General features: G+C 41.1%; 8 protein-coding genes, 4 long non-coding RNA genes and 1 other non-coding gene across 20 annotated transcripts in view; 6 read left to right on the forward strand and 7 right to left on the reverse strand.

Annotated features, from left to right (window-relative positions):
* The window catches only part of LOC116054404 (probable G-protein coupled receptor 21), a 4,314-nt gene extending 3,961 nt beyond the window's left edge, over positions 1 to 353 (reverse strand). The window contains exon 1 of the mRNA XM_031305944.2: positions 1 to 353. This exon is cut by the window's left edge and continues 3,961 nt beyond it. The gene's annotated coding sequence lies outside the window, so the exon portion shown is untranslated.
* A 28,571-nt stretch (positions 354 to 28,924) lies between these two features.
* On the reverse strand, positions 28,925 to 42,297 carry p2rx7 (purinergic receptor P2X, ligand-gated ion channel, 7). 3 transcript variants are annotated; one of them, XM_031305775.2, is made up of 13 exons: positions 41,934 to 42,297; positions 40,232 to 40,379; positions 40,088 to 40,159; positions 39,883 to 39,955; positions 39,123 to 39,219; positions 37,847 to 37,927; positions 37,053 to 37,188; positions 35,360 to 35,496; positions 34,042 to 34,132; positions 33,708 to 33,773; positions 31,543 to 31,647; positions 31,308 to 31,415; positions 28,925 to 29,843 (listed from the first exon to the last, which is right to left on the reverse strand). In XM_031305775.2, exons 1-13 carry the CDS (start codon positions 42,047 to 42,049, stop codon positions 29,337 to 29,339), a joined length of 1,737 nt encoding a protein of 578 aa, XP_031161635.1. In that variant the 5' UTR covers positions 42,050 to 42,297; the 3' UTR covers positions 28,925 to 29,336. The 3 variants fall into 3 exon arrangements, with proteins under 3 accessions (XP_031161635.1, XP_035853053.1, XP_035853052.1); XM_035997160.1 differs by lacking the exon at positions 41,934 to 42,297 and having other exon boundaries at positions 39,883 to 39,969; XM_035997159.1 differs by lacking the exon at positions 41,934 to 42,297 and having other exon boundaries at positions 39,883 to 39,972.
* LOC118494196 lies at positions 42,202 to 43,963 on the forward strand. 2 transcript variants are annotated; one of them, XR_004896277.1, is made up of 3 exons: positions 42,202 to 42,315; positions 42,771 to 42,890; positions 43,699 to 43,963. It is a non-coding gene; the product is annotated as an uncharacterized LOC118494196 (long non-coding RNA). The 2 variants fall into 2 exon arrangements; XR_004896278.1 differs by having other exon boundaries at positions 42,281 to 42,639.
* A 3,089-nt stretch (positions 43,964 to 47,052) lies between these two features.
* Positions 47,053 to 58,879, reverse strand: LOC116053845 (serine/arginine repetitive matrix protein 1-like). Its single transcript, XM_035997161.1, has 6 exons — positions 58,814 to 58,879; positions 55,361 to 55,615; positions 54,072 to 55,231; positions 53,654 to 53,784; positions 47,631 to 47,774; positions 47,053 to 47,517 (listed from the first exon to the last, which is right to left on the reverse strand). The coding sequence occupies exons 2-5, from the start codon at positions 55,573 to 55,575 to the stop codon at positions 47,631 to 47,633; spliced, it is 1,650 nt and encodes a 549-aa protein (XP_035853054.1). The 5' UTR covers positions 55,576 to 55,615; positions 58,814 to 58,879; the 3' UTR covers positions 47,053 to 47,517.
* Positions 58,880 to 60,091: 1,212 nt separating this feature from the next.
* Positions 60,092 to 60,648, forward strand: LOC118496470. Its single transcript, XR_004899047.1, has 2 exons — positions 60,092 to 60,175; positions 60,281 to 60,648. It is a non-coding gene; the product is annotated as an uncharacterized LOC118496470 (long non-coding RNA).
* A 3,065-nt stretch (positions 60,649 to 63,713) lies between these two features.
* LOC116054155 (CD5 antigen-like) lies at positions 63,714 to 73,265 on the forward strand. Of its 2 annotated transcripts, XM_035997162.1 has the most exons (10): positions 63,714 to 63,779; positions 67,367 to 67,399; positions 67,493 to 67,783; positions 68,129 to 68,443; positions 68,537 to 68,821; positions 70,934 to 71,248; positions 71,342 to 71,626; positions 71,759 to 72,088; positions 72,308 to 72,390; positions 72,508 to 73,265. In XM_035997162.1, exons 1-10 carry the CDS (start codon positions 63,737 to 63,739, stop codon positions 72,610 to 72,612), a joined length of 2,085 nt encoding a protein of 694 aa, XP_035853055.1. In that variant the 5' UTR covers positions 63,714 to 63,736; the 3' UTR covers positions 72,613 to 73,265. The 2 variants fall into 2 exon arrangements, with proteins under 2 accessions (XP_035853055.1, XP_031161380.1); XM_031305520.2 differs by lacking the exons at positions 67,493 to 67,783; positions 68,129 to 68,443 and having other exon boundaries at positions 63,724 to 63,779.
* Positions 73,266 to 73,530: 265 nt separating this feature from the next.
* gstt1a (glutathione S-transferase theta 1a) lies at positions 73,531 to 81,001 on the reverse strand. The gene is made up of 5 exons (XM_031305522.2): positions 80,805 to 81,001; positions 79,910 to 79,997; positions 76,603 to 76,759; positions 75,649 to 75,825; positions 73,531 to 74,112 (listed from the first exon to the last, which is right to left on the reverse strand). Exons 1-5 carry the CDS (start codon positions 80,911 to 80,913, stop codon positions 73,912 to 73,914), a joined length of 732 nt encoding a protein of 243 aa, XP_031161382.1. The 5' UTR covers positions 80,914 to 81,001; the 3' UTR covers positions 73,531 to 73,911.
* LOC116054156 (cilia- and flagella-associated protein 157-like) lies at positions 80,948 to 93,048 on the reverse strand. Of its 4 annotated transcripts, none has more exons than XR_004106009.2 (9): positions 92,740 to 93,047; positions 88,078 to 88,349; positions 86,894 to 87,056; positions 86,531 to 86,777; positions 85,796 to 85,896; positions 84,876 to 85,026; positions 83,449 to 83,608; positions 82,479 to 82,630; positions 80,948 to 81,016 (listed from the first exon to the last, which is right to left on the reverse strand). XR_004106009.2 is itself a non-coding variant. In XM_035997163.1 (8 exons), the coding sequence occupies exons 1-8, from the start codon at positions 92,817 to 92,819 to the stop codon at positions 82,576 to 82,578; spliced, it is 1,206 nt and encodes a 401-aa protein (XP_035853056.1). In that variant the 5' UTR covers positions 92,820 to 93,048; the 3' UTR covers positions 82,464 to 82,575. The 4 variants fall into 4 exon arrangements, 2 of the variants coding, with proteins under 2 accessions (XP_035853056.1, XP_031161381.1); XR_004106008.2 differs by lacking the exon at positions 80,948 to 81,016 and adding an exon at positions 81,027 to 81,113; XM_035997163.1 differs by lacking the exon at positions 80,948 to 81,016 and having other exon boundaries at positions 82,464 to 82,633; positions 83,475 to 83,608; positions 92,740 to 93,048.
* Positions 86,416 to 86,487, forward strand: trnac-gca. Its single transcript has one exon. It is a non-coding gene; the product is annotated as a tRNA-Cys (tRNA).
* An 881-nt stretch (positions 93,049 to 93,929) lies between the features above and the next one.
* On the forward strand, positions 93,930 to 94,900 carry LOC116054118 (taste receptor type 2 member 40). Its single transcript, XM_036008416.1, is given in 4 exon segments — positions 93,930 to 94,046; positions 94,048 to 94,358; positions 94,400 to 94,649; positions 94,652 to 94,900. Coding segments are annotated over 4 exon segments (927 nt in total).
* Positions 94,901 to 99,695: 4,795 nt separating this feature from the next.
* LOC118494207 lies at positions 99,696 to 101,402 on the reverse strand. The gene is made up of 2 exons (XR_004896284.1): positions 101,194 to 101,402; positions 99,696 to 100,063 (listed from the first exon to the last, which is right to left on the reverse strand). It is a non-coding gene; the product is annotated as an uncharacterized LOC118494207 (long non-coding RNA).
* An 18,834-nt stretch (positions 101,403 to 120,236) lies between these two features.
* Positions 120,237 to 143,332, forward strand: part of mmp11a (matrix metallopeptidase 11a) — a 27,181-nt gene continuing 4,085 nt past the window's right edge. Inside the window, exons 1-6 of the mRNA XM_031305876.2 lie at positions 120,237 to 120,514; positions 133,153 to 133,364; positions 138,680 to 138,823; positions 140,374 to 140,507; positions 141,786 to 142,024; positions 143,001 to 143,205. Coding sequence (XP_031161736.1) covers positions 120,410 to 120,514; positions 133,153 to 133,364; positions 138,680 to 138,823; positions 140,374 to 140,507; positions 141,786 to 142,024; positions 143,001 to 143,205 — 1,039 coding nt within the window. The 5' untranslated portion in view covers positions 120,237 to 120,409. The remainder of the gene's footprint in view (positions 120,515 to 133,152; positions 133,365 to 138,679; positions 138,824 to 140,373; positions 140,508 to 141,785; positions 142,025 to 143,000; positions 143,206 to 143,332) is intronic.
* LOC118494208 overlaps positions 122,966 to 143,332 on the reverse strand; it is a 24,319-nt gene continuing 3,952 nt past the window's right edge. Inside the window, exon 3 of the long non-coding RNA XR_004896286.1 lies at positions 122,966 to 123,028. This is a non-coding gene — a long non-coding RNA (uncharacterized LOC118494208). The remainder of the gene's footprint in view (positions 123,029 to 143,332) is intronic.

Raw genomic sequence — 143,332 nt, forward strand, 5'->3', positions numbered from 1 at the left:
CACATACACACTTTTTCACACACACACACACACACACACACACACACACACACACACACACAAAAAGCTTCTCAAGCAGGAAGAGTTTTGGAGACAGGCAAGCGCAGGCAGGGAACAACCAGAGGTGATGGATAAAGTCACCAGGATCTCTTCTCTGTGAAGCTTCTAGTGAGACCCAGAAGCAGCCGGCTGACTTCCAGTGTGTGCGTGTGTGAGCTGAGAGAGTGTGTATACATGAATGTGTGTATAAGAGAAAGAGAGAGCGAGATCAGGGAGGCAGGCAGTAAACTGCCTCTCCTCTCTACAGTAGTGGCAGTAGTGATGATGCAGCTCTGCCACTGCTGCCGCCCTCTCCTCCCCCTGCTCTCTCTCTCTCTCTCTCTCTGTCACACACACACACACACACACTAATGTTCCCTCCCCTTCTCTCTCGCACACACACACAAACACACATTCCTCCTCACTCCCTCCTGCCCTGCCTTTTCTTTTTGACTCTCCTTCTCTTCCTCCTCCATCTCCCGCTCTCTTTTCCCTTTCTCCCCACTGTTACTGTATTTCCACTGTACAACACCATAACTGTAGGAAAACCAGTTTAGGTGAAGTCAAAAGCCCAGTAAGGATGGATTTGTTTGATTTGATGGTTACAGAACATCATTTTAACAGTATTTCAGTTGCATATTTCAATGTGAAGGTCTGAGCTACACAATGAAATAAAATCACCTGCAAATAACCAAAAATCTGTGTCACAATAAAAAAACTCTGGCTCAAATAAGTTTCTATGTTTTGGTAAAGACCGATTACCTAACATGAAACTCCTGCAAACTGACCTGGAGTAATTTGTGTCTGAATTGTATGTAGTATAGCTCCATCTCTGAGAAATTCAAGCACAAACGTTGAAAAGAAAAGTGAGGCGGTTGTTATTCTTCAAACCAATAACTACAATATATGAAGATGACAATATTCAATAAGTACAATATAAAAAAACTGGTTTGTACCCAACAAACAAATGACTAGGAGTCATCATTTCCAAAGATGAGCATGTTAAAACTAAATCAATTGAATGGCTTCCTCAGGATTTCAAAAGGTGTCATTAAAAACATTTGTGTGAAAATCTTTTCATGTATTGCCACATTAGATAAATCAGAAATTATTTTTTTGACTCCCTAGCATTTCAGGAGTTGTTTGTCTACCTACAATACTGGTTTATTATTGAAAGCATATTTTATATTATCCATTATGGGGATTTTTACCGCACTTTCTCTGCATTTGAAAACACACAGCGTTATTTATGTTTATCCTCTCCAGATCTGTATACCCTTCTCTGCAGGCGCCCTGACAGAGTCACTAATGCAGCCATTCATCACTACATCTGTTAGCCAATGAGCAGCAAGCAGGTTTCCATCTCCACAGTGACTGTTCACACCCACCCATGTGCACATACACCCTCCCGGCAGGCTTCCCTCACATATGGATTATACCCGTGCAATTTTGCCCCGCACACACACCACACGCAACAACCGCACACATACTCACATCTACTCAGCCCTGGTGGTGTCAGTGGAGTTTCATTTTGGAGCTCACAGCAATGGGAATCGACAAAATCTAACAGCAAAGCATCTTTTCAAAAACAATATCCTACTACTTTCCTACTAGTGAGGTCTGTGCCGTCACATCCAAAAACTACACTGTGTACAGCATTATTAGGCAAGTTGTATTTTTGAGGATTTATTTTATTATTGAACAACTACAGTGCTCACAGTCAATCCAAAATGTTAATAAACCTCAATCCTGAATATTTAAGGAAGTAAAAGTGAGATTTTGGCTTTCTAATGAGAAAATCTATGTGTGCAGAATTATTAGGCAACTATGTGTGCAAAATTATTATGCAGCTAAATGAAAAATGAAAATGTTACCATCTCACTTGTTTATTTGCATCTGTTAAAGTGAGAATAATCAACAAACAACTAAATTTAAACATTTCTAAAAAAAAAAAAAAAAAAAAAAAATCAGTGACCAATATAGCCACCCTTCTTTTCAATAACAGTTATAAGCCTTCCATTCATGGAGTCTGTCAGTTTCTTGATCTGTTGATGATCAACTTTTTGTGCAGCAGCCACCACAGCCTCCCATACACTGTTCAGAGAGCTGTACTGTTTTCCTTCAGCGTAAATCTTCCGTTTAAGAAGGACCCACAAGTTCTCAATAGGGTTTAGATCAGGTGAGGAAGGGGGCCATGTCATTATTCTGTCATCTTTGAGGCCTTTACTGGCTAGCCACGCAGTGGAGTACTTTGATGCATGTGATGGAGCATTGTCCTGCATAAAAATCATGGTCTTCTTGAAAGATGCAGACTTTTTCCTGTACCACTGCTTGAAGAATGTACCTTCTAAGAACTGGCAGTAGGTTTGGGAGTTCATTTTGACTCCATTTTCAACCCGAAAAGGTCCAACTAGCTCATCTTTAATAATGCCAGCCCATACCATCACCCCACCTCCACCTTGCTGTCGTCTGAGTCACAGTGGAGCTCTGTGCCCATTACTGATCCAGCCACGGGCCCATCCATCTGGTCCGTCAAGAGTCACTCTCATCTCATCAGTCCATAAAACCTTTGAAAAATCTGTCTTCAGATATTTCCTCGCTCAGTCTTGACATTTCAACTTATGTTTCTTGTTCAGTGGTGGTCGGATTTCAGCCTTCCTTACCTTGGCCATTTCTCTGAGCACTGAACACCTTGTACTTCTGGGCACTCCAGGTAGGTTGCAGTTCTGGAATATGACAGCACTGGAGGATAATGGGTTCCTGGTAGCTTCACGTTTGATTCTCCTCAAATCTTTGGCAGTTAATTTGCGGGGTTTTTTCTCAACACGTTTCTTGCAACTCTTTTGAGTATTTGCTACAAAACGTTTGATTCTGTGATCACGCCCCAATATCTTAGCAATTTCAAGAGTGCTGCATCCCTCTGAAAGACTCTACAATTTTTGACTTTTTGGAGTCAGTTAAATCTCTTTTTCTGCCCATTTTGCCTGAGGAGAAGAAGCTGCCTAATAATTATGCACACCTTGATATAGGGTGTTGATGTCCTTAGGCCACACCCTCCCTCATTACACAAACACACATCACCTGAAATGCTTAAATCCAATAAGCATTCAAGTTTATATAACTTGAAGTTGGAAAAAATGCATAAAAATTATGATATGGTCCAAATACTCATTTGCCTAATAATTCTGCACACAGTGTAATCTGTTCTGTTCAAATCTTGTTGATTTTGCACAGAGTAGTAAGGCATTGTAGCCTAGCAGTTATTTAACTTCTCTTGAGGTACGTGAACATTAACAGTAGTGAATTTTCTGTATTTAGATACCTTGTGCAATGGCATTACAACCAATAGTTTTATTATTATTTTTGAGTATTGCACTTTATTTTTCTTAATGTTTTTGATGTTGCACAGACAGTAGAAGACAGTAAGTTTAGAGTTAGGTGGTTATGTATTTCAATAATATTGTACTTCATCTTGAAAGAATGTAATATGCATTGCATATCATTCAGGGAGAATGCATTTCTTTTTCAGGGAGCAGGTATATTTTTCAGGGAGAGCAGGCCTTATAGTTATTTTATGTGAGATTATCTTTTGTGAAAAAGCCACAGTCAGTGTTTTTGACATTAAGAATAAAATAAAATACATGTTTTGTATTACAACCGTTAAATCTGTGTCTGTATTGCATATTCAAACCTTAATACCATTCCATAACAGACTGATGGATACTTCCAATGACCATAAATTCTGGAGAAACATTTAGTCAACTAAGTCTACTGTAGATTTAGTCGACTAAAATCTGCTAATATTTGGTCTACTAAAACTAGACTAAGACTAAAAGACTTAAGACTAGACAAAGACTAAAACTCTTATGATATTTAGTCGACTAAAACTAGACTAAGACTAAAAGATTTCAGGTGACTAAAATATGACTAAAACTAAATGGTGTGTTATTCAAAAGACTAAGACTAAGACTAAATCAGAATTTGCTGTCAAAATTAACACTGATGTGATCACCACAAAGATCCAGCAGCTCTTCTACTCCATTGTCTTCACATTATAATCTTGTACTTTGTTTTATTTAATCCGCGACTACTTGCTTCCGTAGGACTCTCATATCCCCAAAAGATATGATCCATCTTCTTTATGATACCATTTAAATAGGACAGCACAGCACTGGTTTAATACAGTATGCGTCACTATCAAGCCGTCTGCTGATACACCACGTCAAACCACAGCATCTCCTGTGATATTTGGTTCAGGGGGAACCGGAGGGGCTACTGCGAGAGCCTCTTCCTCTTCCAGACCGGCTGTCAGTGGGAAACAGAGACGCCATTCAGACACTGTTTGTTTTTTGTTACCATATGGTGAGCCTTGAGGTGGGTAGGAGGGCCATTAGATGCCATGTTTACATGTCTGTTTTTGCTTTTATTTTCCAGGTCACAGGTCAGAGGTGCCACATCTGCCCGAGTTATGAGGCCGAACGTCGAGGCAGCCGAACAAGCAGCCGGTTGTCTGACATCTTGTAAGAAGACATGTTAAGATGAACGCAGACATCAGCACCTCCACCGTGTTACCAACGTCAACACACCGCTCTGAATAAACAGCAGGCAGGCCAGCCGGCCGGCAGGGAAAGCCACCTTGTGACCAACTGTTGGGAAAGAAGAGCTTGTGATGCCGCGGTTCAAGAGTAGCAGACAAGATTTTAACATCACAACAGCCCTCAAGCCGAGGCTGTCACAGAGCAGTCTGAATACCTGAGGCTCAGAGTGTCTGCAGAAGAACAGCTAAAAGGGCTCTTAGTTATATAAGTTTGCTGAAGGATGACTTTGGTATTATTAGACTTTATAAGAAAGTGAAATTCATAGGTTGAGAATCATCAGCATTAACGCAAACCCATTTTAACGGCGTCAATTTTTTTAGCGCGAGATTAACGTTCTTTTTGGCCTAGCAAACTTTGTTGTTTTTTTCACATGCTGTTGCAACAACTAGTAACGTTAGAAAAACTACAACACCACACCGGATCTAGCTAGACCGGAAACAAAACAACAGGCACGCCACACACACTTGTTTGGGCTTGCGAGCCGACCAAAGAGTAGTAGGCTAACGTTACATTTTGAGTGGATGGCGAGCGCAAGACGCCGAAATGGATGCCAATAAGATTCTGAATGAAAAGTTTACTTTTAAAAAGTTGTCGAGGGGTACAATAGTTTCACACATACACAGCCTGTACGACACGGAGAAAGCAGCCCAACTGGAACTGCTGCAGAGTGTAAATGCTGTCTCATTAACCGGTGATCACTGGACATCAGTGAGTAATCAAAATTATTTAGAAGTTACTGCACACTATATTGACTATGTATATCAGCATACGGTTTTAGGACTGTGTTGTTTGTATCAATGTGTTTAGTGTTACATCTCAGTTAGGTTAGGCACTTGTAGGAATTGTGCAATAATGACAGATTCACACATTTTTCTTTTGTTTACAGTAAATAAATGATAAACACTTACAAATCGTAATGTCAAGTTCATAAAGTAAATTTCTTCATTCATTTGATTCCCAATTAAGATACACTGGTAAGAATGGCTGTCCATTGTTAATATGTACTTAAAAACAGTTCTGAAATGCAAAATAATAGAATTTTATTCATGCGATAAAACTAATCGTGATTAACTATAGAAATTTGGCGATTAATCGCGATAAAAAAAAATTATCGTTTGACGGCCCTACTTTAAACCCAACACCACAAATGTAAAACACATTTCTAAGAAGGTCAGGTGGCTGTGTCACTGTTATATTACCCAATAAATACAGAGAAAAAAGCACAGATGCCACATTGATCATATTTACATTATTGTAAAAATAAAACAAAATTGGACAGAAAATCTATATTTCAGGACTTGGGTCAGGATTGGGGCCAATGAATCTTGATCACGACATCCCTGGAGTTTATACTTTAAAAAGATTTAAATCATCCCTTTCTCCAATATTTTTGGATTTATTGATATGAAAACATATCCAGAATTCCTGTCATAAATCCAATGAGAGAATTCTTTACAATTCTGAATAATTTTACATATGATACAAAATTCTTCCGTAATTAAAGCCTTTTTTCCTTTTCTTCCCTTTCAAAGTAAAACATCTTAAATCATACCCTATGCAATGATTTGGTTAAACTACTGGCCGCTGTTTGAGGCATCTCCGTAGACGATTATCCAATCAGAGGGGAATATTTTTAGTTATGACTGTAACATCAAACTTGAAACTAAAAGTGTATCAGAAAACATTAATAACAGTTGGATTGTTTGTTCCTTAGAATTAAAATGTCAGTTGCCTCATACAGTCTGAAATCACAGGGGACGGCTGTGTGAACACTCGGTAAAACATACTGGTCGATTCTATTGTGCATGGTTCACGACCCGACAGGTTCATTTATAATTCATGCACTAATACATCTTTAATGTGTTCATAAATTACAATCTTGGGTATCTTTCCCCCACTTTTTTTTTTTCCAGAGAAACACTGTGACCGACGAGAGCTTCTGTCCAAATTGAATTAACTTCGGTCACATGGTTCATTAGGGGGAAGCCTGCCTGGTGCCATGAGCGATTAGCTTTTACAACCCGAGTCTGCACGACCGACACTGTGTCAACAGACATACATTAACAGGCCCCAGACGCACAACACGCTATTACAGGAGGCTGCAGCCTGTTAGTGTCAGAACACAGAGAAAATATGTCACGTTGACAGATGATGCTGTTTTACAAACCACTGTTTAATTCAGGAAGAACAGGATGTTCAGTTTCAGAAGCTCCACACATGATTAAATTCTGCCACGGTTGAGTTTCATATGTACAGTGTTCACTTTATAACATACGTTTTGCTCAAAGACAAACATTTGGGCGATCTACAATAAGACAAGCGTTTTGGGTAAGGGCAAGTGGTTGCTTTTGGTTATTTTCAATCCAGTATCTGAAGGATTCAAAAGGTAAAATGAGCAACTGTGTTCTAACTATGACATAAATCTTTTCAAGTTTTAACCCCACTGGTGGATGAGTCAGTGCAAATTCGCACTTTGGCGTCAAACTTTGTTTAAACTCACTGATCTGGGATCTCTACTAATCCAAAAATACCATTTATGTCAGGCTGAACTTTCGGGGGAAATGTGTGTAAAATGATGCAAAAGACATCTAGTATATGCCTATGTGAACATCATAGGGTTTCAGTTTAGAGCTGGAACAAGACGATAAACAATCAATCAATTTTATTTGTCTCATAAAATCAAGGTACAATTCCAGTGAAATGTAATCCCATCAGCTTCTTCAAATTGTGCTTGATTCATCATAAAGCACGATGGGGGGGCTGGCTTGGATCTTTAATGATTGTCCAAGCCTTTTTTTTTGCAGCGCCTGGTGTAAATATCCTTTAGGCAGGGTAGGCCCTTTTCCAATACGGCTTCTCAGATGCTTCGGCGTAACAAACCATTTGGCTTGTCATGTTACCAAATCACACAAATGCATAATGACATCAACAAAACTGTCCAATCAAGTCAGTTACCTGTCAGTCTTATGACTTCATGTTTGGCTGGACGACATAAAGTGAACAGGTGTAAAAGCACCCTGAGATGTCTTTAAATGCCAGCATACAGAGGACAAACCTTTTTATCTATGTGAAGACAAAGCACAACCCTCAGGACCAATTCTGCACTTTGTTCCCCACATTTAGTTTTTCATGCAATTTTATCATCTAGCATCTAAATTGTGTTTAGGTTAAAGCAAGATGGGGAAAATGCCAATACTGACTATTAGACGAAGACAGGACACAAATCAAACCAGTGGTGTTAAAGGGAAAAGTCCCATATTATGTTGAGGTAGGTATGCGCGTGTGTGTGTTTATTGGGATGTCACGATACTAAAAATCTAGTAGTTGGTACCGATACCACCAAAAGAACACAATACTTGATACCAAAGTCGATACCACTGTGAAAAAGAATAATAATAATGTTGTTTCATTACATAGAACTGGGCTGGTTAAAGTTAGAGGTCCGCTAAAACAAGCACTAAAGTTAGCTAATGTCAGTAGCTATCGCAGCTAACGTTAGGCTGTGACAGACAACTGCAGAGAGAAACAGACTTTACCTTCTGTTTGGGAGCTCCAGGTGAAGTCAGGAAAGCCGATGCTGTAGATCTAATGTTGCAATTAGCGGCAGACTAGAATACTTGTGGGCGTATACTGCCCCCGTCAGGTCCGAAAGAATTGCATCCTCTCGGTACCAACAGTACTGTAGAAAAACAAGTACCGTCACGTTTTCAGAATTTTGGTACCGACTTGGTACCAAAGTACTGGGTCTCATGACAGTAGGGTATAGCCTATTGTATGTTCAGCCGAATGAACCACTCTCTGCAGGGCCTTCTGGGTCCTGTTCGGTGCTGTTGCCATACCAGGCAGTGATGGTCGCCGTTAGGGCGCTCTCGATGATGCAGGAATAGAAATTCCTTGGTATTTGAGGAGATACCCGGAATTTTCTCAAGCGTCTGAGGTGAAACAGTCTCTGCCTCTCCTTTCTCACCACTGAGTCAGTATGCAGTGCCCAGGTCAGACCCTCGGTGATGTGGACACCAAGGTACTTGAAGGTGTCCCCCCCTTTCCATCGAGGAAAAAAATTATCTGACGGGAAACAATTATTGTGAAATACACACAACAGGACTTCACACAAATGGGCCACTTCAGTGACACTCCCACACCCCTGCACAACCCTGCAACGGATCGCCAGAGATGTGAATGAATGCAGCCTAAGCATTTTTGGCAGGGTGTTTATTCTCCTGTAACCGAACCAGCAGTGACTCACGTATATCCTTCTGTCGATGGCATTTTCAGACCATAAATCATTTACTCAACTAATCTGAGATGGCACAAGACTAAACAGAACAGGAGGCAGCAGTTTAACAGTCATCTCCAGTGTGACCTTTTCAGGCAGTTCAATTGCTTTTAAAAATGGCAAATCAGACCAATTTTATCCTTTTAAAAGCTTCAAAGTCAAAGTAACTGTTGACCAATCCAATTTGTTTACCAGTTAGACACCAGAACCAAAAACTGAAGCATTGCTTACCCTCTTGTGTGATTAAAAAAACCTTACTTACACACGTTTAAGTCTCAACATGTATAAAAACATGTACAATATGGGATTTATATTTGCTGTCAACCTGGGTGACTGAAAGTGAATCAAAATAAATGAGTGGGTTCATCCTGTTGAGAGCGTGACCGTAACTGACCACACCAGCATTCACATCCTCATTACAATAAGCTGCAGTGATTCACTGAGGCAGGGAGCCAGTCACTGCTTTGCGACTGTAAAGATTCTGCCAGCACACTGTAATCGCACAGAGAGATGCTGAGATACACACACACACACACACACACATACACACACACATACGTCTACTCAGCCCTGGTGGTGTCAATGGAGTTTCATTTTGGAGCTCACAGCAATGGGAATCAACAAAATCTAACAGCAAAGCATCTTTTCAAAACCAATATCCTACTACTTTCCTACTGGTGATGCCTGTGCCGTCTCAACCAAAAACAAAATGATATTCACACGTTCTTGTGAAATAGGTGGTGCTGGAAGCTTGGTCTTTAAAATGTTGCTGTAGTAAATAATGTTGGGGACACTGCTTCTAAACAGATCTTTGTCAGCATTAGACCCTGATGAAGAACTATATGTTGGTGGCAATGTGTTGGTCATTTATATGCATATTGCCATGTAAATAAAGAGATTTAAATGTTTTCACAAATACAGCCCATTCGCATGTAAGCAGGAAGGACGTTTAGTAGAGACACTCACATGTAATAAAACTTAATTTACTAAACTAGTGCAGTGCCCTTTTAAAGCGTGTGCCTGTTCAAAACGGGCCGACTGCTTGGTTGTTTTTTCTCTTCACAACTTTATCTAACTATAAGCACGATTTAGTCAGGTGCAGCAACATCCGTCAATCACACATCAAGGGATTCCCCAGCAGGGAGCCGGGCTCAGTCTGCTGGGGAAGCCACTACAGCGCGCAGAGCGGCCAGAGAAATGTGCGCAACCGTCAGCAACGAAACAACGTGCTGGAGAGCCCATGACCCTGGAAGTTTATCTAACATGTGTTTGTGTAGGATTCATTTCATCATTTGCATGTAGGGTAGACAGCAATCAGTTTTTGGCGGCTGATAATTTTTTGGCACGACACCTGTCGTCCACTGCGAAGACATGCTTGGGCTCTCCGTTGGTACTAGCAGAGCCAGGGAACCGCAATCAATGAGCCGTCTAGGGATGTAGCAACTCCCCGCCCCCGCTGCTGTTTTGCGCATGTGGGAGACACACACACACACACACACACACACACACACACACACACAGAGGTTCCTCATTTATAGTTAGATGTCTGGTTTCTATGAAGTAAAACAATATGAACTTTGGACTTATTATGATGGTCGTGTTATACATCACCAGAAAGCGGCACCAAAATCTGCGTATTGTCGCAAAATATCTGATTCTAGAAGCTTGGCGACGTAGTGATACTCAGGGACTATAGTTGGTGAACTGTAGCTAGTGAGTGAACTGTTAACAGCTAGAGTAGTGCTAATCGGTCACTATATGCTGTAGCTTTCCAGGATTCTTTCTATTTTCTCTGTACGTTGCTGTTAACTTCCCTCTGGTGTTTTTTTCCCCCCAGGGTTGTACATCATGGGACTCCAAGTTCACACTGTTCATATGCTTCTGTCTCATAACATGTGTAAAAACATGATTCTTTTTTTGTCGCAGCATTGTGACGGCCTCAGGGCCTCTGCCAGTGCTTACGTGTGTTGTGGTTGTTTCTGTGTTTTGTGTTGTCTCGCAGTGTTGCTGTGTCCTGGTTGGCTGGAGCTGGAGGCAGCCGGATTTTGGCTTTCCACAATTAAATGAACATGATCAACATCGCCATATTGAGGTTGAAAGTGTGCGCTCTGCTCATAGAAAGGTTGATGTACACTGGGCATGTGCATGCCGGTAAGGCTGATAACGCCGCTGGACACAGGACTTCTCGCAAATCACTCGAATAACAGCTTGCATCCCACGCGTGTTGGCAGTAGTAGCATTATAACAGTCAATCTTTGATCATGTCTCAGGCTGAGTGCACCAAGAACTATGTCATACAGGAAGATTATATTCAGTGTATTAAAACTTCTCCCTGAAGGGGAGACTTTAACTTATTGTTTTTTAATCAGACAACCTGCAGATAGGAGATAATGATAATGATTGCTTGCCAACAATAACACACAACATGCAGTTTATAGAAGGATACGTGTGTATTGCAATGGTGCTTTTCAGTGACAGTAGTAAACAAGGTTTTCCTCAACCCAATTCCACCCTGTTGAGCATATATAAAAATCAATGAAAATACATCTAAACATAGTGACTGATTCCTATCACTTAATAGAATCACATTTCACATTTGATGTTGCGCAATGTTAATCATGCGGCGCCCGAGTGCATTTGACCGGCATAAAATCGGCATACGTCAGACTGACCGGCAGGTCGCCGGTCATGGCCGATCATGTGAAAATCGGCTAATTCCGGTAACCGGCCGGTCAATCTGTGCATCTCTATTAGTAATATTGCTAAATGCCGTTTTCTTGTCTAGTATGTCAGAGTAAGCTTTAATGAAATACCTCAAAAATGCAAATCTAACACTCAGAGTAAGGTTAATGAAAAACATAATTCAACACTTGTTGAACTATGTTAAAAGTAAATTAAATCAAAGTGAACTGGATACATGTTACTAAGAACTTGGTTCACTAATTCAGGGGAGTCCAATGAAAGGAAGGAAATCAAATCAAAATCAACCCACCCAATGAAGAACAATCGCTCTTACTAGAGCTGCAAAGATGAATCGAATAATCGATTAGTTGACAATTAAATTAATCGCCAACTATTTTGATAATGGATTAATCGGTTCGAGTCATTTTTTTATGAAATAATTCTCTGATTCCAGGATTAAACAAGACAATTGAGGATGTCATCTTGGGCTTTGGAAAACACTGGTCGACATTTTTCACCATTTTCTGACATTTTATTGACCAAATAAATAAATCGAGAAAATAATCGACAGATTATTCGACAATGAAAAGTTGCAGCCCAAGCTCTCACACAGGTCAATGACATGGAACAGAAAGGAATAGTCGTCCCTAGTATGAACAATTCTATATTATATTGTATGCATCAGCTGAGTAATGTTCCCCTGTGGATCAAACAATAGAACACAGCACGGCGAATCAGTCGGGTTTAATGCAGCACAAATTCCCGCTTTTCTTTGCAAAAATAAAGTCTAAAACCCTTTCGTGTTTTAACAGAACTTCTCTGTGATTTATTGTTGTTTCCATATAGGCTGTAGGTGTGTATGTGGTCGATATCATCAGCCAACCATGTTACACCATACCATGGAGATATACAGTACATATTCTACATTTTTCTCCTAATCTAATGCGATAATAGAAAGAGTCGAGGTTATCAAATTGTGCCATTTCTCCTTAAGTTTAAAGATAGAGAGGTGGTTCAGAATTGGGTTAGGTCACTAGTTGAATGAAAGACACAGAGGTGTGGCGAGTTTAGCAAGTTAACAACAACCCCCCAATACTGCGTAGGCCGCTGTCTGTTAAACTGTCTGGGAAAGTCCATGAGAGATTACACAGGAATGTGCAGACCATTTGATTAAAGTGTTTTGAATGTATTGCCTTGTTTTCCACTACTACGGTTTCACAATTCACACACTGTTTTTGTTGAACTTTACATGCCTTTACAGCAGAAACCTATTTAAAGCTCCAGGCCCTGTGTCTATAGTCACTTGTGCACATACAGCAGTTCATCTGCATCTTTGTGGAGTTACATTTACACCCGAAGTTACATGCCTGGGCATTTTCAGTTCACAATAAAATTTTAGTTCATGCATAAAGAAGGTGACCAAACTAGGCTAGGGCTGCAGCTATCGATTATTTTAGTAATCAAGTATTCTACCGATTAATCGGATAAGAAATACTTTTGTTTTATTGAAGAGCAATAATATACAATAGTTTGGTTTAATTTTCGGAAAAAGCAACATTTTTATTGCCTACATTGCTTAGGCTACAATATCATCTCTCAAAAAACTAAACATATTAAGTGCATTTAAGTGCCATATTACATTGTTTTTAAAGAAAACATTTTCTGAAATGCAATAACAACCTCAAACTAAGGCATACATTAAACATACATAAACATTACCTTAGGTTGTGCAACTTTCAGAACTACAAGTTTCAACCTGACACTGATCTGTAGGTCTATATGTAAATATTAGTTATACTCAACCTATTTTCATTTATATATTTGATTACAATGTCACACAGCTCTGTTACACTTATGCTAGTAGATCGTTGATCAGCTGTTTCTCCATGAAGAGAGAGAGTGAGAGAGAGTGGTGCGCAACAATCAGCTGAAGGGATAGTCAACAAGTCGGCTCTTAGATCAAATCGTGGTCACCACTACGTATTGTCTTGTCTTTGATTTTGGTAGTTGTTGTGTTTGGTGTAGTTTCATTGTCCATACGACTCTGTGATTTACTGTTGTCGGATCCGCTTCATGAAATGGATGATCAAGTTAGACTCAATGTTTTCTGTTGAGATGTTGAAGCATTGACGTCGTGCTATTATTGTGGTAAGCTAGATCGATTTTGCAGTAGACACACTGTACAGAGTTTTCGTTTTAATTACGTTTGAACTGATTCCAAACTTTGGACACTTTCTGTCGTTTTCTCCAGCCTGTCTCTTCTCTTAGCCCCTTACACTCTTTCTTCATTTTCTAATCAGTCTTCATGGCATGTGTCGCAAGCATAGACTGTTAATATTAATATTTACAGTCAATGGTCGCAAACAGCGTCAGCCCGGTATGCGACAGTAATAATCCTGCATGCGGAAACACCGTGAGCGATACAACGTTGGTAACATTAATTAAACGAAGCTTCAAGGCAAATCATTTTGCATCGAGGATTCTAATCGAATTATTCGAGTTACTCGAGGAATTGTTTCAGCCCTACAAACAGCTTTTAATAACTTCAAAAATATGGAAAACCCTACCATAAGAGGGTAATACAGAAATTCAGCGAGTTATAGGTGCTGAGACAAAAAGTGTTACAACCATCCCCAGCATCCCCTATAAGTAAAGAATCATAAATATAAAAAATACAACATGAAATGTTGTACAAAAATAAATAAAATAAGAGAAAATAAAGAGTGTCATGAGGGCTGGGTTTAAAAATAAATTGATTTTCCGATAAAAATTGATTTTCATTTGAATCGATGTCTGTATCCTAGGAAACCAGAAGTCCTAGTACCAAGTGACCATGAGTGAGAGAGAGAGAAAATTTATACTTGCAAGGTTGGTGTTTGATTCCCTGTGAGTAACTCAATCCTAAATGCATTGAGGTTCTGCTCCAACACAAGAGGCCCAGTGTGGCTGTAAGCTGCTCACCCAACCATCATAATAACTTAACTTATTATAATTACATTCCATTGCTTAAATAGAGGGCTGTAGATTAGCTGACTCCCTGTAGGTTAAACACACTTTCTCAAAACAGGCGTTTCAACTAATGGCTCCCTGGAAAGATTCCCACATTACAATCAGATGAACGAGGGCCTGCACTAACGGCATGCAACGCACCAAAACACACACACACACACACACACACACACACACAGCTGGCAGACGAGTGCTAATTTTAGCTTTTAATTAGATTCCCTGCCTCTTGAATTCATCTCAGGATTGCGATTAAGGACAATGCTGCGTGTGCTAATGGGAGCGGGGGAAAAAAGTGGCGGTGAATTTTATGTTTGTTTAATGACGCTTCACAGCTTAGCGCGCTGACAGATAGCAGATCAGAAAAACCTCAGCAATTTCCCCCTTACATGAGTGATTTTCTCAATTAGCATAGCTGAAGTGTGCAGCGAGGGGAGGAGGAGGTGAGTGTGAGTGTGTGCTCATATTGAGTGTGTTTTTGTCACTTTCTTTAGCGAGCGTGTAGTAATCACGTGTGTCGGCATGTGTTCATACTGTATGCACAGTGTGTATGTTATGTACAGTGGGTTTGCATGCAAGACTGTTCATGTAAATCTCCACACACTGTTGGCGCTTTTGTCTGCCAATCTGATTCAATTTCAAAGCTTTTCATTTCAGAGTTTCCAACAGGATTAACGAGAGAACAATCTCATAGTTTTCACAACCTCTAATTACCCCATGGGGTAATTAGAGGTTGTGAAAACAGTCGATCGAAAACAGTCGATCGAAAACAGTCGATCCATCGAGGCTCAGGCTTATAAATATGTTCAGTTCGGCGCCAGAATGAATCGAAAAACTGAAATTAAATGATTGAGATGTGATCATTGTTATTGGTGTGTATGACTGCAGGAGGGAAAAACAGAGAGAAGGGAAAGAAAAAGAGGAAGATTGTAATAATGGAAAGAAAGATACAGCAGCCTCTTTAAATGTTGTCAATGAGCAACTAGCATCTATCCATCACGGCTGCAGTGAACAGCAAGGCAAACAGGTGAGAGGAAAAAGAGGAAAGGACGAGATCAGGGAGGAAAATGTACAATTAACTAACTAATTAAGTCAAGTGTTACATTGTTTTTTCTAGGGGTGTAAGAAAAAAATCTATACACTTTTTTTTTTACGTTCAAAAATATTCATGTAAGAAGGTGGTTCACGTTTATGTTGTGTTTAAACCGCCTACCGCTAGATGGCTATGCTGAGACACCACTAGTGTCCTTGCCTAACAGTGACTAGCAGTGCCTGACTTTTTGCTAGAAGCTAACAATGTAGCTATGGCTAAACTTTGGTCTACTTAAGCATATAAAAATTTGCTCACTAAAAACCTGTAAACTGTGTACTGAATTGTTTACCTAAAGTAAACTTCTTTGACTTTTATGAACATCCTGTCTTTTTTTAAATGTTAGTTTTTCTAAAATTATACTTTAAAAAAAATCCCAATATATCGCCTTACGCACAGTATCGGAATATATTGCAATATATTGAATCGTGACCCATGTATCGTGATACGTATCGCCAGATTCTTGCCAATACACAGCCCTAATTTTTTGTAAAAACGTTTAATGAAGTAGGGCAGCTACGTTGGCCAACAGGGGAAAACACACTGCAACTTACGGAAACACACGCAAATAGACAAAACACAAGCAAATTAAGAAAACATCTTCATTAATTTGACAACACATGCGCATTTAGTAAACGTGCTGCAAATACACACAGCCAAATACACAAACGCGCTGCAAATACAGAAACGATGGAAGAAGAAGAAAAGCACACAAACTCCGAAAACAGAAATACATTAGATTAGATACATTTTTCTGTTTGTTCATCTCACTTGAGTCCATTTAGTGGACTGAACAGTTCAAAAACAGCTAAATTCTCATGTGAAATTTATAGGCTATAATAAAAGATTACAGCACGGAAAATATCGCGACATGCTGTATCAATGTACTACCCCTAATTAATGCATCAATAATTATAATTCAATAATGTAATATAGGCTATATTATTCTGAATTGGCCCAGTCTTTTAACTCCAATACTTTTTTACATTCACTTATATGAAAATGTGACTGAATGGCTTTTCCGGAATATTTCTACACTGTGGTACTGCTTCTTTTACTTAAATAAAAGGTCTGAGTACTTTTTCCATATAGGTCTTGTATTATCCAAGTGGGATTAAGCCTTTCTCTCTCCTTGCACATTATTTTTGTTTAGTTTTTGTCGTTGTTTTCATCTCTTATGATAAGGTGTAGTAACTTGCATCTGAAACATCTAACTGTGGATGACCATCAAAGTTATCAAAAAGCAACAAAAAGCAAAAAATCAGCAACATCACTACATAAAAACATCTGTATATAATATTGGGTAAAGACAAATTATGTCCATCCATCCATCCATCTTCGTCCGCTTATCCGGTCTCGGGTCGCGGGGGTAGCAGCTCCAACAGGGGACCCCAAACTTCCCTTTCCCGAGCCACATTAACCAGCTCCGCCTGGGGGATCCCGAGGCGTTCCCAGGCCAGGTTGGAGATATAATCCCTCCACCTAGTCCTGGGTCTTCCCCGAGGCCTCCTCCCAGCTGGACGTGCCTGGAACACCTCCCTAGGGAGGCGCCCAGGGGGTATCCTTACCAGATGCCCGAACCACCTCAACTGGCTCCTTTCGACGCAAAGGAGCAGCGGCTCTACTCCGAGCTCCTCACGGATGACTGAGCTTCTCACCCTATCTCTAAGGGAGACACCAGCCACCCTCCTGAGGAAACCCATTTCGGCCGCTTGTACCCTGGATCTCGTTCTTTCAGTCATGACCCAACCTTCATGACCATAGGTGAGGGTAGGAACGAAAACTGACCGGTAGATCGAGAGCTTTGCCTTCTGGCTCAGCTCTCTTTTCGTCACAACGGTGCGATAAATTGAATGTAATACCGCACCCGCTGCGCCGATTCTCCGACCAATCTCCCGCTCCATTGTTCCCTCACTCGCGAACAAGACTCCAAGGTACTTGAACTCCTTCACTTGGGGTAAGGACTCATTCCCTACCTGGAGAAGGCACTCCATCGGTTTCCTGCTGAGAACCATGGCCTCCGATTTAGAGGTGCTGATCCTCATCCCAGCCGCTTCACACTCGGCTGCGAACCGATCCAGTGAGTGCTGAAGGTCACAGACCGATGATGCCATCAGGACCACATCATCTGCAAAGAGCAGCGATGAGATCCCCAGCCCACCGAACTGCAACCCCTCTCCACCCCGACTACGCCTCGATATCCTGTCCATAAATACTACAAACAGGATTGGTGACAAAGCGCAGCCCTGGCGGAGGCCAACTCTCACCTGAAACGAGTCCGACTTACTGCCGAGAACCCGGACACAGCTCTCGCTTTGGTTGTACAGAGATTAGATGGCCCTGAGAAGGGACCCCCTCACCCCATACTCCCGCAGCACCTCCCACAGTATCTCCCGGGGGACCCGGTCATAGGCCTTCTCCAGATCCACAAAGCACATGTAGACCGGTTGGGCATACTCCCAGGCTCCCTCCAGGATCCTTGCGAGAGTAAAGATCTGGTCCGTTGTTTCACGACCAGGACGGAATCCGCATTGTTCCTCTTCAACCTGAGGTTCGACTATCGACCGAACCCTCCTTTCCAGCACCTTGGAGAAGACTTTACCAGGGAGGCTGAGAAGTGTGATACCCCTATAATTGGCACACACCCTCTGGTCCCCCTTTTTGAAAAGGGGAACCACCACCCCAGTCTGCCACTCCTTAGGCACCGTCCCAGACTTCCACGCAATGTTGAAGAGGCGTGTCAACCAAGACAACCCCTCCACACCCAGAGCTTTAAGCATTTCTGGACGGATCTCATCAATCCCTGGGGCTTTGCCACTGTGGAGTTGTTTAACTACCTCAGCAACTTCCACCCGGGAAATTGACGACAATCCCCCATCATCCTCCAGCTCTGCCTCTACCATAGAGGGCGTATTAGTCGGATTTAGGAGTTCCTCAAAGTGCTCCTTCCACCGCCCTATTACCTCCTCAGTTGAGGTCAACAGCGTCCCATCCTTACTGTACACAGCTTGGATGGTTCCCCGCTTCCCCCTCCTGAGGTGGCGAACGGTTTTCCAGAAGCACCTTGGTGCCGACCGAAAGTCCTTCTCCATGTCTTCTCCGAACTTTTCCCACACCCGCTGCTTTGCCTCTTTCACGGCAGAGGCTGCAGCCCTTCGGGCCCTTCGGTACCTTGCCACTGCCTCCGGAGTCCTCTGGGATAACATATCCCGGAAAGACTCCTTCTTCAGTCGGACGGCTTCCCTGACCACCGGTGTCCACCACGGTGTTCGTGGGTTACCGCCCCTTGAGGCACCTAAGACCCTAAGACCACAGCTCCTCGCCGCAGCTTCAGCAATGGAAACTTTGAACATTGTCCACTCAGGTTCAATGCCCCCAGCCTCCACAGGGATGCACGAAAAGCTCCACCGGAGGTGTGAGTTGAAAGTCTGTCGGACAGGGGCCTCCTCCAGACGTTCCCAATTTACCCGCACTACCCGTTTGGGCTTACCAGGTCTGTCCAGAATCTTCCCCCACCCCCTGACCCAACTCACCACCAGATGGTGATCGGTTGACAGCTCTGCCCCTCTCTTCACCCGAGTGTCCAAAACATACGGCCTCAGATCAGATGAAACGATTATAAAATCGATCATTGACCTTTGGCCTAGGGTGCTCTGGTACCAAGTACACTTATGAGCATCCCTATGTTCGAACATGGTGTTCGTTATAGACAATCCATGACTAGCACAGAAGTCCAACAACAAACAACCACTCTGGTTTAGATCAGGGAGGCCGTTCCTCCCAATCACGCCTCTCCATGTGTCTCCATCATTGCCCACGTGCGCGTTGAAGTCCCCCAGCAGAACTATGGAGTCCCCCACTGGAGCCCCATATAGGACTCCACTCAAGGTCTCCAAGAAGGCCGAATACTCCGAACTCTTGTTTGGTGCATATGCACAAACAACAGTCAGAGTTTTCCCCCCCACAACCCGCAGGCGTAGGGAGGCGACCCTCTCGTCCACCGGGGTAAACTCCAACGTAGCGGCGCTCAGCCGGGGGCTTGTGAGTATCCCCACACCCGCCCGGCGCCTCACACCCTGGGCAACTCCGGAGAAGAAAAGAGTCCAACCCCTATCCAGGAGTATGGTTCCAGAACCGAGACTGTGCGTAGAGGTAAGCCCCACCAGATCTAACCGGTAGCGCTCCACCTCCCGCACCAGTTCCGGCTCCTTCCCCCACAGAGAGGTGACATTCCACGTCCCCAGAGCCAGCGTCTGCTGCCCGGGTCTGGTCCGTCGAGGCCCCTGACCTTCACTGCCACCCATGTGGCAGCGCACCCGACCCCAGCGGTTCCTCCCACAGGTGGTGGGCCCATAGGATGGAGAAATGGATGGCAAATTATGTGTCAAACCATTTTGAATTAAGTATGCTATTGTGTTTCTGCGGAGACATCCCAGACTACAAATCCTATCCTACAGACTAAAGAAAAAAATCTTTGTTTGGTACAGATCCTCGCAAAAAGAGCAGCATGACGAGCCAAGAACAACAGCTGTACACACACCTGTAACAACCAACCAGCATCCAACACACAGTTAGCTCAGTGTCAACAACTCAACAACAAGCAGCCTGGCATCGTTAGAAACACTGCGACAGTCACACTTACCTGTACAGGTGTCCGACAGGTGCTCTGCAGCAAAGTATCAGCTCCATAAATCCGCTTTGTGAAACAGACGCCAGTTATGTTATTTATCTCTTCTACTACTCCTTTTTTTTTTTAAATTCACTTAGTTTCGGTGTTTTCTTCGTGTCTATTTCACGTTTTGTTTGTGTTGTTTTCTTGTCGATTTGAATACCCGCCATGTTAACAACGTCAGACTGTGACGCACCAAAGAATTTCTGATAAGGGAAGAAGTTCCACTCTCTCGTTACTTCCGGCTTCTGAACTGGTTGCAGTTCCACTCTTGATCCATATAGATCACACGCGAGTGCAGAACCAATGGGACTCTGTGGAGCCATACCCCCTTAAAATCCTCTTTTCTTAGGATATCATTTTTTGTCTAGTAATTTGAATGTTGCATTCGAAAGGGGAGGCTAAGAAAATACACACTGTTGGGTGTTTTTTAAAGTGGCTTTTTGTTCTAAAAAGCCTTTAAAATGTCAATGACGTCATACACATATACGGCCAGAGATTCTGCTTTACGGCAAGCTCTGAGTCACTTCCTTTTTTCTCTCGAGGCATCGACAACACAGCTGACAGGTTAGGCTCTCCCTGTCAATACACGTGCTAGAAAGAGGTTTACTAATGTTTTAAAGACCACACTGAAATATTCACTCTGACATTCTGGTTCTGCTTCGGATGCTATCAAGTGGGATCTCTGGTCGCAATCAGACCTTCACTGACCAATCAGCATTCATTAGCAGAATGCTAACGTGTTATGGGCAACAACGACTCAACCTGTAAGATATCGAAAGGACATAAGTACTCGTTCATTCAACTTTCAACCTATAATCCACGTTGAATTGCAAAAGCTACAATCAAATCTGAGATTTCTCAATGGCAATCAGGCGAAAAAGACAAATTTAGCCGTCTAGCTCCATAGAGTCCCATTCATTTTGCACTTGCCTGCGATCACCCCCAGTGAAACTCTGGTGACACTGCAACCAAATTCGGTACAATGGGGCTTAATAGGGAGTGAAATGGCTTTCCGTAGACGGGCTTTGGACGCACTTTCTTCTTCTTCTTCTTTGAGTTTTAATGGCGGTTGGCAAAGCAGCGTCCACCACCTACTGGACTGGAGTGTAGAGCAGTAAATTGGCAGGGTGAAAAAAATTCTCCTGTATGTCCTATTCTCAGCCAGGTAGTGGCCATCTCTTCCCTGGGGCTCCTGCTCCGTGTTCCAGCAAAAGGGCAAACTTCTTTGAATCAAATCAAATTTTCAAAAGAAATAACGTAGATGGCTCCCTACAACACTCTTCACAAGATTTATTCAATTTCATAGCATTTGAAAAACAATTTTTATAAAAGAACGTTAAAAAAAGTGACAAAAATGTTGGGGAAAGCTTCAAAAACATGGGGAAAAAAACACACAAAAACGTCAAAAGACGAAAACAAAAGTGTCGAAAAAGACGTCCAAAACGTTGAGAAAAAGTTTAAACTGACCCGGAAAAACAAAAAGTTGCATGGTTGACGGGAAGACAACACAAGGGTTAATATTTATTTTGTGGTTTGTTTTGGCACTTTCTTTGTGCTCTGTGGTTCATTTGTGTACTGCTGCGTGATGAAAAAGTCAAAATTTCCATTTGTCCGATAGTAATTATACCCAAATACAAATGGCATTCCCATCTGCTTCAGCTGTACTTTGTGTTTCGTGCTAATTAGCTAATGGTAGCATGCTACATAGACAACTTCATTTTATATGTGTAGTCTCCTGACGCAGACCTCCAACAGTCATCAGCTTCGTTCCACCAGGAGGCTTCCTTACCAGCAGGTTCTAAGGGTTTGCATTGAGCTGGGGAAAAAACCTTATCCTACTTTGCTCCCTGGACTTGGAATGATATGCAGAGTATACTACGTTTTAATAATCTAGTTCCCTTGGAAAAGTGTAAATCCATTATAAAGGTCCATGTCACTGAAAAATGCAACTCCGTTATTTGAGCCGGATTTAGTATCTTCATTGTGTGTTTGATGATTCTATTTTCTGCTTGTTGTGTTTTCTTTCTATTTAAGCTGTTAGTGGTGTGCTGTCTAGGCCAGGTCTCCCTCGGGAAAGAAGTTTCCATCTCAAGGAACTTCCTGGTTAAATAAAAAAATAAATAAAATAACTGCAACATCCATGGTCCGACTCCTGGTCAGGGGACCCTTGTTGCATACCCTTCTCTCTCCTCATGTTTCCTGTCCGTCTATCTACACTGACTGTAAAATAAGGGCCACAAAATAATCTCTCTAAAAAAGGATTAGTGTGGATTTGGGAAACACGCCGCCACTTTTGTTAAAAGTTGAATAAAGTATCATCCTGACGGAAGACATTTTTTCTCAGCTGATCCACTTATGAAACTTGGCCTCAGACTGAACTTAACTAGAATGAACAAACTGCCTGTTTTTACACAATCCGTTAAATCTAAGTAAACAAAGCTGCAGAGAAATGATGTCTCCTTGTATACATCATATTTTTCATCATGTTTTATGGTCAATGTTTATATATTTAGTCTGACTGATGTATATTATTTCCATTCCACATTATTTGTACTTGACTGATGGATTCCATAACAGATATATTTGTTACCGAGAATCCACGGGGACTTCTCAAACCCAAAATCAACTTTTTAGTTACAGAATAAATAGAGTGAAAATAATTTTTGCTTTTAAATAATCATCTCTGAACCATTAATGCTTGTACTGATATAATGTTTGTGTTATGTGTCTGTATGCAGTGTGTTGACTTTGACTGTGAGGGGTAATTTAAATCGAGGGATTGTGAGGACATGTCAAACAGTGTCAGGTTGACCAAGACTGCAGCCAGAAATATATATTTAAGGTTTATCTTAAAGAAATAGTTCAGGCTGTACAGTGTACCATGTTTCCCCCAAGCGCCAAACCTGGGGTGGATCCCAAGTCTCTTATTTGATATATCATCACTCCTCGCTTCCTTGCTTGAACCGGAAGTTGTTCTGGTCCTCCTTTGTGAAGGCTGCCATAAAGCTCTTGTTCCTGCCCCGAGGAGCGAGCATCGAGGAGGGATCTCTGAGGAGCTATGAGCGAAGATACACGAGAGCAGCCTTCCCGGAAGCCGTGCAGTTGGAAGGGTTGCTTACTCCGCCCATACAGTCGACAAATTCACGTGACGTTTCAGAGGAAAGGACATCTCATCCCTTTAAAAATGTCCTTGTTTCCTCTCTCCTCGCATGATTTCCTCATCTTGCTCCCATGCTTCCTGGATGGGACGGACTAAGATGCGAGGAAGGGAAGCAAGTGAAGGAAATGTGGATGCAATTTAAGGACCTCGCATTGCCAGACCTTCCTTCACAGCACTGCAGAGGAGGGTCTGGCTAGTCCACTCAGCATTCCGGGATGGGAGAAAAACGCACTCCCTCGGGAAGGAACTTGATTTGTGTACGTTCAAAGGTCGTTTTAGTCGTGCAACAGAAAACTCAGCTTGGACAGATAGTCTAGCTAGCTGTCTGGATTTACCCTGCAGAGATCTGAGGAGCAGTCAACCATAGTCCTCGTAAAGGGAAAGTGTGGTACTGTACATCCAGCCTAAAAAGAGGGACATCTGGCGGAATTTCTAGCAGCACCTGAACAATTCTAGAAGTGGAACGTGGCCGATATAGACTACCCCAGGAGTGACAGGGTGTTTTCAGTCGCCACCCCCTCTCCGTGGAACTCAATCAATCACTAATCACATCAAAAATGCCCCCACACTGTCAGCATTCAAAAAGGACCTCAACACACACCTCTTCAGTTTTGCATTCCCCAGCATATCCCCAAATTTCACCACGGCATCTTGTGAGTTCATCTGAAGTCTAAATTAGTCGGAGAAACTGTAATTTGTGGTTGTTGTTTTATTTGCCGAAGTTTAAACCGAACCAATGAGATCTTTTCTGCCTCAGAGAAACATTTGTGTGACTAAAACCTCCGTCAGTGCAGAGAAGCCACACAACAGCACACACAATGTAACTGCTGTTTGACTCCTGAGACTCACGTGTGTGTTTGTGATAAACAAGTTCTGTCCAGCAGACAATACACACTTTTTATAGATGCACTGACAGATCTCTCCATCCACCCGTTTAATCTCTCCACTGCACCATGTACATCCATCCAACAACACATCTGCCAACGTGCATCAGATCATCCATTCCCCTCTACTTCCATTAGATAATCCATCCACTGTGGCCTTCAACCCCAATTCCACTCCACATGCATCCATCCACGACCTGCAGGTTAACACTGTCAGCATACAGAATAAGAGAATACAGCCGTAAGCGATTTATATTTAGTTGCACATGCTCTTTGGAAACACACTCACTGTCTGATGTACAGTATATGAGAAGAAAAACACACTCAGTCTTAAAATATATATCTTCAGGAAGGATATAGGCTCATCTAATTTACTGGAAGCCAACCCCCCGTGCAGTAATAGTTAATTCCAAATACGATTAAATTAAAAAGACACATAATAGATTAGCCAGCAGTGGGTCTTGTTCAAACTCCAGTGAACTAAAGCAGCACTGGGGGGGGGTCAGTGGATGAGTAATGGGAGGAAACAGGGATGTCTGCAACCTTTAAAAAAGTTGTGGGGAGCTATTTCAGGCCGGGAGTTGTTTAACAAAGAGCCCTTATTTTGTTCAAATGGACCATTTATAAAAACAATGGCCACAGTCTGGAGCCAGATTTTGGGAAAGTGAAGGTCTGAGAGTGCTCGTAAATGTCAAATAGGCCACCTGAAGAATGGCCCAGGGTGCAAACTGCTAATATTTCTCCAACTATCATTGTAGTGGATGTGACAGAGGAAGTGTTGGGCTGTGTAAAGGCTGATGGGTGCAGCGATTTGTTGACGCTAAACTACATTTTTATGTGAAATATATTTATTTTATTGGCATAAATCCAAAGGCCAACTCCAATCAGACGAGATTTGATCATGTTCAGAAATGCATTGTTGGTTTTTCAGCTTACAGAACATGCTATTGTGTGTTAATGCCTCACTAATAATACAATAGACTAATATACTACTATGAAAAGGACCATTCTGCATTGTACCTTTAAATATATTTACAGTAAATGAGTATACTTCTCTGCTTTTACTTGAGTAAATTGTGAAGACTGCACAACATATTTTTTTAAAGTGTATCATTACCTTTGCCAAGTAAAGAATCTGGATCCCTTCTTTCTAAACGTGTTTTTGAGTAAATTTCTTAAGTTCAGGATTAAACAAGTTCAATAAGAATATTTGGTCATTTTTGTTCTTATCAAGTATATTTTATTAGAAGATAAAAGTATAAATTCCTCATTTGACTGATTTGGGCCACAAATTTAAACATTTTGTAATAATATTTTTGTAGAACTGGAACACAAAGAATGTTTCATACACAGCAGGTATTACAGTTCATGTTTGATCTCCTCCTCCTGCTTTCAAAATGAAAACATATGATAAATGAATCTTATCTTTGTCTGAAGACATATATGTACTTATTTTGGATAATCTTCTCTTTTCACAGCCAGAGCAGCTGCTCGATGTCTCTGCAGCTAAAACTTCAAAAGTCCTGCTGTATAATCCCCCAAACTGAAGCTCCAACGCCAGACACCATTCAGGGAGTTTACCCCCATTTGTTATCAATGAAACAAGTAAACTTTGTGCACACGGCCCGATGGGAAACACAATAATCCACTGAACAATACGAAAAGGTCTAAAGGAATTAGTTCAATATGTTAAGAATAATACATAAGTTTATTCCCTTTTCTTGCCAAGAGTGAAATCAGAAGATTGGTGTAGTCTTGAAACTACAGCCACTAGTCGGTTAACTTAAAATCTGGAAACGGGGGGGTTGTTTTAACAAGGTAAAACAACTATTTGAGGTTTTAGATGGTTTGTGCTGGAAGGATTCTTTTTTTTTTTTTTTTAAGATTATTTTTTGGGCTTTTCCACCTTGATTCGATAGGACAGCTAGGTGAGAAAGGGGAGAGAGAGGGGGAAGACATGCAGGAAATCGTCACAAGTCAGATTCGAACCATGGACCTCTGCGTCGAGACATAAACCTCTCAGTATAGTATGCGTGCCTGCTCTACCCACTAAGCCAACCCGGCCACAGCTGGAAGGATTCTTGACAGTTTATCAGTGGTGGAATGTAACTAAGTACATTTACTCAAATACTATACTAAAATACGAATGTGAGGTACTTGTACTTTACTTGAGTCTTTTCTTTTCATGCCACTTTCTGCTTCTACGCTACATTTCAGAGAGAAATATACTTTTTACTCTGCTACATTAATCTGACAGCTTTAGTTACTAGTTACTTTACAAATTAACATGGTTGCACACAAAACACATGTAGTTGATATGAAATATGTTTTATTATAAATTAAACTACCCAACAATATAACGGCCTACAAGTCCAGCTGAAATAATTAGACCATTAAACACACAACTGTTTGGATCGTTTCCAGTCTCTAAAAATAGTAGTAGTAAAAGTACTTTTACTTTTAATACTTTAATACATTTCCTGATGCTACTTACATACTTTTACTTAAAGGGTAACTACCGGGTTTTTATCAACCCCATGCATTTGTGTCCAATAGACTGATGTGACCAAAAATCTTTGAATTTGGTCCAGTATTGAGCGAGATCGCTAGAGAGATCACTTGCAATACGGGCGCCCATTCAATTAGAATGACTTCATCCACATTGTCGAAATCATTTAAATATTGAGCCATGGCACCGACAATCTTTTAGATAACAGGAGCACATCATTTGTGTAGCCTACTCCGAAACAAAAGACATCCTGAACGCCTTTTTCTTGACTCGTTCCACTCTCCACAACGCTGTCTTCGAACAAAAAGTCACGTCCTGAGATCGATAATGTTGTTGTTATGCCCCTGAAAAAGGGGAGAAATAATCACAAGAGTGATACGGTTATGGGTTATGTTTCCTCACTGAGAACTTAGTGTAATGAGGAAAAGACAGTTAAAGAAATGGACCAACAGATCCCATTGCTCTGGACGGAGACCAGTGAAGGATATTAGAAGCACTTTTCCGGTGATGGCTGAGCGTTACTGCGCAGCCTCCAACTGAGCTTGAAGACGTAGATGTGAAGTGAGCAACCTGTCTGAAAGTTGGAAGTCTTCTGGTAGCTGTGCCAAGAGAAATCTCAATCATTCCCAATCTTGCAGAGACGGAGAGCGTAGGTATATATAAGGAGATAACATGGACACAGGCTAATTATTGCTAACTAAAATGCTAGTTAACATTAGTAATTAAACTTAAACAGCTAATGTAAGTCGAAACTGCCTGCGAGCTTCTCCTGTACTATACGGTAATTCCTCTACTGTGCGACAGTAAGTTGCGTGGTTATGACACAATCGTTAGCCTATTTTTACAAAAACTGCTATGGAGCCATAACGTGACATACAAGGTAATGGAGCCTTTTATACATTGTCGCGTTTCTTTAGAAATAAACAATGGACAAATAAAGTCTTTAAACGCTTCAGATGTAAATTTGTTCGCTGTCAAAGTGGCGCCAAAAGGAATGGCAGTCAATGGGATGCTAACGGCGGGTGTGAGCTAGGTAGCATCAAAATGGCGCCATAGGAGGTACGGGTTGTGGAGAGAGGCTTACCCCCTTGGGAAAAGACAGCGATTTCCCCGGGAACTTCAATCAATCTCAGCAATCAATCTCAGGCTCAGAGATTAAGAGCACTTAGTAAATCACAGATTAACACTTTTACCCTTAAAGTAGGCACCACAAAATAAAGTAATCCATATAAAGTTTACACATTCCTCTTACAATTTTTACCCTTTGTATGCGTGATGGATTTTAACACAATTATATGAATTTTATCAATCCCTATGAACTAGTACTGAATGCATGATCTTTTTAACCTTAGATATTTTAAGATCCTCACATACTATGAACTTCCTAATACCTTTTAGTGTATAACAGGCTATGAGTATTTCCTTTAACCTGTCACACAGTCAGACACTTTTAGTAACAATCTGAGCCATTAAGTAGACAAAAAACAAGACTGCACAGTTGCCCCATTAGGTTACATTACAGCTCGGTTTGCACCGGCCCGTCATTGCAATCCCGCTCAATACTGGACCAAATTCAAAGATTTTTGGTCACATCAGTCTATTAGACACAAATGCATGGGGAAATGGGGCCCAGGTTGACAAAAAAACGTAGTTACCCTTTAAGTAACATTTTCAATGAAGGACTTTTACTTGTAACAGAGTATTTTAACAGTGTGGTATTAGTAATTTTACTTAAGTAAAGGTTCTGAATACTTCTTGCGGTTTATCTATCCACCCAGCACTTCTGTGCAGTGTCTCCGGCTGAGAATAGATTTTGGTTTTGGTCTCTGTACAGGCATGATGGTACCACACCTGGCAACTTTACTGTGACGACTTTGATCCGGTGCACCCGACTTTTATTTAGCAAGAAATAGTTCCAGCACGTAACTCCCCATAAAGCCACAAACATTTTGGTTTGTGTGCGGATTAAAGAAACGACCTGCAGCATGTTATCAGGGGGTATTAGAGGTTTTTTATGCGCACCACGAGGTGTTAAAATCAGGTCTTCAACACAGTGAAAGCAAGGTTTTTTTTCCCCATGTAGGAACGAAACTCTTCATGTTTCCATACGATATGACAGATGTAAGCACATTCCTGGCAGGAGAAACCTTTTGTCTGAGCATGTTAGTAATGTAAAGAATGACATTTCTGCCCTGTAAAAAGGCAAAACGCTGCTTAAAAGGAGTGGAACTGAGAAACATGGCTTATATGTTTACTGAGCAGCTAAATGACCTGACAATGCAGTGATTTATTGACTTCATCTCCCTTCTGATGGAACGCAAGCTGGCAAAGTTATTGCATTTTCTTTTTGCTTTGTAAGGCAGATTTAACATAAAAACACAGTTAGTGGGTCAGTGAGAGGGGGAGTCCCTGCTCTCCTCTCACAGCTCTCCGTTAGCGCAGGCCTCCATGGACGCCATCCTGGCAGGTCTGAAGCCGCTGTACTGTCCGTCCGCGCTCGGGTACTCCTCCCTGACTCTTTGCACGCAGCAGCTGGGGATGGCAGGGTGGGTGTCGATAGGTGGGACCCCAAACCTCCAGCTGATGTACTGACTGTAGGCACAGTGACGCAGGGCGCTGGTCTGGCATCGCACAGCGGGTGGACACAGAGGGTCCCGGAACAGGAGGACGGCCTCCAGCAGGGGGCGACGCAACACAAGCTGCTCGAACAGAGGAGACGAGGTGATGCAGGCGCCGTCGCTCTGCCGGCAGCACAGCGCCTCCTGGGGGAGGGAAGAGGGAGTGCAGCAGTCACACTTACACCAGGCTGGGCGCCGAGATTTGGAGTTGGGGTTAGGTTTATGGTCGAGGGGAGGCGGAGCGTCGTGAGCCACGCCGTCACCCGGCTGGAGCAGACAGAGGACGGCCCTCAGGTGTCCCGTGTCCTCCTGTCAGGACAAGAATATATCAAGTCTCAAGTCAATGACAAGATTCATCCAGGCTGTAATTCAACTTTTTACACAATTCGATTCACCTAAATTACAAAACACATTTACTCACTTACCTCGAGTGGTTTAGAGATACAGTATCGATTCTGCCTCAACCACACATTAAAGTAATAATCTTTAAGATTTTCATTTAAATAAATGTTTGTTAAGTCACTGAGTCAATGCCGAATGAGGTAACACAATGGTGATTGAGCCTTTGGTGCACTGATGAAAGCCTTTGCATTTACCGAATTTTGAACTTGGTGTCTGTGGCGAAATTTCCAGGAAAAAAAAAAATAAAAAAATCACAAGCAGCTCACAGTTAGTGACGCGTTCCCATAACCCGGCAGTGGTTGGTCTGCCAGAGAGGGTAGGCAGAGCTAACGCAACAGACTCGGTCTTCAACTCACTCGAGTGTGAAGCAGCGTACGTTTTTTTTCCCCGTCTCTGCTAGCATTGAAAGTAAACTGTTACTACGGCCGAACAAACAATGACAGTAGTGATGACTACAGAAGATGACACTTCAAAAACAAGTAAAAGTGAGATTGGGGCGTCTGGTTAGCTCACCTGGTGGAGCGGGCGCCCATGTATAGAGGTTTGCTCCTCGACGCAGCGGCCGCGGGTTCGACTCCGAGCTGCGGCCCTTTGCTGTATGTCATTCCCCCTCTCTCTCCCATTTCAAGTCTAAGCTGTCCTATACGAATACAGGCCTAAAATGCCAACAAAATCATCTTAAAAACGGAGATCGTCAAGATTTTAATCAAATTTAGATAGCAGTAATTCAACAATAATCCAAACTATGACAATCTTTGGGCACTAATACCGGTAACAAAGTATCAACTCCAAAGTTTTGATGTGTTGTCAAACTGAAAATCCACTTTCTGATTTGCATCGAGTTTGTGTTGGTGATACAAACCAGGCGCCAAAACAGCCCCCCAGCAGCTTATTTCACTTTAAATGTATAGTCTAGAATAGCTTAATGCTAACCTATTGCATGAATATCCATCCTGGGAGAGGGATCCCTTCTCAGTTGCTCAATCTGAGGTTTCTTCCAATTTTCTCTGGGTTGTTTTTTAGGAACAGAGTTTGACCTTATCTGAATCAAGGGTTTAAGGAGAGAGAGAGTGATTGTAAAGCCCCTTGAGGCAAATTTGTGATTTGTGATATTGGGCTAAATACATTTAAATAAAATTGACTTTGAAATCTACAAAACTACAATAACGCTTCATATCTGGTTCCAGACAAAGTTCCCAGAGACTCATCGCTCATGAATTCCAACCTGTTGATGCTTCAACCCTGAAGGTTTCAATTTCTTTGAAGCTAATGTTTTGGAGCAACAGAGATTTTAGGTCTCAGTTTCATCAGTAATAAAAGACCATTTCTACATGCTATTTCTCTGATCTTTCCTCTCTGCAGCAGGTTTACCTTGTATGGCTGAACAGACATCGGTTTGATGTCTTGTAAACTTTTCTTCTGTGATCTCTTCACCAGTCGAATGTTGTTCTCATCGACGTAGGACACGCAGAGGATGCACTGCGACACACAGTCACGTCACACCGTAAGATCACGCCCATGGGAAAAGTTATTAAACTGTATTAAAGTACAAAATGTTTGACTATAGGTTTACAGCTACAGTACATTCTATCAAACCGTTCATCACCTTGAGTTTGTCTTGGACTGACTCCACTTTCTTCTCGGAGTAGTTTTGTCCAACCTCTGCAGAATAACAGCTGGTTCCTATCAGCCAGTCGATCATCATGGTCGTCTGAGGGAAAAATGGAGTTTCACACTTCATCTACAACACACTACAAGACACCGATTTGTCAACATAGCTGTGATTTGTGTTTAACACCAAACATGGCTTGATTTTACTGAAATAAACTGATTAAATCTGGGAAGAATATTTTCACTTTTCGGGTCTTAAATCACAGCAAGAGTTTGAATTTTTGAGACTCTTTTGAGACAGTTGGCATTTTGGCTTACACTTTACTTGAAGGTATCTACATAAGAGTGACATGACACTGTCATGAACGTGTCATAAACATTATAAACAAGGCATAAACGTTTATGACATAACGCTTCTGTCATTAAGTGTCATTCAGTTTTTGTCATGACAAGTTAGGGTTAGGGTTCATGTGTTCATGACAGTGTCATGTCACTCTTATGTAGATACCTTCAAGTAAAGTGTAACCGCATTTTATTTAAAGTCTGAAGTGTCTTAAGCTGAAGTTCCTCTAACAGATGCCTCCAAGAAAACCCACAGCTTTTCTGTCCAGACAAAGGGGAGACTTTGGCCAATCTCAGGTTATTTTAGACAGATTTGGTTCCTATTGGCTGTTCTACAAATGCAGATGTGCGTGCACATCCCTTCAGATCGTGAAAGCCTGATTTAAAGGTGGCAAATCCTGCAGAAAAAAGTTGCGTGTGAAGCGGCGTACTGTTTTTTTCCCCCGTCTCTGCTAGCATTGAAAGTAAACTGTTACTACGGCCGAACAAACAATGACAGTAGTGATGACTACAGAAGATGAAACTTCAAAAACAAGTGAAAGTGAGATTGAAAAACACACCTGGAATTACCACCAAGGTGGACGAAATTGAGATCTTCAAGATTTTAAGTTTAAAAAACAACTTCTCAAATTTAGATAGTAATTCAACAATATTCCAAAGAGCTGCAGGAGGAGCGCTGCTTTTTACTATTCAGGAGGGTTTTATCCAGAAAACTGCCAACCTCAGCTTTAAGGCTTTAAAATAGCTATGTGCTGTATGTTTTTTTGCAGTGTGTTTGACTTGTCTGACATGGTTGCTGCTTGCTCATCCAGCCTAAGCTTCACCCAGGCTCTGCCCCTGGTTCGACATGTTGAGAAATACGCTTCTATGCCTTGACAAAAGTTAGATGAAAACATAGATACCACTCTCACACAAGAGGGAGATCATTCCTCTCATCTAACTCATCGTTAGAAAGCATATATTTCTCAAAATGCTGAATTATTTCTAATTATTAGTAGTTTGTTTGGTTCTTATTCATTGTACTGTCTGCTGTGTAAAAGGGGTTTAAGTGAAACAGACAGTGGTGAGAAGTCAAATTCCCAACTGCAAAACATCCCTGTCAGTTACATCATAGACACTTCCTCCATGATTTCCTAACATGGTTTCACTCTTATGATTCATCGCTGTGAAGATTATGCACCAAAGTCCACAGGGGAATCACATTTCTTGGAGCAACCTGTTGCCTCCTGCAGCTTTCAGCATATTTAGTAGGATTGGGAATCACCAGAGGCCTCACGATACGATATCATCACAATACTTATGTCATGATACGATATTATTGCGATTTTAAACATATTGCAATATTTTGTCATATATTGCAATGTATTACCTTTTTTCCAACTTCAAATTGTTCCCAAATTCAAATTATGTCCCCAAAAAGAAACTTTGTCAACATGTCAACTGTTTAATCTAAAATGATAAATGTATGTTTGTTTATCTCACTTCAATTTTATTGCTGCAAAATGGGATTGTCAGTCAGACAACCTGACCAACACATATATAATAATAGATCGATACTTGGCATCTATGTATCAATACAGTATTGCCACGGAAAATATTGCAATACTATGCTGTATAGATTTTTTTCCCCCACCCCTAATGTTTAGCCTTTAGCTTTTTTCTGTAGTGATTCATTCAGTTAGTCCAGATGCAGCCACCATTTGACGTCCCACTCTTGTACACTCTAACACTGACTGCCACTGTGTTCAGCACTAAGGGAGGGTAAATGCATGAATGGACACTGTTGTGGCGGCAGCTGAACCCAGTGTGGTCTCTCACCAGAGCGTAGTACGACAGCGTTGATCCGATGTAGATGATGAGATGAATGAAGCTAAACTTTCCCGCCTGGAAAACAGATCAAACTGTCACACTTTTGTTTTTCTAACTCCTCCAGATGTATAGAAACACTGATGTCAACAGTTCCTGTGTGCAAAGAAGGCAAGAACAAATAGAGTTGATGATAAAGTTATGGCATCTTGGACAATTACCTCTCAAATACAACACAAATAAATGCCCAAACTAGGAAATATAAAGTTTCACAAATAAAAACATAATTGGTTTAAATGTTAAGTTTAAAGATATTAATTCTAAAAAAAAAAAAAAAAAAACCCACCTGTCCGAACACCATGACATCAAACCTGATCCCAAATGCTTTGTACAGCGTTCGCTCCTCCACTCCGTTCACTGTGTTGTACTTTGCATATCTGATCAGACGACAGCAGAAACGATAAAAATAAAAAATAAACATTGCAGCACACAGTGAAGCATGAAGCAGGATTGTTTACCCCAAATCTGAAACCAAACGAGATGTGCCAGTTGGGATGTAATCTATCAAGCTGCCTTCGGTATGTAACTTGCGCAAGCCTTCATAACCTATATGAAATGGATCGATGCACTTTACAGTGTTTTAGGAGATATGTTCAGTATGTTTACTGGGTAAATTACCGCAGTAAATATCCAGTTTACTGACATATTACTGTAGTAGCTATAACACTAGATCATCAGAGAAATTCTCATTATGGTCCCAATAGTCTCGCTTTGCCAGCACTAACCTTTGGCAGCTCTAAGCACTAAGCGCCGGACGGAGCCACATGTGCCGCTGCAAAATGTCCTCCGGAAGGAACTTGTTTTGGTGGAACATGTTTACATTCAAAGGTTGTTTTAGTTGTGCAACAGAAAACTCAGATTGGACAGATAGTCTAGCTAGCTGTCTGGATTTACCCTGCAGAGATCTGAGGAGAAGTTAGCCATAGTCCTCAGAAATTCACTGGAGTTTAAAATTACAACACAAAGAAAGCGGAAGGTAACGGACATCCGACCAAAAAGAGGGACATCCGGCTGAATTTCCGGCGGCACCTGAACGACCTGGAAGTGGAACGTTGTGGATATTAGACTAGGGTCCCAATCATCCGAACATAGCTGGGTAACTCGGCCTTTTGCTTTCACGCCCGCAAGTTTAGAATGAGCTGCAAGGAATCTTTACCCTCTCGACAAGTTTAAAAATACTTCAAAACCGTTTTTACAGAACAATGTTATTGCTTTTAACAGGTGCCATTATTTGCCACGATTCTTTTAGCCTCCGATTCCTGTATCTTGTGTGTCTGTTGTTGTATTTTGGTGTGTTTTTTTGAAGTCTAATCTGTCCCTTGCATATGAAAATTGTATTCTTCTGCCTATCTTGAACAGGGCTCCCTGGCTGTAAATGTTGTTTCCAACCCAACATAAAAACAAATGGGGAAATACTGAAGCCTCAAATTGTTTTCATGTAAATTCATGGACATAAAAAACACGGACAAATGTAAGTTATGGACCATTACACTATCAGCACAAACTGTTTTTAAACTTTCTCTGTTCGTCTTTCTAAAAAGAATCAAAGTTCCTATAGTGGTTGTGATGACTGTAAAGTTGACCTTTGACCCTGGCTCACTCACCTGAAGTTGAGGCCGGGATACAGCGTCTTGTTGCTCTCTTTCTCATCCAGCCGTATGAAGGAGTATTTGGGAAGGCAGCGCTGCATGAGCCGGTCCAGGTTGCAGTCCCAATTGATCAGTATGCCGATGACGCCCCCCTGTGGTCAACACAGGAAGTGGTGGTTATTAACCACAAAACCTCCCCGACCATGAAGGAGTCAATTATCTAACTTTTTATATATCATTCCATGTTCCAGATTTGAGTAAACTCAACGTTTAACTCACATGGGCCAATGTTCTGCATTTACTTTTGATACTTTTCGTACATTTTGCTGATAATACTTATGTACTTTTAGTTCTAGGGCTGGGTACCGAATTCAATACCCAATTTCAATCCCTAAGGAGTAAATCTCGTCAGCATCAGTGAGCCAATAAGCATGCAGCATGCTTCTACCGAGATCTAATAATGCTGCCGATTGGCTGTCTAACATTACAGATCATAGAGGCAGGCAGGAAAAACTCTACGTTACACAGAGACGGGGCTCACGTAGTAGGAGCTGAAAAATAAATAACCAAAGATTTGTGCCGTAATGTGTAATGTTGTAATTTCTTTTTGTTTTATAAAATTGGTTTCTAAAAAAGTATCGTTTAGGAACCGGTATCGAAGTCATGGTATTGGTATCAGTATCACAATGTTTTAAACGACACCCAGCCCTATTTACTTCAGTAACATTTCCAATGCAGGACTTCTCCTTGTCTTTGCTCAAACTGAGTGTGTACCCTCAATTTACTCACATCAAAAATATAGTATAAAAAGCTTGTTTTCAGCATGAAATGTATCCCATAAATCACAGCAGCACAAGCTTACACAGACCAGACTCTGTTTCTGTAGAAAGAGGTCCTTCCTACAGATGCAAGATGTTGAAATTTTAAAGCTGAAGTTTGTGACTCTTTGACTTTTTTCTTGTTTTTTACAAAAGATAGCTGAACACTGGGGAGCTCTGCATGTTTTTGAGTCACTCCTATAAACAGGTCTTAAAAGCCTTATTTTCTTAAAACGTGAATAAAATCTGCCAATGCAGTAAGAGTATTTCAACTTGGTTCCAACAGAAATCCACTTCTCTTTAGATTTTTTTTTTTACATTTAACAACGTTTAAAAGGTTAGTCTTGAAATAAGAATGAATAAGGGAGGCAGCTGCACTGCAATCAGACGATTTCACAAAATACTTGAAACAAGTTGATTTTTTACAAGAAGGAGGATGACCTATTCTGACAGCACAGGTATTTATTAATCACTTGTTTTAAGAAAATAATGCGTAAAATGTAAATGAAACAAGACCTAATTACTAATTATGATAAAAAATAGGAATTCTTGGGAAAAGCTGTAAGGCACATATGTATTTTTACTATTACACTGACAATGCTGACTTTCCACTTTAATCTACACAAACTAAAGAAAGTTTGAGGCAACACTACCTCTTTTTGGTAGTTTCATTTCAACTTAACTTGATCTCTTGCTGAGGACAACGGACGCTCACTGAAGGAAACCCAAAAAAGTGGGTGCTGCATCCTAAGATTTCAGCAGTGAAGTAAGTCAGTAAAATGTTCTCAAAACTGATCGGAACTGTGGCTAGAACTACGAAAATATAACCCAGGTTGCAAGAAGAATAAATGTTGCTTTCACTGCAGAAACATTTGAACATGTAACCTCACCTCTACGGCCATTTCAGTGAAATTCTCTCCGGCCTCTCGAATGACGTCTCCCAGTCTGAAGATGGGACACAGCGAGTCTTTTCCTCTGTGACAGCTCCTCAGGTAGGCATCGTTCATCTCTGGGAGAATGTTTCTTCTGCCGAACAAAATAGACTCAAATATTCACAGAAAATCTGAGTTCCTCTCCCACTGAAGAGAAGGTGGTGGACTCTATGTGTCCTAAAGAGCAGCAGAGAGTTTCAGTGTCAAATGACACTAAATGTTTCATTGGCTTTTTTTATTTGATAATAAAATCATGCAGGCAAATACTTGAAGGATATGCAAAAGTATTTCACTCATTTTCACCATGATAAAATGCAAACAATAATATGCAATCATGTCATTTTTCAACTACTTTGTTGACGTGCTGACAGACTGATTTTTCTGATTTTTTTAATCCCAGAAAACAGACAGTGCAGTATGACTTGTGATAGAAAAGGACACAACTCCTTCTCTTCCATGACTGAAAAATTAAGAATTTATTTGCAAAACAGCAACAAAAAAAAAACAATTAATGAAGCAAAATTATTTGAGCGTCCCTGAACACACCAAAAAAGAGAGTCTTCAAAACTGTCCCTCTTTGCAGCTGCATTGCTACATGAAAAAGGACTTAACAAAACACTACCATAAATAATGAAATATATCTTTTACATTGCCACAGATGTGAAACTTGTTGCCGCACAAACACAGCTGTGGCTGCACTGCATAAAGTTAGGAAAACGTTTCAAACCCCATCAGTCAAAAAGAATTCTCACCGGATGAAGTTGAATGCAGGGAATCTGATGTTGTTTTTGATGAGGACTGTGAAGTTCTCAGCTGCTGCCAGCAGAGCTGGCCTGTATCGTAAAAAAAAAAAAAAAAAAAAAGTTACAAGAAGAAGTTCAGACAATGCAATCCGATTGGTCAACTAGACATTTAGAACAGGCTCAAATATGCATGATAGCACACCATGCTCAGGAAAGCAAATATTTGAGTTACAACATAGTCTATATCCACGACGTTCCATTTCCAGGATTGCTTCGTTGCCCCGCTCATTTAGGCTGGATATCCATTGCTTTGGGCTTTCTTTGTGTTAGCATTTTAAACTCCGGTGGATTTATGTGGACTATGGTTAACTGCTCCTCAGATCTCTGCAGGGTAAATCCAGACAGCTAGCAAGACTATCTGACAAATCTGAGTTTTCTGTTGCACGACTAAAACAACCTTTGACCGTACACGTGTTCCACCAAAACAAGTTCCTTCTCGAGACTAGTTACAACACATTTGAGCTAGCAAATCAGTTTTGTGTTTATATGTGCAGTGTTAATTAAGTTTGGGAAATCCTCCGATCTTCACAAAGCTAACATTAGCTCAATTTGGCTGGCTGACTCAGCAGGGACTATAAATCCACTGTTTGTTTTTGTTTATTCCCAAACAAAATGCCCCAAAAAAAAGAAAAAAAGTTTGATTCCATCTTTTATTTTGTTGGTAACCGTTAGTATAATCGCAATATTACACTCGAGATGTGCTTTAACGTCATTATTGGCACTTCAGTGATGCTTGCAGACAGCGCAATAACGTTAAAGCACACCCTCCTGTGTAATAACGCTTAATTATACACGTAAGTCAATACAGTACATTTTAATGAGACTCAAAAACTGTGGATGCAAGTCCAATATTCTCTCCCTTTTAGCTCAGTTTTTGGTCTTCACCAACTCCTAATATGTCTCTTTAGCTGCTAAATTTTTTAAGTTTTCACCAGCTAGTCTCTAACTGTGCCTGTCTGCTGTTTGCTGCTGAGCAGGTAGTGTACGGTGGCTTTAAAAAGCATGGTTTGCAAACAAGTTCAACTTAAAGATGATGATATGTCAATGTTGTGTTCACAACTTGATTCCGCTGCCCCCAAGTGGCCAGAAAAATCAGTTGTTGCAGGTTTAAGTTAAATCCTAACATGTTGGTGCCTCAAAATTAAATGTCGTATAACTTAAATTCCTGCTGAGTGAGAAGTTACGTGACAAACTCCTGATCTGACAACAAAATAGTAGACTTTACCTCGGAGGGTTCGTCCTGGTTTCGACTGGACACCACGCAGAGACCTCACAGGTTTTCCTCAACACGTCAAACTTCACACATGATCCTGTCCTAATCCCTGCAGAAAGAAAACAGTCCTGCATTTAAAAATCGCCTGATTCTGTCACAACTGAGTTTGAAAAGTCGCAGGTTTGATTTCTGCAGCAGCTAATGTGAGGTGACAACAGCGTCAACTGTAACTCAAATCTAAACTAGTAGCAGAGAGCTGAGAGCTTTTGGCTGAAGCTAAAACTGCAACACATGAATGACACATTTCTCTGCTTCTTCTGGAAACAGGTGTCAACTAAACCACTCAGGACAATGTAGGTGTTGCTGTAGTGAGTCCATCCAAAACCGATAAACTGAAGAAGAAAAATACATTTTTAAAGATTGTTTTTTGGGCTTTTTTGCCTTTAATTCATAGGACAGCTATAGACAGGAAAGGGGGGAGAGAGAGGGGGGACGACTTGCAGCAAAGGGCTGCGGGTTGGAATTGAACTAGGGTCACTGCGGTAAGGACTGAGCCTTGGTACATGGGGCACACATTCAACCAGGTGACCTGTATCACAATAAAGTCAGTAAAGCTTCCAAAAAAAGGCTTGAGGTATGGAAGTAATCTGGTTACAGATCTGCTGCGTACAGTATACAAGGATTTACAGTAACCAGGTAACTATAAATAGGCCTACATGTAAACCTGGTTTCTTGTGTGCGTGTAAATGTACTGAAGGAGAAGTGAGCGTACCGTGGCTCTGCTGATCCCAGCCTCCTTTCTCACAGTCCTTATCTGTGCGACACAATTTGCCTTTAAGGGGAACCTGGAATATAAACACTGCTGCATAATAAGAAAGGTTTGCCAACTTTATATCTGAGTCAATGTACCATCAGCAGCACTGAAACATTATACCAGTTTAATAGATAAACGAATATTAATAATGATGAAGGAGCACCTCTGGGCATTTCCCCTGCTTCTGATTCTTCGTCATGATGACATTGGTCACCACAAAGAAGGAGTTTTTGTCCTGAAAATAAAATCACATTATTTTTTGTTGTCCTCTTGGATAAATACCCAAAACCCAGAGGACTGAGGCTACCTGTGGGGGTCCGCTGTAGTCCACCACATCCCAGACCTCATCCCCGACCCCAGGCAGGTGGGTCTGAGCTATACCCTTCACCTTGGTGGTGACAGAGCTCACCACCAGGTCAAACTGCTGGTAACTCCTGTTCCACAGCAACATCATGCTGCAAAATAAAACACAAAAACTGACTTTTAAATGTAAATCACACAGATTTTACACATTAAGGCCATGGCATTTTTGCTTAAAACATGTCTTAAATTATGAATTTATTCTCAAAATAGTTGCCGGTTAACTTTCTGTCAATCGGCTAATCAATAAACCGACTGATCGTTGCAGCTCTGGAACCTCTGCTGCTTTACCGTTCGGTTTTAAATCGGTCTATGTTTACATCCTTGCACTGACTCTTTACACCGTTTGTCTTGTTTTTGCACTAATTTTGTCTTTTTATTGACTGCCTTCTTAAAAGGTGCAGTAGGTAAAACTAACATTCATATTTGCTGAAACTGCCCCTATGTTCCAGTAGAACTACATGAAGCAGGTAATTTAAAAAAAAAAAAAATCCGGCTCATCGGGCAGCTTCCTCTACAGCCTGTATTGCGATTTGCAAAAATCCACCGCTCCCTGTTCAGATGCACCAATCAGGGCTGGGGGGGGGGGGTGGGGGGGTGTCTAACTGCGTGTCAATCACTGCTCATGCACACGCATTCATTCTCCCTTGTGGGGGGAGGGGCTTAGGAGACCGTTTTGGGCTTTAGCAGAGGGGGGGGGGGGAGAAGAGTGGAGAGACTGAGAAGTTGTCGATGTTCACATTTTTTGTCTGAAGTCCTGGATCTTCACAATCCTACCTACAGCACCTTTAAATGTTGCACCATTGCCACCAGAGAAACCTTTTATCTTCAGGTCCCCATGGGAATACCTTATTAATAGAACCATTGCTGTTGTTACAAACACATCTTCAAATCTTACGGGCACAATTGAAAATTAGATTTAAAAAAATGATTCAGTTCAATATAAAGGTCACAGTGAATGGGCACTACAGGAATATTACAGGGTTCCTCATAAAATGTAAAACAAATAATAATAATAATAATAATAATAATAATAATAATAATAATAATAATAATAATAATACTCAGTTTTGTATGGGAAATGGGTATAAAAGTAGCTTCAGTAAAGAAATACCGGAAATGATATAAAATGCAACTTTTTTTCCTTTCTTTTTTTATTCTTTACTGTATAGTAGTGATACAAACAGTCAAGGCACAACGTGTTTGTACATTTGTCCAAAAAAAAGTGTTGACAGCTTTGAGGTAGAGACAATATATACAACACAACAAATAAAGAAAATAAAGATACTGGGAGTCTTTTTAGTCAAGTAGGGAATGTAAGTCCATAAAATGCAACTAAGTAGCCTACCATAAACGGGCAGTTGTTCCTACAAAATAAAATACTGTATTTTTCTGTTACATATCCACAAGAGGCGGTTCAATTTCATTCAAACACTAATAAATAGCATTAATTATCAGTTGATGTGTTTATGGTTACACTCTTCGTCTCTGGATGATTATGGCAGCCGGTAGTAAAACGGTTTGAGCATAATGGACTGGTGGTGAATCATTGTAGGAAGCAGCAGCAGCAGCAGAGTGTGCAGCCGCTCCCCGAGCATGCGGCAGCTGGGGGGGCAGAAATATTTCACGTTGTGTTCAAGTTCACTTACCAGATAAACAGCAGAATGGCTGCGTTCATGCTCCACTTGAGAGAGCCGAGCCGGACGCTCTGGATCCGGACCAGCTTGTTGGTTTCATACTGACACAGAACTCCGCAGCACGGCATGCTGCTGCTGCTGCTACTACTACTGCTGCTGCTGCTGCTGCTGGGGTTTGGGTATTTCTATGTGATTTATTTAGTGGAGGAGGAATCTCTGACTCATTTCTTGACTCTTCTTCCTGTGTGCACGGTCACATGTCCAGATTCCTGCAGCTGGTCTCACTCTCAATACAATCACTGCAGCCGCAACATCCACTCACTCCACTCAATCTCAAACTGACCATAAGATCTACATAACAGCCAAATATAGCAGTATTTTATTTACTAATTTTGTAAAATGAATTATATGAGTTATACTCCTTTTAGTGTTGTCGAAGCTACTTTGAAAATATAGCTTTGCAAACTACCATTACTTAAGAAAATTAACCACAGCAAAGCTACAAAGGGAGAAATCTAGTTTGGTTAGCTAAAGCTAGCCTACTTAGAAATTGACAATGCACATGTGATAAGAAAGTATAAAAAAAATAGAACAAAAAAGTCACATGGCAGAAAAAAAAGCCACTCAATTGAGTTAATTGCAAAAGGTGCAGTCAGACAGCTGCCTTCCAGAAACCTGGGTAGGCTACTGCACCAGGCACGATGACTCAGTTAGTCAGGTATAAAATAGCATTAAGCAATTTCTCTCAACACTAATACTGACTAATTGAAACCAAATATGTTGGTAGGGTTTAGTTTACAAATTCAGATTCAAAACTTTGAAAACTAAAGCCACATTTTTTTTCCACAGGTGACATTCCAGCTTCCTGGAGTAGGTTACCCCTTAAACTTAAACCTGTCCTAAACTAAAGTATTGCCTGACCAAAACATTGCCTGGGCTTCATGCTTTCACAGCACTCAGGATGAAAAGGTATACAGGGTATAATTACAGTAGAGGAAAGCAATAGTAAATTGAAGAAATAGCATTTATTTGGGGTGGAAGAAGCTCAGTCGGTACTGTTTTCTTCTTAAATCAAGTCTGCAGTTGCCATCAGAACAGAGACTAATCAAATTAGAATTAAAAAAAAAAAAACGATGTTGATGAAATACTACTTTGATGTACAGAATGTAGTGCTGAAACGATAAGTCAACAACTATTTTTGTAATCAATTAACCGTTTAAGTTATTTATCAAAGGGAATTGCAAAGATTCTCAGCTTCTAGCTTCTCCAATGTGAGGATTTTCTGCTTTTCTGGTTTTAGATCTTTGTAAATAGAATCTCTCTCTCTCTCTCTCTCTCTCTCTCTCTATATATATATATATATATATATATATATATCTATATATATATATATATATATATATCTTATATATATATATATCTTATATGCATTTCGGTTAATTGCACTGGGCAGTTTTCACTATTTTTTGACTTCTTACAGACAACAGAGTAATGCTAAGCTACAGCCATAAAAAGGGGACTAACTAAAGAGGAGAAAATGAAAAGTTTTCAAAGCAAGCGAGGATCACTACACAACACATAGCTAAAACCATGCAGTAGATGGCAGCGTTTGCCTCAATGTGTGTGCACAGATGAACATACTGAAAAACAAATGAATATAGAATAAATAGAAAATTCTGAATATCTTTCCATGATATAAACATGATAGAACATTTCTGTTTTGGAAACAAAATAAATAAATAAATAAATTCTGGTATTCCATTTGTCCTTTTTTCAGATTTCCTTTGAGATAAAGAGCCTCTTGTTCCCAGCAGGAACAGTGCTGACATGAGAAAACAATGACAGCCTCTCAGTCTCTGCAGCAGTCGGAGCTGTGCAGAGCTGGAATGTCACCGGCAACATTTGCTCAAGTGCTTGACTTCACAGTTTTTGGTAAACTTCACTTGAGTATTTCCATAATATGCAATTTAATACTTCTTCTCCACCACATTCCAGAGGGAAATATTAAATATTGCACTTTTTTCTCCACTATATTTATTTGACATTAGTAGACAATAATTACTTTCCAGATTGGTTTTACATGCTTCATGTTAATTCAATTCAATTCAATTCAATTCAATTGTATTCATAGTATCAAATCATAACAAGAGTTATCTAAGGAAACTTTACAGATAGAGTAGGTCTAGACCACACTCTATAATTTACAAAGACCCAACAATTCCAGTAATGCCCCCAAGAGCAAGCATTTAGTGCAACAGTGGCGAGGAAAAACTCCTTGGGTGGTGGGAAAACTTCCTTTTAGGAAGAAACCTCGGACAGACCCAGGCTCTTGGTAGGCGGTGTCTGACGGTGCCGGTTGGGGGTGTGATGAACAGTGGCAATAACAGTCACAATAAAGATAAAGGAACTATGACTAGAAATAGTAGTCGTAGTAGTTCATGGCATAGCAGGGCACTGCAGGGAGTTACAGGCTGTAGCATGGCACTGCAGGGCACCGCAGAGCATAGCAGGGTGTAGCAGGACCATAGGAGTTGCTTGTTTATCGCTGCCTCGATCGGTTAATTAGTTTATGTTATTGTGTGATTTTGGTGTTTTAAAAGATTAGTTTAGATCCACCAAAGTCACATAAGACAAACTAACCGATCGAGGCAGCGGTAGATCCGTGTGCTGTAAGGTACAATGAGAGGCATATTCTACGTGGAGAGGACGTCACTTAAGATGTTTAGTTATTTAAAGACAAAATGAGAACATATTTTTGTGACTAAAAACACACAGCATTGCACAGAAGATGTAGTACTCTTACTCAAGGGTGTTGGACTGGGGGTAGAAATGTACTAGTAAGAACAGGAGCGTAGCACAAAATTCTGGGCCGTGTAGAAAGGCATTCTATATTGGCCCCTCCCCACATCAACAGCTATTCATTCTAGAATCTTTTTGGCCCTCCTCACATGAGGGCCCTGGGTACTCAGTACCATTTCCACCACCAGTCCGACACCATTGAGTAAGGGTACTACATCTTCTGTGCAATGCTGTGTATTTTTAGTCAAAAAAGATGTTCTCATATTATCTTTAAACAACTAAACATCTTAAAGTCGCCATATTATGCTCATTTTCAGATTATATTCAGATTAATGTATTGTTTATAGATGTTTATATGAAATTTTGTTTGGTTTGGTTTGGTTTGTTTGTTTGTTTGTTTGTCTAAAGGGAACGTTGCAGTTAACCACCACTGTTGATTAATGGGTACATAAAACACTCAACATATGTATATCATTGTTAAAAATGTCTCCAAATAGTGCTAAAGGCCAGTTTGTTGACAACGTGGACGCAGATATAGGAAACTCCAAAGGCAGTCGTAATATTTACCTAGCAGTCTAGGCTAATGCTGTTGCGCTAACGTTAGCAAACGTCGGCGTAGCTAGCTGTCTAAACTTGTGAAAAGCTGAACAGCATCCCCGTCCAAGCTGTGTTTCACTTTGGACACATGGACTCGGTCGAGACCAAAAGCCATATTTTGCAAGACCAGTGGCACAGACTGAGACCATAGACAGTGAACCGAGACGGGGGCCAACATTACCAACAAGCAAATTGCACAAATTTGTTAGAAAATAAACCCTGCAAGATGGGCTTTAACTTTTTCGGTCAGAATAAACTTGCTTTGGTTTGTCACTACTTGAAACGTAATGATTTATTGTTCATTTATCAACCCAACATGTGTGTTGAAATTGTATAATTTGCAATTACCCAGAACCCAAACTGACACTATGCAATGCCTTTTTTGTCAAACCACCCGTTTAAACCTCAAAATCATTCCAAATAGACGAAGATTATTAAAAATAGTCTAATTAAAAGCTGGAAAGCTGGAACCATGACATGTTGACATGGCATTTATGCCTAAAAAATGACTTCAACAACAATCAAAATAGTTGCCAATTCATTTTCTGTGAATCAGTTGCATTGATTAATTGACTAAATGTTATATTATGTAATGCATCATATTTTAGAAGCTAATATCACATTTTGTGTGCAAAGTTGAGTGGAGCTATGCTTTGAAATTCATTGACATCACCAGACTTTACACACTAAAAATAACTGGCTAAGTTTCCAACAGAACAATGAGGGAGATGTCAATCAAAGTGAAAACACCAGTGTGGCCTTTAAGGTTTCACATACAAATATATTTTTATGAAATATGATGCATTAATATTGATTAAACTACCAAATATAACTCATTAGCATTTGTTCCATCTAGCTACAACATTACAATGCTGCTTATACTCTAATCTTTAATTCTGAGGTGATTCAGCTTCATTGTTACTGTTATTTATAGGAGTTAACTGGATGCAACTCAGTACAAATACAGAAGAATCATCATATTAATCTGTAAAAACACTGAGCATGAACCAAATAATGATGTGAACACAAGGTGACGCAACATGCATGACAACACATCTTTGGATTATCACTTTAATATTAGTTTAATTTTTTTTCTTGCTTTTGTTCCATCATCATCTGCTTCAGATATCTTCTTGAAGATTTTCCAGATGTTTCTTTTTTCCCATATTCACTACTGAGCTCCCAACAGATCTTATTTATGATATTTAGTGTCCCAAAAAATTGGTTTTAGCACAGAATACAATTCCCAGTTGTTGGTATAAATACTTCAAAAAAGTTGCAGTTGACTTTTACCTTAGAAACAGAATTGTTGTCCTGTTTCTTTGAGTAAAACACTGGTCCGTCTCTATATATCAGTCAGGGCCAGACTTGGTGGATGGATACAGAACCTGGATGTCTTTAAGGATGATGTCAGGACTAATTATCTCTTCATCTTCTTCTCCAGCCTCGTCTTCTTCTCCTTCCTCTTCACCAGTGGTAGACTGAATATACTCAAATACTAAAGTATAATTTTGAGTTGTTGCACCTTAGTATTTTCATTTTATGACACTTTGTTTCTCCATTACATTGCATTTCAAAGTGACATATTGTCTCAACTACAGCTTTAGTTATTAGTTACTCTCAGATTAAGAATTTTCATACAAAACAGGATAATTTTATAAAACATGATGCATTGTTGTAAATTGACACAATGAGCTGTCAAGAAGGAGGATCAGAACTCAGGCGCAGTCTGGAGTAGGTGGTAAAGAATCTTATTTTATTGAAGCTGTGAGTGTGGGCTGGCAGTGGGGGTGCTGGGTCCGAAGATTGCTGGTCTGGAAGAGGGGGTGCTGGGTCCGAAGTTGGCCGGACTGGCAGAGGGGGTGCTGGGTCCGAAGATGGCTAGACTGGCAGAGAGGGTGCTGGGTCTGAAGATGGCTGGACTGGCAGTGGGGGTGCTGGGTCTGAAGATGGCTGGACTGGCAGAGGGGGTGCTGGGTCCGAAGATTGCTAGACTGGCAGAGAGGGTGCTGGGTCCGAAGATGGCTGGACTGGCAGTGGGGGTGCTGGGTCCAAAGATGGCTGGACTGGCAGAGAGGGTGCTGGGTCTGAAGATGGCTAGACTGGCAGAGGGGGTGCTGGGCTGTGTTCCTCAGTGGGGCTGCAGACTTGATGTTCCAGTGCGCTATTGGCAGCAGAGGATTCCAAAGGTGGGTTATTTCTGAGAACAGAGATCTTCCAGTTAGTTAACATCAGGGAGCGGAGCAGACAGGTAGGTACAAAAACAAGAAACTAGACTAGATACAAATCTCAAAGGCTGGTGAAAAAGCATACTCAGTGGTAAGCAACAATCCGGCAGGGAGAGGAAAGTCTGACTGGCATTTGAAGGCAGATGATGGAGCAGGATGAGTAGCAGGTGCGCTGATTGGAGTTGGTACCAGGTGTGGGGAGAATCAACAGGGGGGGCGTGTCCTCACTCTGTGGAAAATGTAGGTGGGAACAGAAACACAGACAGACAGACAAAAAACACACACACACACACACACACACACACACACACACACACACACACACACACGGCAGGCATAACAAAATGAAGAAATAAACCAAAACACATTCACACACACACACCAGACTGTCACCGTGCAGAAGTCACGGCAGGCGGGGGCGTGACATGAGCTGCCTCTCGACTAGCTACAACAATACAATGCTGCTTACTCACCATCTGCAATAATAATTCACTTTCATAATGTATCATATATTGTCAACTTTTTATGAGTACTTTTACTTTTAATGGAGTATTTTTACACTGTGGTATTGCTACTTTAAAGGCATACTATGTAACTTTTCCCTCTTCGGTCCTCCTACAGGTTGTCTCATTAGAACTACAGCTCACTCGGCTGTAGTTCTAATGAGACAACCTGTAGGAGGACCGAAGAGGGAAAAGTTACATAGTATGCCTTTAACTTAAAAGATAAGTATAAAAAGCTCCTTATGATAAAAAAACAACTTCTAAACAAAAGATACAATCTACATCTGAATCAATGCAATGAAACAATGAAATGGGTTAGGCTGTTTACCTGTTATCATCATCATCATGAAGCATGAACCAATAAAAGGAACATTCAGCAGCAGCAGGTGGGCTGGAACAGAGGCTCCTGTAGCACCTCCTGGAGGGCACTCACCTTAGCAGATGCTGAAAAACTGGTCCATGCCTTTGTCTCCTCCAGACTGGATTACTGTAACGCACTTCTCATCAGGATCCCTAACAAAAGCCTGCAGAGACTGCACTATGTTCAGAATAGTGCTGCAAGGATCTAGCCTGGTCCTACCAGACTCTCTCAAGTGTTAACTTCCTTGAAGGCAGGTACTCTGTTGAAGTTTAAAACTATTGGATCTGCCCAGAGCCACTCTGGTAGCCTGGCTCCGCCCTCCTACGTACTGTCTGGGACCAGGCTAACAAGAGGGGAGACGACAACAACAATCGGCTCAGCATCGCTAGCCATCCATCCATCCATCCATCTTCGTCCGCTTATCCGGTCTCGGGTCGCGGGGGTAGCAGCTCCAGCAGGGGACCCCAAACTTCCCTTTCCCGAGCCACATTAACCAGCTCCGACTGGGGGATCCCAAGGCGTTCCCAGGCCAGGTTAGAGATATAATCCCTCCACCTAGTCCTGGGTCTTCCCCGAGGCCTCCTCCCAGCTGGACGTGCCTGGAACACCTCCCTAGGGAGGCGCCCAGGGGGCATCCTTACCAGATGCCCGAACCACCTCAACTGGCTCCTTTCGACGCGAAGGAGCAGCGGCTCTACTCCGAATGACGGATGACTGAGCTTCTCACCCTATCTCTAAGGGAGACACCAGCCACCCTCCTGAGGAAACCCATTTCGGCCGCTTGTACCCTGGATCTCGTTCTTTCGGTCATGACCCAACCTTCATGACCATAGGTGAGGGTAGGAACGAAAACTGACCGGTAGATCGAGAGCTTTGCCTTCTGGCTCAGCTCTCTTTTCGTCACAACGGTGCGATAAATTGAATGTAATACCGCACCCGCTGCGCCGATTCTCCGACCAATCTCCCGCTCCATTGTTCCCTCACTCGCGAACAAGACTCCAAGGTACTTGAACTCCTTCACTTGGGGTAAGGACTCATTCCCTACCTGGAGAAGGCACTCCATCGGTTTCCTGCTGAGAACCATGGCCTCCGATTTAGAGGTGCTGATCCTCATCCCAGCCGCTTCACACTCGGCTGCGAACCGATCCAGTGTGTGCTGAAGGTCACAGGCCGATGATGCCATCAGGACCACATCATCTGCAAAAAGCAGCGATGAGATCCCCAGCCCACCGAACTGCAACCCCTCTCCACCCCGACTACGCCTCGATATCCTGTCCATAAATACTACAAACAGGATTGGTGACAAAGCGCAGCCCTGGCGGAGGCCAACTCTCACCTGAAACGAGTCCGACTTACTGCCGAGAACCCGGACACAGCTCTCGCTTTGGTTGTACAGAGATTGGATGGCCCTGAGAAGGGACCCCCTCACCCCATACTCCCGCAGCACCTCCCACAGTATCTCCCGGGGGACCCGGTCATAGGCCTTCTCCAGATCCACAAAGCACATGTAGACCGGTTGGGCATACTCCCAGGCTCCCTCCAGGATCCTTGCGAGAGTAAAGATCTGGTCCATTGTTCCACGACCAGGACGGAATCCGCATTGTTCCTCTTCAACCTGAGGTTCGACTATCGACCGAACCCTCCTTTCCAGCACCTTGGAGAAGACTTTACCAGGGAGGCTGAGAAGTGTGATACCCCTATAATTGGCACACACCCTCTGGTCCCCCTTTTTGAAAAGGGGAACCACCACCCCGGTCTGCCACTCCTTAGGCACCGTCCCCGACTTCCACGCAATGTTGAAGAGGCGTGTCAACCAAGACAACCCCTCCACACCCAGAGCTTTAAGCATTTCTGGACGGATCTCATCAATCCCTGGGGCTTTGCCACTGTGGAGTTGTTTAACTACCTCAGCAACTTCCACCAGGGAAATTGACGACAATCCCCCATCATCCTCCAGCTCTGCCTCTACCATAGAGGGCGTATTAGTCGGATTTAGGAGTTCCTCAAAGTGCTCCTTCCACCGCCCTATTACCTCCTCAGTTGAGGTCAACAGCGTCCCATCCTTACTGTACACAGCTTGGATGGTTCCCCGCTTCCCCCTCCTGAGGTGGCGAACGGTTTTCCAGAAGCACCTTGGTGCCGACCGAAAGTCCTTCTCCATGTCTTCTCCGAACTTTTCCCACACCCGCTGCTTTGCCTCTTTCACGGCAGAGGCTGCAGCCCTTCGGGCCCTTCGGTACCTTGCCACTGCCTCCGGAGTCCTCTGGGATAACATATCCCGGAAAGACTCCTTCTTCAGTCGGACGGCTTCCCTGACCACCGGTGTCCACCACGGTGTTCGTGGGTTACCGCCCCTTGAGGCACCTAAGACCCTAAGACCACAGCTCCTCGCCGCAGCTTCAGCAATGGAAACTTTGAACATTATCCACTCGGGTTCAATGCCCCCAGCCTCCACAGGGATGCACGAAAAGCTCCACCGGAGGTGTGAGTTGAAAGTCTGTCGGACAGGGGCCTCCTCCAGACGTTCCCAATTTACCCGCACTACCCGTTTGGGCTTACCAGGTCTGTCCAGAGTCTTCCCCCACCCTCTGACCCAACTCACCACCAGATGGTGATCGGTTGACAGCTCTGCCCCTCTCTTCACCCGAGTGTCCAAAACATACGGCCTCAGATCAGATGAAACGATTATAAAATCGATCATTGACCTTTGGCCTAGGGTGCTCTGGTACCAAGTACACTTATGAGCATCCCTATGTTCGAACGTGGTGTTCGTTATAGACAATCCATGACTAGCACAGAAGTCCAACAACAAACAACCACTCTGGTTTAGATCAGGGAGGCCGTTCCTCCCAATCACGCCTCTCCATGTGTCTCCATCATTGCCCACGTGCGCGTTGAAGTCCCCCAGCAGAACTATGGAGTCCCCCACTGGAGCCCCATATAGGACTCCACTCAAGGTCTCTAAGAAGGCCGAATACTCCGAACTCTTGTTTGGTGCATATGCACAAACAACAGTCAGAGTTTTCCCCCCCACAACCCGCAGGCGTAGGGAGGCGACCCTCTCGTCCACCGGGGTAAACTCCAACGTAGCGGCGCTCAGCCGGGGGCTTGTGAGTATCCCCACACCCGCCCGGCGCCTCACACCCTGGGCAACTCCGGAGAAGAAAAGAGTCCAACCCCTATCCAGGAGTATGGTTCCAGAACCGAGACTGTGCGTAGAGGTAAGCCCCACCAGATCTAACCGGTAGCGCTCCACCTCCCGCACCAGTTCCGGCTCCTTCCCCCACAGAGAGGTGACATTCCACGTCCCCAGAGCCAGCGTCTGCTGCCCGGGTCTGGTCCGTCGAGGCCCCTGACCTTCACTGCCACCCATGTGGCAGCGCACCCGACCCCAGCGGTTCCTCCCACAGGTGGTGGGCCCATGGGATGGAGAGATGGATGCCACGTAGCTTTTTCGGGCTGTGCCCGGCCGGGCTCCGTGGCAAACCCGGCCACCAGACGCTCGCTGACGAGCCCTCCATCTGGGCCTGGCTCCAGATGGGGGCCCCGGGCTTCCTCCGGGCAGGGTCACTCCATCTCTTCCTCGGTCACTCATAGGGTTTTTGAACCATTCTTTGTCTGGCCCCTCACCTGAGACCACTATGCCTTGGGAGACCCTACCAGGAGCACAAAGCTCCAGACAACACAGCCCTCAGGTTCATAGGGACACACAAACCTCTCCACCACGATAAGGTGATGGTTCCAGGAGAAGCCTGGAACCATCATCATCGCTAGCGTTGCTGGAAAATCAAACATTTCCCGAACCCCATGCAGAGGAGGGCCACAATATCATGGCCACCACTGTTTCTGCCAGGATTGAATATAATCCTTACCCTCCAGTGCATCCCCATCTGAAAGAACTACTCACCCCTATAAATACAACTCGATCCCTCCGTTCAACAAACTCAAACCGCCTCCTTCTCCCCAAGACTGAGCTCAGCACCGTGGGTGATCGGGCTTTCTGTTCTGCCGCTCCTCGGATTTGGAACGCCCTCCCCGACCATCTGAGAGCACCTCAAACTATTGAGACTTTTAAAAAACGACTAAAAACATTTCTATTTAGCAGAACTTATGAGTTTTAATTAACCCTGCAAGTCTGTCTATTTGTATTTTATATTGATGTTTTTACCATGCTTTTATGATCTTAACTGTAGCACTTTGAGATTTGCTCCAAATGTAAAGTGCATTACAAATAAAATATATTATTAAATCTATTATTAAGTCTCCTCGGGACTCAGGACCCACTCCACCTGTGATCCATTGATCAAAAGAACTGCAGGGGGTACGTGACATTTTCTGCAAAATGTTTTTCAGTTACAAGACTGTAGTTACTTCTACTTTTTTTTCTCCAAGTCTGTCGCTTTTTTTTGAAGGTTTTGTCGTTTGTTTTGACCTATTCTTGCCTTTCTTCCTTACTTTTTTCTTCTGTCTTTTTTTCTTCAAAGTTATTTTTTAAAGATCATTTTTTGGGGCATTTTCAGCCTTTATTTCTACAGGACAGATGAAGACATGAAAGGGGAGAGAGAGGGGGGAATGACATGCAGCAAAGGGCTGCAGGTCAGAGTCGAACCCAGGCCCGCCACGTCGAGGAGTAAACCTCTATATATGGGCGCCCGCTCTACCAACTGAGCTATCCGGGCGCCCTTCTTCAAAGTTTTTTTCTGCTTTTTTCAAAGTTTTTGTCACTTTTTTCAACCTATTCTTGCCTTATTTTCTTCTTTCTACTGTCTTTTAGGGTCTAACCCTAAGGAATCTGCCAGAACCTAACCGAAGCTAAATTAGGATATGTGTTGGGCTACCCTTGGTTAAATTAGGCTAGGTTAGGATGAATTAGATTGGGTCAGGTGGCGTTAAGTTAGGACACTGTTATTTGCACAATGCTTTTTGACTCTAGGATGTTATCAAGTGGTTGCAAGGATATTTGATGGTGGTTGCTAATGTTGTAAAAGAATATTTTACTTTTCTTTACTTCAGTTTTGTCAAATCTGAAATGTTTGCCGTTTCCCTCAATTACCTCTCTCTATTTGGTGCCATTTTTCTGATTGCTCTCCTATTCTCTTAAATGATATATGTTAGCAAGTCCGAGTTTGCGTGACCTGACTGGCATTGGCCCGTAGCGAAGATTTAACATATCTGGGCTTTCTGAGTTGTGGCATAACTCAGAGATATTCTCCATCTTCTTCATATCTATTTTTTCCTCTCTACCTTCAGTCTTTGCTTCCTCACTTCCATCTCCAACTTAAATACTTGTCTGCGATATGAAACGGCCAGCTCATTCCTTCGGTCAAGCAGCTCTTTTTGGATCTTGGCTATTATCTCTGGATTTCTGAGGTGACCTGTAACCAACAGCATATGAAAGGTTAAGTCTGTAGTCCAGTTGTACACTCGCACCCCTCCCAAAAGGAAATAGTCAACAGATTTGTTTTGTTGCAAGTTGTTAAAAATATATGTTGGCCTGGCGCCATAAGTGAGATAAGAGCTATCTTAGCTTAACTGAGTATGTTTCCTCTGTTCTCCATGATAATTAAATAAGATACATAAATTAACTCATGAAAGGGATATGTGCCCACTGTAAGATAAAAATAAATTGAAAAATTGACTAAATGTAAGTTTACTTTCTTACCATGAACCTGGAGGTAGCACGCATCCTCACAGGTTGATTGGATTTCCCTGGCACTGCGGTCTATCTTCCATTCGAGCCACCAAATGTATATTCTTGAAAGCAGACCAAACGTTTTCCTCTCCTTCTTTATCTTCATCTTTTCACACCTCAAATCAGAATAACGCTGCTTTTGTATTTCAACGAGCTCCCTCTCCTTTCTCGCACTCAGGCTATTAGCCCTTCTTTCTTGCTGACTCCATGTGGTAGAAGGCTCGTCGTCTTCAGAAGATGAAAATGTAGAGGAAGGGCTGTCACCACTTCCGTCCTGCCTCAAGGTGTTTGAAGGGTTGACCCTTCGTACGCGCTCCCACCAGATGCTAGGGTGGTCAATGTCAACGCAGGGCAGATGGTTCTCACCAATTCCTCCATCCTGCCTAAAGGTGGTAGAAAGGTTGAAGTCTACGATGTACAAATTACTTCGTTGTTGCTGCCTCCTTGTGGTAGAAGGCTCGTCGTCTTCAGAAAATGAAGACGAAGGGCTCAGAGCCCTCTTTTCTTGCTGCCGCCTTGGAGTAGAAGACTGGTCGTCTTCAGAGGATGAAGACGAAGGGCTCTCAAACCTTCGTACTCGCTGCCTGGTGGAAGAAGGCTGGTCGTCTTCAGAAGATGAAGACGGAGGGCTCTCACCTCTCCATGCTTGCTTCCGCCTTGGAGTAGAAGGCTGGTCGTCTTCAGAGGATGAAGAGGAAGGGCTCTCAAACCTTCGTACTCGCTGCCTGGTGGAAGAAGGCTGGTCGTCTTCAGAAGATGAAGACGGAGGGCTCTCACCTCTCCATGCTTGCTTCCGCCTTGGAGTAGAAGGCTGGTCGTCTTCAGAGGATGAAGAGGAAGGGCTCTCAAACCTTCGTACTCGCTGCCTGGTGGAAGAAGGCTGGTCGTCTTCAGAAGATGAAGACGGAGGGCTCTCACCTCTCCATGCTTGCTTCCGCCTTGGAGTAGAAGGCTGGTCGTCTTCAGAGGATGAAGAGGAAGGGCTCTCAAACCTTCGTACTCGCTGCCTGGTGGAAGAAGGCTGGTCGTCTTCAGAGGATGAAGAGGAAGGGCTCTCACCCCTTCGTATTTGCTGCCTGGTGGTAGAGGGCTTGTTTTCTGCACAAGACAAAGGGCTCTCACCCTTTTGTCTGTGCTCCTTCATGATGGTAAAAGGGTTGGTGCCCACGATGAACAAAGAGCTCACATTCCTTCGTTCTTGCTGCCTGGTGACAGAGGGCTGGTTTTCTGCACAAGACAAAGGGCTCTCACCCCTTTGCCTGTGCTCCTTCATGATGGTAGAAGGGTTGGTGCCTCCACTAGACGAAGGTCTCTCACCCCGTCGTCCGTGCTCCCTCAAGATGGTGGGAGGGTTGAGGTCTTCAGGAGATGAAGGTCTCTCACTCCTTCGTTTGGACTTCTTCGAAGAAGAGTCCATATCTCCTGAAGACCGAGGTCTTGCAAAGAATTTTAGTCCAAAAATGGATCTAAACATTTTCTCGATGATTTCTCGTTTGTATACTGGCGTTGTGAAACTGCAAGTACAAACACACAAACAGACACAGCAATTACTTCACTGATCACATTATTGTTTCAAGCAGCACACTAAGCAGGTTATTTCACTTAAAGCCCATGTTGCAGGTTAACCACCACTGTTGATTAATGGGTACATAAAGCACTCAACATATGTATATCATTGTTAAAAATGTCACCAAATAGTGCTAAAGGCCAGTTTTTACCGTTTTAGTCGTTTAGTGGGTTTTTTAACGCAATTCGGTGATGACGTCACGTTGGGGCGACGTGCCTCAGTCTAGTACTAGAACTATGGTGACTGACTGGGATGAGGAAGAGGTGGAAGAGGTGTTTTTACTGTCAGTGAATAGCACAGAGTGAAAGTCAATGTTTTCTTTATATCGAGTGACAGTGATCATGTTGTTAGTTCAGATACGTACTGGTAATCTAGCTAGATCTAGAAATAGAAGGCATCATGCTAGCTATGGGCTAACTTGCCAGTCAGTCCCACCTGTGAAATCCCCCGACGTTGTAAACACATTTTCGATTAGATATCTCACGTTTTGATGGACCCTACTAGCTCCAGTAACAACATATTTGCCTAGTGTTTATTTATTACTTGGATGGGGATGCTGTTCAGCTTTTCACAAGTTTAGACAGCTAGCTAAAGCTACGCCGACGTTTTGCTAACGTTAGCGCAACAGCGTTAGCCTAGACGGCTAGGTAAATATTACGACTGCCTTCGTTGTTTCCTCTATCTGCGTCCACGTTGTCAAGACATGTGGCGTTAGTGCTCCTTTTGTACCATAATTGTATTGAATGAAATGTTAAGCTTCGCTCCTACGAGATGGGTGGGTTTTTGTTAGCTACGTTACACACAAAGTTAACTGGCTATAGTTAGCCTGTGCTAGCGGAATTAGCTAATGTTGTGTAGCCAGCCAGCAGCTTCGGCAGTAGTTCCGGCGAGCTAACCACGACAGCTAACACATCCACAAGCGTCTCTATTTCAAACAGCACTGCAGATTGACTGCTTTTAGCAGGAGAGGTTGATTGTGGGCGACAATAACTGTCGTGGTTAGCTTACCGAAACTACTGCTGATTGCCGAAGTTGCTGGCTGGTTATGCAACGTTAGCTAATTCCGCTAGCATACAGGCTAACTATAGCCAGTTAGCTTTGTATGTAGCTAACAAAAACCCACCCATCTAGTAGGAGCAAAGCTTAACATTTCATTCAATAAAATGATGGTACAAAAGGAGCACTAACGCAACATGTCTTATGTTGACAACGTGGACGCAGATATACGAAACTCTGAAGGCAGTCGTAATATTTACCTAGCTAGCAGTCTAGGCTAACGAATTGCACAAATTCATTAGAAAATAAACCCTGCAACATGGGCTTTAACTAAACCTTCTAACTGAACTTAAATAAACTGAGAAATATGTATCTGGTCACACATCATTATTGCACTCTGCTTGATTAAACAAAATGCAAAAGGTCTGCCACAAACATCAGAATAATAATAATAATTATACCTATACTATATAGACTTCAGACTACAGTATAATGTACTTTCAAATAAATCAATCAAGTATGAATGTATGTCAGACACATATACAGTACATATATCCATTGACATACTATAGCTGCAGCTAGCAGGCTACAGCAGTGACGGACGACGGATCAAAACACGGCCCTGGCATTTGAAACACACAGACCCTATTATCAAATCACACCAACCCATAGAAATAAAAATAAAAAAAATCAACGTAGCAGAAAGGTGTACCATTGCCATGGTAAAATCAATCAAAAGTCAAATTAGTTTCATGCCATTATATTTCTATGCACCAACGTTACACAAATGTCATAAAACATACAAAAAAAACAACATAAAAAGCAAAAATGTGCCGACAACAGTTAAACATCTTAAAGCATCTGCAGACCACTAGGTGGCGGTGCTACGACATGATCCGCTCCACTAAAGGCACATCCAGCCATGGATGTATTAAGAGAACCATCCAGCACAAATACACCGGCTCGACGTTAAAGCACAGTAGCTAGCTAGCTACATCATACAACAGCTCCACCAAAACACGGAAAGAGCAATGCACGGCCATAGTTCAAATTACAACAGTTTCACCAAAATATACAGCTGCTAACGTTAATATTAGCTGAAGCAACACACTCTTTTTGTTTGGAAAATAAATCACTTAATTTAGCATATTTTTCACTGGAAGCCAACCGTGCTATCTTTGTTTTCTCTCTCTTTTTCTCGGCTCCCCCCTTTGGTTGTTTCGTGCCGCGATTCATTGTCTTTTATCGTGGTGGTGGTCAGTGATAATGGATTCGGCGCTAAAAAAACATTTTGAAACTATCATAGACTTCTATTGTAGTTGCTCGCTCTCGCCGTTCACAGGTACACGGTACTGTAAACATTTCCATGGCAACAGCGACTTGGACCAAACAATGACGTCGTTGTAACGCTTCGGATTGTGGGTAGTGTCGTTTTTCTCCATATGATCGCGAATAAAAATAACTTTTTGAAAAATAACAAGACAAATTATTGTTATTATTTGATTATTATTATTTTATATATATATATATATAGCAGTAGCGGCCCATAGAGGAGAGGAGAGGAGAGCTACAGTTTGAATGATAATATTATACAATATTTCTACTATTAGTCAGAATAATAAAAATAATAAAAACACTACAATGAAAGTTCTACGACTAGCTCAAAAGACACCTTCACTGTAACACAACAAGACAGTTTTGTTTTAGATCAACAACCCACAGATAATTTTAAAACAGGACGTATTTAGTCATACGTTTGAGAAATAATCTTTAATTCACATGTGATCTGTGATAGAAACTGCAGAATGTCACAAGTGCAGGGACTGCAAACGTCTTAGTCAATTTAAAGTGTCCTCGAGGGCAAGGAAACTACACATGCAGTCAATTTTGTGCACATGCAATTTAGGCAACACGTAATGCAACATTTAATAATTAAAATTGTTTTGTGCAAGAGACAAAGTGCATTTGCATATCCTGATCACAGACAGCACATCTGATAGCTGGAATATAACTGATAAAAAAAGACATTTATTTGACAGAAACACGCGAGGAAAGTAAATGTACTCCTTCCCCAACACAATACGGCTCTACTAAACAGAAAGAGTTGAGTAAAAAAGTAGTTTTAGCTCTGCTGTAAAGTGCGACTTACCTTGCCAAAGGGTTGTGTGGAAAAGGACTGGAACTCTGTGTGCGGCTGTCCAATAGACTATCGGCGTTCTAGTTCTGTTGTTTTGTTTTGTTTTTTGTTTTTTTAAATAAAAGCATTCGCAGAGGTTGAGTCTACCGTGGTGCAAAGTCTACGTTCAGTTACGCGTTCTGATTCGTCGACTGACCGTAGACTCCCCCCAATTAAATCGCTCCGTTTGACTGTAGACTACCAATTGGAAACGTAGGATTGCCGACCGCAGACTACCAATCACACGCCAACATTCAAAGCTGAACCTGCCGCTGCGGTCAACGGAGGTCTCCTATGGTAGCCTACAGTATTTCTGATAAGTCTGAATGAAATAATTCTTTATAACACTCTCTGCTTATATTTTTACTAAGCCTGAAATTATTCATTCTTCATTACACTCACTGTTTGTACTGCCCAGTTGATTTTTTTGATCGTTTGGGAAAGCTAATGGTATCAACTAAAGCTAGCTATAAGTTAACTAAAAGTCCCGTTGACAGGTAACGTTAACGTTAAAGTTACCGCTAATCGTTCATTAAAATATTCTCAGCTGAGTCATTTTAAATAATACATTCAATTTTATTTGTTGTATATCCACTACGGAATAATAGCGTACGCCGGTTACCTTAACGTTACTGCTAACGTTAGTTAGCTAAATGTCAGTGTCTCGGTCAAATCTCCGTCCTCGGCCTACGTTAACGTTACTCGGAGGCCTTTTAAATTAGGCTATTGTATTTGTTAAACACTAACGTTACGACAATATTTCTATCGAATAACGTTACAGTAGACCGGGGCGACCCTCCTCAGATACCTTCAGATTTCATTCATCATTCATTACCGTTACAGTAACGTTAACGTTACTAACTTGTCATGACAGACAAACCATAGTCTGCATAGTTTCCATTAATGCCATAATCACCGGTGGAAAAATCATTTTGTAGAGTAAAGTTGTTGTTGTTGTTGCTGTAATTATTTTAGTTATTGTTGCTGTCACAAAACATTAACTTTTTACATATTACTAACCTAATTCATGTTTCTGTTCATGCTGTAACAGCATGTGCCATCTCAGGAATGCATTTCATCAAATAGAAATTGTCAGATAGACATGTTTAACTGGCAACTTTTGGGGTAAAGGATTTTTAACTTATTTTGAGTTTAGAGATGGCATACAAACTTTGCCAGAGGGAAATGGGCTGAAAAGTGGATAACTTGTATTATAATAACATTCAGAAGTTATATGAACTCTACCTCAAAGTTATCTTCATCTGAAGAGCTGTAATCAGGGTTGAGCAGTTGTCGTCCTGCTCTGACACTTCCTCCTCGCTGTGTGATAAAAGGGTATCAATGACCTGTTGTACACTAACATGCATTGTCATATTAGAAACTGAATACATAATATAAGATGTTAAAATAAAATAATGTTGTGCTGTTACTGTGTCTAAGTGTATTTCAGTATCTATAAGTGAAGATGGCAACCCCAGTAATCCGCATCGTCAACCCAGAGGCCCCTGCACACCGTCAACAGGCCGTACTGATGGCGACTAAAGAGGCCCGTTGTTATCTTCCAGGACAGCGCCCTGACACACGCAGAGAAGCTCCTTCGAGCAGAGGGCATCCCTGCATCGTCGCGTCAGCTGTGCCTGGGAAAGCTGCTAGTCCCTTTTGGCCAGTATGACAATGCACCCTTCCACTGGCTTGTCACAAATGATGTGGCATACATGAAGTAGTAAGCATATTATATTCAATACCATTGTTGGCTGTGCATTTTTTTGATTGCATGTTTAAAATAAATATCTGTTTACACAAAACTACTTTATTCAGTGTTTATTATTTATCTATGCAAAGTTTTCTTTACTCAGAATCTTGATTGCAGTTTAATTCATGATGATGATGATGGTACTTAGTTGAAGTATAAGTACCATACAAACCCACAAAAAACTATTCATTCTACTATTCAACTACCGTTTTTTACTGTGTGATGTTTAACCTACTTGTCACATAAGTAGCACTTTTTAATGTAAGCCAATCAGATTTGTCAATATGAAGTTATTGAAGCACATGTATGACATGTGCCTGCTGATCCCAAGGTGCAAAAAAACTGAAGATATATCTTAAAATATTACTTAAGAACTACTTTTTCTTTTGAAATCAAACTGAGTTTCAGCATGCGAGCAAACAGGCCACATGCTCTATCATTACAGTAGCTGCACAGTGTGGTTCATACGTGTTTACAGGGAGGGAACAATGTGAAATCTCTCATTTTTGCAATGTTCACACACACTACAAATGAGTGAGCACATCAGTTCAAATCAAATCAAATCAAGCTTTATTTGTCATTGCCTTAATACAGTGTATTAAAACAACGAAATTCAAGGTGCCGCTCCAGATCAGTGCTTTTAAAAAGATAAATAATTAATAATATATGTAACAAACAAATACCCCCCATCCCCTACATACATTTCACTCTCTCAATTAATTACATAAATATATATGTACAGACAATCACGCCACGATTATACCAACAACAAAAAGAAGACTCAGGTATTTGTATCCTAGATCACACAGGGGTAATAGCTCAGTCAAAGCATTTACAACCTGATGTACCCTTCTGCAACATCTTCAACCTACTTTTGAAAACATTTAAAGAGACCAGCTCCACTAGACCAAGATCAGTGTGCAGCAGCAAATTCCAAGTCCCAGGAGCAGCATACATAGAAGCCTTTCTTTTGCATTTCAAGACGGACATTGAGGACAGAGAGATAGAGTAAGTCTTGCGAATATGTCACAGAGTGGAGACAGGAGCCTCCAGCATTTTTCAGATGGATAAATGTACATAGATATGAAGGAAGCAAGAATTGCCTTACAAATAAGGCAAGGCCGGTGATTAAGTTTCCAGATTGACAAAGCCGGCCGACCAGCACCAGCACACAGGGAGCAATGGTGAGATAGATAGAATAGAACATCTTTGGGATGTGGTGGAACGGGAGCTTCGTGCCCTGGATGTGCATCCCACAAATCTCCATCAACTGCAAGATGCTATCCTATCAATATGGGCCAACATTTCTAAAGAATGCTTCCAGCACCTTGTTGAATCAATGCCACGAAGAATTAAGGCAGTTCTGAAGGCGAAAGGGGGTCAAACACGGTATTAGTAGGGTGTTCCTAATAATCCTTTAGGTGAGTGTAGCTTCAAGCTCAAAGTCACATCTTTAAATGTGTTATTTTGGCTGACCATCAGTACAAAAATATTTAATTTAAAATGAGATAAAACAGAAAAAAGCAAATCCTCACATTTCAGAAGCTGAAATTAGCGAACTTTTGACACTTTTGCTAGAAAGTAATTTTAGTAGTTATTTACTTTTCTGTTAATAAAGATACTAATAGAAAGATCAGTGAATTCTACTTTACTCTTTTAAAACCCTATTTTTTATTTTATACTGTGTCTGCCTCTTAGGTCTTATGTAAAGTTCATTGAATTGTTGTAGAAAGGTAAAATTCTCTTACCTAATCCTTTCAGTTTTTATTTATCAGATTAACTGAATAATCGAGAAAATATGCAAATAAATAAAAAGTAAAAAAAAAAAAAATACAACATCATTGGCTAATTTCTTTATATTATATGAGCTTCAACTGAAACTTTTGGGTTTGGGACTATTGGGCGGACATAAGAAGACATTTAAAGACGTCCCCTTGGACTCTGACAAACTGTGCTGCACAGTGTTCACTGTTTACGATGTTTTATAGACTCAATTCATTAATAAATTAATCAACAATTAATATGATCATTAGCTGCAGCTCTGAATGACTCTCTGCTGATGTTTACACATCTACCGGAAATAATGAAAAGACACTGACAGCGTTGATCTGATAATAACATCTCAGCCTGCCCTGGTTGTCATGAAAACAGGAACCACAGTCCTTTAATCTGTAATCTGTCAGCAGCTTCATTCCAAAAAAATGAATAAAATGCAGTTCAGAACTTCAGTCCACTGAGAGTAAATATCATTGAAATCACATTTGCACACTACAAAAGAAAACATATTTATAAATAATATGAAATTAAGTTAACTGTTCGACTGTACTGCTCCGTGTCTTGCTCATGTGCAGGAGAGGTGGTGGGGCCTTTTGCATGTCTATTCCCAGGGGCCCATTGTCTCTTAATCCACCCATGTTTACAGTGGGTGGCCAGGGATACAGCTCTAATCTTAGAAGGCATGTTAACGGTTAGCAAAACACAGATTTCTCGAAATCATTTTTTAAATAAAATGCATTCCGTACATTCACGCTGGGGCCTAAGCCTGAGGGATCTAGGGGCCCAAGCCCGAGGGAGCTAGGGGCCCAAGCCCGAGGGAGCTAGGGGCGACGCATGTAAATGCTGATAGAAAATGTGATGCAACAATCAAAAGCCACAACTTTCTCTTAATTAATGACTGCAAAAGTGCTGGTTGATTTGAAGTTTTAGCAAAAAATATATTGGAATGCAGCATTTCATACAGTCGATTTTGGATTAAAAGAATGAATTGCAGCTCAATGCTCCCGATTAAACTGATGGATATTTCCTTGAAAACACAGGTAAATTCTACATCCAGGTAACGCTTAGGCAACACTGACGCCAAACAATTATTTTAAGCCATTTTCTCTTACAGTCCCCTTACCGTCACATGCTATAGTGTAACTAACCTACATGCTTGTCATCATCAAAATATCAGATGGTCATATTGGTTCATAGAAGATAATGAACAGCCCCATCTCGTTGTCTGATGTGACCATCAGACATGTTCCAGTAAAGCTCCACCTCTTCCTGTATGCAGATATACACTAAAGACTGCAAATGTGAATACCAGAGAGCAGACAGACAGACAGACAGACAGACAGACAGACAGACAGACAGGCCTGGACATGGATTACCTGTTGGTGCTGTTTCTATTGCTGTGGAGCTCAGGTAGGACTCTGCTTTAACGATGATGTGTTTTTTTTTTTTCAAATATATGTTTTGTCTTTAAATCAGAGAACAAAGTTCTCTCTCTCTCTCTCTCTCTCTCTCTCTCTCACACACACACACACACACACACACACACCCCCACACACACACACACACCAATTGCCTAGATTGTCAAATCTAGTTTTTTATTTACTTAATTACTTTATGTCATTTTTTTCTTTTTTTTGACCTCCAATCAGTGTATTTATAATTAGCAATTATCGTTCGTGTACGAGCCACAGCGGCCAGGACTGATATGCAACTAAAAGCAGTACAAACAGATTAGATTGACAGCTTTTACACCAGCCAAAATGAACCATACTAACCGGCCATTTTAACCTAACCAAAAAGTTTAGGTGTGAAAACACCCAAAATATCATCTTCAATGGACCTATTTAATAAAGAGACTCAAAACAATTGAAAATGGACATTGTAAAATCGTACATTTTAAAGTTAAAATCCTTCAGATTTTCATCAAATCAAACCAAGTTTTTGAATCTATTTCTAAGCAATTGTTATTTCTGCTTTATCCAATCAGTAGTCGTTTTGCATTTTTTTATGGTAGTTTTGTGTCCCTTTGTCATCATTTTGTGTCTCTTTTAGTCATTTTGCATCTAGAGTTTTTGTGTCGCTTGCATCTTATTGTAGTAGTTTGTAGTCATTTGGGTCTTTGAAGTTGTTTTGAGTCTCATTGTGATTGTTATGTCTCTGCAATTCTTTGCATCTCTAGTCGTTTGTGACTCATTTGCCTCATTTGTGGACTCATGGCAGTGTGCCACTGCATAACGAAACACTGATGTATTAAACTGCCAATTAAATTAATTTACTTATTAATCGAAGGTGCCCCAGCGCAGTTCCCAGGATGGTTCTGGCTCACTTTAACTCCTGGTTGAATGATTGAGAATGTGACTCAGTCCTCTCAGTGATGCGTGGTTCCGTTGCACCCATTCAGCCTGTCATGAGAGCCAGTCCAAAATATGCGTTAATCAACCACCTGAATCGGGCTGAGAACAGAGACGACTTAGCCGCCGATGTGAGTGAGTGAGTGTGTGTGTGCTTAAAGTGCTCATATTATGCTTTTTCCCTTTCCTTTATTGTGTTATTATCTTTTTTGTGCATGTAATCGGTTTACAAAGTGAAAAAGCCCAAAGTCCTCCCCAAAGGGACTTACCATCTCCAACAGAAAACACTGTTCACAAACTGCTCCAAACAGCTCTATTGTAGTCCAGCCTTTACTTCAGAGACAAACGTGCGTCACTTTGTAACACATGTTATAATGCTCGCCTAGCTGCTAGCGTGGCACGCCCTCATACTCTGCTTCTGACTGGCTAGTAGTCCTTACCTAGCTGCTGCGCCTGGGCGACTCCTAACAAAGATGGAACAGAAGTGAGAGGTCTCACTCTGTAGCTAAAACAGAGAGCTCAACACACAGGCTGAAAAAAGGAGCTGCAGCAATGTGCAGTACAACAAAAATATGGTGTTTTTTGAAAATTAAACCATGTAAACCTATCCTGATGTTACCTCTAAATACAATTATGAACCTGAAAATGAGCAGAATATGAACACTTTAAGAGAAAGAGAGAGAGACTGAACAAACCGGCTTAGTGGCTTAACGGTAAAAGTAATGTTAAAGATTTAATCAGCGGGGGTATTTTGCCAGCAGTAATGTTATTAGTGATATAAGTTAGTACACTTACACTACCGGACCCAGTGTGAGTGTGAGTGAGACGGAGGAAGAGAGGCTTTGCGCGGTCAGGCTCAAAGATGACATTATCTTCTGCCCTTTTCTTAGAAGTGCTGAATTTACCGCTCAACTTAGTATGACATAGTGTCTTGCTTTTGTTTGATATGTAGTGTCAGCAAAATATTGTTAGTGTATTGTGAGATGTTTCATTGAGTTTCCTCTTAGCAAAATGATCTGAATAAAGTCCCTTCACGCATTTGTGGTGATTCCGATGCAGTTATAATGGAATCAGGGAATTCAAGTCAAGTCATTGACTTACATAGGCATCACTTCCGTGGCCCATCACGGAATTTTCGGCAGGTCTGTGAAACTGCCACAGATTTTGAGTTAAGGGGCCGTGTCACTGCCCGATGTGAGTCGAGTGCAGATGTGAGTCGCGCATGCTCAGATTTAAACTGTTTACGGCATAACGTGTCATACTGAAATTTGTGAAATCTATAAAATAATAAACGTTTCTCTTTACATACAATAACAGAAGATGGTAATCATTTCAAAAACGTTGTAGCTATCTATGACTGTTTGGTTGCTAACGTTAGCTCAAAATGCCATTCAAGTGACAGCCTTTGTTGTGTTTGATTGCTAACTTTTAGCTAGCAGTCATTTCAAAAACGTTTTGGCTATCTATGACTGTTTGATTGCTAACGTTAGCTCAAAACGCCATTAAGTGACAGCCTTTATTGTGTTTGATTGCTAACTTGTAGCCAGCAGGAGCAGTCATTTCAAAAACGTTTTAGCTATCTATGATTGTTTGATTGCTAACGTTAGCTCATAGACTGTGCGTTAGCTCAAAAAGCCGTTAGCATCTTGTAGGCTACTTGTCGCAAAGTGACGCATGCGCGACTCACATCTACACTCGACTCACATCGGGCAGTGACAGGCCGTGTTCATTTCACGGAATTCTGTGACACCAGGTTGCTGCCGTTGTCAATATGTGCGTCAATAAAAGTGTGTTCACACTAGTTCCAATTAGGGAGCCTGTGTTTTTTTTACCCTTGGCTACAGTAGGTAGCACGCATTAGCTCAGAGAGCTAATCTGGCCTGTTTAGATTAGATTCAACTTTATTGTCATTGTGCAGAGTACAAGTACAAAGACAACGAAATGCAGTTTGTGTCCAACCAGAAGTGCAAAAAGAGCAGAAAAGTGCAATGTGATATTCAAGTATAGACAGGACAAGAAATATAGTGCAGTGTAGACAGTAGCGTACAGTTGGTTTACAGAAAGTGGGTTAGAGTAATATAAATTAAATATAAATGTGTGCAGTGTATTAGCACTTACCTTATAAGAGCGGAATAAATATGGCTATGTAATATGAACAATGTATGAACAACATGTACATGCACAGTATGTGCAATGTAGCAGCAGTAACATTATAATAGTAGTAAAAATGCAGTGTATTATTATAAGAAAGACAATAAAATATGGATATTCAGTATGAACCATATAGACAGATATGTACAGTATGTACAGCTATGTGCAGTGTGTTAACTCTACCATTGTAGTGCAGAAACAGTAACATTATAAGAGTAGTGAGAATAAGTGTATGTGCAGGATGAATAGTATGAAGAGCAGTAGAATACAGCTATGTATAAGTGTAGTTACAGTATGTACATTTGTAAATAAATAACTTACTTACTTTACTTTATTACGTGAGCGTCTTTGTCACCCTGAACTTCCAATCTGTGCTATGTGTGACGTCTTTCGCTTATGCAGGTTACCTCGTTCATAGACATACACCCGGAAGGACTCAGTCACAGAGATTCCTGCCTTTATAGTATGACGTTTACTTTCTGATTGTCTCCACAGGACTCCCGGCTGAAGAAAAACACAACTCAAAAGGTAAATAGAGAATGAAAAGAATAATAAAGGAATCATTCAAGCATTCTTAATTCATTTCACTTATTTCACTGATTACTTTCTTGTTTTGTCCAGAGTCTGTCAGGTTGGTGGGAGGAGACAGTCGTTGTGCAGGAACACTCGAGGTGAAACATCGGGGAGACTGGAGACCAGTGGGTGACATTTTCTATGAGTGGACCCTGAAGGAAGCAGCTGTTGCCTGTTCACAGCTGGACTGTGGCGCTCCTGTTTCTGTAGGACATACAATTAAATCCTCAGACATATCTGTGTGGTGGATCAGGCCTGACTGTGTTCAGCCTGGATCTGCTTTGAGGGATTGTGCAAAATCAGATTCCTCTACCGCCATCCTGTTTCTCAGATGCTCAGGTAAGCCCATCAATGATATCAATTATGACATAACCTATGACAGTTTTGTACCCCAGGTTGACACACATCCAGCAGCCGTGACAGAGTCTGATGAGCTGTTGCCTTAGTAAATCAGATGTGTTATTGTTTGAAAACATGTTGAAGGTACTCAAAAATGGACAATTGGTGTATTAAATAGTAACCTTGCTGCAGTCTGTGCTGTTATAAAGATGTCTTCTGTTGTTAATGATGAACTTATGTTGGAATTGAATCACTGAATTGTTGTTTCACATTCACAACAGTGTTTTATTTTGTGTCCGGTGTCTGTTATCTCTCTCTCTATTTTATCTTCTATCATCTCTCCAGACTCTGTCAGGCTGGTAGATGGGATCAGTCTGTGTTCTGGCAGACTGGAGGTGAAGACGAACCAGTCTAACCAGAGGTGGTCCTCAGTGTGTGAAGCTGACTTTGACCTGCAGGATGCATATGTGGTCTGTAGGGAGATTGGCTGTGGGGCTCCTTCAGTCCTCCAGGGGGTGCTCTATGGACAAGTGGAGGCTCCATGGTGGACCAAAGAGTTCCACTGTGGAGGCAACGAGTCTGCTCTCCTGGACTGTAGAAGCTCAGGCTCAGATAGAAACACCTGCAGACCAGTCAAAGCTGTTGAACTCACCTGCTCAGGTAGAAGAGGAGCTGCAGCTTTGATATGGGTGATTTCTGTTCCAATGAAACTCACTTTATTCTTTTACTGATGACTCTTTTGTTTCTGTTCAGAGTCTGTCAGGTTGGTGGGAGGAGACAGTCGCTGTGCAGGAACACTGGAGGTGAAACATCGAGGAGAGTGGGGACCAGTGAGTGACTCTGACTGGACCCTGAAGGAAGCAGCTGTTGCCTGTTCACAGCTGGACTGTGGCTCTGCTGTTTCTGTAGGACAGAGAGAGGTGTCCTCAGACAGACCTGTGTGGAGGATCAAGTCTGACTGTGTTCAGTCTGGATCTGCTCTGAGGGAGTGTGCTATATCATGGTACTCTTCCTCCATCCTGAATCTGACCTGCTCAGGTAAGCCCATTAGTGACATCTTGACAATATTGTACCCTCTTCAGCAGCCATGACGGTGTCTGATGAGCTTCTGCCTCAGTAAATCAGGTGGTAAATGCACCAAGATCTGTGAAACATAAAAGTCTGCTGGTTCAGGAGTCCAATGGGCCAAACACCAACCAGCCTGAAATGACTCCTTCTTCCGCTTGACTGCTTTCTGAACCGCTGGTTTCCACCAGCAGGTTCTTTGGTGCCTGTTATGGTGGTAACCAATGACCTACTGGCCACAACTTTGAGCAGCTCAGCTCAGCGGGGGCTGGTCTGTATCTCCACACCCACGTAGCATCCTAACCCTGGGAATCTCCTTAAAGGAGTCCTATTTTACTTTTCCTTATTGTCGGTCATATATATAATGTTACAATGTTGGATGTTCATATAAAATTTGGCCAAAGCTTCAAATAATGAGGTAAGTGTATGTAAAAGTTATCCCTATGAGAAAAAAAACTCCGATTTCAGATTGTTCGAAGACTCCACTTCACTTCCAATTGTTTTTTCTACTCTCGGCGATGTCAATCTGTGCCAGATTTCTTTATGTGGTCATCTGTTCTAGGCACACTACTGCAGGGTTTACATTTCCTACACTGCTACATGTAGCGACATGCTAACACCAGAGAAAGCTATAATTATGGTTGCTGTTGTTGTTCATTTCAGCCCAATTTTGGATCACATTCCTGCTGGAACATGTTCAATTGTGTAGTATTTGGTTTAGAAGCCTTTATATGTAATTTTTCAAAGTTGAAAGTGTCACTATATCCCATACAGTCAGTCCCCAATGTGGAGACCTGGAAAGGCTGAGAGTAGATTAGTCAGGCTTTTTTGGGAGGGGGGCTTTAAAAGATAGGCGCTACAACAGAGTGTCTCAGACAGAGGGTTAAGGCCAGCCACACACTGCCTGCGTGGCGTGAGTGTGGCATTTCTGTTGCGTGGCGGCTGCGTGGATTTTTCTCTTTTCACACCAGAAACGTGTCTGACGTGGCGCTGCTGCTGCTAGCCTTGTCTGTACACATGTATGTTTCCCATTGATTTACTGCACTCAAGCAATAGTATACTTCATGTTAAACATAAATATAGACTGATTTGATTACAGCAAAGACAACGTCGGCAGTATTGACGTTAAAATAGGCTACCGAATATTTCGTTCTGTATTGACAGGTGCAATATTTGAAAATCAATAATTATTTATTTTTTTAAATTACATTTATATCTGCATTTATGTCAAAACCTAGAGACTTTCAAACATCAAAATGTCATTTATTAATATGTATTTGTGTCAAGATGACATATAAACATCTTCTCGTATTCTATTTTGCCTGGAAACGCTTCCAACACGCTTGCGTGTCTCGTGAAAAATAGGCGTCAGTCCTATTTCTAGCATGCACGCGTTTTCAGCGCAGCTCAAGCTGCGCCTGAGACGTGCGTGTCACGCAGGCAGTGTGCAAGCTCTAACCTGTTACCATGGGAGCTGAAATAAAAACTGACACGCCACGCAGCCAATGTGAAGTCGGCCTAATACAGGTGCAGCAGCCATGGGCAGTTAGAGAAAAATAAAATGTTTTTTGAACATTAAAGCATGTAAACATGTTCTAGTAGAATCACAAACTACAAGTAGTACACCTGAAAATGAGCACAATAGGGCCCCTTTTAAAAGGACAGAGTCCAGCCCCTATCCCTTTTAGATATTAGGGATCATTTTCTAAACAGATTTTTATTCTGGGTTACAAATCTTCTCAGAAAAATAAGAAGGAATGAAAACCTTTCAACTTCTGTGTGGAGAGCAAACATTGTGGAGTACCTAAACAGAAAAACAGAATAGAGAAATCTGCAGATGATGTTGTGTTGAAAACACTACTGTTACAGTAGTAAACAGTAAAATAGCAGTACATGTGACAGTAACCTTGCTGCAGTCTGCGGTGTTATAAAGATGTCTTCTGTTGTTAATGATGAACTTATGTTGGAATTGTGCTGAGTCCAGTTTGAATCACTGAATTGTTGTTTCACATTCACAACAGTGTTTTATTTTGTGTCCGGTGTCTGTTATCTCTCTCTCTATTTTATCTTCTATCATCTCTCCAGACTCTGTCAGGCTGGTAGATGGGATCAGTCTGTGTTCTGGCAGACTGGAGGTGAAGACGAACCAGTCTAACCAGAGGTGGTCCTCAGTGTGTGAAGCTGACTTTGATCTGCAGGATGCATATGTGGTCTGTAGGGAGATTGGCTGTGGGGCTCCTTCAGTCCTCCAGGGGGTGCTCTATGGACAAGTGGAGGCTCCATGGTGGACCAAAGAGTTCCACTGTGGAGGCAACGAGTCTGCTCTCCTGGACTGTAGAAGCTCAGGCTCAGATAATAACGCCTGCAGACCGGTCAAAGCTGTTGAACTCACCTGCTCAGGTAGAAGAGGAGCTGCAGCTTTGATTTGGGTGATTTCTGTTCTAATGAAACTCACTTTATTCTTTTACTGATGACTCTTTTGTTTCTGTTCAGAGCCTGTCAGGTTGGTGGGAGGAGACAGTCGCTGTGCAGGAACACTGGAGGTGAAACATCGGGGAGAGTGGATACCAGCGAGACACTCTGACTGGACCCTGAAGGAAGCAGCTGTTGCCTGTTCACAGCTGGACTGTGGCTCTGCTGTTTCTGTAGGACAGAGAGAGGTGTCCTCAGACAGACCTGTGTGGAGGATCAAGTCTGACTGTGTTCAGTCTGGATCTGCTCTGAGGGAGTGTGCTATATCATGGCACTCTTCCTCCATCCTGAATCTGACCTGCTCAGGTAAGCCCATCAGTGACATATATATGACATCATGTCATGATGTATTCAAACCCATGATATCACATCCTTTTTCAGGGGCTATTTTGTTGAACGGAGGCTGAATGTAACATTTCATCATCTCTGTATATACAGACCTGCTGCTTCAGCCCAACATCTCTGTGTCCTCCTCCATGGAAGGGGTCTCCGCGGCCCAGCAGGAAGAGTTTCAGGTGTCCAAGGGCTCCGACTTTACCATCAGCTGCTCCATCCAGCCCCAGTACCCACGAGGCTCCTTCCAGCTCACCTTCACCTCCTCCAACTCAGCACACAACTACACCCAGTCAGCTGTCAATCACTCTGCCCATTTCCTGTTTTCTGCTGCAAAGCCCGCCCACCAAGGAAGCTACAGCTGTGTTTATCACATCTATGTTTTTTCTCATAACTTCTCCTCTGAGAGTCGTCTGCTCTTTCTCACTGTCTTAGGTGAGCTGACTGTTTACAGGTTTGGTAAAGATGATTGGTTCAAACTGAGTAAAAATGATCAATTGACAATAGCGTCAATGCATGTTGTTGTTTCTGCAATTACATTGCGACGACTCGCGTCATTGTTCCAGATTTCGGCTCACTACAGTTTGTTTATTTGGAGCTGTTAGACTCATGATGTTTTGTGATGTGATGACTGTCCATGATGTGTTTCATCAGATCCGACACCTTTTATCATCAGAGTGGTCGTTCTGCTGCTGACTCTGCTGTTAGTGAACGCTGCCCTTTACTTCTACTGTAAGGTACTGACACTTGTCTGTTGTTTAGACTACTGACTGAAATTAAGTACTCATTGTTTATTAAACTGAAGAGAGGAGTGATGCAGGAAGTCACATTTTTGTGCTGTCATGTCTCTCCAGGCCAGCAGTGGGAAGATGTCGGGCAGACAGGAGAACATTAAGCTGGATGATTATAACCTGGGTGTTTCTGAAGCTAAAGACGAAGAAGCTCAGGGAGCAGCGTAGCACCTCATTTTATACCATAAACTGAAAAAATAATGGACTTAGCATTGGTGGATTCACCCTTTGGTTTGTGGACTGCCATTCTGAAGCCGGGAGTTTGCATTTTGGCCGTCGCCATCTTGGTATTTTGGAGCCAGAAGTGACCATATTTAGACAAAAGGAAGGAGCTGGGGAGGATGACGCGATTAAGCCAGCGTCTCTATGGTATCAATGGCGCTGCGCTTATTGTAGCTAAATGCTTAAGAGGGAAATGACACGAGTCATCCAGCTGAGTTTTACTGGCAGTTAAACGCGGAGCTCCGTGTACTGGTGCCGTTCGTCAGCATGTACGGCAGTACACAGAGCTGGTTGAAAATCGTCAGACTTTCTATTAAGTAATAAGCTAATGCTAGCGCTAGCTTTTTTGGCAGAACGCTAAAAAAGACATTTTAAGCAGACCAAACTTCCAATTAACTTTGATGAAGTGAAAACACACAGTGAGAGGGTCATGTAAGGGCATTGGCACAAACATGGGCAATACCCAAAAACAACTGCTCGTTGGACAATTCACGCCTCGCCGTCGACCATTACTACCTGACAATGGACACCTCGTCAGGCATTACCCCCTTACATATTGTACATCTCATAAGGAATGTGTTAATAAACCTTAAAATGTCTGTTTTTTTTCTACCTTCACTCCAGCATGTTTTCTACATAGACGTGTAAGTCATATAACTTTATGTTAAAATACATCCAAATGATCCCTTTAAATCTAAAAACTACTTTCAGAAAGCCATTTATAAGTTGACAACAACAGACACGTCGTTTTTTATATATAATTTGAATGCATCACTTTAGTATTTGTGGTGTAGGGATCATGAATGTGCATTCATTCATTTAACGGTTCAGCAGGAATAAAACACACATCTAATACACAATGAGTTGTTGTAACACACGTTTGTATATATTTTTCACTGGTGAATAGTTCCAACAGAAAAGTTCCAGTTTCCATTTTGTAAATTTCGATGTATAGCATGAAAATAAGAGATTTTTATTTTGTTGGCAAAACGAAGTATGTTTCATTTCTGCAGATAGAGACTTAACAGCAGTCTTTATCAGATAAACACATTAAAGATTTTTTACACTATTGGGTTATGCAGCTGCACAAACAGTTTAATACCTGGAAGCTGGTTGACTTATTTCTCAGTACTTCATTAAACCGGCACAGAAATTCTGCTGATAAAAATCACCATACAACCATGAAATTAAAATCTAATTGAGATAATATTTTGACACTGACAGTCGTATCATCTGTGTTTGTTCTCAGCTGAAAATCTTCTGAAACTTTGGTTTGAGCATCTCCAGCTCGCTGTTGTTCTGCATCTTATGCGGCAGGCTGCTCACCTTCATGATCACCTCGTGACTTTCGTCAAACAACTTTTCACCGAACGCCTTTTTCACTCGCTCTCTCCAGCTGATCAGCTTCGGATGGCCTTCAAACACATCCAGGCCGGTTGCAACAGGCTGCAAAACACACAGCAAACACAACCTCAATACACACATTTTTAAAATTACGTTACAATTAGATGTACATAAAATGTCTAAACCACAGTTTTGTCAATCTTGGGTCAGGATCTGAACATGCAGACAGGGTCTTCAGAACGTTCTAATACCAATAAATCTATTCTGGGCTGTACCTATCCTATCAAATCCCTAATTTTCTAAAACTATTTTAGTTATTTTGGTTAAAGGAGTTCTTCAGCGGTTTAGTTCTGCACTTCCATAAAGTTGGGGGACTCACAAGAGACAGATTAAAACAAGAATGAAAGTTGATTAATGGCATAATAATAGATATTATAATACATTTTATACATATTGTTGTTTGTATGTTTTATACATATTATTTATTTATGTGCAGCAGTACTAGACTAGAAGTAGACATGTTTGCTTACATGTTCTTAGCAGTAGTAGTAGTTAGAGCTGTCAGTCTCCCTCTATAATACCATTAGAATTTCATTTGTTATTTTTTTTAAATATTCAAATAATATTCGAATATTTAATGCTCATATGCAGCCTGTTAGAAATATGTACTACACTACTCAGGCTTATGCATTGTCAATGCCACTATAAGCATGTGGTTGTTGTTACACGTTCTGTCCACTAGAGGGACTTCCAACATCAGCCTGGCCTTGAAGGGGATCTACGTCATGGCGCATTGCATTTCTGGCACACCGCTCTCTGTTTACATTATTTTCCACCACAAGCACACAGCGACAAACACATATCAGCAGAGAACTCTGTAATGAAACATAATCTAACAAGTGTATTGATGCGGCTCTGTTGTAAAGGCTAACGTTGCTCGGTTAGCACAATGACATCATGTTAGAAAGCACAGCCGAAACTATTTGTCATAAACTAAGTAACACTAACAATAGTGTTAGCCACGATGCTAACGGCATTGATAACTAAGCCAAATGGTGAGGTCACTACTATTTTAATGATTTATAAGCAACCTGTTTCTTGCAGATTGTCACGTTACTGAGAATACAGCTGTTAGAAGGTAATATGTGAAGTCGAAGCTAACTGACAGCTCTGTGGCAGCTAACATAATCTTTAGCTGTCTCCATGAAGCTCCCAGCTAAGCTCTTATAACTCGCGACGCAGCTAGGAAACCAGAACGAGCTATCTATTGATATTGATGATTGGCTCAGTGGATGTCGATTTTTAAGTCATGATAAACTATTTCCCATCCTTCTTCCGATTTCCTGTCGCAGCCTGTCACTCCCCCCTGTACTAACGTTACTTGGTACGTAACGTTAGCTCACAATGCCTTGCGTTTCTCACTCCCGTAACTTATTGTTCATCAGACGTGACATGAGAAGAAGGAGATTAGCTAACGATAGCAAACCTATTTATAAAAAAAAAAAAAAAATCACATTTGAATGGTAATTTCAGCATTCAAATAGTATTGATTTTTTTACTATTCGAATTATATTCGACTCTCGGAATTCGTTCCAACAGCCCTAGTAGTAATAATAGATAATGTAGTAGTAGTATTACCTGCATGATCTCAACTACAGCCACCAGATCAGCCAGAGAGATTTTGTCGCCGATGATGAACGGTTTGTTCTGCAGGAAATAGTCCTCCAGCATTTTGAGCGACTGATTCAGATCCTCGACAGCAGCGTCCATCTTCTCCTTCGGGACCTCAGAGCCCATGATGACAGGAAACAGAGCCTGCAAAGACCAATGAGACGTTGGTAGTACCAACAGCAGCAATCAATATAGTGGTAGCAGTTGTTACTCTCTTAGCTGCACACAATAAACGATTTATAATATTCATTAATATTCTGTAAGTGCATTTATAAAAAGTAGTCTCAAATGTTTACCTGTGTAGAGTGTTGGTACTTTTCTTAATGTGCTTAAGTAGATTTTAGTCATTGATCTAGAGACGACAATGTCTGACTTTCGTTTGGCCGACATCTCAACATAGAGAAACAGGTTTTGTCCTACACGGGATTTGCCTTTGTGTTTGGTGCATAGAATAAACATATTAAAAGAAAATAAACAGAGAGCTAGAGCTAATTTGCAAATGTTAGAATACTAATACCCTAAACATAGTTTAATAGTATGGGGAGGAGGAGAGTATCAATTATTATGTAACTATACATTTCTGTAGCACTGGGCGATATGGAGAAAATAAAATATCACAAAGGTTTTGACCAAATACCTCAATATCGAGAGTGCGGCGATATTGTAGGGTTGACTTGGTGTTTTCACAAAACATTTACACAATGAGATTTTTAATAAATGTATAAGTGGGTAAAGGCAACTTAAAGAACAGCTAGAACAGTCTGGTAAGTTCAAAAAATGTATATATATATATATATATATATATATTGATACTGATATAATAACAATATATTGCCCAGCCCTAATTTCAGGGGTGTTGAAATGTGTGTAGTGAAGTGGCTCAGGTGAGGATACGTCAGCGGGTTGATCAGGGAATCGTACCCTGAGCAGGAAGACCTTGGACCCGTGAGTTCTCAGGTTCATGTGCTGCCAGGACAGGTATTCATTAACACGAGCCCGCTGCTGCAGGTCAGCAGGATACCAGTGATCTGCCACTGACGACGAATGTTTCTGCACCAGGTACTTCAGGATCGCAACACTGCAACACAGACAGCACTTAATATTATTACTAACCGGGTAACTTAAATACATATTTACTGTTAGTTAGAAAGAACAAGAGATATGAAACAGGACAGGTGCTACCAGAACAGTTTTACTGCTAATTAATGGATTAATCATGGGGTTAAAATGCAGACTATCAACCACAATGTCCCAGCTCCCCGTCGGGACCTTTGTTGCAACTCTTCCTGACTTGAACCAGCGACCCTCTGGTTCCCAAGCCAAGTTTAAGAGAAGTGGAATAGAGAAGGACGAGCCTGTGTGTAGTCTCTATTTTGATTAATCATTAAACCAGGTGACACCTGCTTTATGGTGACTCATGCACAAGTTGAAGGAGCTGATGGGATAACATTTCACTGGAATTGTACCTCGTACGATTTCATGGGACAAATTGAACTGATTGATTGATATTTAATAGTCATGGTTAAAGGGGCAGTGTCCAAAATCACTCTAGCACGAGCTTGGTCCCTCACTGTCTCTAACTTTCTGACAATCAGATGTAAGGAAGTCAATCCTCTCCCCACCATTCAGGACCAAGCACTGTACCTGGGGCAGTGTTGTAATGTAACGGAGTACAAATACTTCGTTACTGTACTTAAGTAGAAATTTCACGTATCTGTACTTTACTTCGCTATTTAAATTTATGTAAACTTTCACTTTTACTCCACTACATTTCCTAGATAAAATGTATACTTTTACTCCGTTATATTTCCACTAAGCATCTTCGTTACTCGTTACTAAAAAAATAAAATTAGAAGAAATGTGTGCGATTGCAATAAGGGAGGTTTGGCGAATCACTGCTCCTAGATTGCATTACGCACGCTCCGCACGCCGCACGCTCTATTTCAGCGCTTGTTTGTTGCTAAAGGAGGAGGAGGACGCACAACTGAAACCGCCATGGAAGCACGAGCACCTACTGGAGGACCTCCCGTTATCGTAGACGACCACCCCGACGATAGTGGTGAACTCGGTGAACAGGGTAGTGGTGAAGATAACGTCATACACCCGTGGCCGTATTTGCAAGAAAAGTTTCTGTACATTGGAATGAAAGATTCTTCCTACCGGATGATAAGAAGACATGGGAACCCTGAATATGCTTTATGCTTTACTATAAGAAAGCCACAATAGAGTTCACAATAAAAGTTCTAACTGCTTGCTTTTTAAAAAAAAAAAAAAAAAAAACTTCTTACTTTTACTTCAAATACTTAAGTACATTAAATATCAGAAAATTACTTTTGATACTTAAGTACAGTATATATCAGATACTTTAAGACTTTTACTTAAGTAATATTCTAAAAGGTAACTTTCACTTCTACCAAAGTCTTTTTCTAGTACGATACTTGTACTTTTACTCAAGTATTGCTTTCTAGTACTTTATACAACACTGACCTGGGGTGACAAAGCTTTCACCATCGCAGCCCCCTCCCTCTAGAACTCTTTACCCATAAACATCTGTGACTGTACTGATCTGGACACATTCCAATCCCTTCTCAAAACCCATCTCGTTAGAATAGCCTTCAGCCTATATAATCTACTATTGGTATCTGGTTTAAAGTGTAACTCTCGCCAAAATGTAACCTAGGGTCTTTTTGTGAATGTATCCGAGTCAAACTTTCGTTTAAAATCATAATTAGGACGGAATCGCCACTTTTAAGATTAACCGTATTTTTGTTTTTCGGTCAAATGACCTTTTGAATGGGAGTGCTAGGGGCACTTTTATGCTAGCCTCAAAATAGCTATTTTTAAAACACTAAGAAGGCTCGACACAATATTAAACTTTGCTGTAAGTATGACCAGGGTCTCTATGCCTTAACGAAAGCATTGACAACATTGTTTGTGTACCCAGAGTTTACTAAAAAGAAAGGTTTTGAGCAACTCACTGTAGCTGTTGTTCTTCCGGTCGCCATCTATCGAGCCAGTCAAAAATAGTCGAGGGAGGAGAGTAAAGATGGAAAGCTCCTAAAGCTTAGTTCCATATAAATGCACAGATAATTTGTTGTTTTGTCATTAGTGAAACACAATATTGACCTTGTAGCTGAAAAAGGAGCCTCATATAGGAATGACATTTCCTCCTATGGAGTCCGTTCATTCGCATTCGGAGATCGCCTATTTTTGACTGGGAAAATGGCGGATAGCGTAAACAACAACTGCTAACGTGAGTTGCTCAAAACCTTTTTTAGTAAACTCTGTGTACACAAACAATGTTGTCAGTGCTTTCATTAAGGTGTAGAGCCCCTGGCGATACTTCAAGCAAAGTTTCCTGTTGTGTTGAGCCTTCTTAGTGTTTTAAAAATAGCTATTTTGAGGCTAGCATAAAAGTGCCCCTAGCACTCCCATTCAAAAGGCCATTTGACCAAAAAACAAAAATACGGTGAATCTTAAAAGTGGCGATTCCGTCCTAAATAAGCTTTTAAACGAACGTTTGACTTTTACATTCACAAAAAGACCCTAGGTTGCATTTTGGCGAGATTACGCTTTAATTGTTTCACTTGTTTTTAACATGCTTGCTTTTGTGTTTTGTGTAGTCTATATCGACGTTTTATTTCCGGGATTGTTCAGGTGCCGCCGGAAATCCTGCCAGATGTCCCTCATTTTGGCCGGATGTCCGTTACCTTCCGCTTTCTTTGCGTTGGCATTTAACTTGGGTAAAACAAAGGACTTTCACCCAGGAGAGCGGGGTTCGTGTCCTGCATGTGGTGTTTCCTAAAGCCAACCCTGTTGGTGTTTCCCCAAACCCATTCTTCTTTTCCTAAACCCAACCTGGTTTTCTTTTCTTAAGCCCAACCGTTTGTCCGTTTCTTGTTTTCCTAAAACCCGCGTGACGTAGTCTCGCGATAACACATAGCCTCGCGATAACACGCCACGTGGCTTTAGAAAGTGCCACGTGGTGTGTATGTTTACGCTGTGACGTTGCAGACTGCCGTCCGCTGTATACAGCGTAGACATACACGCAGATAGCTCATAATGCGTACAGATAACACGCCACTTGGCTTAAGAAAGTTGGCTTGTATGTTTACGCAAAGTCATGATGCCATGTTGGTCTTTGAGTACTTTGAAAAGCGCTATACAAATAAAACGTGTAATTCTTATTATTATTATTATTAATCCTAAACCCGAATCATTGTTGTACCTTTCCGTCAGAATGAAGCTTCCATCCTTCATGACAGGAACCTTCCTCATGAGGCTGACTTTTCCAAACTCCTCGCTGTACTGCTGCCCTGAGACAAACACACACAAATGAGGATCACACGTGTTCAAATGAAGACAAACGGCCTGCTCTCAGTTAGTTTGTTGCCCTGTAAATATAAAAAAGAATACATGCACACACAGCACATAACTAAGATAAAAGAATTGTTCCACCATTTGGAGATAAATAGATGAATAAACTATCTGATTGTGCAAACATGAAACCAATTATGGTGTTTTTTAAAACTCTCCCTCCATCTGCTTTCAAATGCTTTTCTTTCCTTTATTTTCTTTCCCTAGCATGTCTCTGTTATACTCAATCACCTCAGGGACGCAGTAATGTTTTGTCTGGATGCTTTGACCTCGGACCTACAATATCCCACCTACTGTTTGCTTGTAAAGTCGGCTATCTAGGAGGGAACGTTAATCTACTTCTCGCTGTCAGCTTTCTGGGTGAAATGTGGAAACGTAAACTGATAGCCCAGAGGAGGTTTTTTTTAAATGTTCATGCTTACAGAACAAGTTCGAGGCCTGAGGGACATTCAACCTTCAACTCTTGCAAAATGTGTTTACAGAGTTACAAACACAAAGAGAATTATAAGACAATTATAACTATGCAGAGTTCAGGGGCTGGAGTTTATGCAACCAGTTCAAAGTTTGCAGGCCATTGAACTCAAACTCTGCAAACTCTACAAACATCTGGTAACTTTCTGTACATTTCCAAAAGCTCAAAATAAGCCATTTTAAGTAAGAATGTGAGCTAAAAGCCTTACTTAAACATACACAACTCAGATATGCATGCATTCAAAAGCCCTCATCCCCGTGTGTGTCTGTCTCACCTGTAGCAAGCTCCACCAGCTTGAACTCAAAGGGAATCCCGACCGCTTTGGCAAACAAGAAGACAGAGCGGCATGGCGGCGAGTGCAGGTCGAGATACAGCTCCATCATGATGCTTCGGTTCCAGTGTTCCTTCTGTGTTTTCAGTCCTCTCCTGCAGCGCCTGTTATCCTCTGTCTGCCCAGAACTCCGCCTCTCCTCGCTGTGAGGCTCACTGATTTTTAAATGGTGGCGACAGTTCAAAGTAAGCAGGCCGTCGTGGTTGAGCAGTCTGACCTTTGGCCTCGGCCTTGCCCAACATTTTGTAAACACTGCGAAGATTAGCACATTTTTATCTACTTGGCTTATCTATGGTTCAGAGTTTTCTTTAGAATGACTTTACAGCAGAAGTCAGTCACCGTGAAAAGGTTTGACCTGCCAATGACCACATGATGATGAAGACCCTGTCCTCACATGATTTGCACTGATTTTCACTCTACTATTTACACAAAGTACAATTTCATTTCAACAAGTGTCTAAGAAACTACATTATTTATATTATATCATTACATTATATTTCTAATTCTGATCAATTATCTCACTAATGAAGGCAGGAGTCTGTGAGTCACTGGGTGCTTTTCATTACGCTAACTTATGCTTCCTTGCGCCCTCTCTCCTCCTGTGACCCGGAAATGGTTTCCCCTCCTCCATCATGGAGGATCTTCTGATCCCTTAAATGCACTTCGAGGAGACGACGAGAGAGCAGGCTTCTGGAGGAGCAAGGAAACACTGGTGTATCATACGCAGAGGTCTTTTATCATGTGGCGTGACATTTAAATGCCTCACCTCCTTTTTAAAAATCTTTTTATCAAACTGTCAACATACACATCTGAAGAAAACATCAAAATCACGCTACACATGCTACACTACAGATAAAGCAATGAGAACACACAAAAACAGAACAAATTAAATAACTTGTTTATGACTTTTAAATACGCAAGTGTTTGACAATAAGTTGGCTTAAAACAGGGTTCATACGCATTTTAACCAATACTTCTCCATGACTTTTTGGCAAATTTCCATGACTATGTATTCCTGAAAATGTCAGTCGACATTATACAATAAGAATACAAATCTGTATTAAAGTTTACCCTCAGAGGTTTAACAATAAAATGAATGACAATTTATGTGGTTCATAGTGGGAGTCGTAATATCGCGCCCCGAATAGAACGGTGAGGTTAGGACGACGTGAAAATACATTTATTAATCACATATTATTATACTGTGTTAAAAAAAATATTCCATGACCTTTCCAAAACTTTCTGGGTCTTTTTATGTTTCCAAAACCTTTCCAGGCCTGGAATTTGCATTTTTTAAATTCCATAACTTTTCCAGGTTTTTACAAAACGTATGAACCCTGTTAAAACTTAAATAAAGTATTGCTGCTTTACTTTGAATCACTGTAAATGAAATATCTTTAGGTTTTGGACCGTTGGTCAGACAAAACGCTTTGAGCACATCAGTTTGGAATCTGGAAACCTCTGGAAACTTTCTGACAGTAATTAGTCAACAGAATAATTATCATAAATATAAAAAAATACTTTTTCAATCTGTAAATACTCAAAACAGTAATAATCAACAAGTCTACACAAACAGATCAGCGGTCAGAACAGAAGCAGGACTAAAGTGACTAAAACCTTTATTCTGAAATGGGCCGGTGGGATGAACAACATTGATCTTCCCTACTGTGGACTGGATTCGGTTCAGCAATCTGCAGAGGCTCCAGCTTCTGGATCAGCCTGCTGAGGAGCACACGACAGAGCTGGGTGTCTTCTGACTGCAGAGTTTCCTGAGAGACGGACAGATCCTTTATTTTATTTTTTTCATAACTATGTTTTTGAACAAAATAGGCTGAGAACACAACACTTATCACCTCAGTTATCTATTATTTATTAATATAAATGGTGCAATACACAAAACTTTTTCACTCTTGACTTTTTTTACTTTTTAACATGCATACGTTGACAATTGTGTATATGAGTTGCATTGTGTGAATATGAGATGTTTGATAGCTATATTTAATATAGGTTTAAAGTATATTTTTGAGCACCGTCTCAGGTAGTGCACAGGAATCTCATTGTATGTGAATGCATGACATTAAGGAATCTTATCTTATCTTATTATAAAGTAGATATGGTAAACTTGCTTATTTACCCATTCAAAAACACAGAGCAACATTTGGAGTCATTTTGACAACTGTCTGGCCACCAGATTGATATAATTCCAATATGTACTCTCCATTTAGCTCTATTTTTGGTCTCTACCAACTCCTGAGAAAAATACTGGGCTCTTTAGCTGCTAAATGCTCCACTTTCTTCCCCAGCTTGTCACAAGCTTTGTGTACACTCGGTTTTTTCAAGCTTTTTTGTTGAAAACAGTTGCCTGCTGCAGCTGAAAATTGACGCTTTGTTGTATATGATTATTTTGTTGAGACCAGTTAATAGCTAATTAGATTCTGGTGGGACTCAAGCCTCAGATCCAGCTCACTGTGCAGCTGTTAGGAAACTAGCTGCAGCGTGTTCTGAGTTTTTCTTATCAGGAAATCAGCAGCAGTGTTCACACCACTGCTATAAAAGACACAGTCCAGTGGAGAGGTTATTCCAGTACCTGGCTGGTTTGGGGTCAGTGGTCTGCGGTTTCGGTCCTCAACTGCTCTTCTCAGGCGAGTTGTCGAGGGCGGAGCCTGGTCGCTGGGAGGGGCGGTGCTCTCCAGGATCTCCAGCAGCCTCAGGATCTTCCACTCAGTCTCGGACGGCTTCTCTAACTCCTGCAGAGGACAGACAACACCAGAGCGTCCATAATCAGAAATCATCTCATTGGTCGAGATACTTCTTATCGAGACGTAACAGGCCATAAGGCTAAAGGCTAATTTTTCAGACCATATTTGACATCTGAGTACAAATTGCTATGTGTTTATATATTATACCTTGGTTACAAAACCAAAGATTTGCTTTTTCAAGTTTTAAACTTTTTTCAGTATTTATATATTCTACAGTATCATGTGCTGCTTTATACTTCTACTCCACTACATTTATTTGACAGCTGTAGTTACTTTGCAGATTTAGACAAAACATTTTACATACAAAATTAGCTCCCCAGAAGAAAATAATGCCAACATGTTAATGCATAAGGCAAGTTTCTTTACTTTTGATACCTAAGAAGATTCAGTTTCTCTGGAAGTAAATTTCTGAATAAAAACGTTTACTTGTAATGAAGTGTTTGCCTAGCCTAGAAATCTAGACGCACCCTAGCGGCAGCAAATGTAATTTGCAGCCAGGGTGTCTAGCAACTCTCCGTTGGCTTGCAAGCTGGAAAAACCAAACTCTGATCAGGCCAATCACATCGTGTATAGAGTCGGTGGGCGGGCTTAACATAATGATGGCAGAGTTGCGATGGTTCCGCGTGAATTCCCTGCTACTTGAAAACAAAGAAGATGGCTTCTGCTGCTGGCGAACAGCAGTCTTTGGAATCGGCTTTGGCCGCGACTGTGGAGACTTGGAGTTAAGCTTTTCTTTGAGAAAAGAACAAAGAACGGCACTGAAATCATTCTTAAAAAAGGAAGATGTGTTCGGAGTTTTGCCGACCGGATACGGCAAAAGTTTAATCTATCAACTAGCGTTGCTCTGACTGGTTATAGCGCTATCCTATTGCATGCAGAGGGAATTTGAAAGACAACCGTTTATCCCGCCCCTCGGATTGACCCTGCCAATGGTGAGTTCCCATTGTTCCCATGTCAGGCTAGTGTTTGCCATTATTGTAGAGCGTTTGTGACTTGCTAAAGATGCTTAATAAAGGAACTGAATACTCCTTCCACCGCCGAGTGAACAGAAGAAGAAGGTTACTGTGACATCTGGCCTTCATGGATTAAAATCAGCCAAATTGAACCAATAACCAATGTATCCTCTCCCCTCTCTGGAATACAACTGATATTTCAGAGCCTAGAGTGCGCAAGATTGAATTTCTAGCTATCAGACGCTGCAGCAGGAACTGAATCATCTGTCCAGATGCTCCTGGATGGGACTGTGTGTTTTTACCGTCAGGATGTGGCTGAGAGTGATGCCTGCTTCCTGAACAACGTTCTTTATCTGCCTCCTCCTGCTGTTCTCTCTCTGGAGCTCCACCTTCAGCTGATCTACCTCCGCTGTTTTTTGTCGTCTGTCCTTGTCCACTGAGTCCAGGCGCTTACTGTTAGGTGGCGGGGGACGAAGCTTATTGGTGCATGTAGACAAATGTTACACTTTTTGGGCAATGTTAAAATATGATGATAAAAACGGGAAAATGTGAAATAAAACCTTCGTGAAACATTGTTTTATCATGTATTAAAGTTTGAATTACTGTGACCCGGTGTACATTGAGATCACATGTTGTTTGCTAAAGACTGACAAACAAGTCAGCTGGAGATCATATGCTTTGTTGACACTACTTGTGTCTAGGTTGCATTATATATTGAGAAGGCAGGTGCTGCACATATCACTATCAGCCAATGTTTTTTTAAGCCAATCAGGTCTTGTTTTGCGAAAACTATAAACAAGGCATTTTCTGTCCCTCTGGTCAGAAGATAGACTTTTTCCTCCTGAGGTCTGTCTCAGATTAAGGTTAAAAGTCTGTTATAAACGTTTAACTTTAACTTTCAATCATCAGTGTTTTTGTGGATTATTTCAGGTGTGTTCGAGTGCTTACAGACAATTTCCTGTCTGAAAACACAACACATACAATAAGTGGCTATTCTATCAGTTGACTGCAGATCAAGAGGTCTCTGGTTCAAGTCCAAATGCCCCCTGTATCAGATTACTATAAATTCCATAAGCGTGTATTGTCTGTCTATAAATGGAATCAGCCATTTGTTATTAAAAATGGGGTTTTGTACTTTGAATCTGGAGGGATTATAATGTTCACCGATAACTGTGAATCTGAATCTTAAAATATGGACAGTAGAAAGAGAGTAAACTTTTACCAGAGATCCTCTTTCTTGGCCAGCATGCTCTTATAGGCGGCATGACGGTCCTTTAGCTCCACCCTCAGCTTCTGGCTCTTCTCCTTCAGCTGCTTTATCTCCTGAAGAAGGGAAGAGGTTAAAGTCCCCCTTCACATAATGTTTTTATGTTTATGTCCCCTTAAATGTCTGACCTTGACTATACTGACTTGTATCTGTGCAAAGTTTGTCACTAGAGAGGTGTTTTCAAATCCCTCTACTAAAGGGGGGAGATGTCTGTGCACTTCCCTGAAATTTGAGATTCAAACATATCCTGGGCAAGCTTGATCAGGTACGTCACTAATCCGTAAACCAAACGCTGTCTAATACGCAAAAGCCAACAAAGAAAGCTTGAAACCTCCACCCAGAGCAGACTGTCCGTACAGAGAGCGAAAACATAATTACATGACATAAAGCATAAAAGATGACATAAAGCAATACAAGATGCTAAAAAAAAAGTTTGAAAGAAAAAGCATCAAAGCCTCTTCTCTGACACGTCATGTGTTCTTTGCTCAGCTGCTGCATGTCAAACTGGTGTGAAGAAGTGATAAGCCTATTCTCCCATATATCCTAGAGTAGTGCTTGAATGAGCATTTACAGTAGGGGGTATAGCTCAGTGGTAGAGCATTTGACTGCAGATCAAGAGGTCTCTGGTTCAAATCCGGATGCCCCCTGAATTAACCTTTAGAGTTACACCGTCAAAAATGGTCCTCTTACATCTTTATAGGTGATACTCTCCTGGGTAATATTTATGAGCGCTTTCTTCATTTGCTCTCTCTCAAAGCAAAGATCCCTCTCTTTGTCTTGCAAGACGTCTTTCTCTGTTGGCAGGACCAAGTTTTCGTTCAGCAGGACCTGGAGCTGCTGCAGCCGCTCGCTGTGAAGAGCTCTCTCCTTCCGGAGAATCTTTGAGGCCTTCTTCTCAACGCATCGGTCCACAGCCTGCTGCCCCTCCACGATAATCCTGTTGTTGCAGGACAGGGGAAACATTTACTGACGAACATTTTTGAAGCAACAATCAAACATCAGCATGGAAAAGGTCCCCTGCGGATGTAACACAAACTGTCAGATTAACTTTACTTTTCCCTCTCCAACTCTAGTTCGTTCATCAGGCTGTCGATGGCAGCTGTGTGCTCTTCTCTCTGACTCAACAGCTGCTTCTTCATAGACTCTATGTTGGACTGATCCTGCATCAGCTGCTTCAGCTGCTCCTCCAGCTCCTGCTGCTCCTCAAACTTTTTCACTGAGGGGAAGAAAGGAGAGGATGCTTCTGATTTGTTCCAGCGACAATCTGACAATCACACTTTTAGCAGCAATTTCAAGCATGCTGAACCCATTAAGGGCTATTCACACGGGGAGCGACACTTTGCCTGCATAGTCGCGTGGATCCGCGGGGTCTCACTGTGCTCCTCATGTGAAGGACAACGCTCCGCGATTAAACGCCAGGCGATCAACGTCGGATAACCATGGAGATTCTGTGCACATCTGTATCCCTGCCGGTATAACTGAATGAGATTAGCTGACTGTGATATCATATATTCCTAATCACAGGTCGATTTATAACAAATAGTGGCAATACTAGTCTTTCCTTACCACGGACTGCTATTGTTGATAGCTAAAGTTAGCTAAATTAGCATGGTCATAATTACAGATGTTACCTGTTGCAGCGGGTGGGCGTGTGCGTGTGACGAGCACGAACGCGACAGTTTCATGGGATTGCGCCCAGGTTTGATATTCAGTTTCCATCAAAACAGATCGACAGCAGGAGATGCAGAAAATCCATGTTATGTACTTCTTTACAAATGAAAATAATTTCAGACTGACTGACAATGTGCATTCTTCTTAGAAAACAATTACTTTTTTAGAAATGTCTCATGATATATTGTCTCTAGAAGTGTATTATTCAACTTTTGTTTTTGTTAAAGAAAGACAAGAAAATCGCAATACTTTCGAATTGCAATACTGCTAGATTTGTAATAAATGAAAAATCGCAAAACAAATCGAATCGGCACCCATGTATCGTGAAAGAATCAAATCGGGACAAAAGCATATCGTCCCAGCCCTACTTTACACCAAGAATCTAGTCTGAGTACATACAATTATTACAACTACAACTATTAGATCTGAGAAAGGTCTTTTAGTTTGTTTCCATGATTTAACATTCATTCAGCTTAGGTGCTGCCCAAAACGTTTTAGGTGCTGCACCTAAACCTTGTAATGGCAGGGAAAACGCTGCTGTGTGACAAACATTTGTACTGCCTCACCCATCGTCCTGCTTACTGAGTAAAGTCCGTTGATCTGGTCCTGCAGCTCCTTCTTCTGCTGGCTGTGCTGCAGCTGCAGTTCCTCTCTGTCCTGTTGGTCCCCCTGCTGCTGACTCTTCAGCTGCTCAGCCAGCTCTTCAACCCTCTTCTGTTTTACAGCCGCGGAGTGTTTCAGGGACTCAGTGGTGTCTTTCTTGTCCTTCTCCAGCGTGCTGTACTGAGAGGCCAGGTCCTTATTCTGTTTCTCCAGCTCGTCATATTTAAGATGACATCTGCAGGTTAAAGATATATTATTAGAGGGTTTTTCCTACCTTTATAAGACTTAGGTGCGGCCAAATAAAATCAATGTGAGCATCAAAACTAACTAAATGATACTCAAATACTCAGAAATACTCTTACTAATACCTCTAATGATTGTATTTGGACTTCTTTGGCAAGTTTTGTCTTTTAGGTTTTTAAATGTATTTATTATCTGCTTTAGCTTTTCCAACGTTTTAGACACAGATATGGTAATAATAATGGTGGAAATTATGTCAAATTGCAGTATTTTTTTTGTTTTTGGGTCAAAGACGTGGCATGTCAATTATGGTGTCCAAAGCATATTCATAATGCAAAAGATAAATATTAATTTTAAAAAACTACATTATATTACTCAACTCTCCCCTCTTTACTCACTTTAATAGGTATTTATTGCAAAAAAATAAAATTCAAAGAGCTATTGAGCTCAGAAGTACCAAACTGTCCCTCCTGGGTAACGTCCGGGCTTAAAATCTAAGTATAAAAATGTGACAAAAATGTCAAAAATAATAATAAGAGCATTAATTATCTACTTTGGCATAATTGTCGATGTTTGCAGTGATACCTACAAATATAGTAACAATCCTACCCTTATTTAAAATGTTACTCAAGAAATACTTTTGTCCTTACTTTTGGATTTCCCTAATGTCCTTCCTGGGTAACAGACCTTAAACTCCATAAATTACCCATAATGCAATTGCATAGTCATGAAATATGATATTACATCATAAAGAAGATTATGGAGGACCCCAAAACATCTGGAATGTTTAGTAATTCTCTCTTAAAAAAGTTTTTATTTTGCTTTTTGGGTCACTGGTGAACTATGTCCAAAAATCATGTGTCTTTCTGGATAACGCTAATAAAACATATTTGATGTTTTGATATTTACAAAATGCCTATTTCATGTGAAATATGGCATTATTGTTTTAAAGGCTAAGATATATTTTAGCTGAGTATGCCATGTTTGACAGAGTTTTGGTGGGAAAATCATGTTTTTGTCCTTCCTGGATAACGGTTTGTCCTTCCTGGATAATGAAGATCCTCTGTTATCCAGATTGGACATGTTAATGAAAATAGTTTTTTTATTAGTATTTATCACGTTTCAAGCATTGTGTTGATAATGTTAGATTATATTAATAAAATAATATGTATTTCTTTAATCTTTTATGGCATTTTTGCATTATGTCATTCCTGGCTAACGGGATGTCATCCTGAGTAACATCCTGAGTAAGTGTTTAAACTCAGATTTTCATGGTATATTACACAATCATGTTTTCCTCAGTTGAGTATACAATAATAACCTGATAACCTTTACTGTAAAGCATTTTAAGACTTCTTTCATCATTTTTCTGTTTTTGGCATGAAATATTGTGTGACCAAAATCAAACGATGAGCCCACTTAATTATAAATACCCAAATATATCATATTAATTGTGTTAAAAACATAGTTTTTTTTAACAGTGTGCGTTTGATTAGCTGTAACTATGGATATGCCTAAACATTTATATGCTAAAAAGGTAGACATTTAAATATTTTTTAAATCCATTCCCGTTACCCAGGAAGGACATTTTTCATGGAATAAATCACATGATTCATCAAAAAAAATTAAATTGCATTTCTAAATTAAATTCCTGTTGTTGAGATGTATATAGAACACTCTAATGGAAATAGAAATTGCTTGAGTTGGCATTTTTTGACACTTTAATTTATTTTCAAATTTTAAATCCTTATTCGTCTTTGACCCTTTTATTAAAAACATCAAATTTTCTTGAGGGAGGACCTCTAAACCCTTCCACCAAAGATGTGCACCTAAGTCTTCGACAAACCTAGGGAAAACATTGTTATTTTATGCAAGAATCTACTGAGATTTTTAAAAATAACTGCACTAACTGCTTCCTGTATCCAAGTTTTTATGTTAAAATTGGGATTGAAGCTTGTCTTTATCGAACATTAATAATGAGGTTTAAAGAAATGATAAATCTTGGAACCAGTAGCTGTAAAAGGCCCAAAAAAATCCATGTTTTTTTGTAAAACAGGATCAGTAAAACATAAATGAGGTAACGTTACGAGTAAATATAAAGGCTTTGAGGCTTCTCCACCACATACCATCCAGATTTTTGTATATACTTTTTTAAATCAAATTAGCTGATACAAAATGTGCAATGGGGAAAACGCTGTTGCTCTAAAAGACATAAAAATAATAACGTATATGAGACCAGGGTTGACTGCTGAAATTGTGTTTGAGAGATATCAAAAATATTCATTGTTCCCTGCATTTTTCATGCAAACATTTGCAGGGTCCAGCTTCTCAAATGTAAAATGGTCTGCTTTTCTTTGTCATGTAATACTAAATTGAATGTCTTTGAATATTTTGCACTGATGGTTTAAAGGACAATTCCGGCGCAAAACGAATCTAGGGGTTAATAACAGATGTGTACCCACTCTGTCGCTCTCTGGGACATGTTTTCATGTTAATCGAATGAGTTTGGAGCTTGAAAGACGCTAGCACGGACCGCTGATTAGCTTACAACGCTAGTATTCGGGGCACAGGGAAAGTAAAAACAAATCACTATTTATACCACTAAAAAGGCTCAAAATATCACCAAACTTCAACGGTAGCATAAGGAGGGTCCCTACATGTTAACCGAAGCATTGAGAACATTGTAAGTGTACAGACAGTTTATTGAACAAAGAGCTGCGGGAGCTCCGTGAAAGGGCTACGAGAGAGAGCTACCGGTAGTCAATGGCGCAACACAGTCTCGTACTTCGGGAAACTGGTGGTGTACCTGCGGACCCAGACCGGAGGGACCAGATGGACAGTTATCCACTGAGTAAGTACACTAGACAAGTTATGCAGAGTGCGATTATTTCAGATATATTGAACAAATTGCTTTTGATTTTAGTTTGCATCGCCAGCTGTAAGTCATGACTGGTTTTCAAGATGGCGGCGGCGTGTAAACATGAACGCGAGTGTCTTTATAATCTATCTTTTCAATAAACTGTCTGTACACTTACAAAGTTCTCAATGCTTCGGTTAACATGTAGGGACCCTCATTATGCTACCGTTGAAGTTTGGTGATATTTTGAGCCTTTTTAGTGGTATAAATAGCGATTTGTTTTTACTTTCCCTGTGCCCCGAATACTAGCATTGTAAGCTAATCAGCGGTCCACGCTAGCTTGTTTCAAGCTACAAACACATTCGATTAGTATGAAAACATGTCCCAGAGAGCGACAGAGTAGGTACACATCTGTTATTAACCCCTAGATTCGTTTTGCGCTGGAACTGTCCTTTAAGAAAAACACACATTGCCTCAGGCTCTGGGAAGTTCTATTCAGCTATTTTCTAACAAAACTGTTGGTTGCAGCCCTAGCTTGAAGAGCACAGCACTTAAAGTGGCAATCCTTAAGATTTCATTCCTGGTTAATTTAGTATTTGTATTGTGTAAGTAAGTGAAAACAGTGTAACTGTGCTGAGAGTTTAGCAGTCTGGAGCATAGAAACATAATGAATCTAATTTTATTTAATCTTGTTTCTATGTTGTTGATAAATGAGCTTCAGGTTTCCAGAATTGTGTGCATAGTTAAAAAACTTCATGGCTGTGTTGGCTTAGTGGGTAGAGCAGGCGCACATGTATTTAGAGGTTTATGCCTCGACGCAGAAGTCGAGGGTTCGACTCCGACCTGTGACGATTTCCAGCATGTTTTCCCTCTCTCTCCCCTTTCTCACCCGTCCTGTCGAAAGTGGAAAAGCCACCAAAAAAACCTTTTTAAAAAAACTTTAATACAGCATTTCTTCCTGTAGATGTCACCTAGCTAGTTCCCAATACTGCAAATATATATATATATTATATTAATTCTAGTTGTTATAGCTAGCTATATTATATTTATTATAAGGTATATTTACTAACGTTATAGTATAGTATTTTATTGTATTTACTTTTACAGTACTACACTTAGCTAGCTAATACAGTATTGCTTTGTGATTTAACATTAAAGCTAATGCAACCAAACTTCCTTCCCAATAGCTAACATTAATAGGCTAGCTAATCATTTAACGTTAACGTTAGGCAGCTTTATTTTATTTGTATAGCTAGCACATTTCAGCAACAGGGCAATTTAAAGTGAGTAAGTCTAAATTGGGGTAGTATCTAAATTGGCTAAATCGGTTGTATATTTGATTCAATTAACGTTACGTAGCTAAATATGTTAAAATTATAATGTCAACTTTGGTCAGTCAAGTGTAAAAGATTAAACAAGTGCACATGATAGCTAGCTACATTTATACAGCTAGCTAGCATTCTTTGATGTAGCTAGCTAGCTAGCTAGCTATTTCCCCCAGTATTAACGTTAACGTAGCTAACGTTACCTCTCCAACTGCTCCTCCAGATATTGAATTTGAGTCAAATATAACGCCTTCTCCTCCCCAGAACCGATTATATCCGCCATAGTTATGTGTTTGTCTTTTTCCTGTATATTTTTCTGGCTGCGGGTTGTTTATCTCCGCTTAAATCTTAATCTTCTAGCTAGCTACTTTTCATAGAAAGTTCCCCGGAAAAGAAACGACGAGAAACCGTTGATACGGAATGCTGCTGCCTTCAGGGACTGCTCAGAAAGTTTTCAAAAATAAACTGATCATGACCAAAACTGTCCAGACATACATATTACAATATAATATAAACATAGAATTTTTTTTTTTAATTTGTTTCTATGAATATAATATACTCTTGTTGTTGCTCGGGAATGGTGCTTTTAGGGACTGCTTTTCAAAAATAAACTAACCGGCATCAGATTTCAGGTTCAAACTATTACTATTATCCTACTACTATAAGTACTATTACAATAATCGTATTATATGTGACTTCGTACATGTATCTTTCTTTAGTTTCCTTGTAGCACGTTGTAATCTCTGGTTTTAGAATGTATAAATAGCCTAAACTTTATCATAATTATTTATCTCTTAATGTATAGTTTTTTATTTTGTTATTGAACACTTTTGGCTGCATATTTCTGTGCCTTAGTGAATGCTTTATCTTTAATAGGCTATTTAAGCCAATTTATTATATTAAAGCTGCTGCTCTTTGATAATCTATATTACATAAACTATAAAGAAAATGTACCTTCAACTCAATGAAATGCAAATGCTGGTAAATTACCTGACCTTGGAATGGAGGAATAACAGGGAGGAAAAAAGGTAACACTGCAGTGGGGATGATATAACAGCAATATCACTATGACAACAATAACAGACACATACTGTATAACCTAGACAAAAACAGACCACTAATCGCTCATGTATGTCAGGGCAACCTGACCATCTGTAATTGCTCAGTTTATAGTCAAAGTCTGTTCTATAAATGAACAAGGCAGCGAGGTGACTGATCTAAGTGATGTTTATTTTCTATTTCCATATGCAGCAACACTCACAGGCGACTTGAGGGGAAGAGATTTGCATGCTGGGTCTTTTCATTTCCTCTGTAAGGACCCTGAACATGTCATTCTGCTCTGAGGCCTGGGAGGAAAAGCAACAGGATCCATCTCTGCTGGGCCTCCGCAACCATGTTTGGATCTGGAGATTTGATGCTGAGCCTGTGTGGCACCGCCCTCCTGCTGGTCCTGGGAGTGCTCGCCAACGTCTTCAACCTCAGGGTCATGCTGGTGCAGCAGTGCAGGTCCGGGAGGTGTGAAAACCGTTGCCATCATCATTTGCTTCATTTCGCTGAGCAACATCCTGCTGCAGATCTCCACCTTGGTCCTCGTGGCTTCGGTCTGGGCCGGGGTGCTCTGCCAGCCAGACTTCCATTTTTTCTTCTGTGTTGTCCTGTTCGTGTGGCTCAGCAGCAGCTCCATCAGCTTCTGGTCGGTCGCCTGGCTGTGCGTCTTCTACTGCATTAGGGTTTTAAACTTCTCCTCAGTTCTCTTCAGAGCGCTCAAGGAGAACATCTCAATCATCCTGAACGTCACCCTGGTGGGGACCTATAACCTCCTGTGTGATGTTCACCACCTTTTTTCTACCTCTATTTCCAAAGCCAAACTCTTGTTCCAAACATGACAGAAGATGCTGCTTGTGTCATCAGGAACCCTCTGTTCCCCACCTGGGTTGTCATCAACGTTTATGCGATCATGTTAATCTGCTACCTCACCCTGATGCCCATGATGATCATGCTTACGACTTCACTGAGGCTGGTTGTCTACCTCTGTCAACACACTGTGCCCATACAGGAGGCAGCGCGGCTCTCACTGCAGTGTGTGTTGGTCTGCAGGTTGACAGTGGCTCTGGTGTGTGGGTTTACCTCACCACACTGCTCACCATCTCCCTTCGCTATTTCCATGCGATCTTTGCTTCTGGGCTGAGCACGGACACGCTCTTCTTTGGCTTGTCATTTTATTGTGTGGCTTCTGCGATCCACCTCACCTGCTCCAACAAAAACCTGAGAGAGAGGCTTGGAGAGCTGCTCTGCAGAGGGAAGAACACAAACACACCGGCCAGGAGTGCTGAAGATAAAAGCGGAGCAACAGCCACAGTTTAAATGAGTTTTATTTTAGACAGGCAACATGCAGTCCCACATGAATGACTGTGTATAAAAATATACATATTTTATTTTTTATTTTATGTGTATATATATATATATATATATAGTAATTTAATACTCTATACTGTACTATAACTAAAATGAAATTTGTAAATGTGTCCCTTTCAATCTTGCACATTTCAGCTTTACAAATATAACCGTCTGGAAACCTTCAGGGAATGTTCTAGAGGTTATCTAAAGGTTTTATTCAACAACCTTTAGAAAACTTTCGCTCAGTCAGTCGGGCCACCACCAGAAATGGAATGTTCCCTAACTGTTCTGTAAAGGTTTTTCTTTTCTTTTTTAAACCTTCTGAGAAGCTTCTGGAACCGTTCCCTCAGGGTTATCAGACGGTTTATCAAGAATAAATGTTTCTTCCGGGAACATTCTTAGAACTAATATACAGTAGCCAACCTTTAAGGAACGTTCTTTAAAGGTTGCAAAAGGTACAACCAAACAGGAAACTTTAGGGAACATTCAGTAATCCAGTGAGGGTGAGAAATACTTAGCATTGACAATATTGCACTGTATGCATCCAATTTGGATTTAATATCTGTGACAGATGGACCGAGCCTGGGCATTCATATGTGTGTGTGTGTGTGTGTGTGTGTGTGTGTGTGTGAGACACAGATGCTAATGAAAAATGTATTACAAGTTTTTGAAATTTTTTGTTAACATGAGCAAACGGTGCATAAGAATGTATGCGCTAATTTGCATAAATACCACAACATATCTAAACATTGGATATAGCCAGGTGAAAATGTCTTGTTGAATCTTGTTGACATCTTACAGTAAAAGACTATAGAGACAAACAAATGTCACCATAAGGGGCAGAGATTCAGTCATTCATTCAAGGTCCACTCAACTGTCACTAAGCTGTCACTCAGGTAAGAAAGATTTCCTTTTGTTTCTCCTGCATGGATTATTCAATGAAGATGAGATTCTCTAGTGGTGCATTGTGTACATAATTTGATTGTTTGATCCAGCCACGTTTTATTTTACCTACCTTTTTATCTTCTGCATTCTCCTTACCCTTGTCTCCTGTTCTTCCCTCAGACTCATCCCCCAGAAACAGTCCCACAGACCCAGCCCCAAACCCCATCTCTGCAATAATAATTAATAAAGGCTGGTTTAAAGTACTTCCTTCTGCCTCTATGTATTCATGTTCATGGGTAGCCTAAATGGGTTCCATTCAGACCTTCACATTAAGTCTTTTACTGTTATACGTCAACAAGATTCAACAAGACATTTTCACCTGGCTATACCCAATGTTTAGATCTGTTGTGGTATTTATGCAAATTAGCACATACGTAGGCAAGGCAAGGCAGCTTTATTTGTAAATCACATTTCAGCAACAGGGCAATTCAAAGTGCTTTACATAAAAACGATTAAAAAAAAAATTTAAAACAGATGAAATACGAGAACAAAAGTTACAGTGCAGTATAACAAATTAAACATTGAAGAGCAGTTAAAAACTAGGGCTGTCAAAATAACGCGATAATTTCGATTAATTAATCTGAGAACAAATAACACGTTAAAAAAAATAACGCTGATTAATCTATTCCATATTGACGTTTGACCCGGAGCCGTTCTAGCCACCATTCAACAGCAAAATGAAGGAGGGAGACGAGAATGTGCTGCCTGGATCATTGATTGGAACATTTACTTGTAAAAATCTTCTTCCTGAATAGGGTTGGGTACCGAAATCCGGTGTTAATACGGCACAGGTGCCTTCACGACCGGTAACTACCAGACCGAATAGCAACGCGGATTTCGGCGCCTCATTTCGGTGCCACTGATATGTGTGCACTTCTCTCGGATGCGCTGAAACAGACGTTACAGGCAACAGAAACATCGCTGGACGTGACGCTAGTTAACACTATGCTCAACAGCAGCTAACGTTAGCCTACCGCTAGCTAGTAGCTGGATTAAACACGGTTAAAATGCTGACAGCTAACGCTAAACGGTGTAAAGTGTGACTGTATTTCACTGTAGAGGATTCAACACCGCAGCAGCTGCTGTTATCGGAAAAACACAGACGATGCGTTCAATGAAACTGGTAACCTACAGCCTCGTGGTGCATTCGAAGTTGTTGTTAAATGCCCTTTTCCCATTTGGTGGTTGTTTTTCTCATTCAACAGCAATTTACTAGTGAAATAAGTTATTGTTATAGTTATTACATTATTATTAAATCATTTAATTTTGACCATATAGCCTTAGCAATAAAAAAGCCGTTCTTTAATGTCACCAACTGTTGTTTAGTACCCTTCTTTTTTTTTCTTTTTTTAACTTTCTTAAAAAGTATTGGTTAAGGCACCGGGCAAAAATTATGTATGCAACTAATTTAGATTAATTAATCACAGAGTATGTAATTAATTAGATTATTTTTTTTAATCGATTGACAGCCCTATTAAAAACAGTTAAACATTTAAAAGCTGATAAAATACGGGAATATTTTTACTCTCCTTTTACATTCCACTATTGGTCCCCCTGGGATGTGTGTCTTACTCTGTTTGCCACCCTCCACATTCTGGTGTGGAAAAAGTACTTTTATTTTAAAATATAGTCATCGCTATAAGTCTTTGTTTCTCTATTTAGAAAGGCAAAACTTCGCGAAACCCTTTTGGTTGAATTCACACTTTTTGTAATTAGATTTTGATTAGTGATCTCATGTCAACCAGTTGAAATTCACACTTTGTTGTAATTGGTAATCTTATTTCATTTCAACCTTAAACCCTTTAGTATTCGTAAAAGGCTGGTTTCTTAGTAAAACCCACACAGTGAAATCTGGAACCATAAAAGTAAAATAATACACAATAACAAAAACACTTCAATTCCTGTCCTCATCTGCACAACAATTTCGTTGACTTTTGCATTTTGGTCAGGAAAAAAAAAAAAAAAAATCATCATCATATCCACTATTGGTCCCCCTGGGACGTGTGTCTTACTCTGTTTGGCACCCATTCTGGCGTGGAAAAAGTACTTTTATTTTAAAATATAGTCGTCACTATAAGTCTTTGTTTCTATATTTGGAAAGGAAAAACTTCGCAAAACCCTTTTGGTTGAATTCACACTTTTTGTAACGTAACTTGGACGTAATTAGATTATGCACCGTTTGCCCATGTCAACAAACAATTTCAAAAAACTTGTAATACATTTTTTGTTTGTCTTATTGTAAGTACTCAACTCAGTAATTTTCATGGTGATATCTAAAGGTTAAAGTTTTTACCCTATTCACGTGAGAAAAAGAAGGAATAGGCGTATGAATAGGCTATATTTGGGTCTTTTTCGAAACTTTCCCCTAATGGGATTCTTCTGGGCCTTTTTCCCTTACTCAAAACATATTGAGGATACAAAATCAGTTGAGTTTGCTTCTGTTTGTTCTACCTTTTTACATAAATGACTGGACTTTTTCAGATGTTTAATCTATACTGCCCCAATTAAAGTGAGAACATTTTAGGTAAAATGAAAGTCTAATGTCTCTGTGTTTATAACCAATTTATATCTGTTTTCACTTTTATTTCATAAATGGCATTTGAAAAAGTGAGCAGCTTTTTTGCTTTGTTATTAATGCAGAAAAAAGGTAAACTTCCAACATGCCTTGTAATGTGAGGCTTGGTTTTTATTGCAGAAATAGTCATACTTTTCTTTCCAAGCTTGTTGCTGCTACTTTTTGTCTGTGATTGACTATGGCGGTGTTTTAACATATGTATGCATCTTATTAATGGCTTCACTCCTTAGATTCCATGGAGCACTAAGGTTTATTTCAAATCTCAGGCCCTAACTCACCATTGCTCCCTGTGTGCTGGTGCTGGTCGGCCGGCTTTGTCAATCAGGAAACTTAATCACCGGCCTTGCCTTATTTGTAAGGCAATTCTTGCTTCCTTCATATCTATGTACATTTATCCATCTGAAAAATGCTGGAGGCTCCTGTCTCCACTCTGTGACATATTCGCAAGACTTACTCTTATCTCTCTGTCCTCAATGTCCGTCTTGAAATGCAAAAGAAAGGCTTCTATGTATGCTGCTCCTGGGACTTGGAATTTGCTGCTGCACACTGATCTTGGTCTAGTGGAGCTGGTCTCTTTAAATGTTTTCAAAAGTAGGTTGAAGGTGTTGCAGAAGGGTACATCAGGTTGTAAATGCTTTGACTGAGCTATTACCCCTGTGTGATCTAGGATACAAATACCTGAGTCTTCTTTTTGTTGTTGGTATAATTGTGGCGTGATTGTCTGTTATATATATATTTATGTAATTAACTGATGTTGTGCTCACTCATTTGTAGTGTGTGTGAACATTGCAGAAATGAGAGATTTCACATTGTTCCCTCCCTGTAAACACGTATGAACCACACTGTGCAGCTACTGTAATGATAGAGCATGTGGCCTGCTTGCTCGCATGCTGAAACTCAGTTTGATTTCACAAGAAAAAGTAGTTCTTAAGTAATATTTTAAGATATATCTTCAGTTTTTTTGCACCTTGGGATCAGCAGGCACATGTCATACATGTGCTTCAATAACTTCATATTGACAAATCTGATTGGCTTACATTAAAAAGTGCTACTTATGTGACAAGTAGGTTAAACATCACACAGTAAAAAACGGTAGCTGAATAGTAGAATGAATAGTTTTTTGTGGGTTTGTATGGTACTTATACTTCAACTAAGTACCATTATCATCATCATGAATTAAACTGCAATCAAGATTCTGAGTAAAGAAAACTTTGCATAGATAATAATAAACACTGAATAAAGTAGTTTTGTGTAAACAGATATTTATTTTAAACATGCAATCAAAAAAATGCACAGCCAACAATGGTATTGAATATAATATGCTTACTACTTCATGTATGCCACATCATTTGTGACAAGCCAGTGGAAGGGTGCATTGTCATACTGGCCAAAAGGGACTAGCAGCTTTCCCAGGCACAGCTGACACGACGATGCAGGGATGCCCTCTGCTTGAAGGAGCTTCTCTGCGTGTGTCAGGGCGCTGTCCTGGAAGATAACAACGGGCCTCTTTAGTCGCCATCAGTACGGCCTGTTGACGGTGTGCAGGGGCCTCTGGGTTGACGATGCGGATTACTGGGGTTGCCATCTTCACTTACAGATACTGAAATACACTTAGACACAGTAACAGCACAACATTATTTTATTTTAACATTATCTTATATTATGTATTCAGTTTCTAAAATGACAATGCATGTTAGTGTACAACAGGTCATTGATACCCTTTTATCACACAGCGAGGAGGAAGTGTCAGAGCAGGACGACGACTGCTCAACCCTGATTACAGCTCTTCAGATGAAGATAACTTTGAGGTAGAGTTCATATAACTTCTGAATGTTATTATAATACAAGTTATCCACTTTTCAGCCCATTTCCCTCTGGCAAAGTTTGTATGCCATCTCTAAACTCAAAATAAGTTAAAAATCCTTTACCCCAAAAGTTGCCAGTAAAACATGTCTATCTGACAATTTCTATTTGATGAAATGCATTCCTGAGATGGCACATGCTGTTACAGCATGAACAGAAACATGAATTAGGTTAGTAATATGTAAAAAGTTAATGTTTTGTGACAGCAACAATAACTAAAATAATTACAGCAACAACAACAACAACAACTTTACTCTACAAAATGATTTTTCCACCGGTGATTATGGCATTAATGGAAACTATGCAGACTATGGTTTGTCTGTCATGACAAGTTAGTAACGTTAACGTTACTGTAACGGTAATGAATGATGAATGAAATCTGAAGGTATCTGAGGAGGGTCGCCCCGGTCTACTGTAACGTTATTCGATAGAAATATTGTCGTAACGTTAGTGTTTAACAAATACAATAGCCTAATTTAAAAGGCCTCCGAGTAACGTTAACGTAGGCCGAGGACGGAGATTTGACCGAGACACTGACATTTAGCTAACTAACGTTAGCAGTAACGTTAAGGTAACCGGCGTACGCTATTATTCCGTAGTGGATATACAACAAATAAAATTGAATGTATTATTTAAAATGACTCAGCTGAGAATATTTTAATGAACGATTAGCGGTAACTTTAACGTTAACGTTACCTGTCAACGGGACTTTTAGTTAACTTATAGCTAGCTTTAGTTGATACCATTAGCTTTCCCAAACGATCAAAAAAATCAACTGGGCAGTACAAACAGTGAGTGTAATGAAGAATGAATAATTTCAGGCTTAGTAAAAATATAAGCAGAGAGTGTTATAAAGAATTATTTCATTCAGACTTACCAGAAATACTGTAGGCTACGATCACCGGAGACCTCCGTTGACCGCAGCGGCAGGTTCAACTTTGAATGTCGGCGTGTGATTGGTAGTCTGCGGTCGGCGAATCCTACGTTTCCAATTGGTAGTCTACAGTCAAACGGAGCGATTTAATTGGGGGAGTCTACGGTCAGTCGACGAATCAGAACGCGTAACTGAACGTAGACTTTGCACAACGGTAGACTCAACCTCTGCGAACATTTAAAATAAAAAACAAAACAAAACAACAGAACTAGAACGGTCCGTGTACTTGGTGGCCAACGGATTTTCGTTTTGAAAGGAAAAAAACAAAAACGAAAAACGGCCAGTTTCCCAATTACCATTAGTAAATAGGAAAACAAAAAACGGAAAACAACCCATTATTCGTTTTTTGTTTTGATATTAAAAAACGGAAAACGAAAAACAATCTCGTTATCCGATTTTCTTTGATGTATTTGTAGATGGAACTCGGAAATTAAAATGTGTGTATAAATCTTATTCCTTTGTCAGTACCCGATCCGTACCGCCTGTAAAATCCGTTCTGTGCACTGCCTGATCAGTTCTACGCTTGCGCGAACACCGGCAAACTTCACAGCTCTATGCACGCATTGGCGTAAGGATGTTTGGACATTCCCGGTTACCGGAAGAAAACATTAGACAGTGACAGTAGACCGTTATGATGGCAAAGATGAAGTTTACAAGGTGTTTGCTGGAGTTGCCTAAAGTATCTGTTAATGATATACGGATATATATATATATATATATATATATATATATGATATACGGAGGGTCGTCCGGCCATCCAGTACAACACCATCATGGTGAAACGTAAAATTTGAAGCCTTTATTTAATTTGCTACATGTAGCAAATTAAATAAAGGCTTCAAATTTTACGTTTCGTCATTTCTTTACAACTTTGAAGGTAATTTGCTAACGCTAGCTAGCCTGAGCTAGAAGCCTTGCTTTGGTGTTATAAGTCATGACTCCGTCCTGCTTCAGGTTAACCATGTTTTAAATAAAGTTTAAGCATGTGTATACCTCTCACTTCATGTGTTTGTACTTTTATGAAAGTATCAGGTAAAAACAGGGCTACAAATGAGATCTCTGTGAGAGACCAGCATACTCCTAGCAAACTATTATGTAGCTCAATGCTGAACATTTCACCCCTAATTCCGGTCACTTTACTGTATTTGTATTTGTTTAGTATTTGGTTTAGAAGCCTTTATTGGTGATTTTTTACGGTACAAAGTCCTGCTATATACGTACATAGCTAGCTATATATGCTCCGCTATGTCGCGTTAGCATGCAGCTACAATAGTTAGCTATGAGTATGCTAACGTTAGATTGTAGTGGAACGAAGCAGCACTTTCTAACGTCAAAAATCGCAGACCAAACACTACACAATCGGACATGTTTCAGCAGGAATGTGACCCGGAATTGGGGAGAATTTAACAACATTGCCAGCTAAGATGACCGTTAGCATGTAGCTACTATAGTGTTTACTGCCGTTAGCATGTAGCTACTATAGTGGTGTACAGCAATGGTGGCTGGGAGAGCTGTCATCCCATCTTCAAAAGGACACTTATGTACGTTTACACTTCATCGCATTAATAATAGACAGTCTATGGTTATTAGTCAAGACGAAGTATTTGGTAAAACATTAACGTAAACAACACAACAACGATGTCGCTACACGGTTTTGGATCAGTGACAAGTTTCGAATGTTTGTAGCTATGACTATTGTATAATAAAGATTTAATAAAAAAAGATTTAATAAAAAAGTTGTAATGTTTGGTCGTAAAGTGTTGACACATGTTACTTATATACAGTCTATGGTTACTGTCGGTACACGATCCGTTCTGCCTGCACGATCCGTTCTGCACATGCGCAAAATGTTCGCGCATGCGCGGTTGTACGAGGATTTACGACACTGCACGATCTGTTCCACGCTTCCGGTCGACAGCCAAGCTAACGTTAGTTTAGCTAACAGCTAATTCAGCTAACCGCTAGCTGATTGTAGCGGTCTGCCGTTAGCTTCCACAGGCAAGCTAACGTTAGTTTAGCTAACAGCTAATTCGGCTAACTGCTAGCTGAGACAGCATGTAATAACTTTAAAAGACCCTCAAAATAAAACTTGAAAATAAACGTTGACATATATAACAAACACCTAACATATATAACAGCTGTTACGTCAGTTCTACTTTACTTGTGCTCATTTAAAATACAATCACTCAATACTTGTCTTTATTGTTATTACTGTGAAGTCTTAATTTAGCTGTAGCCTGCTTTTCCCATTACGTTTGAGTTAACGTTATTTTAGACAGAATCTAGCTGTCTGCTAGCGGTTAGCCGAATTAGCTGTTAGCTAAACTAACGTTAGCTTCCCGGTGGAGGCTAGCCATAGGCTAGCGTGGAACAGATCGTGCAGGTCGTATCCTCGGTAAAACAGTATTATCAATTAGCTGTTAGCTAAACTAACGTTAGCTTCCCGGTGGAGGCTAGCCATAGGCTAGCGTGGAACAGATCGTGCAGGTCGTATCCTCGGTAAAACAGTATTATCTTGCGCATGTGCAGAACGGATCGTGCAGGCAGAACGGATCAGGTACCGACAGTTACAAATCGCACAGGGACATTGTTAGTTTTCTACTATGTAATTATGCGCATGCACAGAACGGATCTTACAGGCGGTACTGGCCAATAAATGCTATTGAAGGGCGGGTCTTGGCGTGGCGGGAGTAACTTCCGGGTCACGAAAAAAATACCAATGCAAAATTAAGGAATACAACTTATACACACGTATTTTAATTTCCGAGTTCCATCTACAAATACATCAAAGACAATCGGATAACGAGATTGTTTTTCGTTTTCCGTTTTTTTAATATCAAAACAAAAAACGAATAATGGGTTGTTTTCCGTTTTTTGTTTTCCTATTTACTAATGGTAATTGGGAAACTGGCCGTTTTTCATTTTTGTTTTTTTCCTTTCAAAACGAAAATCCGTTGGCCACCAAGTACACGGACCTGGACCTTTTTTACTCAGCTCTTTCTGTTTAGTAGAACCGTATTGTGTTGGGGAAGGAGTACATTTACTTTCCTCACATGTTTCTGTCAAATAAATATATATTTTTATCAGTTATATTCCAGCTATTAGATGTGCTGTCTGTGATCAGGAGATGCAAATGCACTTTGTCTCTTGCACAAAACAATTTTAATTATTAAATGTTGCATTACGTGTTGCCTAAATTGCATTTGCACAACATTGACTGCATGTGTAGTTTCCTTGCCCTCGAGGACACTTTAAATTGACTAAGAGGTTTGCAGTCCCTGCACTTGGGACATTCTGCAGCTTCTATCACAGATCACATGTGAATTATATGACTATATGACTAAATATATAATGGGTCACCTTTAACTGACAGACTGCTAGAAAGAACGACTAGACCTGACATATACTTAGATTGCTTTTATCCTATAAACCCTCAACAATTAATGTTAAAGGTCTCTTCAGTAAACCCATCTACCTGTCTCTTGGACCCCATCCCTACGAGGCTACTTAAAGAAGCGTTACCCGTGGTTAACACTTCATTGCTAGATATGATAAATATGTCTCTATTGACAGGTTATGTACCGCAGTCATTTAAAGTAGCTGTGATAAAACCTCTACTGAAAAAACCCACCCTCGATCCTGAGGTCTTAGCCAACTATAGACCTATATCTAACCTTCCCTTTCTCTCCAAGATCCTTGAGAAAGTAGTCGCTAATCAGTTATGTGATTTTCTACATAACAATAGCTTATTTGAGGACTTTCAGTCAGGATTTAGAAAGCATCATAGCACAGAGACGGCACTGGTGAAAATCACTAACGACCTTCTAACTGCATCAGACAAAGGACTTGTCTCCGTACTTGTCTTATTAGATCTTAGTGCTGCATTCGATACTATTGACCATACCATCCTCTTACAGAGACTGGAACATTTAGTTGGCATTAAAGGAATCGCACTAAACTGGTTTAAGTCCTACTTCTCTGTTCGATCGCAATTTGTTAATGTTAACAATAAACCCTCCAATTACGCTAAAATTAACCATGGCGTTCCTCAAGGCTCAGTGCTTGGACCAATTCTATTCTCCTTATATATGCTTCCTCTAGGCAATATTATTAGGAAACACTCAATTAACTTTCACTGTTATGCGGATGACACCCAATTATATCTGTCAATCAAGCCAGACGAAACCAGCCAGCTAGCTAAACTTCAAGCTTGCATTAAAGATATAAAATCATGGATGGCCTATAATTTCCTGATGTTAAACTCAAACAAAACTGAAGTTATTGTGCTGGGCCCGAAACACCTACGAACCTCATTAGCCGAAGATATAATTACTCTGGATGGCATTGCCCTGGCCTCCAATACTACTGTCAGAAATCTAGGAGTTATTTTTGATCAGGATCTATCCTTTAACGCCCATCTAAAACACACCTCTAGAACAGCCTTTTTTCACCTTCGTAACATTGCTAAAATTAGGAACATCCTGTCTCAAAACGATGCTGAAAAACTAGTCCATGCATTTGTTACTTCCAGGCTGGACTACTGTAATTCCTTATTATCAGGATGCTCAAATAAGTCCCTTAGGACTCTCCAGCTGATCCAGAATGCTGCAGTGCGTGTTCTGACAAGAACTAAGAAAAGAGATCATATTTCTCCTGTATTAGCTTCTCTCCATTGGCTTCCTGTAAAATCCAGGATTGAATTTAAAATCCTTCTTCTGACCTATAAAGCTCTAAATGGTCAAGCTCCTTCATATCTTGAGGACCTCTTAGTACCTTATTGTCCCACTAGACCACTACGCTCCCAGAATGCAGAGTTACATGTGGTTCCTAGAGTCTCTAAAAGTAGAATGGGAGGCAGAGCCTTCAGCTATCAGGCTCCTCTCCTGTGGAACCAGCTCCCAATCTGGGTTCGAGGGGCAGACACCGTCTCTACATTTAAGACTAAACTGAAAACTCTCCTCTTTGATAAAGCTTATAGTTAGGGAGTGAGGAGTTGCAGTGAACGCCTAGACCGGCGGGGCAGGGTGCATAGCTGCAGACACAGTACCACCGCTTTTCTCTGCTTCTCTTTACAGTCATCAGATTTACCTATCGTATAATCAATAATATAGTGCCTCTCCTAGTTATGCTGTTATAATTCTAGACTGCCGAGGAAGTTCCTTCTTATGACACGCTCTTTTCTTTTGTTTCCTTTTATGCACATCCTGTCTCAGAAGTGCTTGTTACTCACCTAGCTCTGGGGAGTTTACTCCCCGGAGTCCTTATGTTTCTTCTTCGCCCAGAACATCGCCTCGGATTAGGGCGACACCAAGACCTGTGTCTTGGGTGCAGCTGTGGCTATGGACCTGCTACACCCTGCTATGCTCTACGATTCCCTGCAATGCCCGGCTACGTCCTGCTGCGGCCACCGCGTCCACCCATGCTCTGCTGTGCCACGCTACATCCTGTACCGTCATAACCCCAACCGTCAGACACCGCCCACCAAGAGTCTGGGTCTGCCGAGGTTTCTTCCTAAAAGGGAGTTTTTCCTCGCCACTGTCGCAATAGCCTCTGCTAATGCTTGCTCTTGGGGGAACTATTGGAATTGTTGGGGCTTTATAGAGTGTGAACAGAGGGATCGAGTTGTATTTATAGGGGTGAGTAGTTCTTTCAGATGGGGGGGGGCATTTCCATAGATGCACTGGTGGGTAAGGATTATATTCAATCCTGGCAGAACCAGGAAGCCAGTGAAGTGAATGGAGAATGGGTGTGATGTGGTCTTATTTTCACACTCTCACCAGGATCCTTGCTTGCCTGGCTCCGCCCTCCTACGTACTTCCGCTCAATTTTCATTTTCCTTCAGTACTACGTCTGGGTTTGCAGTATATTTTTGGGTTTTCTCCGATTAAATTTTAACAGGTCCAATCAGCGAACAGAGGGAGTGGCTGAGAACGATGACGTTGAGGTTCAGTAACCTTCGGCGAGTTTGTTGTGGCAATGCTGCCGAATATCCAGAAGTTAAAGCCCAAGCAAGAATAATCTTTGCTGAGTTTTGTTGGTGGCCATGATGTTGTGGCCCTCCTCTGCACGGGGTTCGGGAAATGTTTGATTTTCCAGCTCGCTCCGCTAGCGATGCTAAGCCAATTGTTGTTGTCGTCTCCCCTCTTGTTAGCCTGGTCCCAGACAGTACGTAGGAGGGCGGAGCCAGGCTACCAGAGTGGCTCTGGGCAGATCCAATAGTTTTAAACTTCAACAGAGTACCTGCCTTCAAGGAAGTTAACACTTGAGAGAGTCTGGTAGGACCAGGCTAGATCCTTGCAGCACTATTCTGAACATAGTGCAGTCTCTGCAGGCTTTTGTTAGGGATCCTGATGAGAAGTGCGTTACAGTAATCCAGTCTGGAGGAGACAAAGGCATGGACCAGTTTTTCAGCATCTGCTAAGGTGAGTGCCCTCCAGGAGGCGCTACAGGAGCCTCTGTTCCAGCCCACCTGCTGCTGCTGAATGTTCCTTTTATTGGTTCATGCTTCATGATGATGATGATAACAGGTAAACAGCCTAACCCATTTCATTGTTTCATTGCATTGATTCAGATGTAGATTGTATCTTTTGTTTAGAAGTTGTTTTTTTTATCATAAGGAGCTTTTTATACTTATCTTTTAAGTTAAAGGCATACTATGTAACTTTTCCCTCTTCGGTCCTCCTACAGGTTGTCTCATTAGAACTACAGCCGAGTGAGCTGTAGTTCTAATGAGACAACCTGTAGGAGGACCGAAGAGGGAAAAGTTACATAGTATGCCTTTAAAGTAGCAATACCACAGTGTAAAAATACTCCATTAAAAGTAAAAGTACTCATAAAAAGTTGACAATATATGATACATTATGAAAGTGAATTATTATTGCAGATGGTGAGTAAGCAGCATTGTATTGTTGTAGCTAGTCGAGAGGCAGCTCATGTCACGCCCCCGCCTGCCGTGACTTCTGCACGGTGACAGTCTGGTGTGTGTGTGTGAATGTGTTTTGGTTTATTTCTTCATTTTGTTATGCCTGCCGTGTGTGTGTGTGTGTGTGTGTGTGTGTGTGTGTGTCTGTCTGTGTTTCTGTTCCCGCCTACATTTTCCACAGAGTGAGGACACGCCCCCCCTGTTGATTCTCCCCACACCTGGTACCAACTCCAATCAGCGCACCTGCTACTCATCCTGCTCCATCATCTGCCTTCAAATGCCAGTCAGACTTTCCTCTCCCTGCCGGATTGTTGCTTACCACTGAGTATGCTTTTTCACCAGCCTTTGAGATTTGTATCTAGTCTAGTTTCTTGTTTTTGTACCTACCTGTCTGCTCCGCTCCCTGATGTTACTAACTGGAAGATCTCTGTTCTCAGAAATAACCCACCTTTGGAATCCTCTGCTGCCAATAGCGCACTGGAACATCAAGTCTGCAGCCCCACTGAGGAACACAGCCCAGCACCCCCTCTGCCAGTCTAGCCATCTTCAGACCCAGCACCCCCACTGCCAGTCCAGCCATCTTCAGACCCAGCACCCCCTCTGCCAGTCCAGCCATCTTCAGACCCAGCACCCTCTCTGCCAGTCCAGCCATCTTCAGACCCAGCACCCTCTCTGCCAGTCCAGCCATCTTCAGACCCAGCACCCCCTCTGCCAGCCCACACTCACAGCTTCAATAAAATAAGATTCTTTACCACCTACTCCAGACTGCGCCTGAGTTCTGATCCTCCTTCCTGACAGCTCATTGTGTTAATTTACAACAATGCATCATGTTTTATAAAATTATCCTGTTTTGTATGAAAATTCTTAATCTGAGAGTAACTAATAACTAAAGCTGTAGTTGAGTAAAAAAAGGACAATATGTCACTTTGAAATGCAATGTAATGGAGGAACAAAGTGTCATAAAATGAAAATACTAAGGTGCAACAACTCAAAATTATACTTTAGTATTTGAGTATATTCAGTCTACCACTGGTGAAGAGGAAGGAGAAGAAGACGAGGCTGGAGAAGAAGATGAAGAGATAATTAGTCCTGACATCATCCTTAAAGACATCCAGGTTCTGTTCTGTATTTTTGAAAGAACTATATGAAAGACTGCTCATTATGTAACCCATAAACATTTAATAAATAATAATCAGCCCAAGCAATGTTCTTTTGGCAATCATGGATAAATCCTTGGCTTTTTTTTTGCTCTGCACTTCTGTTTTTTTTTTTTTTTTATAACTGTTTTAGAATTTTTCTATTTTGTATTGTGTGGATTAAAAAAAACTGATATCAACATTAAGAGATCTTCTGATCTTCATATTTGATGCAAATTCTCCACAATATTTTCAACACTTTTCAGAACAATTTGCCAAACTGGAAGAATGCTTGACAATTTTAACAATCACCAAATATGTATTAAAAATAATTAATTCAGAACCCAAAGAAACTTTTACAAGCCAAAGTCAAATAAAAAACCATAAAACCATAATCTCTACAAAACAACTTTTGTGAGTTTGCAGTGATGAGGACTTTCTCTTCTCTCTACTAGAACTTTCCTCTCAAGGATATGTACCAACAGGTTCCTTTTTATCAGCATTTTTAAAGCTGTAGTGCGTAGTTTCTCTCTCCCCCATGAGGAATTCTAAATAATGACAACAACACTGTCGGTGCGTCCACATGATACAAGCCTTACGTGATCCCACACACGCCCCCAAAAGCTCCAGAAAAGCTAGTATTCAAATTTGTTTATTAGGATGAACCCCTTGTTTTCGAGGGGGTCCCTAGTAAGTGGACCTTGAGTTGGGATTGTTTTGTCGAGTTGTCAAACGATTGTTTTCCTCACTTATAACTCAAAGTGAAAACTAAACCTGTGGAAGGAAACCTGTTAAATAGCCTATTAAAGGGGTGGTTCAGAATTTTGGACATAGGACCTCATTTCCAAGTTAGCCTGTGTGTTATTTATCGGTGGAGACCGTTTTCAACACTTTTCATCCAGTCCTTCCAGTTGCAGAGTTCGCTGGTGCTAGGCTAGTGCAAGTCAACGGTATCTGCTAGCCTGCCACTAAAATCAGTCTTACCCACTCCACAGTACACCCGAGGCACATAAATTATAACGCAGGATATCGATGTAAATGTCTGTGTTGATAGACTAATGTTAGAAATAAAACTACCCTTGCATCTCAATGATTGCATTACATTTTGAGAGTTTCTCAGCAGTGGCGGAATTTTACTTTACTCCGGTTAGTAGTACTGCGCCGAAAAGTAAACGGAGATGCGCACTCGGCACTCCAGTCGGGACACCTAGTAGTAGCCTAGTACATTGGTATTGAAGCATTGGATTGGAAACTAAGGACTAGGCAACATGGTGATTCAGTGTGCATTTAGAAATTGTAAAACTAAACCAAACAGATGGGCACCACAAAGTTTCCACAAATTTCCATTAGGAGATCCAGAAAGGAACCAACTGTGGCTTCTTGCTGCTGGCTTGGACATCAAGGCGGAGACTCTACTCAAGTGGCGAATGTGTAGTGATCATTTTAGACCAGACGACTTTGAAAACCCTCGCAATCTAAAGCACCACAAGTCACTGACAACGAATGTGGTTCCATCTGTCTTTCCAGATGCACCAACAGCTACTGATGAACAGGTAATAACTTTTGGTAGGCTACTATAGCTAATAAAGCTAGCCCCTTTCATAACGTTAGCCTAGCTGCTACTGATTGTCTGACTGACAACGTTAGTGGAGATGACGTAACAGTTCAGTGCATTGTGGAGAGTGACAACATCAGCTAACGGTATAGCTACACTCTTGGTAGATACCTGGCTGGGCTAACCGCTAACTTTAGGTAATTGCTGACAGAAAAGTCATGTAAGCTCGGACAGTTTATGTGCAAATTGCAGCGGCAGGTAAATAAACTTGTGTGATTGTCATGGAAACTGGCTTTCTCAGTAGCCTAGGTAATATCACTCTGCCGCTGCTGTAGCCTATGCTATCAACTACAGGGAACAAAGTATAACTATTGCAATGCAATGCAAGGGTAGTTTTATTTCTAACATTATTCTATCAACACAGACATTTACATCAATAGTCTGGCGTTATAATTTATTTGCGTGTGTACTGTGGAGTGGGTAAGACTGTTTTTAGTGGCAGGCTAGCAGATACTGTTGACTTGCGCTAGCCTAGCACCAGCGAACTCTGCAACTGGAAGGACTGAATGAAAAGTGTTGAAAACGGTCTCCACTGATAAATAACACACTGGCTAACTTGGAAATGAGGTCTTATGCCCAAAATTCTGAACCACCCCTTTAAATATTCTGCATGTACTATAATTGTAATAATTACCATAAAGTACAATAAGGTCACAATAACATTGCAAATCCCTTTATAAAAGCAAAATTGATTTAAATTGTGGGAAATTTATGCACCATCTGCAGGTATTTTGTCTTAATGCCACATTTAAGGCGAGCTTATCGCCCCTGAAGCAAAATATTTCAACCGTGCTGCCAATCAAAACTCAACATCAAACTTCTTTTTACTGCAGCAAATTAATGTTTGCTGACGTAAACTGAAAAACTCTTTATTTCACCACAGAGGATGCAGCAGCGCACTTCTCTGGCTCTGTTTTGATCTCCCTTCTTTCCGCCGTCACCCCTTTGGCCTTTTTGTTGTGGTGAGGCCTGCCTGGGGTCGCCCGGGGTCACGTCAGAAGGAGAGAACAAGGATTAATGCCTTCAAACCCACTAATAACCCCCACTGCGTCCGCCTTACCCCCCCCTCTAGGGCTATTTTTCATAGCTCTCTCCACACAGACAGAGGAGGCAGGCAGCTGGAGGCTGGTCACTTCCATCCACGCGTCTGGTTTGCATTAAATGGACACATGTGGTCTTTGTTTTGAGAAGTGCGGCTGACACGAACCCATAACCAGCCGTATGAAAAATTGATTTCACAGGCAGCGGATTTAGGCTAAACTTTGTTCAGGGTTTCACTTTAAAGAGGAGGTATCATAATGACAGGAAGCGTATGATTTGAGACAAGCCCTTCGTTAAGGATGACGGACAGAGTATCGCTGCCCTGTGGAGCAGTCCATCTGAGAGGGACCATATATGAATCTACTGCCACAGATAACATATGTAAGATGTTTTAGCTCAAACTTATATATCACATGTCAGGGTTTTACAACTAGATGTTGCCGTAAAAAGCAACACGACTTTTTCTGTCCATGACTGAGATTTATACTCCAGGCTCTCACACAATGGCTCAGTGTTTAGCTCAGGGACATATGGCGGTTGATGGACACATTGGCCGTGGCAGCGATCAAACCTGTGACCTTTTTTATGACCGGACAATCTATTTAACCATCAGACCACCCTGCAACTCAAAACAGCCACTGGATACTTTCATAAAGCCTCTTAAGCCTCCAATAGTGAATGTATATACTAACAGGTATTGTGTGCATCAAAGCCTGACTTATCTTCCTTCTCTGTGCTATAGAGCTCCATTGTTGTCCAAAAACTATTAAAACACATCAATAAGGCCACACTGTTGCATTGGGTGACATGTTCCTTCTTTACCATGAACACACACAATGTAGTTTATTTTGACTCAATCCCACATACACCATCCTGTCCCAAATACTCACTAGAGCACCAAATTTAGATTAATCCACAGCTGAAAATAGTCCCCAAAAAATGTTTTCCTCCTGTTTAAGTAACGCTGATAAAAACTTACGGTGATCAGTTGTTTTGGGAACTTACTGAGCCTTTGTGAGAGAAAGAAATCTCAACTCCAGGTCCATTTAGTAGCTATTCTGGAGCTTTCAATCATATCACATGATCTTCATCTGTTTTTAAAGATTAACATCAGGGACCATCAGGCTATGGGCACAGATAGGGTAGGGAAGTCAGAACGTATTGATAGTCTGACTCATTGTTGTGAGTTTTGGATTAGTTGACAATAACCAAAAACTATAGAATAAAGACATTGTTATTCTTTGAAGGATAATTTTGAAGCCTTTTTGAGGAATCACCCAAGATAAAAGTTCTGAATATTTTTGATCCTTCAGGGGAATCAATGTGCTGCCGTTAATGCTTCTGAAATACGGGAAACACTTTTGAAAAAGCACGAGAACACCTTGACCTTGAAGGGAAAATCTGCTTTATGACACCAAGTTGAGCCTTTTTCATATCGGTGTTACACATGCTTTGCTTCAATCACCTGAAACCAACAGGGAGATTTTTCTCACCTCACTGAGCTTCACTAAGCATGAAAACCGATCAGCAGGAACACACAGTTACTCAGTTCAAAAGATGGGACCAAGTCACTGTTTTGGAAGTCACAAATGAGCCTCAAGTTTTGACTTCAATATCAAAGTCCTAAATTCTGTCTTTTCCATCTTAAACAAGTTTTTATTTGCCAAACGCACCTGTTCCTCCTGCTTGTACAAGGTGATTGGCTTTTGTACACAATAAAGAAAGGATTGGATTTTTTGGAACGGCTTTATTTGAGCAAATACTGATAAAAAATATGCTCGGATCGGCCTAGGGGTCATTCATAATGAAAGTAGTTTATCTTCTCACAAAAAAAAGTGAACAAGCCTATTTTCCAAAATGTCAAACGATTCTTTAAAATTCACACCTCTCCTCACCTTCACACCTTATCTGCCGAGTCCAAGAACAGTCTGAGCTGTTTGCAACAGGAGCAGCTGGGGATTATGTGCCTTGCTCAAGGGCACATTAGCTATGTGATGTAATGATGGACGTATGCTCAGATGTATCATGCTGTTTCCGGAATTAAACCAGCTTTGCATCTCCAACTTTTACTTTAGTGTCACGTTGAAGTCTTTAAATTAAGTTCATGTATAAATGTTAAATGTGTGGGGATGTGTGAGCTTAAGTGTGTACGTAGGCAGATGTATCAAGGATTACTTAAACACACACACAGACACACACACACACACACACACACACACACACACACACACACAGACAGACACAGACACAAACACACACAGACAGACAGACAGACACACACACACACACACACACACACACACACACCAACTCTGCATTAGTTCACTGGAATGCCACGCTGTGCACTTTTGTTTATAAATCGTTTTTGCATTTCTACCCAAAGGAAAACACTGAGCTCCATCATGATAATCTGCATGTGATAAAAAGATTCCATTCATATCAACCCAACAGCTGCTGCAGCAGGACCAGATGGAAACCACTGAATCTTTTCATCTGAAAAGATCTTCAGGCCGATATCACCCAGACAAAGAGATGGTAACACAAAGGTTGGATGCAGGCCTGGAGTTAACTTGCAGGTGTCAGATTGGGATCATTTTATGTAGATATTTGTGTTATGTTTGAAGCAATAATAATGTGTACATGGTTATGAATGATTAGTGTAGCCATGAAGGTTTTTATTCTGAAATACTAAGCACCATTAAGTATGAACACTTCCTTTCCAGAAGTTCATATTTCAGTATGCATCCTAAACTCTGGGGCTGGATCTCACTTTCCTTATTTGATAGCTCCTTGCTCCTTGCTCCTCGCTCCTCAGTCCTCAGCTGAACCGGAAGTTGTTCTGTCCCGCCTTCGTAAAGGCCGTCTCAAAGCTGCCCCAAATAGCTAGGAGTGAGCATCAAAGAGGGATCACCAAGGAGCTATAAGCAAGGATACAAATGAGCAGCCTTCCCAGAAGCTGTGTGGCTGAAAGAGTTGCTAACTCCGCACATACAGCCGACGAATTCATGTGACGCTTCGGAGGAAAGAACGTCTCATCCCTCTAAAACACATTTCCTCGTTTCCTCTCTCCTCCCATGATTTCCTTGTGTCTCTCCCGTGCTTCCTCAGTGGGACGGACTAAGACGCGAGGAAGGGAGGCAAGTGGAGGAGCTGGGGATGCAATTTAAAAACCTGAGATGCAACCTTAGTGTCTGGACGATTGCTATAGTGGAAAAAAGACCTAAAAACACGACCACGTAAAAAATGAATATCAGTTTAAGTGTACGTTATATTTAGATTATTTTCACTACTTTACATTGCTGCAAACAGCCCTTTATGACGGGGAACTGAAGCCAGACCACCAGACTCACTTGACAAAAACTTTACCTTGCAGAACACGGAAGTTGCTGGTCTACCGCTGCCTTGATTGGTTAGTTTGTTTGGTGTTTTAAAGCTATAGTGCGTAGTTTCTGTCGCCCCCATGAGGAATTCTAAGTAATGACAACAATACTGTCGGCACATCCGCATGATACAAGCCTTCCGTGATTGTGCACAAATATTCTAAATATAGCTTACACTTAAACTGATATAGGTCCTTTTTTATGTGGCTAAAACATGTTTAGATGCTGCCCCCATCCAAAGCAGAACATTGCTTAGCTTCTGTGTTGAGACTCCTGCATGCTTCTCCAAACTGGGGGCATGCCGACTGCCATCTACTGTAGGTAATACACTGAATATGGATAAGTACCTCATACAACCTCACTTAAAAACATTCAAACTATCTCTTTAACCGTGTGTCACAGCATACCGAACCTGTTTAACCATTATTTTGAATGAGTGTCCTTTGTGCTTTAAATTACATCCTTCTGCATTAAGCAGCATTTTATGTTTTCAGCATTTCCCTGCACCAGTGTCACTTACGCAGATTCCGATATATTTATTGGACTTGGCAGTGACTTGGATCCTGATTTTGAGGCATATTTCTTTTCTAATTGAGAGCTGCTGTCATGTGTTGGAACGCTGCCATCTCTTGTAAAAAGTACTGAGGAGGAAAATGCATTGGGACCATCTGTGGGGGGAACATGAGATATCTTGTTTATATGATTCACGTGAAGAAAATGGCCAATGCCAGTTACAAGAGCAGTTTTAAGTCTGCTAACTTAAGAGAATATAAAGAGAGTGGAAAGTTGAGTCAAATAAAAGACCTGCTGGAGATCAAAAATACTCTCCTCTCAAACACAATAAAAAAAATATAGCATGATCGAAACACAGAAGATCTGAGTTTAACTTACAAACCTTTCTCAGACGCACGCCTTGCTGAAATGATCTCATTGGTTGAGTTCAATCTGAATGTGTGAAGACAAAAAACAATCAACTGCACGTTATTCCTATGAGATAGTAGAGAGCATGATTTTAGCTGCAAAAATACTAAAGTATTTGATTGTAAAACTATAGATTTTGGGAGATATGATGTTAAACATGAACTGTGAAAGTTCTTCATCGCTAGCTGTTATTTGTTTTTGGACTAATATCACAATGATATAAGACTGTAACTCATATCTGTAACTCATTACTGCTGAAAACAGAAAAATAATCCATGATTCTTAAATGTTATTGTGTTACTATCTTATGTCACCTAGTCTATATCGAAGACGTTACATTTACGGGATTGTTCCGGTGCCACCGGAGGTTCCACCAGATGTCCATCATTTTCGGCCAGATGTCCGTTACCTTCCGCTTTCTTTGTGTTGGCATTCTAAACTCCGGTGGATTTCTGAGGACTATGGTTAACTGCTCCTCAGATCTCTGCGGGGTAAATCCAGACAGCTAGCTAGACTATCCATTTTCTGTTGCACGACTTAAAAACTTTCAAACGTACACATGTTCCACCAAAACAAGTTCCTTCACGAGGCTATTTTGCAGAAGCACCGTTGCTCCATCCGGCACCAAAGACGATTGTGATTGGTTTAAAGAAATGCCAATAAACCAGATCACGTTTTCTCCTATCTCGGAATGTTGTGTGGACTAGCCAGACCTTCCTCTGCAGCGCATATATATATATATAAATACACTAGCGGCTTAAATAAGAGGGTGAACACATTTGACCAATTCAAAGTGAGCTTTAACCTTAAATTGGCCTCTATATGTAACACATCTGCATTCAGTAACATTAATTATAGTCTCCTGTCCAGAAATTACAAGTGTCACTTTCTTATTAAGCCTTTCCCTTTTTCTCTTTCATTACACTGAGAAGATAACGGGCCTGATGTGGTGCAGAGCTTGCACTTCCTTGTCAGGCAATCAGATTTTATTAGAGCCCTTTTTTCAAGTCCAAATAGCCCTCGAAAGCTGACAGCCATTACACAGGAAAGCTCTGCTGAATTCTTTACTGCTATTAGTGGTTGTAATTATAGAAATGATCTCAAACTGACTCATAGAGAGGTTGTTTTTTTTTATGGCAAAAAGGGACAGAGGTGGGTCAGAAACCTCCAGTGGGTCTGACTGTGGAGCTTTTTATCTTACAGCTGCGAAAATAAATCAACAGATTCCTACTTTCTTCTGCACTTTGTCTCACACACACACACACACACACACACACACACACACACACACACACACTCCTTTTATTCTCATATAAACTACACTTCACACACATTGTTCCCCCTTTGATTTCAGTTATCATAATTATTCCTCTTTAATCCATAGTTTGACATTTTGGGAAATATTTGCTTTGTTTCTAAGAAGTAGATGAGAAGTTTGATCAATCAAAAGGTGGTTATCTTATCTTAGCACACTGGAAACAATCCTCCTTCCCGTTATGTCTTGTTGGTTTAATCCGTACTAAAATAGAAATGCAAGAAAGACAATTTGTGGTTTTTAGAGGAGTTACATGCTGGAACTTGACAAACCACGAAGTATCCAGCAGTGTCTCAGCTGGTGGGATTGTTTGGATTAAACAAACAAGATATAACATGTTGAAGGGTAATTTCGATTTATCCAAACCTGGACCCTATTTTCCTATGTTTTTGTGTGTAAGTGACTGATAGGAACAACAATCTTTGAAATTGGTCCAGTTGGCACTGTAACCGGCAGTCATGCACAGACCGGGCTGCTATGTAACCCTATGGGGCAAACGTGGATTGTCAATTTGGTCCACTAAAAGTGCTTTTTTTGCCACTGAAAGGCTTAGATTATTACATTAAGTGTCTGACAACATTACGGAAATGATCCCTACAGAGATAAGCCTTTTTATAACCTCTTTAAGACCTTTCTGTTTAACCAAAAAACAGCTCTGAGGTCGCTAGCGCTAAACCCACCAGACTCTATTTAAAAAAAGCAATAATTTTAGCGTGTATATAGCCAACATATTTTCACATGTAAATCGGTAAATTATGTGTTTATTTCAACCAAAACTAGAGTTGCGATGGTTGGACAAGTGGAAAGACGACCCAAAACGGGTTTTCATAGTTTTATTTTGTTTCTGTCGACTTTGAAGTGAAGTGTATTTTACGATGCTAAAATTACTGTTTATTTACATGGAGTCTGGTGGCTTTAGTGAACGCAATTTCGCAGATATTTTTATGTTTAAAAAAAGGATCTTACTCTTTAACAGAAAAGTCTACCTCTTTAGAAATCCTTTCCATAATGTTGTCAGACACTTAGAATATTAATCTGAGCCTGTCAGTGGCAAAACAAGCCCTTTTGTGACCGTAAATACAAGCTGCACAATTGCCCTATTAACTTACATTGTAGCTTGTTTCACCGCTGCCGACTGCAGCAATCTTAATACTGGACCAATGTCAAAGATTGTTGTTCCCATCAGTCACTTTGACACAAAAACATAGGAAAATAGGGTCCAGGTTTTAAAAAAAACGGTAGTTACCCTTTGATTAAGGAGCTTTGGTAGGTAGAATTTGGATCTTTGGCAGAGCCCGGCTAGCTGTTTCCATCTACTTTCAGATTTAATGCTAAGCTAAACTAAGCTTTGACTTCAGCTTTGTCCGTACTTAAAGGGGAACGGCAACGATTTTACACTTCAAAGTCCGTTTGCTGGTGTTGGGAAGTTCTAAATGAAAAACGTATGAAGCATAAAGCCTTTTGTTTCTCCAGACACGGAAAGTCTCGTAAAACTCATAGACAGAGACGGCAGGAGAAGTTCCATCACACTGTTGAGTAACCACTAACCAATCCTGAACCAGAGTTACCCTTAGGATTTCAAATGCCAGTGAATAAAATTGAGACGCAGAAAGCTGATCCATCTTTAGTGTCTCTCTTTCAGAAAGCAAAGGAGAAGGAGTCAGAAGCTGAGCTGGACTTCAACAGAGATGAGTATATTCTGCAAAATGGCATGCTCTATCATCAACAGGGGTCAGTGTTGCAGCTAGTGGTTCCCCAAACAGTTAGACCGAACATACTTACCTTGGGGCACTCTGTTCCCTGGGCTGGCCACCTGGGTAAGCACAAAACCACAGCACGTGTCAAACGCCATTTCCACTTGCCGGGTCTGTGCAGAGATGTAGCTGAATTCTGTAGAAATTGCCCTCAGTGCCAAATAACATCTGCTAAAACTCCGTCCAGAGCTCCTCTCCAACCCCTACTCATCATTGGCACCCCAGGAAGTCTGACAAATGTCCTCAAGTGATGTCACTTGAGTCAGAAGCAGGTGTTTGATGTGGGTTGAGAAAATTCTACTTCTTAGGCTTAATAAACTATTTAAAATCCATTAGAAATAAACTGTTTTGGTCATGGTCTTCTTTAACTTAAGAGAATGTTAAAAATAAAACCTTGAGAATTTATTTTTGGTGTCAATTTTCTTCTGAGGGAAGTCTTGGCTTTATATGTGTTAAACCGACACAAACATCACTTTCATTTCATTCACACATCTGCACTGTTGTAGGCTTAACATTTACTATATGTCTTCTCCTCATAAAATGATTTAAATAGACTTGTAGAGTGTTCTGTGTTAGCTGGCTGATTTAACTGTAGGTGATTGTGTTGTTGTAATACTCTTATAATAATCCGATAATATCTCCATATACGTTTTTGCAGTAGGCTACATGCTGTGTCACTGTTTATAGTGTTTAATGTCAGTGTGGCATTGGTCGTATTTAATAGATATTTCCTTTCAAAATGTCAAGTTTCCTGGTATTCATAAAATCAAGACACACAGATGGGTGAAAAACGCAAAGCCATCATCATCATCATCTGTTTTGAGTTGACGTGCACGCGGCAGAGAAAGGGTTAAGAGTCACATGGTAGCGGGTGGTATTATCAGCCCTAGGCTGTAAAAAAAAAAAAGTGTATGTGGAGGAAAAAAAACTTTAGGAGAACAAAGAAATCAGAGTCTATTTAAAGAGAAGTAGCCCCGGATCCGGCAGCCGTGTGACTCCCGGCTTTGCGCACCCCTCACAGCTGCGCCAAACCCAGCCTGCCTGTGCACCACCAGTGCTCCCGACGGCGGTGAGGATGCGAACTTCTCTGGTCGTGTGCTGCTGCGTCTTCGCGCTACAATGCCTCCAGAGCACGCTTTGTCTTCCAGTGCGGGGATCCAGCAGGTACAAAGTGGCACCGGTGAGTTTTTTCCCCCCACTTGTTGCAAAGTCGAAACAAAAGAAGAAAGAAAGTTTTCTGCAGAAGTTTGGAAAGTTTATCGATGTTGTGCTGCAGAATGAGTCGGTTTGGTTGAACCTGTGGCACGCATGGGGAATGATTTATTCTGTTGCATTTTAAAGGAATCTGCAGTGTTGACTTTCTTCATTCTTTCTCCTGCTACAAGTGACTCTCCCACCCCCTGAACACACACGCACGTACACACACACACACACACACACACACACACACACACACACACACACACACACACACACACACACATAGGCTACGCGTGCACCCACACTCGTGCACAACAGTTTGCAATGATTTTTGCTATTTTTGGGTGGTATCTCCATGGTTGTAGACACTAATTGTACGTCGCTTTGGATGAAAGCGTTGGTTAAATGAGTGTGCTGTAATGGCGCTAGATTTTCTTGTGCAGACTTTGCAGCAGAATGAGTCACTTTGCTCCAAAATAGGCTTAAAACAGTCCACATTCTTGTATCAAGAATTATAGCCTACTTCTAGGTTTGAGTAGCCTAACAATTTTCTGCAGCTATCTAGATGTGCCCTCAAATCCCCCCCTCCCCCCTCCTCACACGCGCGCACGCCCTTTCCTCGGACCAATGACAATTATGTTGTAATTAAGAAAATGGCTATTTTGACGCGCGCACAGGAGCTGACCTGTCACTGTAATTAGCCCGGGAGCTGCTCTTCTTTGAACAAATTACTATCATCACTATTTTGAGTGTGCTCAGCACCACATGACTTTGCATGCAAAAACTGACGTCTTCTCCTCCTCTTCGTGGCGTGCATGCAGGATGACAGCAGAGTGTTTTGGTTTTGCCTCAGTGCAGAGAGAGAGAGAGAGAGAGAGAGAGAGAGAGAGAGAGAGAGAGAGAGAGAGAGATGAAAATAAAGGTTGCTGAGTTCCCCTGTCTGCAGGGCAGGAAGCAGTAATAACAGGTCTTAAAGGCATTTTGTCAACAAAACCATAAAAAAGAGGGGTCCTCCATATGGAGCAGTCATGACGGCGTCAGTAGCACACGTTGCCCTTCTACAAATAGTCACAGTCTTGTTTTGGAGGCTTATCTGACTTATTTCCATCTTGTTTATTAGCCTCACTTTGGTCTGCTGCTGTTCTGCAAACCTCACCACATAGTGCAACTCATTATTTAAGATTTTACATTCTAATATTTCCTCTTAATATGTTCTTGTGTAGTAATTCTGGATCCCATCATATTTACTACAGCCTTGTTTATGTCCTCTCTTCTCCTGTATCATATTTCCTGAAGTAAACACGTAACCTCTATTTACAGAGTAGGCTGGTTTAGCGTGCATGCTTTTTCAAAGGAATGTCATGTTTACAGGTACACAGAAAAATAAGGAATTTATCAAAACAAGCAGGCAGCTCAGATAAGCAGTCACAGAGAGGAATGTAGCGGTTACTGAGAATAGTCCTGAAGGAATGGTGGAAGTGTTGATTTTTAGGTATATACAATTGCAGGTTAATGTAGTCAGACTAATCAGTTTTGGTATGTTCCCGAAGCATCAGCCAATCGATCCTGTTTGTAGCAGAATTGCAAAGCGATGGCAATTTTTCTTTCCAGAGAAATAAATACCACAAGGTTGGTACATCAAGTCAGGGAAAAACATGTAATCGTATCGTAAGAAATGCAGTTGTGAGTGTTGCACCCAGGGGTGTCGAGACTGGGGGTGGAAATGGGAGTACCCAGCGCCCTCATGTGAGGAGGGCCCAAATAGATGCTAGAATGAATAGGTGTAGATGCAGGGAGGGGCCCACAGAGAATGCCTTTCTACAGGGCCCAGAATTTTGTGCTACACCCCTGGTTGCACCTATCTCCAGTAAAGAGCCGTAAAGTTGAACGAATGATTTCCTGAAGGTCTTAAAGGTCTAAAGCTCTCTGACCACCAGATGGTGCCAAAGCAAAGTTCATCTGCTTGACCTCGCAAAATGGGTGATGCTAGAAGCCTGGTGAGCAGCGCAAGTTAGCAAACTTCTCTAGCTAAGGTAGCCAACTGGAGGTCATCATCCTATGTTGATGGTTCCCCATTGTAAGAGTTTGGTAAGGGCTATCTTCACACTGCACATACATGCAAAAGAACAAAGGGAGATGGATGTTTCAAATGCAGTTTGAATGGTAAAAATCCGTTCAGCCATTGTGGAGATATCAATGTCTAAAGTCAAGAAAACTGTCTGTGTGCAAATTTGAGGGTGTAGTTTTCAAGGAGTATAACATCAGTAGGCTATAAAGTGTAGGTGGATGATTTCAATAACTGACTGTTAGTCCCCAAAGTAGCCATTTCACTTCATTTTGAAGATTGACCTCACTGTATACTATGACAGTTTTCTTAAAATTAGATTTTAAAAATCGCAATACACCGCCTTGCTGACAGTATGACAATATATTGATTCGTAACCCCTGTATCATGATATGTATCGTATTGCCAAATGCTTGCCAACACACAGCCCTTTAAACCTACATTGTGTAATTTTTTGAGTTGATTCTTAGCAAAACACCATTTGTTCTTTCACAAATATGAGCTCATTCATGTGTAATTACTTCCACCAACTAATCAAAGTATTCTCGTAAGCGTAGAATCTTCCATTTAGAATCATTCAGAATACATACGGGTGAGTCGCTCGAATGACGGCAGCCATGTTGCGCCTCCATCTTTAAAATACATTAACCAAAGAGGGACATACCTCCGCCTTTCACCCTTTTACACTCAGTGGCACCCCGCACCTCCATGAATGCCAGGGGGAGATTAGTCGCCAGGGAAGCAGAAAAGAGAATTAAAATGACAACGCGACAGGCAAAGCAACAAGACCAAAGTTAATATTGGAGTGGATAGAACAGCTGCGTGTAAACGATGGAGATACTAAGAGCTAATTTTGGGTTCGGCCACCGTAGTAGTTAAAACGCGATTGGAATGGGGGGAGCTAGAAAGTAATATTCAGTTGGTTGTCATATACAATTTCACCGCTAGATGGGAGAAATTCTTACACAATGTAGCTTTAAGAAACTACAACTGGTTTCTGATTGGTCCCTTCTTTTTTGCCAAGCCACAGCCCGTGTATGACCATGTGTTCGCTTGATTTCCAACCTCGGGGTCGTTTTTATAAAACATATTTCTGCTGCACAGAGTTATGCTTATTTTCTCAGACTTTCTTTTTTTCCCCCATGGTTTATTTAGACTTTTACAGTTACAAAATCCATGCAAGAAATGAATCTGTAATTATAATACAAATGTAATAGTATACATACTGTATATGCTATTTAGATTTACAATAGTCCAATAAAAAAAATTAAAAAGACATATCAATAAAGAAAGACAATTATGAACCATAAGATTTAGACCTGGATAATTTGACAGTGTCAGGGAGGACTCCAAACAAGGCCACAACAGGGCATGGCTCTAATCGTATCTGCAACACATCTGAGACTTTCCCCTAAACTTTGTTTTTGGCTTGTAAATAAGTGGATCATTTTACTTTTTAGGACTCTTAAAATGATTCCAATAAAACAAGGGGAAAAAAACTTTTTTGTTGAACAGGTTGCAACTGGTAGACATATGTAAGGGGTGAGGAGGGGTCGCAAGTAGATTAATTTTAAAAGGGCCATAAACCTAATCTGACACAGTGAATATCTCAACAGACAAACATTGTCTGGACTGATCCTGGCACAACTATCAGTTAACATGCAGGGTGTCCCCCTGTGTATTGCAAGCCCAGGTTTCCCACCACCAGTCCTAAGCCACTTGGAATTATTTTGTAATGTATTTTTAAGATGTTTTTTAAACTGCAGTTACAGTGGGGCGGCTCGGTTGGAACATAGTCATAATTTCAATTCTCCAGTTAGCTTTTAGCACTGACTTAATGTAAGGCCCTATGGAATCTCTCTTTTAGCTTTTTTTAATTCTCAATTTTGCAATTCTGTCCATGATTCTGTTATCCAGAAACAATTGGGATCTACATTAATGCTGCAATCAGTCTGTGACTGGCCCCAGTAGGGCCATCGTCGAAAAAAAGACACTTGCCACCGGGCCAAACAACTTTTCTGGGGGAAACCCTGACATGCTTCCTTTATGTTGATTCATTAGCATCCACTCTGTGTTTTCGCATGCTTGAAATACTTTTGCACAGTTTAATCCACAGTAATCAGAAGCCAGGCAATTGTAGTGTCATGACATGTCTTTGTCGACAGTGTGATTATGTGTTGAGTTGAAAACCAGCTTTCTACACGTGCAAAATGACAGTTTTTTAGCAATACATTATCAGACATGTGTTGCACCTGTGATGACAACGTAGCGATGTCGGCGGGTCATCTCACTGGAAAGTCTAATCTGTAGTTTTGTCAATTTGTTCCCCCGTTGTTGACAAAAGAGTGAGTGATTACACAGGCCCGGACAGGCCTCAGTGTCTGTGGCATTCGGCACAGCGAGATTTACAAAGTGCCTGTTTTCTCTCTGGAGTGAAGAGGGGGAGCTAACAGCTAACTGTTTTTGTCAATAAACCCCAAGTCCCTTGGTTCTGCTTTCTGTTTTGCCCCATGATGTCGATGTCTTCAGGCAAAGCGATTGGTTGGGGAACCGTGAGAGCAAAGGTGACATCAGAGCCGGCCTCGGTTCCCATCGAGTAGATCTAGGTCACAGCTGCGCCGGGCTGTGAGTGGCTGATACCACACAACAGGGGGGGATGCAGTTAAAATGCACATGCAACCTTCTCTCATAAAGATAATCAGATGCTTTTGTTAGCAGGTGGAGCCCCCAGCCTCATTCTGAGTCCCTCGCTAACAAGTTGAGAGGAGGGGCGGCATCGTGTTAGAGTATTTACAGTTCTGGCGATTCTGCAGGCTGAATTTATTAAAAGCGCACATCACTGAGTTTCTGGATTGGCAGAGAGCTCCAGTTTGCACCTTGATACATTGCACAAGGTGTGTCTCCATCTCTTGACCCAAACAAAGATGGCAACTGGAGGAGTTTGCAGTTATCAGGTTTTCATCTTTGTCCATGACAACGAATGGAGGCACCTTGAGAGTCCAAATCCACCTTTACTGTAAATTAATAGTAAATGGGATCAAGAACGGGGACATCATCTTTTAATATAGCCAGCCAGCTAGCTATCTAGTTGCATTCATGAAACAAAGCAACAGGAGAACAGTGTGGATGAGATGGACGCAGCTGTACAGGTTGTTGTAAGTAACTTCTAGAATTAACAACTCTTAATCAGCATTTTAAAAAGGTTAAGTTAACTGCTCCTAGCCAGTGTCACTGGAAATTATGTCAGAGGGACAGATACGTCACTCACAACTGATTGGTTAGGGCAAATCTAACAAACTGAGTCCGTAATATTTATCCCCTGGAAAACATGAATGTCTGTACAAAATGTCATGGCAATCTTTTAAATAGTTGTTGAGATATTTCTAGACCAAAATGTACTGTATCGTTGATAGCCTTTATACAGCAGGTTTTGCTCCAGATGGGACCTGAACTTGGAGCTGCAATTTATACTGTGGTTTTAAAATCCACCCACATTCCCTAGAAAAACTGGAGTCTGAAGTCCGTCACTTTTCTGTAAAGCAGCCATCTCTGTCTATCTCTACTAAATCGATTAACGACCAAATAATGTCAAAGATGTCGGTCAGTGGCCGGGTTGGCTCAGTGGGTAGAACAGGCACACACGTACTGTGAGGTTTATGCCTCGACGCAGAGGTCCAGGGTTTGAATCTGACCTATGACGATTTCCTGCATGTCTTCCCCCTCTCTCTCCCCTTTCTCACCTAGCTGTCCTGTCAAAAATTGAAGGCGGAAAAGCCCAAAAAATAATCTTAAAAGAAAGATACAAACAGCATGATTTGCCTGTGAACTAATACTCCCCCTTGGTAATGTGCTCTCATTAATAATCCCAATCAACGGTGAAATCCTCAGTTAGTCATCCTGCAGCCAGACAAACAGAACATCTGCAAGTCTCTCTTTTTTTGTGCCAGGAAAGATAAGAGATTTAAGCAGATGGTTTATATCACCTTCCACTGCAGGGTGTTTCTGATTTTCGGATGATATATCGGATTAGGAGAGTAAGAAGGAAGATAACGAAGTATTTGTTGATGAAAAAATCAAACCTCACCCCTTCCATCTGGCAAAATACATCCTGTATCTCTGTAAGTAACTCTTTGTCCCTGTTTTGTTCAATGAGAGCACACCCTTCAAATTGAAAGCTTATCTGTCTCCTGATGTAAACACTTACTTATGGCTTACTTCCTATCATCCGGCGTCACTGTTACTAGGTTAGATATCATGTTGATTAAAAAGCTTCTGGCTTTAGCATTGGAAGAATCCCGTTTAGTTTCTTTCAAACACTTAATAAACCTGTTTGAATTTTGCTATAAATATAAATGAACCCTCTGATCCTTTTTTTCAGATCTCATCAGTCTGAGAGTCAGTGAATTTCAGGAGAAGTTTTTGGACCAACTTTTGTAATTTCCTTGTTGGACCCACTTTACCTCAACCTACTTTTCTACTTCTGCTGCAGTTATATATTTCCTACTTTCCTTATTCAAAACACATGTTGTGTGGATGCAATGCATTCTGGAGAGTGATGCCAATGCTGGTGTACAAGTTGGTGTTTGTGCCTTTTTCACGATGATTTTCCACAGAATGAATGTTGAATATACTTTTTTACAGGCATTGGACACACGCGCAAAAGCCTACTTGTTATTAGGATCAATTCATTGTAGGATTTGGACTTCATGGGGTATGTTGTCATTTAGAAAAAAAATACAGAATATCACCATCACGCTTATCTTTTGAACTAAAAAGTCTGATAAATGAAAAAAAAAAAGTTCATGTTCTTGCCGAGTGTTAGATGAGAAGACTGAAACCACTAACATGTTTGTATGCTAAAATGTCTGCATGCTAACTTAGCTTATCAGCTTAGCTTAGGTAAGACTGAAAACAAAATCCGCTGTTTTACAGGAGGTTTATGCGCTGGACTATTTCTTGATTGGGACCAGTAACTTTGTGGAGCCTCCAGAGGTCTTACATTTTTTTAAAGCTAAATGTGTAGAGTTTGCTTTGTAACTTGGGGCAGCTGATCCCATGTCAGTGACTCAGATGCTGAGGCAGAAGTGTTGTGGCCATGCATGCGTGTTCATGTGTAATTTCAGAGCAGACAATGGAAATCCTGGCAGGAGACTTTGTGACGACGTTACAAAAATACCCTTGGGACAATTAGTCTGTCACTTTCTGCTGAGAGTGCAAGAAGCCGCTGATGAGACATACAACTCCCAAAGAGCCTGAAGGCCTCGTGAAGACTTCTTCACGTCGGGAACATGTGAAGGAGTTTGTGATGGTGGCGGCGGCAGCGATGCAGTGTGCGTGGGGGGCCATCCATTACAAGTTTGGACATATCTAGCTTCTGGTTACAGTGATGACAAGCTGTGTGAGCAGCGGTGCAGGGGATCTGACAGTGGTATTCAGAGAGAAACATGTCTGTGCACGGTGCGTCTGAACAGCGTCTGCAGTCTGACAACAAACCCACCAGCATCACCCCCACCAGGTCACTGTGCTTTAGTTTGACACGACCAAGAAGCGAACTGCAGGAAGCCAGAAGGCAGTCGGGAAGTTTTCACTGCAGGTTTAAAGGGATAGTTCAGGTCTTTTGAAGTGGGGTTGTTTGAGGTCCTTATCCATAGTCAGTGTAGTACTGACTGGTACTAGTAAAGAAGCTAAGCAATGTATTGCTGTGGACGGGGGCAACAGCTGACGTTTTTTAGCCACCTACAAAAAGGACCACCTAAAAAATCAATATCAGTTTAAGGTTGCTTTCACACATAAGCTGTGTTGTCCGTTTTAACCGAACCCTGGAGCGTTTTGTCAGAAAGTCTGGTTTGTTTGGGGTGGTGTGGTCTTGGTTGAGAATGCAACAATGTTGCAACTTCACCCCCAAATCGGAGGGTGTCTCACATGAATCACAGAGTCTACCGAACTATAGGTGTTAAAATATTTTCACCACTTTACCTTGCCGTCAGACAGCCCCTTCTGACGGGAAACTGAAGCCGTTATCTATGCCACCAGACTCCTTTGACAAAAACAATAATTTTACCTCACAGAACAAGGGAGGTCTACCACTGCCTCGATCAGTTAGTCAGTTTGCGTTATTGTGTGACTTTTGGTGAATCCAAACTAACCATTTAAAACACCAATGTCACACAATAACACAATCAACCTAAGTATATTCAGTAATGAGTTAAGAATCTTTTGTTAATAAGTAACGTCAAGTTGACTCAGGAAGAAGGATGGAAACCAAAATAACTTATGTTTATTGATAAAAGCTGCTCAATAAAACAAGAAAATACACCAGATATTCTAGATGGAGCTAATGATCTTTTTTGGGTTTGAACTTGAACTGTGATGTGGAATCCGGCACATTTAGGGCTTTACTCGGCTGTGGGGTCAGACATGTCAACCAATCCATTTGACACACAGGCAGGGGGGGTGGGGTTTAGTCCTTTAACCACTTACCGCTCACACCACTTTTGTTTTCATCTCCCTCTTTGAAATGACCCCACCACACAAAGTTTTTTCGAACCTGAAAGCTGACACTCCCTTCACCTCAGCTCACTGATTAGGATCAGGCAGCAGACAACTGTGGTCTAAACTGTCTTGTTTGGGGACGGAGGTCAGCTTGGGACCAGGTCGAACCTGGGTCCTCAACAAAGACCACAGAGACTGCTGAACACAAGCAACAGCTGTGGACAGGACACTGTCCTCACCAGCCCACGGCATCAGTCGTTTCGGTGTTCAGAAACCTAAAATGATGTGACAACAACCACAGCTGGAAAAGTGGCTCACTGCTAGGGCTGGGTAACGTTCATACATTTTTGATACCGGTACCGATACCAATACCGTGACTTCGATACCGGTTCCTAAACAATACTTTTTTAGATACCAATTTTATAAAATCCATTTTAACAAAAAGAAATTACAACATTACGGCAAACATTATTATTGATTTTTCAACTCCTACTACGTGAGCCCTGTCTCGTAGAGTTGTCTCTCGTCTTGAGTTTTTCCTGCCTGCCTCTAGGATGTGTAACGTTAGACAGCCAATCACAAGCATTATTAGATGTTTGTAGAAACATGCTGCATGCTTATTGGCTCACTGACGCTGATGAGATTTACTCCTTTGGTATTGAAATTTGGTATTGAATGACGAGGCATTTTTAACATATTTTTAGGGAACTTTCGCCACTAAATTGACTCATAATTTGAATATTCGTCTTTACAGGGGGCTCTTCAACTTTCGTTTCTGAAGCGGCGTAGTTATTTTGAGTAAATGGTTACTATGGCCAAACAAACAATGAAAAGAGCGATGACTGCAAATGATGAAACTTCAAAAAACAAGTGAAGGTGAGATCCAAAAACACACCTGCTATTACCGCTCATTGCCATAAGTGCCGCCAAAAAGAACGAAATGAAGATCTTCAAGGTTGTTTTCCTAAAACAGACACATTTAAAGACAGTGATTGTAAAGGATATTCAAATTAGAGATGTAATTGGGCCTTAACAGTTAGGCCCAACAAAGCCTGAGCTCGTCAGAATTTGGCCCGAGCCCGACAAGTACATTTTGATTGACAGCTTTTTAAAAGCCCAAACCCACAGCCCGACATTATTCAAATGTGCGCATGCACACAGCTCTTTTGCCTTTTGTCAAGAATGAGTCATTTATACATTTTTTAACATAATTTATTCATGATTAACGTAGGCTATAGGCCACTTGGAAGTTGGAACAAAGAAATAAAATAAGTCCTCCATAGGCCAGCCTCCGTTTCACCTCCTCAGCATCCATTTTCGCGCTAATCGAAACGCATCACCTAACCGCTCATTTACCACGCAACCCGGAGCGCAAGCCCGAGCCCGGCCCGAGCCCGTGTAAAATGATAGAAATTAAGACCGAACCCAACAGTACCCGAGATCTTCAGCTCTCAAATAAGCCTTAAAGAAATCCCCTCATGCGTATTTAATCTGTAATTGTATATTGTAAACTCCTCAGGTCATTAAATCCCTCAGATTTCAATAAACAATACTGAGGACATGAACTCAGTGCCCTCAATGAAAGCTACAGGCCTGTATAGGCTCACTCCCCCAGGGTAAATACATGTGTTTTTTTAAAAAGCAAACAAATAGTGACCGAATTCCATGCTAGTTATATCTTCCACCAGTTTCATGTCAACAGAGATTACGTTTCAGACCTGATTTACAACTTGAAAAGGGTTTTGTTGTTTATCTGAGGGTTTTGTTGTCAGGAGGGCAGATAACAGTGAGAAACCTCAGATCACACTTACAAAACCTCCAGAAGAAGCAGTTTTTTTTTGTTTATTTATCACAGCACTAACAAGCCGTATAAGGAAAACTGTAGGACATGAGCAGTAACGCCCCTCCTAATGTGAGCAAGTGCTTTGTGCAACACAACAAGCAGCTTACATCTTGTTTAAACAAAGTGAAACACAGGAGGTGTGTACTGTTTGTTCTGTGATCCAGACCCATCAGTCACTGTGTTTCTGCAGGCAGGAGCACATTCCATGAATCCTGCTGGGTTTTGTTCCCCTTAACCTACAACGACGTGGTTTGAGTCCTGCATAGCTGAGCGAGGCAGCCTCGTTTAAAACACAACAAAAACACGATTGTGACTTTACAATTTTTATTTGATATTTTATGGATCTATTGTGAATTAAGGTTGGTTTCTTCGAAGGTTAATTTTTTTAAATCTTTGGTTTAATGTAGATATTTTCTTACTTTTCTGTTTGAGCATCTTCCTGTCAGGGCTGAAAAGTCTCTGTAACATTACATGAGGTTACATTAACTTGAAACTCATTCATAAGATATTGCACCTCCGCTAAGGCCATGTTTTCGGTTCGGTTTTTTGGCAGGATTACGGCAAAACTGCTGGCCCAGCTTCTATGAAACTTGGTGGAAGGGTGAAGCATCTGCCAAGGAAGAACCCATTACATTTTGGAGCGGATCTGAATCACGGGGCTGATATAAATCTTTTTTCACTTTCGTTAAGAGAGATAGGGCCCTTCTAGTTTGGACTTGTTATCCTGCATCTTGAGGAATCTCTAATATTTGTACAATAATTTAGACCTTTGTACAATCTATGCAGCACAGCACTTTTCAAAACAAAGTTACAAAGGGCTTCATATGGTTGAACCAGGAACAAATGAAATAAAATAAAATCAGTTACAGCAATTTAATAAATTTAATGGAAATAAAATACCTAAAAGTAATAAAAGTAAAAGCAATATTGTTTTTGTTATTGTGAAGGGGATAAAAAACTGTCATCTGAAAAATGTAGTGGAGTAAAAAGTACAATATTTACCTCTGAGATGTAGTGGAGTATAAAGTAGTAAAAAATGGAAATACTCAAGTAAAGTACTTTGAATTTGGACTTGAGTAAATGTACTTAGTTGCATTCCACCACAGGTCCTAACCTAATAGCTTAGACATCTTTTTACCTGCAGGTCTCTGAATTAGTGCTCGTGGATATTGCCGCACTTAAGAAAAGGATCAATATCAGCAAAACTCTTCGTGTGATTACAGTACGTAAGAGAGAAGCTGTGGTAAGATTCCTAGGATCTATCTGATGATAGAAGTAATTAGTTTCATCTCTACACATTACATTGATAGCATCTTTTTTTCCACAGGTTGTTCACATGGACGTATAAGAAGTAATGAGTTTCATCTCTTCACAATAAATTGATAGCGTCTTTTCCCACAGAATGTTTTGAGTAGCAGCGGAAAAGGAAATGCACGGAACTGCAATTGTGTGATAGGAGGAACCCACCCAACAGTAGATGTAGCACTGCAGATGTGGTTTGTTTCAGCGGCTGGGTCAGATGAGAAGGCTCTGCTCTGTAATTTGCGTCTGTGGAAATGAGCAGAGCCATTTCCTCTGGATCTGCTAGTGGGGGGGGGGGAGGTATTACAGATAATCGGACAATTTGGGACTGACTGCCTTAAACTGTGGCAAACTACGTGGCTCGGTGACATTTTATTCTTGTGTCTGTCTTTTCCTTCCTCTACATCAGGGGTCACCAACACGGTGCCCGCGGGCACCAAGTAGCCCCCAAGGACCACATGAGTAGCCCTCAGGCCTGTTCTAAAAATGAAAATTGAATATTGATATTATCTGTTTCCCACCTTGTTAAGTCATTGTTGATAATTATTGTGAGAAATCATTAACGTGATCAGTGTTTTCACATAGATGAGTATCATTAATCATTAATAATCATATATAACTAAAGGCAAACTGAGCAAATGTGTTATTTCAGAAGAGTGTATCAAACTGGTAGCCCTTCGTATGGCTCAGTACCCATGAAGTAGCTCTTAGTTTCAAAAAGGTTGGTGATCCCTGCTCTACATTATTTTCTTCCTTTTCATCTTTTCCTGAAACACAATGATTTTCTTATTTTCATACAGTGTCATGCCACACCAAAAACGATTAGATGACACAGCCTAACATATTTCTAATGATTTTTAATGACAAAAAACGAACTTGCACTGACTCATGAACACCGTTGTTGTTGTTGTTGCAGGTCTCTGAAAAGTTCCCCGACTTGAAGAAGAGGGGGAAGGTTCCTCACGCTCAAGATCTAGTAAAGGAGATGACGAACACCTCTAACACGTGGAACCGACCTCGCTGTGGCGTACCGGACTACCCCGCCCACAAAGAGGTGCATTATCGGGGGCGACAGAGACGCTTCGTCCTGTACGGAGGACGTTTGGAGAAGACAGACCTCACCTACAGGTACAGATACCCACATACTCAGCTCGGACCCAATTTTACTTTCATATGTCAACGTGACATCATGACTTTGCGTAAACGTACACGCCACTTTCTAAAGCCAAGTGGCGTGTTATCTGTACGCATTTTGAGCTATCCGCGTGCCGTATTGACAATGAGGACATACGTCATGGTAGCTTGCTGTCACGTTACAATTTGGGAGGTGTCTGAGCGCGCCCACCATTTTGGGATCCTACTCTATCGGTTGCCAGGGGCAACAGTGTAAGAGCGACACAGAGATGGAGCAGGACAGACGGCTCGAGGAATTAGCATCACAGCGAACGGTTGGGTTTAGGAAACGTGACACACGGGTTGGGTTTAGGAAAAGAAGAGCAGGGTTGGGTTTAGTAAAAGAACAAAGTGACAGTTGAGTTTAGGAAATGTGACACGCAGGACATGATCCCCAGTCTCCTGGGTGAAAGTCCTGTGTTTGACCGATCGACCACCCCGACCAACCTCCCTACACGGATTTTCGCCCTTTCATACTACTCGCTAAGGCGTCAATTCACACGCAATTGAGTTGACGCGCTAAAAAGCGAGTATGCGTCTTGATAACACGCCCAAAATGGCATATGAATTGGCATGTCATACATACGCCACTTCATAAGATCAGTATGCATGTAGAATTCTCCACCGCCTGGTCACCACTGTGCAGGCTCCACAAGATGCATCCATCTTTATATACACAATCGATTAGGGCAATGGCCAATATTTCTGGGGTTCCGAACTAGGCAGCAGATATCCAGATCCTCTTGGATGCACAGGTCATTGTGTACAGTCCAAGTGGATACTTTTTGTAGGTGTTTTAGGTCTAGAAAACATTTCGGCTAATCTCTATAAACAGATTTCTGTATACGAATGCTGACAAATTTAAAAAAGCTTATAAAAAGCTAAACCGTTGTAAGACAATAGACGATGGGTTGTGAGATTGCATTTCGGCCAATGTGTTTCGCTTCTTTTGCTCTCCACATATACCGTTTACCTGCATGCAACCAAAGCCCGCTCAAACATGATTGGTCAATACTGCAACTACAAACGGAAACCAGAACGCTTCCGATACCAATATCCTGTCCTGTTGCCTACAGATTCTGCATTCATATGCAGATGTCTGTTTATAGAGATTAACATGGATGAGAATCCTAAAAGTGCTCAGAATAATAAGAAGTTTGAACATCTACAGTTCCATGACAGTTTTATCTGCAACAAAACTGTGATTTGGTCAAAAGCTTCAGCTTAAAGAGTGGCCCGCAACTTTATGGTTTTTGTTCACTCTCACCGCTCTCATAGCATCATTTTTGGCTGTAGCAGGCAGCTGTTTTCAGAGAAAAAACTGTAAAAAGCCACTGTATACTACCTGTTCAGCAGCAAACTGGTGAACTTATTGGAGCAGGAGTTGGTGGAGACCAAAAACAGAGCTAAAAGAAAGGGTGAATACTGGACTTACATTTATCAGGTGGACACAAACACAAAGACTCCTAATGAATGATTCTGTTGCTCTGTAACTGCTGGATGTACATGTTAGTATGTCCTGCAGCTGCCCTTCCAAAGTAAGTAGTGTTGCATTCAGTGTGCATACAATTGGGACATACTACTTCTTAAAACATAGCGTCTTGAACTTTGACCCTCTTGCTCATATATGCAAAAAAAGGATTGTGGGAAAACATGCTGGCTCGAAAATTGCAGGATATGACCGAATGCAGTAGGAAATCCTGGTATTTCTGGCATACTGCATTTGACATGCCATGTATTGGGACATACAAAATATGTTCTGGCATACTAAATACTATGGTAGTATGGGTATTGGATAGCAGGCACCGTTTCTACAAAACAGCATGTTACTAAAGCGCATGGCGGAGTAAATGATGACTATTCAGGCAGTATCAGCTCAAATGTTAGACACATTGAATGATGAACTCAAGAAAAATCAATGTAACATGGGAGGGCTTATATAGTTTGCTACTTAGAAAATTAAGTCTTGAAATGTTTCTGACAAACGGGTGCTGGTTTTCTTTCATCTGAGGCCTTGGCACCATTGAGCGTCTGGCAGTTCTCTGCTGGCTGCTGCCTCTCTGTCTGTGTCTCCTGGGGTCCCTTTCATTGTAGTCATTCTTTAACACAACAGTATATTAAGACAGACAGAGAGAGAGGGGGGGGGAGGCAGCACTGACCGCTGACTAATAAGATTCTGCTGGATCGGACCAATAAAGCGCTCACAGTGACACCCGACAAAGGGAAGTGGTTAACAAGGACCCAGGCAACAACTGGCAAAGCCAAACAATACTTCTGCATGACCTGACAGGGCCACCGTAGCTTCTGCGTCCTTCTAAATGACTAAAAAATGAGTGTTGAAAGATTGGAGCAACGCTAATGTGTCTCTGTGTTTACTTTTTATTTAGGATCAGCCAGCATTTTGAGCTTGTGAAGCAAGTTGTGGCAGCTGAGTTGTTCTAACGGCTTAAACGGCTGTTAACGAAACTGAAAAGAGGCTCTCAGGTGGCTTGAACATGTTAAAGATTTGTGTTTGTTGTGGTACAATCTCAGGAGACCTTGTTTTCCAGTCTTATTTTCTTTACATATATATTTACGACTTAATTCTTCACATTTTTATCTTACTTTACATGTAGTTGTCTACAAATCACACCAATGTGGACTTTGCACGAGTCTGCACACTTAAAATGTATGATCAAACTGAAATTATCAGTTATCAGCAAGTCAGTTTTTTTTTGTTTTTTTTTAAGTTTATGTTTTGGGCATTTATAGGCCTTTATTTATACAGGACAGATGAAGACATGAAAGGGGAGAGAGAGGGGTGATGACACGCAGCAAAGGGCCGCAGGGCCGAGTCGAACCCGTGGCCGCTGCATCGAGGAGTAAACCTCTATATATGGGCGCCTGTTCCACCAGGTGAGCTACCCAGGCGCCCAGCAAGTCAGTTTTTTTAAACCGAGGTACCGCTTCTTTACACATGGATATAAATTAACCATGACATTTTTTTTTACAAAATGTCTTGGTTCTGCTCTTCCTCTCCTCCTACAATACTTTATGTAAACAAAAGAGACAGCGGTTGAAATGCATACCAGTGGTATTTTGTATTGCAAGTTTTTCTCTAAATTAAGAACACATTTGCCATAAACCCTGCTCCTTCCTGTCCCTCTTGACCCTCCTTGCATAATAAAAGACCAGATCTGATGACGGACAGTAAAAATTCTTGCAAGGAGACGTTTATGCTCAACGCATCAATCGTTGCAGTATTCCCCGAAATGCCAGGGGGCATACAAACAAAATAAGGAAGTAGTAGAGAATGCTTGGGAAGGCGCTTAGGGAAAAGGGTTAAGATAAAGTAAGTTGGTATTGGGATTTTGATTTAATGTTATTAGGATCCCCATTAGCTGATGCAGAACATCAACTACTCTTCCTGGGGTCAGATAAGACATTTTCAGACAAAACAACCACATGAAATAAAAATAAGAAAAGTATAACTAACAATATTCTTACCCGCAAACATGACGATAAAAAAAAAAAAAAAAAATGTTTTATAAAAAACAATTTATAAAAACACAATTTATTGTGCAGCAATAATGTGTGTGGTTGGTTAAAAGGAGTGGCAGCCGAGTTCCAAGGGGCCTATTTAAACCGGCTCTTGGGGCCTGATTGCAGCAGGTAAAATGATTAGTTAAGAGGATGGGTGGGGTCATTGTAGATCTGGATTGCCTTTTTGGTTGTAGATTTAGAGAAGTAGTCCTGGAGTTGAAGTTGTTTGTCTCAAGTGATCTTGCTGGCCTGATTGACGTGAAGTTTCCAGTATCACCAGTATCAGTTTTGTTCTTCTGTTTTAATGGGAGGTTTCCATACCATGAGACAATGTTAAATGTGAGAACTCTCTGTTAATGATTTGCTAGTCTCGCTTTGTCAGACCTTCCTCCACAGCGCTGCGGAGGAGGGTCTGGCTAGTCCACACAGCATTCCGGGATGGGAGAAAAACCTGCTCTGGTTTATTGCCATTTCTTTAAACCAATCAAGGCAAGGCAAGGAAAGGCAATTTTATTTATATAGCACATTTCAGCAGCAGTGCAATTCAAAGTGCTTTACATAAAACATTAAAACAGTTAGAAATTAATACAGAATTAAAATCAATTAATACAGAATTAAAAATAATTAATACAAAATTAAAAAAATACAGGAATAAAATGTACAATGCAGTACAATTAATTAAAAAAAGGCAATGTCAAAGAGCTGTCTTGGGCGGCGCTAGGCGACGGAGGGAGCCCTGGTGCCGCTGCAAAATAGCCTCGGGAAGGAACTTGTTTTAGTGGAACATGTGTACGTTCAAAGGTTGTTTTAGTCGTGCAACAGAAAACTCAGATTGGACAGATAGTCCTTACCCAGTCTTACCCTGCAGAGATCTGAGGAGCAGTTAACCATAGTCCTCAATGATGGGGGTTTAAAATTCCAACACAAAGGAAGCGGAAACGAACATCCTGCCGAAAAGAAGGATATCCGGCGGAATTTCTGCCAGCACCGGAGCAATCCCAGAAGTGGAACGTCGTGGATATAGACTAATGATATGCAGACCATGAGCTGGCTGGGGTTAAAGCTCCTCAGTTTCCTATGAAGAGCGAGGCGCTGTTTTGCTTTTCTTGTAGGTGTAGTTGACATTGTCCTGGGAAGTGAGTTTATGTTCTATTACTGTTCTCAGATAAGTGCGTGATCTGTTCTACTTCCTGGCCCTTCATACTGAATGGCTTGTAGGTAGGATCTGCGCTGCCTTCTCTCCTTTTGCCTCCTACACACAGCTCCTTGGTCTTGGTGACATTAAGATTTCGAAAGCTGTTGTCAAACCAGGAGGAAAGGCTGCTGGCAGTAGGAGCGCTGTTTAAATCCTACCTTAAGCTTTATACCTTCACACCAATCAAACATAAATATGTACACAGAGGAAATCAGACTAGCTGATATTCAGGTCATCAGGACACCCTTGAATACTGTGTAGCCTATAATTAATGAAGTGTTTGAGTCCTGATGGTAAGATAAGGAGGTTTCTATTCTTTTTCTCAGTTATCACACTGGGTGGTTTTATCTAAAAGGAAAAGAAGGGAGACAGTAATGCTGTGTTTTGTTAGCGAGCCTAAGGGCGTCAGAAACAGCACTGATGAGACGACTGCGGATATCAGATTAGAGGGAGGCATGCAAGGCTGGTGGTCCCTCTCTGCTACTATACTGTACATCCTTTGTGGGTTTGTGTGTGTGTGTTTGTGTTTGACACCTGCATTGATCTCCCGCAGGATCGTCCGGTTTCCCTGGCAGATAGGTGAGGAAAAGGTTCGACGTGCCTTTCGGGAAGCGTTGAAAATCTGGAGCGACGTCACCCCGCTCACCTTCACTGAGATCCACAATGGGAAAGCCGACATCCACATCGACTTCACAAGGTGGGAGGACTGAGACGTAGAAAAAAAAACCTTGTTTAAGACATATAAAAAGGAGAAAGGAACATGTGCTATATGTGTAGATTAACAAAAGCAGATTATTGCAAAGGGAAATACTTTGTTTATAGAATTAATAACATATATTGGATGCATTGCCGTGAAATTCTGTTCACACATTCATGTTCTCCTAACTTTGGAGATCCTCTGACATTTCATCTAGTGCCATCATCAGGTCAAAGTTTAAAGTTGTCCAATACTTTGGTTTTTGAAAGCAGGTATAATGTTTACCAAGTTCAGCAGAGCAAATACTACAGGGATCACTCTTGACAAAAATGTCAACATGCTGGTGGCGCTAAATAGAAAGTGTGCATGTAGGACACCAGTTATGAGGTTGTACCACTTAGGTCTTTAAGAACTCGTGTTTTTAGTATATATCCGTTCATCGGCTGAGTCAAACATTTGATCGATTTCTGAGTGTAGTTCCGGCAGAATCAAAGCAGTTTAAATCCAATTTTGACAAAGATCTTTGTTACAAAGAACTTCAGAGAGACAAAAAGATAAAAACAAGAGATAGAGGAGCGAGAAAGGACAGACAGATAAACTCCAGAGACACAAAACCAGTTTTATGGGGAACTATCTCTGTTATCTTTAAAATGACTTCATTTTCTTTTACGTAGTTTTTGTTTCTTCCTGCATCAATTTCTTGTTTTTTCCCCTTTTGAATCATGATTCAAGCTTTATTGTTCGTCAGAGCAGTCTTTGTTTGACCTGCTGCACGAATATGTTACGAATTACGAAAAAATCATTTTGACAGAAAAAATGGATTTATACATCTCATTACTGTTGTGAACTTTGACAATTTACTCTGACTAACAGCACACCCCCCCACATGCATATCTCATTATCACATAATAATAATAATATTATGGTAACATGAAAAATGCTGTGTAAATGTATGCAAAGACCCAAAAAGGGGGCAATAAAATGAGCTAGTCAAAGATAAATATCAAAGTGTAATTAATAAAGTTTTAATTCATTTTATAAACTATATTATGGTATTATAGAATGATAAAGTTTCCTTTATTTTTGCCAACTGATTGGAGGTTAAAGGAAAAAGCATGAAGGAAGTGTTAAGATGTCTTTTTACACTCCTTAGTATGTATTGAGTTATACTTTTGACTCTGCTGATAAACTTTTATTGAATTTTGATGGTTTTTCAAGCTTTATTGAAGGGGTGACACATTTAAAATTAGTCAAATTAATAAAATCGTTTGATTTAAAAATCACAAATGACAAATATTCTCTGATTCCATCCTTCAAAATGTTAATATTTGTTGGGGGTTTTTGGATTGTTGGTCGGACAAAAAGAGCAATTTCAATATGTCAACTTGGGTTCTGGTAAATAAGGATTCTCAGTGAGACTGTTCAATACTTGTTTGTCGACATTGTTTTATCATCTGTAAAGCTGATGGAAAAACAGTTTGATTTACAAAGTTCATCACGCTTTAAGACTTCAGAGTGCATCAGACAGTATTTGATTTACGGACCTGCAGGTACTGGCACGGAGACAACCTTCCCTTCGACGGCCCGGGCGGGATTCTCGCTCACGCCTTCTTCCCAAAAACACACCGACAGGGCGACGTTCACTTTGACTACGACGAGTCATGGACCCTCGGAAACCACATGGGTTAGTGTTTTGCCTGAGAGAAAGAGAAAACAGATTTTTAGTTCAGACATTTTTCTTTTTGACTATATGACTTTTTATTGCTTTTAGAATCCGAATCAAAAAAAGGGTTTATTGCCATAATAAGTACATAGTGGAATTTGCCTTGGTGAAATATGCATACATAAACAAACAAACATACATGTTAAACATTATATTATATATACAGTATATATATATATATATATATATATATATATATATATACACACACACACACACGCACACACACACACAATCAGTGTCAGTGGGGGTCCGGGGCCTTGTTGATGAGGCTTACTGCTGAGGGACCACAGCCTCCTGCCAGAGGGGAGGGGTTCAAACTGTTTTGAACTGTTTAGTAGAACATAAAGAAATAAATAGAATACAATAACAGAACAGATCTCAAAAGGCAATACTTGACAATACAGATTCAAATGTATTGCCCAATTTGACTCTGGTTTTAAGTTTCTCTCAGTGTAAGAAATAGACATAGAGTTAAAGACAAGGACAACAAAGAAGTCAAATACATCGGACCCATCTGTAACATGAGACTTTATCGGGACATAGACAGGGAAACAGGCAGTGGTGGAAGAAGTATTTACATCCTTTACTTAAGGTGCTGTAGGTAGGATTGTGAAGATCGAGGACTTAGCCAAAAAATTTGAACATCGACAACTTCTCAGTCCCTCCCCCCTTTCTGCTAAAGCCCAAACGGTCTCCTAAGCCCCTCCCCCCACAAGGGAGAATGAATGCGTGTGCATGAGCAGTGATTGACACGCAGCTAGACAATCAACTAAGGGTTTAATCTTCTAATCATTTCAGCTGTACTTGTAGGCCTGTATATTGTTGGGTAGTTTAATTTATAATACAACCTTGTATTTTATAAAAACTATATTTGTAATAGTAACTTATAAAGTTTGTAAAGTAACTAAAGCTGTCAGATTACTGTAGTGGAGTAAAAAATGCACTATTTCTCTCTGAAATGTAGTGAAGTAGAAGAAGAAAGCATGAAAAATTTGTACTTGAGTACAGTACTTGAGTAAATGTACTTAGTTACATTTCACCACTGGAAACGGGGACATGAGTCAGCAGGGAGAGGAAGCAGCGAGGTACTTTTTGATGACTGTATCACTTTATCGTCTCAGGTAACAAAATACCGCCGTCTGCCACTTGAAGCAGGTCAAAACAAATTATTTTCAGACCCCATTTGAACCAGGTGTGGTTTTGCACCCTCTGAGTCTTCTCTACCCGCCCCTGCAGGCACAGACCTTCTCCAGGTTGCTGCCCATGAGTTTGGGCACGTCCTGGGCCTGCAGCACTCCAGCGAGCCAGGAGCCATCATGTCGGCATACTACTCCTTCTCCTACCCGCTGAGGCTGAGCGTGGACGACAAGCGAGGCATCCAGTACCTGTACGGAGATCATCCACAAGTCCTGCCCTCACCGCCGCCCCCGCCTCCGCCACCATCAAACCCAGAGACCAATGAGATCCTTCCGAATGTGAGTGGAGCTGATGCAACATTTAAAGAACCAATCGTGGAGTGACACGCTAAAAAAAACAGCCCAAAATAACTGGTAATGTCAGAGGCAAACAGGCACAGAGTGCATTAGTAGGTCTTTAGAAACTTTGTCTTGTTCTTGTTTTCAACAAATCCCACGAAAAGACCAAAACCAACGATGTGTTAGTCCGTTTTCAGTATTTTCTGACTTCCTGTCTATGGCTTTCAGCTCCAAGCCCATTGATTCCTACTGAAGATGTTCTTTAAAATACCTCACAAATAGATTTTTTCTATTAGAATTTATAATTAGAATAAGAATTTTTTCTTTTAGTCTTGGTGATTTCCTAAAACAGCTGGCCACTGTAGTTTTTATCGAACCTTACTCCAACAGGAGCAAATATGAGTTTTGGGGGACTATTTTCAGCAGATTTTGTACTCTAGTCAGTATTTCTGGCAGCTGGGCGGTGTATTTTGGATTGAGTCAAAATAAACTACAGTGTGTGTTTGTTCATGGTAATGAAGGAACATGTCACACGCTGCAACAGTGTGGCTCATTGATGTGTTTTGAACAACAATGGAGCTCTATGACACAGAGGAAGACAGAACACTTGTTTTTAATTTTATGGGATTTGTTGACAAGAAGAAAAATATGAATTGCAACCAGCATTCTCCCATAAAAGTTAGCGGTTTCTGTGGTTATAACACCACTTAAATAGAGTGAATATCTTTACACCACATCATACAAGAATGTATTTTTGAACCACGGATGATAAATGAGGGTCAAAGACAAAAGTCTCATGGATAAGGTTCCACCACAGATAATTTTCTCTTGTAAAACTTGTAACTGAGAGGATTTACACTGGACTTCTACTTTATTTTGGAATCCTTTTGAGACAATATAACGGCTCCTTAACACACTGCAATAAAAATTCCTCTTGTGAGAAACTTTACGCTTACGTGATCCGTTTCATTTCCAGCCCGACGCCTGTCAGACGGACTTTGATGCCGTGTCTATAATCCGAGGGGAGCTGTTCTTCTTTAAGTCGGGCTACGTTTGGCGGATCAGGGACGGGCATCTGCAGAGCGGTTACCCAGCGCTGGCCTCCCGTCACTGGAGGGGGATTCCCGACAACATTGACGCCGCCTTTGAAGACAAGTCTGGGAATATTTGGTTCTTTCAAGGTGGGCAGCAAGGACGTTTGAGCTCTGCTGTTATGGGGTTTATGGTTTCATGTGAGCGTAGGATTATTAAGTATCATGCACTCTTAGGCAAGTTTAAACTGGTGTAAAATGTTAATTAACACAGAGC

The sequence above is a fragment of the Sander lucioperca genome, chromosome 2, assembly GCF_008315115.2.
Source record: "Sander lucioperca isolate FBNREF2018 chromosome 2, SLUC_FBN_1.2, whole genome shotgun sequence".
NCBI classification, from domain to species: domain Eukaryota; kingdom Metazoa; phylum Chordata; class Actinopteri; order Perciformes; family Percidae; genus Sander; species Sander lucioperca.

Excerpts from the sequence above, each read along its gene's own strand:
- p2rx7 (XM_031305775.2), bottom strand. The coding sequence starts at position 42,049 with ATGCCGTGCTGCGGAGTTCTGTGTCAGTATGAAACCAACAAGCTGGTC. Across the intron at positions 39,220-39,882 it reads CTGGGATCAGCAGAGCCACG|GGATTAGGACAGGATCATGT; the intron begins GTACGCTCACTT and ends TTCTTTCTGCAG. Across the intron at positions 37,189-37,846 it reads CCTGCATTCAACTTCATCCG|AAGAAACATTCTCCCAGAGA; the intron begins GTGAGAATTCTT and ends TTTGTTCGGCAG.
- LOC116053845 (XM_035997161.1), bottom strand. The coding sequence starts at position 55,575 with ATGTTTAGATCCATTTTTGGACTAAAATTCTTTGCAAGACCTCGGTCT. Across the intron at positions 55,232-55,360 it reads ACCATCATGAAGGAGCACAG|ACAAAAGGGTGAGAGCCCTT; the intron begins GCAAAGGGGTGA and ends GAAGGAGCACAG. Across the intron at positions 53,785-54,071 it reads GTGCTACCTCCAGGTTCATG|GTCACCTCAGAAATCCAGAG; the intron begins GTAAGAAAGTAA and ends TGTTGGTTACAG.
- LOC116054155 (XM_035997162.1), top strand. The coding sequence starts at position 63,737 with ATGGATTACCTGTTGGTGCTGTTTCTATTGCTGTGGAGCTCAG. Across the intron at positions 63,780-67,366 it reads TCTATTGCTGTGGAGCTCAG|GACTCCCGGCTGAAGAAAAA; the intron begins GTAGGACTCTGC and ends TTGTCTCCACAG. Across the intron at positions 72,391-72,507 it reads CCCTTTACTTCTACTGTAAG|GCCAGCAGTGGGAAGATGTC; the intron begins GTACTGACACTT and ends ATGTCTCTCCAG.
- gstt1a (XM_031305522.2), bottom strand. The coding sequence starts at position 80,913 with ATGATGGAGCTGTATCTCGACCTGCACTCGCCGCCATGCCGCTCTGTC. Across the intron at positions 76,760-79,909 it reads AGCTTCATTCTGACGGAAAG|TGTTGCGATCCTGAAGTACC; the intron begins GTACAACAATGA and ends TCTGTGTTGCAG. Across the intron at positions 75,826-76,602 it reads CCAAGGTCTTCCTGCTCAGG|GCTCTGTTTCCTGTCATCAT; the intron begins GTACGATTCCCT and ends TGGTCTTTGCAG.
- LOC116054156 (XM_031305521.2), bottom strand. The coding sequence starts at position 92,819 with ATGGCGGATATAATCGGTTCTGGGGAGGAGAAGGCGTTATATTTGACT. Across the intron at positions 87,057-88,077 it reads CTCAGTAAGCAGGACGATGG|TGAAAAAGTTTGAGGAGCAG; the intron begins GTGAGGCAGTAC and ends TCTTCCCCTCAG. Across the intron at positions 83,609-84,875 it reads CTCTCAGCCACATCCTGACG|GAGTTAGAGAAGCCGTCCGA; the intron begins GTAAAAACACAC and ends TGTCCTCTGCAG.